The following is a 128,784-nucleotide window of genomic DNA, read 5'->3' as shown; positions in this document are numbered from 1 at the left end:
ATAAACGCAACGGTATAGGTATGCAGAGCTCATAGTAGGAATGGGAAAGCTGGGTGATGAATCAATCTTATATTTAGATCTCGATCCTAAGGCTGCTACAATCCGTTAAGCGTTAGAAATACATTTTTTGTCCACGAAAGCTGTGTGTTTAATTCCCGATCAGCAATGAGTTTCGTTTCTCATCTGTTTCATCTCATTATTCATTCTCTCCATCGTAACAACTAACCTATTGCGATAGATTAAAGGCGGATAATAATGATAGGCCTACAAATGGAAAATTGAACTCTATCCACCCGTCATCTTGACGAACAAAATTTGAGGTGGTATTTATTCCTTAAAAAATTCTACTGACGATTTCACCCGCTTAGTTTTCATTATCTTATCACCTTTTTTTCTATATCTACGTCGCAGTTAATCTAATGATTTAAATAACAATGTAAGTTAATTGGTTGGCGTTCATAGCCCCACAGAATGGTAAGCATAATCCTATTTCAAACTTGCAAGAGGTTGGACTGCAATATCACTTTCCTACACTTGCGCAGATTATACAAAATAACATGTACAGTAAAAGACGATTTCACTACCTGTTAGATGTAAATACTGTTTGAAGTGAACAAAGAGGCTGTACGTACGAAGGAAGAACGCATCAAACAGAAAAAAGAGGCCATTTCACATTGCTTAAAGTGCTGTTTACTACAAAGAGTGGTTGACAAATCTATTCTGTATTTTGTTCTACGGGAGAGAATAAGGAAGAACTTATATATGACGGAGTAAGTGGTAGAAAAGATCTTATTATGTAGTAATAAAACTGTATTTTTGATCCGACCTCATCACAATATTTACGATTCTGATTTCTTAAATAGCAACAAAACATGAATTTTGAAGATAAATATTAACTTATTCGTATTTTTCACAATACAGGGTGTTTCTGTGACCGTATTATAGATTTGCAGGGAAGATGGAAGGGAAAAACCCAACAAAATGAGACGAAACCATGGTCCTGAAATGGCTCAGTCAAAGGTTACAAGCCAAAATATTCGAAGCTCAGGCAACCATAAAAGATGTTTGGGGAAGTGGAAAATAAACACAGAAGAATCACTTTAGTGGCTTTAATGAATCGTAACTGCAGCCATCATTACAGCATTTGTTCAAAGTGACTCCCTTTTGCCTTGATACAGGCATGGCAGCGTCGCAATAAGCTCTTTCGCAGCCGCTCTAATATCTCAGGAGTCGTTCGGACCAGATCACAGGCTGCAAGGATTCTTGCCAAATAGTTCATATATATTACTCACAGGTGTCTCGTAGACAACACTTTTGACATGACCCCATTCAAAAAATCAAGTGGGGTCAGATCAGGTGAACGGACAGGCAAAGCAACAGGTCCGCCTCTCCCTATCTACCGATGAGGGAAGGTCTGCGTCAGAATATCACGTGCATCAGCTATGAAGTGGACTTGGTCGCCATCATGCTGAAACCACATGCCTTGACAAACGAGAAGTGGGACATGTTCCAATAACTCGAGGAGGAGGTCTCTCAGAAACATTTTGTACACTGGTTTAGTTAATCGTAGCTGTAAAAGATACGGACTCCTGGGCATGCGCGGTGGATCCGTTTCCCATTCTTTTATGTTTCCCCTCCGCGTCGTGCGCGGTTGCCTCCCCTTCGAAGGTTTTGGCTTTTAACTTTGGACAGGCATTTTTGGACCAGGGTTCTCCATCTCATTTTGTTGCGTCTGTTCCCCTCCAAACATCCCTGCAAGTCTGTAACACGATTAAATAAACACCCTGTGTATATCTTTCTTGATTCATTCATTCAGTTGGTGTTTTAAGTCCACTTTATGTACTCAGACACTCTTGATTACAAGGCCACGACGCTACCACTGCACCATCGGGGAAGCCCATGTATCTTTCTTTCTTCATTTGCCAGGAACATGTATCTTCAACGCTAATTCCTACTGTCAGGTGTTTGCCCCTTATTCATGCACAAGTCGGTCGCGAATATGGCTGTATTCGAGAGTATACTGCAACATACGCCTTACACATTTCTGGCTAACCTTAATCATTAGAATGTGTCTTCTCTTCCACTTGCGTTTCTTTCATATTTTTAATGTCATTTGATCGGTACCCCAGTCGGCTGTTTATACCTTCTGATTTCACTTGGGCTTTCCGATGGCGTAGTGGTAACGTCGTAGTCTTGTAATGAAGAGGTTGATACCCAATGGAGGCACATACTGTTTGACCAGCGATCTTACAGCTACAGTTGGCAAAGTGCCAAGAAAAGGGGGAAGGTCTTGAGGGGAAGGCAAGTGGAAGAACGCCGTTCGCGGTTGTACGTTGAACAGTGTTGCCAATCTGCGAGGATGCTTATCCACCAGAACATAATTAACGAAAACTGAAGGACATGCACAGAACTCCGCATAAACACACTGCACACATACACGAACAAACTTCACGTCTTTCCGCAATTTTTTGTAAACACGCAGCCCCTCTGCCAGAGCATTTCCAATATCTTATGTGTCAATACTCTGTGGTTGGCAACATTGCTCTCTTTTCCCACGTGACACTCGCGCTTCAGAGAAGCGGTTTACGAATGGACTTGTCTACTTCGGGCATGCGCAGAAAACTCGAGAGCTCTTTGATCGCTGGTCAAACAGAAACAGTAGATGTTCGGATCGTACTTTAATCTGTAAGCCCAGTACCGATTGGCTTATCTGCGCATAAGTTGGGCTTGAGACAAAAACTCAAAAACGCAAGTGCACAGCAAGAAAGAATTCAAGAAGATGACTAAATTGCTCAATGTGTACTGTCTATGTACTAAGCATTTAAATTTTAGTGTTGTTGACGATATTGTTTAACTTGTTAAAAGTATATTCACAAAGCAAGATCATGGACATGAAATACGATATCATGCTATACTGCATCCCTTACTTTCAAATGAAATCATTAAGATACTCGTTTCATAGTTTAAACATGCTTTCTCTATTGTAATATGCCCCATATATGCCAATTATGGGTACATCATAGTCATTGTAATGCCAACAATGTTTTTGTTTTGCAGAAGTTATTTTTTATGCACACATGTAATGAAAATATAATGCAAATTTTATGAAAACGTTATATACCCTTAACGTTTCACAAAATTTTTCCTTTGAAAATTTTGAGAATACAGAACTGATCGAGACATTAAAAATTTCAATATTCCAGTCTGGTGTTTCTTTGAGACCACGAAATGTTTTCTTTGCTCTGTAGGTATTTTTCAATCTTACGGCGGACGCCCCATAAGATGGCAAGGGAAGTGCGGAGCATAAAAGCGACCAATCCAGCGCGATAAGAAACGCAGCAGCCAGTAGAACGAGGTTCACGTAGTAATTTTTCCTGCCGCGTAGTTACTCTCGGCGTCACCGCTGTTGTCTGGTTGGTCTGCGAAGTAATCCCCCTGTCCCCAATTCCCTTACCAGAACTAGGACCGTACACCGTAAGAGTGTAAAATACCTTAAGTCGTGTTGTAGAATTAAGTTGATATATGTTTCGACACAAGTTTGTTTAATTCTGAGAAATCGAAAGATAGAAAAATATCGATTTCTGATTTTGTACCATAGACAGACAAACATTCCAATCGAAATTTTTATAAGGAGCAGTGCCGAATTTACAAACCGCGAAACCCCGGAGTCCGGGATGGGGGGGGAGGGGTTCGAATGAGCAAGCTTTTAGGGAAACCTTGCCATACGCTTTACATACACATGTGTACACTGTAAAAAACAATAAACGTAGTAATTTGTCCAGCAGCGAAGGGCAAAGAAGAAAAGACCAGTGAAATAATTTGTTGTTCGCTAACATCTAGAAGTTTTAAATTAATAACCTATGTATAATGCTCCATACCGCTATAGCTCTTTTCAGTTCTTACGGCGGGTGCTCTAGAAGCTGGCAGGGGAAGTGGGGAGCGGGGATTACGCAACAGACCAACCGGACAACAGCAGTGACGCCGAGAGACAGGACGCGGCCGGAAAAAGTACTACGTGAAACTCGTTCTACTGGCCGCTACGTTTCTTATCGTGCTGGATTGGTCGTCCACTTCCCCTGCCAGCTTGTAGAGTGCCCGCCGTAAGTACTGAAAAGAGCTATAACTGAACATTATCCGTTTTCAGACCGCAAGTGTTTCTTCCCTGGATCTGTTGTGTGGAACTAGAAGTACAGATGAATTAAGAGGCGAGTCTTATTACATAGAAATATAACACGGCGGAGTAAACGACGAAAATCCTGTATATGACGAAATTACAACTTCCTCTGGAACCCTCAAACATGATTAACGTATCTCAACACTATTGCATACCCAAGCCAACGCATGACGAACTGATAGCAAAGGCAGAGCAATTACAGAAATATTATGAAACAGGCATTGGTCCATCATTACAAGCTGAATTGTTGTCTCTTTGAACACCTCTCAAAACGTACGAAAAGTACAATACAATTCAACCTATCTCTCCAGAGAGTAGTTGGGTTTGTGGTACTACTGGGACGAGAAAGTATGAGCCCCCCTCAGGCAGATTTGGCTACACTTAAACCTAGCTCAAGATGTGCATATGAGCTTATTGCTCAAGTGTGGTACTCTGTCTAACCCAAGATTTTTGTAAAAATGCCCTCGGGAATTTCCCGTGAAAGTATGAGCCCCCTCAGATTGATTTGCCTACACTTACAAAAGCTACATCTATGAGATTGTTGTCCATAAGCTTGTTAAAAATATGCCCCTCTTGATATTTTTTTTGGCTACACCTAAAACTAAGCCAAAAAGCCACCCACACCCACCCACATACACACCCACACCCACCCACACCCACACACACACACACAATGTTTACTTCTTGTTTATTTCTCTTGCATCATGTTGTGCAACAAATTATTATCCAATATTATGCAACAAATTATGAAGCAAGAGCTTTTGCATTATGTTGTGCAACAAATTATTACCCAATATTATGTAACAAATTATGGTGCAAGAGCTTTTGCATTATGTTGTGCAACAAATTATTACCCAATATTATGCAACAAATTATGATGCAAGAGCTTTTGCATTACATATCAGTTAGTATTGTGCGAGTGGCTGAGGAGTACAGATGTGTTGTTGCATTGCTCCTCATATAGGTCTGATATTTGACACATCTTGCTTGTTTGTTGTAATCCACTCATATTTGGAGTAAGGCTTATATCTGCCCCAGTTTGTTATACATGACACATGGTATTAGGTCATTGTTTTTCTAGGACATGCCTGTGTAGACATGCATTTGTGCTAGGGCAGTGCTTCTGTACTTATTCTACCTTTGTGCATGTAGGCTATCAGCTTTATAAAACCTGTCATAGGTTTATTAAGTATAGAGTTTTGATTTGAACCCCAAGAAATTTTATATAAATACCAAAGCCAAAAATATTAACACACACACACACACTAGGTATACAAAGCACACTGCTGAACCCAACTGATATTTTTTATTAAGCATAGAGTTTTGATTTGAATCCCAACAAATTTTATATAATAAACAACAAAAATGCCAAATCAAAAATATTGTAATCAATGCAATAAGAATATATCCAGCCCTAATTGGGCTAAGCACCGAAGGAATTGCAATCCAGACTAATACAGAAACCCCACTAAAATATGCCCTAAATGCCATAGAAAATATAGCATGGAATACTTCACTTATAAACATAAGGGTACTTGTTCTGCACAGTCATCAACATTGCCCCCACAACCATCTACATCTGGTCTGAAAAGGAAGCATGAAACACCTGTTAATGCTAGAGCAGCAAAGCAGCCACGCTATGCACCACCTATCCATAGCAGTTTTGCTGGCCAACTTAGGGATTACCGGTTTGTATCAGAGCAAAAATGTGATATTAAGAATTTTTTGAACAGTATAAATCCTGATGTGCAGGCAATTCTAAATGCACAAAATGGCTCTTATAAGCTGTCCCTCAAATTGTTTACACAATATAAGAAACCAAATGGCACAAAATTTACACAGCCCCACATAAGAGAAACTGTAGCTACATATTCAAATACAAATTCAGACAAAATAATAAGCAGTTTGATAGATCAATTGAATATTAAACACTCTGAATTTGCAGCAAAAGAATCAGGATGGAGCCTATGCGGAACTCCACACAAGCTCTATGTTAATATTTCTGAATTCAGCCCATTACAAGGATCTACATATCTGCCATTACCTGCCAATATTAAAAACAAAAAAGCCGTGGTTAACATAAAAAATAATGATGAGAAATGCTTTCTGTGGTGTATTTTAGCTGCTTTGTTTCCAGTTTTAGATCATCCTGAGAGAATAACTTATTATAAACAATATGAACACAATTTTGATGGTGCTATGGAGGGCTTAGAATATCCAATGTCTGTTCAGAATATTGATAAATTTGAAAAAAAAGGCCAGGGATATCAATGGTAAACAATTATCTATTAATGTATTTATTTGTTCTACTGGCCGTGGCAATTGCTTGATAGATCCTCTCAGAATCAGTACACTTGATGATGATTCTGCTGTTCCGATTGATCTGCTCTTAATTGAAGGGGATGACACATACCATTACACTCAGATACACAGTCTTGAAGCTTTAGTCAGAAAACAACTAGACAAATCTAAGACAATATTCAAGTTGTGTAGAAGATGTTTAACTGTATTTGATTGCAGAAAAATGGTGAATGGTGTCTGTGAAGAGAATGCAGAAATTGCTAAAAACAAGTTAATTGAACATCTAAAATACTGTGGCAACCATAAACCTGTTCATATGGTGATGCCTAATCCAAGTGAAAATGCCAAATTCAAAAAATTTGAAGCCTTGTTGGAACACCCAGCATATATAGTCTGTGATTTTGAATCAAACCTCAAACCCCTTGCATTCTGCAGCCCAGATCCTGATGAATTTTCAATTACATCATACCAGTTACATGAACCTTCTAGTTTTTATTATGTTGTTGTACAGGATGGTGTTGTTAGTAAAGAATATTTATGCATGGAAGCAGATGCCATCAAAGAATTTGCACATAGAATAGAAAATGAGTGCCATAACATAGCATCTAATATCTTATTAAAATCAAAACCTATGTTGCCTTTAACAGAGGATCAGATTGAAGATTTCAAGAATGCAGAAAAATGCCCGGTATGTGATTCTAAATTTTCAGATACAAATATCAAGGTACATCACCATTCTCATACAGATGGTAAATTCAAAATGGCCCTGTGTAATAGCTGTAATATTAAGATCCAGAGACCAAAATTTGTCCCTATATTTTGCCATGGTGCATCTAATTATGATTTTCATCATTTGATCAGGTACGAGGGGTTTGACAAGCAGAATTTAAATATTTTAGTTGAAAATAATGAGAAATATATTGCCATTAGCAAAATAATTAAAGTTAATAGTTTTCCTATTCACTTAAGATTTCTTGATTCATACAGAATTCTGTCTGCTAGCCTGGCTACACTGGCCACTCAATTATCTGATGATCAATTCAAATTCACATGTGCTTTGTTTCCAAATCAGGACCTGAAATTAATTAGGCGGAAGGGTGTATACCCATATGATTATGTTTCAGATTTTTCTAAATTTGATGAGTGTTCTCTGCCACCACAACAAGCATTTTACAGCAAACTCAGAGCATCTGGAATCACTGATGATGATTATCACCATGCTCAGTTGATGTGGAACAATTTAAAATGCCAGACATTTGGTGATTATCACAAGGCATATTTAGAACTTGATGTCACTCTCTTAGCTGATATACTTCAGGCATTTAGAAAATTATCGATGGAAAATTATAAACTGGATCCAATGTATTTCTACAGTGCTCCAGGCCTAGCATGGTCTGCAATGTTTTTAAACACTAAAATGCAATTGGATCTGATCCAGGATCAGGACATGTATCTGTTTATGGAGAAATGTATAAGAGGAGGCATGGTGCAATGTTCTCAGAGATATGCCAGAGCAAATAACAAGTATATTCTCAATTATGATGCAGCACTGCCATCAAATTATATACTGTATGTAGGTGCCAACAGCCTCTATGGCTATGCTATGATGGATAAATTGCCATATGCAGGGCTTGAGTGGGTTGAAGATTTCAACATTGAAGATCTTCAGGATTTTGATGACAGTAACTATGGCCTGTTCTTAGAGGTTGATCTGACAATTCCTGATGATTTACACAACAAATGTTCTGATCTGCCCCCAATTCCTGAGGTTAAGTGTTCACCTGGCTCTAAACAGAAGAAGCTCATGATGACTCTAGCGCCAAAACAGGGTTATGTCATATATTACAAAAACCTCCAGTTCCTGATGCATCATGGTGTTCAAGTGACCAAAGTTGGCAAAGTTTTGAGGTTCAGTCACTCAAGATGGTTGAATCCATATATTGATACAAACACAGAGCTTCGAACATCTGCAATGAGCCAATTTGATAAGACCTTGTTTAAATTGATGGTAAATTCCGTGTGTGGCAAAACCATAGAAAATGTCAGAAAACATACAGATGTTAAATTAATTACTGACCCCAGCCTGAGCAAAAAATTGATAGCAAAGCCTAATTTCAACTACAGGAGAATTTATGATGAAAATATGGCACTTTTCAACAAGAAAAAAACAAAGATTAAGATTGATAAGCCTATTTATGTAGGGGCTGTGGTATTGGAATTGGCCAAATTACACATGTTAAAATTGTATTATGATGTGTTGAAGCCTTTTTATGGTGATTGTGTAAAATTGATGTACATGGACACAGATAGTTTTGTTCTTGATATTCAGACAGAAGATGTTTATCAAGATATAACAGCCTGAATTGCTTGAATATTTTGATACCAGTGAACATACAAAGATTCAACCCCACAACAAAAAGGTGCCTGGCAAGTTAAAAGATGAGACACTTGGTGATGTTATTGTGGCATTTGCTGGGTTAAGGGCCAAGTTGTACAGCTTTGAAACATGTAGTGGTGCTGTTGCCAAAAAGGCCAAGGGCATTGGCAGAGTAACTGTTGACAAAGAGCTTGAATTTGAAGATTACAAAAATTGTCTCAAATCATGTAACACAATCAGAACATCAGAATGCAGAATCCAGAGTGTGGATCACTTGTTGACTACAAATGTTGTACGAAAAGTGGCTCTGGACTCACATGATGATAAGAGATGCATTTTGTCATGTGGCATACATACTCTACCATGGGGTCATTGTGATTTGAAAAGTGGTAATCAATGCCCAATTACAGAGCATGATTTGAAATAAGTAAACACGCCTATGAACTTATTTGGGTTCAAAAAACAGGCTATTATGGACTTGGCAACACCAGCACCCTCTTCTGATATAATATCTAAACTAAGTGGTTTGTTAATTATTCATCTGAACAGCATACTTACAGATGTTGATGATGAAACAGGTAAAACATTGTACATATTTAACAATAATTTAAATCATTACCAATTACCTGTAGGTGGTCAATTACAATGTATTACAACTCCCGAGGGTAATGTCAAGATCTCAATGGGGTGAAATATTTATAGAATTAATCACTCAAACATGATTTCTGGCACTGTATATACTGTTTCTGCTGGTGATTGTTTATATATTGAGGTCCCAGGATCCTATGACAAGCTTATACCTTCTTATAGAATTAAGAATTAGATATTCAATAATAAATAACCACTAAATCAAAATGCCGAATGATATATTTGGCCATACAAGACATGAAGATCACAGTGATGAGATTCTGATGCTTGATTTCAGAGTCAAGAAATTAAGAAGTGATTTACAAGCTTTGCAAACCACACTGAATGCAAGTCTCCAACAAGAAATTACAAATTTACAAATCACAATGCATGGACCCTCTTCTTAAAATTGATTCTGAACTCAAATTGCTGCTTCAAAAATATACTGACTTGGCCACATTGGATAATTTTCAAAGTTTAGAGGAGGCTGTAGCAGCTCTTCAAGCCAAATTTAAGACCCAGGCCACCAACTCTGAGCAATTGAAACAACAATTGGAAGAGCAGATAAATAATGTCCAGACACAGCTCCAAACAATTGTCAAAAGCATAAAATCACAAGAAGATTTTGATCTAGTGACTTCCACTCTAAAAGAACAGATTCAATTACTACAGATACCTAATCTTGACCCTCTGAACAATGCCATAGCCGAGGTTAAAGAAAAAATTGAGACACTTGAAAATTTTATGAACAACTTGCCATCTTCTGGTGCTTTGAGTGCAATAACTCGGAGTGTTGCCTCCATTAAGCTGCAACTTGAAACATATGAAAATTTTGGAAAAATTCAGAGTACCATAACCCACCTTGAAGGTACCATTGCAGCAGTGCAAAGTGATCTGACAAATGTACAAGAATCTCTAGAATCCCGCTTGCCTGGTATTGTAGATAGCCTTGTCAGTGTCCAACAACAGATCACAAAACTTGACATCCTCAACACTGAATCTGAGGTATCTCATTTTCATCACTTGATCGATGATATCCAAACAAAGCTTGAAATTTTACAACAATCAACACCCACTCAGGGAGACATAGCTTTGCTTCAAGATGCTATGCGTGGTGTGGTTGATGCTTCTGAATTAAATGATGTGAAATTGGCACTTGAACCTTTGCAAAATACTGTATCAAATCTGCCTACATCACAGGAACTTAAAAATATAAAGAGAGCAGTGAATCGCATATTGAAATCAGAAGATATCAAGAATATCCAAACAGAGATCAAACAACTTACTTAGACAGTGGCCACTCTACCAACTAATCAACATATTAATGAACTGCATGCCCTGTTTGAGGATATCAGAAGACAGGTCCATGATTTTACTGCTCAAAATTCAAAATTGGCAGTTGTTGAAAATTTACAGCAAATTGTAGCTAATATCAAGCAACAGCTAGGGACCATGGAATCCAATCAAGCAAATGCTCTGTCTGTTTTTGCCACACAGCTTCAAGAGATTGTGCAACAATACAAGAAACTTGTTGTGGACATAAAGATCAAGCCAGGCCATGATGATGTTGTTAGGACTATCAATGAGCACCTTGAATCTGTACCAAGTAGATTGCTTACAGCAGAAGAAGAAATAACTGGCATAATCGAGAATCCTAAACATACAGTAATTCTTGAATTGTACAGTATCCCCAACAAAGAATATGATTCACCATTTACACCAAGTGGCAAAATATATATGCTGTCCCCTGCACAATTTTATTACCACTTTTTTGTTGGGGGCACACTGAGACCAGTCAAGATCAAATATTGGCTTCAACCACAGGCACACCACTACCCCACCTTATCAATAACATATGCTGACAACAAACCAAAAATCACCAGTGTAGAGTTAGAGGATTTTACAGATCCCAATGCATTAGAAACATCTTATGCTGAAGATGATGGCTCTCTGGAATTTCATATACAAATAGGAGACAAATTATATTTAGAAAATCCTGTAGTATCAGCTGCTGAACACCCCATAGTTGCAATATTCTTGTTTTCATATTATGTCTAGACAAATTATTGTTGATGAATTACACAGACAAGCCAGGCATAATTATAAGAGACTGCCAGTAGTCACAAAAGGCATAGATGATTTATGGCAGAGCGACTTGATTGAGATGGCAAGTGGACAGCTGAAGAACTTAGACAAAATCAACAAGGGCTACAAGTATCTACTCACTGTCATAGATACATTTTCAAAATTTGCCTGGGCTGTGCCACTCAAATCCAAGACTGGAAAATGTGTTACAGAAGCCTTCAAGACAATCATCAATCAGAGTGGAAGATCACCGCGCTATTTGCAAACAGATAATGGCCAAGAATTCTATAATTCTGTGTTCCAACAATTTATTAAAAGCCAGTCAATACAACATTACTCGAGTTACAGTGATATCAAGGCCTCTATTGTTGAAAGATTCAACAAAACCCTAAAAAATCATATGTATAAACAATTTACCCTCCAAGGTAATTATAAATGTCTTACAAACCTACCAGAACTTCTACATAAATATAACAACTCGGTCCATTCCACAATCAACATGAAACCCCCTGAGGTAACTTCATCTGATGAGCAAAAATTGATCAGGACTGTTTATTATCCTAGATACCAGCCAACAACAAGAAAAGCCAAATACAAGGTGGGTGATCAAGTAAGAATCAGTAAATATAAGCACTTATTCAAAAGAGGCTTTACAAGAAACTGGAGCACTGAATTATTTACAGTGGTTCAAGTTAAACCTGGGACCCGATACACATATATAATAAAAGATCACCGAGGAGAAATTCTCAAAGGCAGGTTTTATGAAGAAGAACTCAGCAAAACTAAACAGCCTGACACATATCTCATAGAAAAAATCATCCCCAGAAAAGGCAACAAGATACTGGTGAAATGGCTAGGACTCCCAGAACACAGCTGGATCGAGGCAGACAAAGTGATACTATGAACACCTGGGATGTTATAAAAAGGCTGCCAGAGCCTGAACAGCAGAATAAGAGAAATGGAATGCTGCTGCCTGATAATATTAGATGTCTTATTGTTTTGCCATCGGCTTGTGGTAAAACTACACTAATGATTGATAATTTTTTATTGGCACCCAACTGGTTAGACTGGAAAAACAGGCACATGTATGTTTTCTCTAAGAGCTTGGAACAATTAAAATATCAGCAGCTGATGAAGCTATATGATGGATTGGATATAGCCACTTTTGAATCAGATGAAGATTTTGGAAAAATTCAGAGTACCATAACCCACCTTGAAGGTACCATTGCAGCAGTGCAAAGTGATCTGACAAATATACAAGAATCTCTAGAATCCCGCTTGCCTGGTATTATAGATAGCCTTGTCAGTGTCCAACAACAGATCACAAAACTTGAAATCCTCAACACTGAATCTGAGGTATCTCATTTTCATCACTTGATCGATGATATCCAAACAAAGCTTGAAATTTTACAACAATCAACACCCACTCAGGGAGACATAGCTTTGCTTCAAGATGCTATGCGTGGTGTGGTTGATGCTTCTGAATTAAATGATGTGAAATTGGCACTTGAATCTTTGCAAAATATTGTATCAAATCTGCCTACATCACAGGAACTTAAAAATATAAAGAGAGCAGTGAATCGCATATTGAAATCAGAAGATATCAAGAATATCCAAACAGAGATCAAACAACTTACTTAGACAGTGGCTACTCTACCAACTAATCAACATATTAATGAACTGCATGCCCTGTTTGAGGATATCAGAAGACAGGTCCATGATTTTACTGCTCAAAATTCAAAATTGGCAGTTGTTGAAAATTTACAGCAAATTGTAGCTAATATCAAGCAACAGCTAGGGACCATGGAATCCAATCAAGCAAATGCTCTGTCTGTTTTTGCCACACAGCTTCAAGAGATTGTGCAACAATACAAGAAACTTGTTGTGGACATAAAGATCAAGCCAGGCAATGATGATGTTGTTAGGACTATCAATGAGCACCTTGAATCTGTACCAAGTAGATTGCTTACAGCAGAAGAAGAAATAACTGGCATAATCGAGAATCCTAAACATACAGTAATTCTTGAATTGTACAGTATCCCCAACAAAGAATATGATTCACCATTTACACCAGGTGGCAAAATATATATGCTGTCCCCTGCACAATTTTATTACCAGTTTTTTGTTGGGGGCACACTGAGACCAGTCAAGATCAAATATTGGCTTCAACCACAGGCACACCACTACCCCACCTTATCAATAACATATGCTGACAACAAACCAAAAATCACCAGTGTAGAGTTAGAGGATTTTACAGATCCCAATGCATTAGAAACATCTTATGCTGAAGATGATGGCTCTCTGGAATTTCATATACAAATAGGAGACAAATTATATTTAGAAAATCCTGTAGTATCAGCTGCTGAACACCCCATAGTTGCAATATTCTTGTTTTCATATTATGTCTAGACAAATTATTGTTGATGAATTACACAGACAAGCCAGGCATAATTATAAGAGACTGCCAGTAGTCACAAAAGGCATAGATGATTTATGGCAGAGCGACTTGATTGAGATGGCAAGTGGACAGCTGAAGAACTTAGACAAAATCAACAAGGGCTACAAGTATCTACTCACTGTCATAGATACATTTTCAAAATTTGCCTGGGCTGTGCCACTCAAATCCAAGACTGGAAAATGTGTTACAGAAGCCTTCAAGACAATCATCAATCAGAGTGGAAGATCACCGCGCTATTTGCAAACAGATAATGGCCAAGAATTCTATAATTCTGTGTTCCAACAATTTATTAAAAGCCAGTCAATACAACATTACTCGAGTTACAGTGATATCAAGGCCTCTATTGTTGAAAGATTCAACAAAACCCTAAAAAATCATATGTATAAACAATTTACCCTCCAAGGTAATTATAAATGTCTTACAATCCTACCAGAACTTCTACATAAATATAACAACTCGGTCCATTCCACAATCAACATGAAACCCTCTGAGGTAACTTCATCTGATGAGCAAAAATTGATCAGGACTGTTTATTATCCTAGATACCAGCCAACAACAAGAAAAGCCAAATACAAGGTGGGTGATCAAGTAAGAATCAGTAAATATAAGCACTTATTCAAAAGAGGCTTTACAAGAAACTGGAGCACTGAATTATTTACAGTGGTTCAAGTTAAACCTGGGACCCGATACACATATATAATAAAAGATCACCGAGGAGAAATTCTCAAAGGCAGGTTTTATGAAGAAGAACTCAGCAAAACTAAACAGCCTGACACATATCTCATAGAAAAAATCATCCCCAGAAAAGGCAACAAGATACTGGTGAAATGGCTAGGACTCCCAGAACACAGCTGGATCGAGGCAGACAAAGTGATACTATGAACACATGGGATGTTATAAAAAGGCTGCCAGAGCCTGAACAGCAGAATAAGAGAAATGGAATGCTGCTGCCTGATAATATTAGATGTCTTATTGTTTTGCCATCGGCTTGTGGTAAAACTACACTAATGATTGATAATTTTTTATTGGCACCCAACTGGTTAGACTGGAAAAACAGGCACATGTATGTTTTCTCTAAGAGCTTGGAACAATTAAAATATCAGCAGCTGATGAAGCTATATGATGGATTGGATATAGCCACTTTTGAATCAGATGAAGATTTTGGAAAAATTCAGAGTACCATAACCCACCTTGAAGGTACCATTGCAGCAGTGCAAAGTGATCTGACAAATATACAAGAATCTCTAGAATCCCGCTTGCCTGGTATTGTAGATAGCCTTGTCAGTGTCCAACAACAGATCACAAAACTTGAAATCCTCAACACTGAATCTGAGGTATCTCATTTTCATCACTTGATCGATGATATCCAAACAAAGCTTGAAATTTTACAACAATCAACACCCACTCAGGGAGACATAGCTTTGCTTCAAGATGCTATGCGTGGTGTGGTTGATGCTTCTGAATTAAATGATGTGAAATTGGCACTTGAATCTTTGCAAAATACTGTATCAAATCTGCCTACATCACAGGAACTTAAAAATATAAAGAGAGCAGTGAATCGCATATTGAAATCAGAAGATATCAAGAATATCGAAACAGAGATCAAACAACTTACTTAGACAGTGGCCACTCTACCAACTAATCAACATATTAATGAACTGCATGCCCTGTTTGAGGATATCATAAGACAAGACCATGATCTTACTGCTCAAAATTCAAAATTGGCAGTTGTTGAAAATTTACAGCAAATTGTAGCTAATATCAAGCAACAGCTAGGGACCATGGAATCCAATCAAGCAAATGCTCTGTCTGTTTTTGCCGCACAGCTTCAAGAGATTGTGCAACAATACAAGAAACTTGTTGTGGACATAAAGATCAAGCCAGGCCATGATGATGTTGTTAGGACTATCAATGAGCACCTTGAATCTGTACCAAGTAGATTGCTTACAGCAGAAGAAGAAATAACTGGCATAATCGAGAATCCTAAACATACAGTAATTCTTGAATTGTACAGTATCCCCAACAAAGAATATGATTCACCATATACACCAGGTGGCAAAATATATATGCTGTCCCCTGCACAATTTTATTACCAGTTTTTTGTTGGGGGCACACTGAGACCAATCAAGATCAAATATTGGCTTCAACCACATGCACACCACTACCCCACCTTATCAATAACAAATGCTGACAACAAACCAAAAATCACCAGTGTAGAGTTTCAGGATTTTACAGATCCCAATACATTAGAAACATCTTATGCTGAAGATGATGGCTCTCTGGAATTTCATAAACAAATAGGAGACAAATTATATTTAGAAAATCCTGTAGTATCAGCTGCTGAACACCCCATAGTTGCAATATTCTTGTTTTCATATTATGTCTAGACAAATTATTGTTGATGAATTACACAGACAAGCCAGGCATAATTATAAGAGACTGCCAGTAGTCACAAAAGGCATAGATGATTTATGGCAGAGCGACTTGATTGAGATGGCAAGTGGACAGCTGAAGAACTTAGACAAAATCAACAAGGGCTACAAGTATCTACTCACTGTCATAGATACATTTTCAAAATTTGCCTGGGCTGTGCCACTCAAATCCAAGACTGGAAAATGTGTTACAGAAGCCTTCAAGACAATCATCAATCAGAGTGGAAGATCACCGCGCTATTTGCAAACAGATAATGGCCAAGAATTCTATAATTCTGTGTTCCAACAATTTATTAAAAGCCAGTCAATACAACATTACTCGAGTTACAGTGATATCAAGGCCTCTATTGTTGAAAGATTCAACAAAACCCTAAAAAATCATATGTATAAACAATTTACCCTCCAAGGTAATTATAAATGTCTTACAATCCTACCAGAACTTCTACATAAATATAACAACTCGGTCCATTCCACAATCAACATGAAACCCTCTGAGGTAACTTCATCTGATGAGCAAAAATTGATCAGGACTGTTTATTATCCTAGATACCAGCCAACAACAAGAAAAGCCAAATACAAGGTGGGTGATCAAGTAAGAATCAGTAAATATAAGCACTTATTCAAAAGAGGCTTTACAAGAAACTGGAGCACTGAATTATTTACAGTGGTTCAAGTTAAACCTGGGACCCGATACACATATATAATAAAAGATCACCGAGGAGAAATTCTCAAAGGCAGGTTTTATGAAGAAGAACTCAGCAAAACTAAACAGCCTGACACATATCTCATAGAAAAAATCATCCCCAGAAAAGGCAACAAGATACTGGTGAAATGGCTAGGACTCCCAGAACACAGCTGGATCGAGGCAGACAAAGTGATACTATGAACACCTGGGATGTTATAAAAAGGCTGCCAGAGCCTGAACAGCAGAATAAGAGAAATGGAATGCTGCTGCCTGATAATATTAGATATCTTATTGTTTTGCCATCGGCTTGTGGTAAAACTACACTAATGATTGATAATTTTTTATTGGCACCCAACTGGTTAGACTGGAAAAACAGGCACATGTATGTTTTCTCTAAGAGCTTGGAACAATTAAAATATCAGCAGCTGATGAAGCTATATGATGGATTGGATATAGCCACTTTTGAATCAGATGAAGATTTTGGAAAAATTCAGAGTACCATAACCCACCTTGAAGGTACCATTGCAGCAGTGCAAAGTGATCTGACAAATATACAAGAATCTCTAGAATCCCGCTTGCCTGGTATTGTAGATAGCCTTGTCAGTGTCCAACAACAGATCACAAAACTTGAAATCCTCAACACTGAATCTGAGGTATCTCATTTTCATCACTTAATCGATGATATCCAAACAAAGCTTGAAATTTTACAACAATCAACACCCACTCAGGGAGACATAGCTTTGCTTCAAGATGCTATGCGTGGTGTGGTTGATGCTTCTGAATTAAATGATGTGAAATTGGCACTTGATTCTTTGCAAAATACTGTATCAAATCTGCCTACATCACAGGAACTTAAAAATATAAAGAGAGCAGTGAATCGCATATTGAAATCAGAAGATATCAAGAATATCCAAACAGAGATCAAACAACTTACTTAGACAGTGGCCCCTCTACCAACTAATCAACATATTAATGAACTGCATGCCCTGTTTGAGGATATCATAAGACAAGACCATGATCTTACTGCTCAAAATTCAAAATTGGCAGTTGTTGAAAATTTACAGCAAATTGTAGCTAATATCAAGCAACAGCTAGGGACCATGGAATCCAATCAAGCAAATGCTCTGTCTGTTTTTGCCGCACAGCTTCAAGAGATTGTGCAACAATACAAGAAACTTGTTGTGGACATAAAGATCAAGCCAGGCCATGATGATGTTGTTAGGACTATCAATGAGCACCTTGAATCTGTACCAAGTAGATTGCTTACAGCAGAAGAAGAAATAACTGGCATAATCGAGAATCCTAAACATACAGTAATTCTTGAATTGTACAGTATCCCCAACAAAGAATATGATTCACCATATACACCAGGTGGCAAAATATATATGCTGTCCCCTGCACAATTTTATTACCAGTTTTTTGTTGGGGGCACACTGAGACCAATCAAGATCAAATATTGGCTTCAACCACATGCACACCACTACCCCACCTTATCAATAACAAATGCTGACAACAAACCAAAAATCACCAGTGTAGAGTTTCAGGATTTTACAGATCCCAATACATTAGAAACATCTTATGCTGAAGATGATGGCTCTCTGGAATTTCATAAACAAATAGGAGACAAATTATATTTAGAAAATCCTGTAGTATCAGCTGCTGAACACCCCATAGTTGCAATATTCTTGTTTTCATATTATGTCTAGACAAATTATTGTTGATGAATTACACAGACAAGCCAGGCATAATTATAAGAGACTGCCAGTAGTCACAAAAGGCATAGATGATTTATGGCAGAGCGACTTGATTGAGATGGCAAGTGGACAGCTGAAGAACTTAGACAAAATCAACAAGGGCTACAAGTATCTACTCACTGTCATAGATACATTTTCAAAATTTGCCTGGGCTGTGCCACTCAAATCCAAGACTGGAAAATGTGTTACAGAAGCCTTCAAGACAATCATCAATCAGAGTGGAAGATCACCGCGCTATTTGCAAACAGATAATGGCCAAGAATTCTATAATTCTGTGTTCCAACAATTTATTAAAAGCCAGTCAATACAACATTACTCGAGTTACAGTGATATCAAGGCCTCTATTGTTGAAAGATTCAACAAAACCCTAAAAAATCATATGTATAAACAATTTACCCTCCAAGGTAATTATAAATGTCTTACAATCCTACCAGAACTTCTACATAAATATAACAACTCGGTCCATTCCACAATCAACATGAAACCCTCTGAGGTAACTTCATCTGATGAGCAAAAATTGATCAGGACTGTTTATTATCCTAGATACCAGCCAACAACAAGAAAAGCCAAATACAAGGTGGGTGATCAAGTAAGAATCAGTAAATATAAGCACTTATTCAAAAGAGGCTTTACAAGAAACTGGAGCACTGAATTATTTACAGTGGTTCAAGTTAAACCTGGGACCCGATACACATATATAATAAAAGATCACCGAGGAGAAATTCTCAAAGGCAGGTTTTATGAAGAAGAACTCAGCAAAACTAAACAGCCTGACACATATCTCATAGAAAAAATCATCCCCAGAAAAGGCAACAAGATACTGGTGAAATGGCTAGGACTCCCAGAACACAGCTGGATCGAGGCAGACAAAGTGATACTATGAACACATGGGATGTTATAAAAAGGCTGCCAGAGCCTGAACAGCAGAATAAGAGAAATGGAATGCTGCTGCCTGATAATATTAGATGTCTTATTGTTGGGCCATCGGCTTGTGGTAAAACTACACTAATGATTGATAATTTTTTATTGGCACCCAACTGTTTAGACTGGAAAAACAGGCACTTGTATGTTTTCTCTAAGAGCTTGGAACAATTAAAATATCAGCTGCTGATGGATTGGATATAGCCACTTTTGAATCAGATGTTAAGCCACTCCATGAATGTCTTGATAACTCTGTTGTTGTGTTTGATGACATTATACTGGATAATCAAAACAAGGTTAGAAATTTTTTTACACAGGGGCGACACAAAATATAGATTGCTTCTACCTGGCACAGACTTTTTCAAAAATGCCCAAACAGCTGATCCGAGACAACAGCAATTTTATATGTGTGTTTCATCAAGATCATACCAACCTCAAACACATACATGATGAATATGTAGGTGGGGACTTGAGCTACAATGATTTTTCCAAGTTTTGCAGTAGGTGCTGGAACCAGGACAGCTATGGGTTTGTTACAATTGATATGACAAGAAAACCCAATAGTGGCAAATACAGAAAAAAAATCAACAATTTTCTAGACATTGAAACATTTATAAATAACCATGAAAAGGCCAATCATTGATGATCTTAAATTAAGAGATTATCTTGTTAAGAGATTTAAAAGATGGAAATCAGAGAACCGAGGAATCTATGAAAAACACAAGCAAACAGAACAGCCTATTATTGATGCTATTAGTGAATTAGGTAAAAATATCAAAACTGTTACAGAGCAAAATCAAAATTTGATCACAGAGCTTGTACCTGTAGCTGCTAGGAACATATTAGATTATCCAATCACCCCACTTTCTAGTATTCATACACCTAGTCCTTTTGCTCCTCGAAGAATTGAAGCTACTCAGGATCCTATTGAATTGGGTCTTCTTGCTCAAAAATATTTAAGCACACCTAAAGACAACAAAGATGAGGTCTTTGGCTTATATGCTGACACAGAGCGTGATGGTAGCATCATACATAGAATTGGCAATTTCAGAGTAATATTTATGGGAGATGATCTAATTGTATATTCAGAATCTCATCTTGGAGAAAGAGGTGCTTTTGTTAAGTATCCTGGCACACCTGGATTGTGGGAACTGGTGACTAGGAAAAGGCCTGGCAGCTATACAGATCAAGATTATGAGCATTACAAAGAAATATTAATAAAATCAGATGCTCTATACCAGAACAATGATCCTACACAAAAAAGAGTCAAGTCTAGCAGTGGAGCAAAATACAACAACTTAATCAAGCCCATATGGTCACAGATCAAGACAGGTAGTGGAATCAAACAATACAACACCCTGCCTAAAGAATTTGTGTGGGTTGATGATGTCAGGAAACTTGTAGATAGGTTGCTGGTGATAGCTGGGGAGGAAAATGCTGGCAATCACAATTTTTACAATGAAAAGGTTGGAATTATGGACATGATAAGCACCAAATTGTCTAATTTTATAGTGAATGACACTAAGGGGATTGGATATCTTATAAAAATTATTAATACTCTACCACCTAAATTTTGGAATATCTCTGAGGGTCGGGGGCTGGTTAATGACATCATAAACAATCTGCCATTTGAACTACACATTCCAGGCTATCAGTATTGTGGTCCCGGTACAAAATTGGAGCATAGATTAAACAGAGGGGATCCTGGTGTTAATCCTCTAGATGCTGCTTGTAGAGACCATGACATAGCATACAACACACATTCTGATCTTGATAGGCGACATGTTGCAGACAAGAAATTAGAAGAGGCTGCATTTGGTAGATTTGTAGGCAAAGATGCTTCTTTAAGTGAGAGAATAGCAGCATTGGGGACCACCATAGCTATGAACACCAAACAAAAACTGGGGTGGGGGTTGTGAATATATATATAATAAACCTAGGATGAAGGCCAAGGGTGTTATGTATCAGATACCTTATGCAGGTCCTAAATCTCTTAAAACTATTGATAGTCTTTTAACCAAAAAGCAGCTCAAGAAAAAAAAATCTTGTCTTGCCAAGGGCCACGGTATGAAATTATTACTTAGTACCCCCCAATTAAAAAAATTACAGCAATATAGAAAAAAATTGCATACAGGGGGCTTCATATTTACTATCCCGGCCATCTTAGCAGCACTTGGTGCTGTTGGGAGCTTGGCTGGGGGATCAGCTGCTATAGCAAAAACAGTAATAGATGACAAAAAAATAAGGCAGAATTAGATGAATTGAAGCGCCATAATCTGGCCATAGAGAAACAAGGCAAAGGTGTTAAGAGAGCCATCAATAAGTTTTAAAAAAACAAGAGCCGCTTACAAACCAAGATATTGAAGCTTTAATCAAGCCACTGGGCATCAAAAATTTTAGAGGTGTGTACATGTCTGATTCTTTACCAGAACAACCACTCAACAAAGAGTGTGGCATTGTTAATTTGGATAAGTACAAAAATCAGGGCACTCACTGGATCTGTTATCTTAAATATTTAAAAGATGAGGTATTTGTGTTTGATTCATTTGGATGTATTCCACCTGAAAATTTAGTAAAATATCTAAAATCAACTAATCTTTATTACAATAATGCCCGTGTTCAAAATTTCAAAGATGTTAATTGTGGACATCTGTGTTTATCTGTTCTTAGATATCTGTCTCAAATAAATAAACCATCAATTGAAGATTTTCAAAAAGCCCTGTGGTATTTAAAACATCATGGGGGTATTCCATCTCACCAGCCAAAATTCAATATTGAAACTTAGATTACATGATGATATAGTGTATCCCAAAACAATAGCTCTCAGAGCAATTTATGGCATGTACTTGATCCCTAATATTACACAACACAACAACAAAATTGCAGTTGGTGATCAAAAAATTGTCATCACTCCAGGGCAGTATAATCTGTCTACTTTAAATGCTCAGTTACCCAGAGGTATAGTTTTAACTCAAAATTCTGTCACTCACAGAGTAGAGATTGTGTCTGCTACAGAAACAGTGGATCTGGGTACTATAGGAGAGCTGTTAGGCTTTGAGAACAACACAAAACTTGAACCAGCCATTAAACACACTGCTATTAATATACCTAAATTCTTAGCCATAGAAACTCTAAATATTCACTGTAATGTGGCCGAGGGTATGATCACCAAATCAGATGGCATGGGCACTCACAAACAAACTGGCATCATTGCAACATTCAAACCTAACTCTGAATTTATGGAGCCCGTCATCTACACTCCATCACCAACATTATATTTTCCTGTGTGCCATAATAGAATAGATAACATTGAGTTGATGGTCACTAATGAAAAAGAAGAATTAGTTAATTTTGCTGGAGCCACAACAACTGCTATCATAGAGATTAATATTTAAATAAGAATACATACAAAAAAATGGAAAATATTGAGAGTTATGAGCTTCAATCATTCCCCCCAAACAGGAGAACATTTGCAAATTTAAATCAACCCAACACAGAGATTGAGGTTGATCTTGATGTAGGGGATGGCTTTATACACCCCCACAAAGCAGATCTATACATCAAATTTGATGTTGTAAAGCTCGATGGTACAGAGTATCCGGCAAATTCAAATATAAGATTGGTAGACAATTTTGTGCCACATCTGTTCTCTGAAATTGAGATCAGAAAGCATGGTGTTGTTATAAACAGAGTAGATTATCCCGGCATTACCTCCACAGCTTTGGCCACACTAAAATTATCCAAAACCGAGGCTTCTTACTACAAAATAGGTGGATTTGAGGCTGGTGATAAAATTATATCCAAGAGCCACACAGTGCTGTTCCCTATGCGCCTGTTGCCAGGATTCTTCTCAGATTACAAAGATATTATGTGGAAGGGTGGTTTAAGAATCACATTTAGAAGAGCTGCCAATAATAATAATGCTTTGATGAGGTACAGCACAACAGCACATTAAACTCCACAGGGGAAGCTCTGCCCAATACCCTACCTGATGAGGGCAAGTGCATTATTCAGACTATGGAGCTAAGAATCCCAGTTGTTGAATATGAAGCCAGTTATGCTCTTAAATACAAAGCAGATATAATAAAAAATCCACAGGTGCCTTTACAATTTTATACATATCAATGTGTGCAGAAGCCTGCCACTGGTACCTATTATGAGTTTGATGCTACAAATTCATTCTCCAGTATACAATATGACATGCCAGATTTTGTGGTGGTACTGTTTCAGACTGGAAGACACAATAATCAGGAAAAAAATTCAAGTAAGTTTGATAGCTGCAACATCAAGAACATATATCTTAAAAATGGCAGAAATGAGGTGTTTCCTAGAGAAAATTATAATTTAGACATGTCCAAGGATGATTTTCTTAAATTATATGAAGCATTTACAGCATACAAAAGGGTCACTACTGGCAATACTCACATGTATTACATACCAGATGAATTCAAAGCACAGAGACCCATGTTTGTCATCAACACTTCAAAAAGGAAACAAGTTGTGGTTAATGACAGGACAAACATTAAAATTATCTGTGAATTCCACGATACACTCCCTGATGACACTATATGTAGTGTTATTCTCATAGGTGAAAAATCATATGATTATGATGTAAGAAATGAGAGAGTCGCAGAGCAATTCTAGAAGGCCTCTGCAAAATGCATTGTCTTAGTACTAGATATGCAAGTTGGGCCTGGTGTCCAATTAAAATATTGAGCATATTCCAGGTAACATATTAATTCTCTGAAGTTAAACCGGAAGTGGACCGGAAGTAAATATGTGTGAGTGTGGGTGGGTATGGGTGGGTGTGGGTGTGTATGTGGGTGGGTGTGGGTGGCTTTTTGGCTTAGTTTTAGGTGTAGCCAAAAAAAATATCAAGAGGGGCATATTTTTAACAAGCTTATGGACAACAATCTCACAGATGTAGCTTTTGTAAGTGTAGGCAAATCAATCAGAGGGAGCTCATACTTTCACGGGAAATTCCCGAGGGCATTTTTACAAAAGTCTTGGGTTAGACAGAGTACCACACTTGAGCAATAAGCTCATATGCACATCTTGAACTAGGTTCAAGTGTAGCCAAATCTGCCTGAGGGGGGCTCATATTTTCTCGTCCCAGTAGTACCACAAAACCCCACTACTCTAGATATATTTTGACCTTCGTGGCGGGGTGGTTAGTGCTACATCAGGAGTAACGGCTTTGAATCCGGGGCCGGGATGAGTGTTTTATGTGACTGTTCCTTGCTCAATTTCATCCTATCATCCTCATCGTTGCGACTAGGCCAAAAGTTGCAGAAGGGCTACGCTAACAAATATCAAGCCATTAGTTTTTCAAAGGTGTGTGTGTGTGTATGTGTGCGCGCGTGTGCATGTACGAACACACACGCGCGCGCACGCGCATGGATACATATATTGAAGAAACTGAGTAACAGCAAAACCTCTGACATGCCCTTTCACAAGTTAGTGTATTTTACACAGAAGGGGTCTTTAGTAATATTTTGCTGGAGGTCACAAAATTTGTAGTTCCGGGACTGCTTTAAGGAAGGATACCAAAATGTTGTCTCGCAATTCAGATTTCTATGTGTCGAAATATACATACCACGAGATTTTAGCTGCTACGGCCAATAAGCTAAAGGGTTCGATTGATTGATTTGCTTTATTTTACTTCCCTTTTTGTGCCACTTTTGGCTAATTTGCGAAGATGGTAATAGTTCACGGACACCTGGCGTCGTAGTGCGATGTTCTTACCAGTCTTCCACGTGGGCCGGCGAAAGGGCTCGAGATAGAAACTATCTGTGTAGTAAGAAGAAAGGAATCTTCCTCACAGAGAAAAATGTTTGTTTGGATTAACCAAAAAAATGGTACTGGTGAACAAATCGTTTGTTTAAATAGGCATCAACCAAACAATTGTTCACCAGTACCAAAAGATTTGGTCAAGTTCTATTTGTTTGTCGTAAACAATTTTTTGGTTACCAAAAGCAAATATTATTTTGGTAAATCTAACAAATTGTATCCCATTTGTTTAGGAAAACCAAATAATTTAGTCAAAATTACCAAACGATTTCTTAAATAATTTATTCATAATTACTCATATTGCAACGTGGCTAACTTTAGCTAGGGTTGATAGTTTGTAGAAACTAACTGATCTCAAAATACACATTCAGAATAGAAAGTTCACGTGAACTAACGGATTTTATAGCGTGCTTGTGTTTTTGTGTCAATTTTTTCTTTTTTTCCCGTTCATCCGTTTAGAGGGTTATGTCCCTCTCTTCGGTACGTGCTTGATACTTTTAATTATATAATAATAATAATAGATAGGCTAAGTGCACTTTTTCTATTTTTGGGATTATGAAATGAACACTAACCTAGTCTTGAAATGACCTTGGATTTTCATTGCTATATTATATAACACCCTACTTTCATTCTTATGTTAGTAAGTAAATACCCTTTCTTGTAGTTTGATTATTAGTTGCAATGTGAAGGGTATAAATGTGGTCGTAATTGTGGTGGATGATGAATGTTGTATAGTTCATAATCAGGATGTCTGGGCCCGATGGTCAGAGTATACAGAGTTAAAAGGTGTTGTAATGGAGTATACAATCTGTACGGGTAGCAGTCGTGTATTGCATCTTCACGGATTGTGTGAACCAACGGTGGGTGTTCTTTGTCCATCCTGTTATTTATATATTCTTTTCGCAATGCCTCTAGGTGAAGTGTTATATGTGGAAAACTTATTCGTGTATATAAGAGTCGAGTTGGACTTGGTAGTTTGATTCTGTATGCCAGTCGACATGCATGTCTCTCTATGATTTGTAGTCGTTCATAGAACGAGTCCCCTGCTGAGAGCCATGCTGTATGTCCATACGTAAGTACGGGCCGAAGAAAGGCCAGATAGGTATTTAGGAGGATGTTTTCTCGAAGTCCCCAATTCGTGCCGACAAGTCTCTTCATCAGCTGTAGTCTGTTTTTGGCTTTCTTTTTGATGTTCTGCAAGTGTGGTGTCCATGTTAGTTTTGTGTCAAATATGACACCAAGATATTTGGCGCTGTTGGTAGGAATTATGCGTGTGCCACGGATCTTAAGATCTAACATACTTGGATTTCTTTGTACTCGTGAACGGCATCCAGTAGGAAGAAATATTATGGCTTGAGTTTTTGCGCTATTGATGGTGAGTCTCCAAGTGTCGCACCATCGTTGAAATACATTAATAGCTGGTTGCATAATGCGATTTATTGATTGAATTGTAGAACCACAAGCCAGTAGAGCTGTATCATCAGCGTATTGGTATGTTGACACCTGAGAGAATGTTGGCATATCTGCAACATAAAGTAAGTAGAGCAATGGAGATAATACCGATCCTTGCGGTACTCCGGCGTTCAGGAAGATAGGGTGAGACAGATTGTTATTTATTGTTACATATGCCATTCGGTTGGTAAGAAAGTTGAAAATTAGTCGAATGTAACAGAAAGGAAGGCGAAACTTATGCAGTTTATATATGAGGCCGGTGTGCCACACTTTATCGAATGCTTTTTCAAGATCGAATAGTATTAAACAAGAGGGTTTAGATGTATTGTACTGGTTGTAGATTCGATTTGAGAGTCTTAGTAGGTTATCCAAGACGCTAAAGTGTGGTCTAAATCCGGCTTGGTGTATCGGGAGAAAATTATTTGACAATAAGTGAGAGTGTAATCGGCGGACTAAAATATTTTCAAGGATTTTGCTGAGTGTTGACGTTAGTTGTATAGGTCTATAGCATTTTGGGTCTGTACGATCTTTATCAGGTTTCGGAAACATGAGTACCTTCGACACTTTCCATTCGACAGGGTAATATCCAGTGCGAAGGATTAAGTTGTATATCAAGGCGAGAAATGACAACATTGCTAGTGGAGCTTTCTTTATCAAAACATATGTGATGGAATCAAACCCTGGGGCGGTGTTTCTTTTGTTGCGGACTGCGTTTGTTATATCATCTGTAGTAATTAAAGTAGTAAGAGAGTGATTTGCGTTGATAGCATGATGAGAACTGGGTTGCAGTTGTCTATTTTCAGGATGTACCTTCCTTGTTATTTGATATTCTAATCTGCTATTAGGAGCAAGCGGAAGCGGAGGAGTAAATGTGTCTTGGAGAATCTGTGCAAATTCATTTGCCTTTTCGTAATCATTTGTAAGAGCTTGTTGTTGTGAGAGAAGAGGATACGTAGTACTTGTATGTTTTCCTGTAAGCATATGAAATCGTTTCCAGAATTTGCTAGGATGGCTTTCAGCATCAAGGTGATTGCAAGTGTCGATCCACTGACGTTGTTTGTGTGCCTTTATGTAGTTATGGACAGTTCTTATCCATTGGCGGCGAACTCGAAGACATTCAGGATTCCTTGTTTGTACGTATTCCCGATAGGCACGACGTGATGCAGTCACTAGATGAAGGTATTTAGGTGGTAGTTTAGGTTTAAAACTGTTCACAGTTATCTGTGGTATATGTGTGCTTGCTGCTTGTTTGACTTCTGACGTGATGTTTTCTACAGCCTTATCTAATTCGTGAGAGTTCGTTGGAGGGGTGAGATTTTGAAAGATAGTGGAGAGATCTTCTCGATAACCTTCCCAATTTGCTCTGTTATAATCGTAGATCCGCTTTGGAGGAGCTTGTTTGTGTTGAGTACAGTGGTGCACTGGTAGAGTTATTTTAATTGGTGCATGATCACTTCCTATCGGTGCAAGGACTTCTATGTTAATTTTGTCAGCTAAGGAAGGTGACACAAAAACTACATCGGGAGTTGTGTTGCTCTCTGGACGAGTTGCAGATGGTAAATCTTGAAATATACCTGTAGTATTGTTATCGATGGTAGTGTGGAAAGCTGTTCGTTCTGCATTTGTTCGACTATGTATATTAATATCAGCTAGTATGAAGTAATGACGGTATGTAGAAGCGATATAAAGAAAGAAGTCTGTAGGTAGAGGGCTAGTGGGTCGTATATATACAGTAGCCAATGTCACATTTATACTTTTGAGATAAAGTGTGGCAATAGAATATTCTTGGTATGGAAATTGAGGTGGTAATATATTTGTTCTATAGGGAAATTTTGGCTTGATCCCTAGGGCTACTCCACCACATAATCGTTGCGCCGTTGTAGGACCAGGTGTATGTAGCAAGGAATAACTGGGTATGTAAAGGGGTGTGGCTTTGAGGATACGGGTTTCATTCAGTGCAAAGAAATGAATGTCTTCTTCCAGGATAAGTTCCTGGAATATAGCTTTATGTTTCGGTAGAGAACGGATGTTCATAAAGAGGAAATTATATTGTATATTGCCAGCCATAATTATATAAATAACAGTTAGGTTTCTAAACTTCGGTTTCCAGTGGTACAATTTGAAAATGTACATGTGGACCAGAATATGTAGCGAATAGGTGGACACGAAAAAGAGTCTTAGCTGTCTGTACTATCTGTTGTAGTATATGTTGGCGTAGAAATGGGTGGATATTTTGTAGGGTTAATGTTTGAAATCTAAGTAGATCTTCAACCGTCACTGGTTGTTTCAAAGAGTTTTGTGGTGGAGTTGTGGAGTCCCTTGTTCTTAATGGTACAGTCAGGTCGGGTCGTGATGCTTCAGGGTTTGGACGGGCAGCACAGCGATAACTATATGAGGGATGAGCCTCTTTGCAGGTGTTACACTTGGGTGGTGCATTTAGATTCGTGCAATCTTTAGTTGCGTGTTGGCCAGAGCAATAGCCACAGATAGGTGTTTCGGGGCAATTTGCCGTAGTGTGGGAGTTGTATTTCTGGCAGCGTTCGCATCGTAATGGAAGGGGTGCTTTTGAATGTGAAGGTTCAACCCTGTGTCTTTGGCGATATATATAAGCCCCTTCATGAAGTAAGCGATCGATCGTGTTGGAACAATCTGTTATGACTCGCATCAGGAAAGTTGGACCATTATTGTTCTGTATTCGAACGCATTTTATGACTTCATGGCCTTCCAAACGCAGTTCTTCTAATACTTCTTGATCAGCGAGTTCTGGATCTACGCCTCTGATAACCACTGACATGTGTGGTGGTTTGTTTGGAGGTGGTGTTTGTTAGGTGGTTTTGGGTGTCAGTTGGGAAAGAGCAGCCCGTGGTCCAAAAATTTCAAACGAAACTTTGTTTCTCAGAGTGGAGAGAAATTGTGGATCTTTTGATTTTATAATGATGCCATTTCTGGTGAATATAATTTGTTCTACTTGTGCTCGGGGGAGGTATTTTTGCAACTGTTGAAGAAGTAGCTTAGAAGTTCTATACTTGGGGTCGTAGTGTTGCAGTAGGAAGTTGTAGACAGTGGAATTTACTTCAGTGCGACCATCGGTTTGTGCAGTATCTCTGGAATTGTACTTTGATATGCGTGCTTGTTCTTGATATTTTTGTTTCTTTTGTAGTTGAAGAGGAGATCGAGAGCGTTCCCTGGATGTTTTTGAATCGGCTGAATTGCTTCTTGAGTTGCCTCGGTCTTGTTTTTGGTTTTGGATTATCCTGTCTCTCCCTTTATGCATGGTGAACAAAGGGAGGAGACCTACCAATACTTATCTTAAGATCAACAAGGCGGAAACAACAATGAGAAACAGAGTTACAAGTGTTGCAAACGAGAATTGCAAACACTGTTTGCTTCAAAATAACCTGATTATAATGTGCTGCAAACGAGGATTGTAGCACAGTTTGCTTCAAAATAAACTAAGTGCAAAATAAGTAAAGAACAAAGTGCTGCAAACGAGAATTGTAGAACAATTTGCTTCAAAATAAACAGAGTGCAAAAAAAAAAAAAAAAAAAAAAGTAAGGAACAAAGTGTTGCAAACGTGAATTGTAGCACAGTTTGCTTCAAAATAAGCAAAGTACAAAGTGCTGCAAACGTGAATTGAGCACAGTTTGCTTCAAAATAAGCAAAGTTCACACCAGTGATTGCAAACGTGATTTGTGAACACAGTTTGCTCCAAAGCTAGCAGTAACGGTTGTCTGTCCCTTCGCAGCAAGGCGTTCTGCCAAAGGCACCTCGAGCGCACCAAACCACAGTATAGGATTTGATTTCCTACAGCCGTCCGTTCCAAACGTGCTGAAACCAAACCAACAGTGAATGCGTCAAGGGGGACAAACCAATCCAAAGAGAGAGATGTTTGTGTCAATTTTTTTTTTTTTTTTTTTTTTTTTTTTTCGTTCATCCGTTTAGAGGGTTATGTCCCTCTCTTCGGTACGTGCTGATACTTTAAATATATAATAATAATAATAGATAGGCTAAGTGTACTTTTTCTATTTTTGGGATTATGAGATGAACACTAACCTGGTCTTGAAATGATCTTGGATTTTCATGGCTATATTATATAACACCCTACTTTCATTCTTATCTTAGTAAATAAATACCCTTTCTTGTAGTTTGATTATTAGTTGCAATATGAAGGGTATAAATGTGGTCGTAATTGTGGTGGATGATGAATGGTGTATAGTTCATAATCAGGATGTCTGGGCCCGATGGTCAGAGTATACAGAGTTAAAAGATGTTGTAATGGAGTATACAATCTGTACGGGTAGCAGTCGTGTATTGCATCTTCACGGATTGTGTGAACCAACGGTGGGTGTTCTTTGTTCATCCTGTTATTTATATATTCTTTTCGCAATGCCTCTAGGTGAAGTGTTATATGTGGAAAACTTATTTGTGTATATAAGAGTCGAGTTGGACTTGGTAGTTTGATTCTGTATGCCAGTCGACATGCATGTCTCTCTATGATTTGTAGTCGTTCATAGAACGAGTCCTCTGCTGAGAGCCATGCTGTGTGTCCATACGTAAGTACGGGCCGAAGAAAGGCCAGATAGGTATTTAGGAGGATGTTTGCTCGAAGTCCCCAATTCGTGCCGACAAGTCTCTTCATCAGCTGTAGTCTGTTTTTGGCTTTCTTTTTGATGTTCTGCAGGTGTGGTGTCCATGTTAGTTTTGTGTCAAATATGACACCAAGATATTTGGCGCTGTTGGTAGGAATTATGCGTGTGCCACGGATCTTAAGATCTAACATACTTGGATTTCTTTGTACTCGTGAACGGCATCCAGTAGGAAGAAATATTATGGCTTGAGTTTTTGCGCTATTGATGGTGAGTCTCCAAGTGTCGCACCATCGTTGAAATACATTAATAGCTGGTTGCATAATGCGATTTATTGATTGAATTGTAGAACCACAAGCCAGTAGAGCTGTATCATCAGCGTATTGGTATGTTGACACCTGAGAGAATGTTGGCATATCTGCAACATAAAGTAAGTAGAGCAATGGAGATAATACCGATCCTTGCGGTACTCCGGCGTTCAGGAAGATAGGGTGAGACAGATTGTTATTTATTGTTACATATGCCATTCGGTTGGTAAGAAAGTTGAAAATTAGTCGAATGTAACAGAAAGGAAGGCGAAACTTATGCAGTTTATATATGAGGCCGGTGTGCCACACTTTATCGAATGCTTTTTCAAGATCGAATAGTATTAAACAAGAGGGTTTAGATGTATTGTACTGGTTGTAGATTCGATTTGAGAGTCTTAGTAGGTTATCCAAGACGCTAAAGTGTGGTCTAAATCCGGCTTGGTGTATCGGGAGAAAATTATTTGACAATAAGTGAGAGTGTAATCGGCGGACTAAAATATTTTCAAGGATTTTGCTGAGTGTTGACGTTAGTTGTATAGGTCTATAGCATTTTGGGTCTGTACGATCTTTATCAGGTTTCGGAAACATGAGTACCTTCGACACTTTCCATTCGACAGGGTAATATCCAGTGCGAAGGATTAAGTTGTATATCAAGGCGAGAAATGACAACATTGCTAGTGGAGCTTTCTTTATCAAAACATATGTGATGGAATCAAACCCTGGGGCGGTGTTTCTTTTGTTGCGGACTGCGTTTGTTATATCATCTGTAGTAATTAAAGTAGTAAGAGAGTGATTTGCGTTGATAGCATGATGAGAACTGGGTTGCAGTTGTCTATTTTCAGGATGTACCTTCCTTGTTATTTGATATTCTAATCTGCTATTAGGAGCAAGCGGAAGCGGAGGAGTAAATGTGTCTTGGAGAATCTGTGCAAATTCATTTGCCTTTTCGTAATCATTTGTAAGAGCTTGTTGTTGTGAGAGAAGAGGATACGTAGTACTTGTATGTTTTCCTGTAAGCATATGAAATCGTTTCCAGAATTTGCTAGGATGGCTTTCAGCATCAAGGTGATTGCAAGTGTCGATCCACTGACGTTGTTTGTGTGCCTTTATGTAGTTATGGACAGTTCTTATCCATTGGCGGCGAACTCGAAGACATTCAGGATTCCTTGTTTGTACGTATTCCCGATAGGCACGACGTGATGCAGTCACTAGATGAAGGTATTTAGCTGGTAGTTTAGGTTTAAAACTGTTCACAGTTATCTGTGGTATATGTGTGCTTGCTGCTTGTTTGACTTCTGACGTGATGTTTTCTACAGCCTTATCTAATTCGTGAGAGTTCGTTGGAGGGGTGAGATTTTGAAAGATAGTGGAGAGATCTTCTCGATAACCTTCCCAATTTGCTCTGTTATAATCGTAGATCCGCTTTGGAGGAGCTTGTTTGTGTTGAGTACAGTGGTGCACTGGTAGAGTTATTTTAATTGGTGCATGATCACTTCCTATCGGTGCAAGGACTTCTATGTTAATTTTGTCAGCTAAGGAAGGTGACACAAAAACTACATCGGGAGTTGTGTTGCTCTCTGGACGAGTTGCAGATGGTAAATCTTGAAATATACCTGTAGTATTGTTATCGATGGTAGTGTGGAAAGCTGTTCGTTCTGCATTTGTTCGACTATGTATATTAATATCAGCTAGTATGAAGTAATGACGGTATGTAGAAGCGATATAAAGAAAGAAGTCTGTAGGTAGAGGGCTAGTGGGTCGTATATATACAGTAGCCAATGTCACATTTATACTTTTGAGATAAAGTGTGGCAATAGAATATTCTTGGTATGGAAATTGAGGTGGTAATATATTTGTTCTATAGGGAAATTTTGGCTTGATCCCTAGGGCTACTCCACCACATAATCGTTGCGCCGTTGTAGGACCAGGTGTATGTAGCAAGGAATAACTGGGTATGTAAAGGGGTGTGGCTTTGAGGATACGGGTTTCATTCAGTGCAAAGAAATGAATGTCTTCTTCCAGGATAAGTTCCTGGAATATAGCTTTATGTTTCGGTAGAGAACGGATGTTCATAAAGAGGAAATTATATTGTATATTGCCAGCCATAATTATATAAATAACAGTTAGGTTTCTAAACTTCGGTTTCCAGTGGTACAATTTGAAAATGTACATGTGGACCAGAATATGTAGCGAATAGGTGGACACGAAAAAGAGTCTTAGCTGTCTGTACTATCTGTTGTAGTATATGTTGGCGTAGAAATGGGTGGATATTTTGTAGGGTTAATGTTTGAAATCTAAGTAGATCTTCAACCGTCACTGGTTGTTTCAAAGAGTTTTGTGGTGGAGTTGTGGAGTCCCTTGTTCTTAATGGTACAGTCAGGTCGGGTCGTGATGCTTCAGGGTTTGGACGGGCAGCACAGCGATAACTATATGAGGGATGAGCCTCTTTGCAGGTGTTACACTTGGGTGGTGCATTTAGATTCGTGCAATCTTTAGTTGCGTGTTGGCCAGAGCAATAGCCACAGATAGGTGTTTCGGGGCAATTTGCCGTAGTGTGGGAGTTGTATTTCTGGCAGCGTTCGCATCGTAATGGAAGGGGTGCTTTTGAATGTGAAGGTTCAACCCTGTGTCTTTGGCGATATATATAAGCCCCTTCATGAAGTAAGCGATCGATCGTGTTGGAACAATCTGTTATGACTCGCATCAGGAAAGTTGGACCATTATTGTTCTGTATTCGAACGCATTTTATGACTTCATGGCCTTCCAAACGCAGTTCTTCTAATACTTCTTGATCAGCGAGTTCTGGATCTACGCCTCTGATAACCACTGACATGTGTGGTGGTTTGTTTGGAGGTGGTGTTTGTTAGGTGGTTTTGGGTGTCAGTTGGGAAAGAGCAGCCCGTGGTCCAAAAATTTCAAACGAAACTTTGTTTCTCAGAGTGGAGAGAAATTGTGGATCTTTTGATTTTATAATGATGCCATTTCTGGTGAATATAATTTGTTCTACTTGTGCTCGGGGGAGGTATTTTTGCAACTGTTGAAGAAGTAGCTTAGAAGTTCTATACTTGGGGTCGTAGTGTTGCAGTAGGAAGTTGTAGACAGTGGAATTTACTTCAGTGCGACCATCGGTTTGTGCAGTATCTCTGGAATTGTACTTTGATATGCGTGCTTGTTCTTGATATTTTTGTTTCTTTTGTAGTTGAAGAGGAGATCGAGAGCGTTCCCTGGATGTTTTTGAATCGGCTGAATTGCTTCTTGAGTTGCCTCGGTCTTGTTTTTGGTTTTGGATTATCCTGTCTCTCCCTTTATGCATGGTGAACAAAGGGAGGAGACCTACCAATACTTATCTTAAGATCAACAAGGCGGAAACAACAATGAGAAACAGAGTTACAAGTGTTGCAAACGAGAATTGCAAACACTGTTTGCTTCAAAATAACCTGATTATAATGTGCTGCAAACGAGGATTGTAGCACAGTTTGCTTCAAAATAAACTAAGTGCAAAATAAGTAAAGAACAAAGTGCTGCAAACGAGAATTGTAGAACAATTTGCTTCAAAATAAACAGAGTGCAAAAAAAAAAAAAAAAAAAAAAGTAAGGAACAAAGTGTTGCAAACGTGAATTGTAGCACAGTTTGCTTCAAAATAAGCAAAGTACAAAGTGCTGCAAACGTGAATTGAGCACAGTTTGCTTCAAAATAAGCAAAGTTCACACCAGTGATTGCAAACGTGATTTGTGAACACAGTTTGCTCCAAAGCTAGCAGTAACGGTTGTCTGTCCCTTCGCAGCAAGGCGTTCTGCCAAAGGCACCTCGAGCGCACCAAACCACAGTATAGGATTTGATTTCCTACAGCCGTCCGTTCCAAACGTGCTGAAACCAAACCAACAGTGAATGCGTCAAGGGGGACAAACCAATCCAAAGAGAGAGATGTTTGTGTCAATTTTTTTTTTTTTTTTTTTTTTTTTTCCGTTCATCCGTTTAGAGGGTTATGTCCCTCTCTTCGGTACGTGCTGATACTTTAAATATATAATAATAATAATAGATAGGCTAAGTGTACTTTTTCTATTTTTGGGATTATGAGATGAACACTAACCTGGTCTTGAAATGATCTTGGATTTTCATGGCTATATTATATAACACCCTACTTTCATTCTTATCTTAGTAAATAAATACCCTTTCTTGTAGTTTGATTATTAGTTGCAATATGAAGGGTATAAATGTGGTCGTAATTGTGGTGGATGATGAATGGTGTATAGTTCATAATCAGGATGTCTGGGCCCGATGGTCAGAGTATACAGAGTTAAAAGATGTTGTAATGGAGTATACAATCTGTACGGGTAGCAGTCGTGTATTGCATCTTCACGGATTGTGTGAACCAACGGTGGGTGTTCTTTGTTCATCCTGTTATTTATATATTCTTTTCGCAATGCCTCTAGGTGAAGTGTTATATGTGGAAAACTTATTTGTGTATATAAGAGTCGAGTTGGACTTGGTAGTTTGATTCTGTATGCCAGTCGACATGCATGTCTCTCTATGATTTGTAGTCGTTCATAGAACGAGTCCTCTGCTGAGAGCCATGCTGTGTGTCCATACGTAAGTACGGGCCGAAGAAAGGCCAGATAGGTATTTAGGAGGATGTTTGCTCGAAGTCCCCAATTCGTGCCGACAAGTCTCTTCATCAGCTGTAGTCTGTTTTTGGCTTTCTTTTTGATGTTCTGCAGGTGTGGTGTCCATGTTAGTTTTGTGTCAAATATGACACCAAGGTATTTGACGCTGTTGGTTGGTATTATGCGTGTGCCACGGATCTTAAGATCTAACAGACTTGGATTTCTTTGTATCCGTGAGCGACATCCTGTAGGAAGAAATATTATGGCTTGAGTTTTTGCGCTATTGATGGTGAGTCTCCAAGTGTCGCACCATCGTTGAAATACATTAATAGCTGGTTGCATAATGCGATTTATTGCTTGAATTGTAGAACCACAAGCCAGTAGAGCTGTATCATCAGCGTATTGGTATGTTGACACCTGAGAGAATGTTGGCATATCTGCGACATAAAGTAAGTAGAGCAGTGGAGATAAAACCGATCCTTGCGGTACTCCGGCGTTCAAGAAGATAGGGTGAGACATATTGTTATTTATTGTTACATATGCCATTCGGTTGGTAAGAAAGTTGAAAATTAAACGAATGTAACAGAGAGGGAGGCGAAACTTATGCAGTTTATATATGAGGCCGGTGTGCCACACTTTATCGAATGCCTTTTCAAGATCGAATAGTATTAAACAAGAGGGTTTAGATGTATTGTACTGGTTGTAGATTCGATTTGAGAGTCTTAGTAGGTTATCCAAGACGCTAAAGTGTGGCCTAAATCCGGCTTGGTGTATCGGGAGAAAATTATTTGACAATAAGTGAGAGTGTAATCGGCGGACTAAAATTTTTTCAAGGATTTTGCTGAGTGTTGATGTTAGTTGTATTGGTCTATAGCATTTTGGGTCTGTACGATCTTTATCAGGCTTCGGAAACATTAGTACCTTCGACACTTTCCATTCGACAGGGTAATATCCAGTGCGAAGGATTAAGTTGTATATCAAGGCGAGAAATGACAACATTGCTAGTGGAGCTTTCTTTATCAAAACATATGTTATGGAATCAAACCCTGGAGCAGTGTTTCTTTTGTTTCGGACTGCGTTTGTTATATCATCTGTGGTAATTAAAGTAGTAAGAGGGTGATTTGCGTTGATAGCATGATGAGGGCTGGGTTGCAGTTGTCTATTTTCAGGATGTACCTTCCTTGTTATTTGAGATTCTAATCTGCTATTAGGAGCAAGCGGAAGCGGAGGAGTAAATGTGTCTTGGAGAATTTGTGCAAATTCATTTGCCTTTTCGTAATCATTTGTAAGAGCTTGTTGTTGTGAGAGAAGAGGATACGTAGTACTTGTATGTTTTCCTGTAAGCATATGAAATCGTTTCCAGAATTTGCTAGGATGGCTTTCAGCATCAAGGTGATTGCAAGTGTCGATCCACTGACGTTGTTTGTGTGCCTTTATGTAGTTATGGACAGTTCTTATCCATTGACGGTGAACTCGCAGACATTCAGGATTCCTTGTTTGTACGTATTCCCGATAGGCACGACGTGATGCAGTCACTAGATGAAGGTATTTAGGTGGTAGTTTAGGTTTAGAACTGTTCACAGTTATCTGTGGTATATGTGTACTTGCTGCTTGTTTGACTTCTGACGTGATGTTTTCTACAGCCTTATCTAATTCGTTAGAGTTCGTTGGAGGGGTGAGATTTTGAAAGACAGTGGCGAGATCTTCTCGATAACCTTCCCAATTTGCTCTGTTATAATCATAGATCCGCTTTGGAGGGACCTGTTTGTGTTGAGTATAGTGGTGCACTGGTAGAGTTATTTTAATTGGTGCATGATCACTTCCTATCGGTGCAAGGACTTCTATGTTAATTTTGTCAGCTAAGGAAGGTGATACAAAAACTACATCGGGGGTTGTGTTACTCTCTGGACGAGTTGCAGATGGTAAATCTTGAAATATACCTGTAGTATTATTATCGATGGTAGTGTGGAAAGCTGTTCGTTCTGCATTTGTTCGACTATGTATATTAATATCAGCTAGTATGAAGTAGTGACGGTATGTAGTAGCGATATAAAGAAAGAAGTCCGTAGGTAGAGGGCTAGTGGGTCGTATATATACAGTAGCCAATGTCACATTTATACTTTTGAGATAAAGTGTGGCAATAGAATATTCTTGGTATGGAAATTGAGGTGGTAATATATTTGTTCTATAGGGAAATTTTGGTTTGATCCCTAGGGCTACTCCACCACATAATCGTTGCGCCGTTGTAGGACCAGGTGTATGTAGCAAGGAATACCTGGGTATGTAGAGGGGTGTGGCTTTGGGGATACGGGTTTCATTCAGTGCAAAGAAATGAATGTTTTCTTCCAGGAGAAGTTCCTGGAATATAGCTTTATATTTCGGTAGAGAACGGATGTTCATAAATAGAAAATTATATTGTATATAGCCCGCCATAATTATATAAATAACAGTTAGGTTTCTAAACTTCAGTTTCCAGTGGTACAATTTGAAAATGTACATGTGGACCAGAATATGTAGCGAACAGATGGACACGGAAAAGAGTCTTAGCTGTCTGTACTATCTGTTGTAATATATGTTGGCGTAGAAATGGGTGGATATTTTGTAGGGTTAATGTTTGAAATCTAAGTAGATCTTCAACAGTCACTGGTTGTTTCAGAGAGTTCTGTGGTGGAGTTGTAGAGTCCATAGTTCTTAATGGTACAGTTAGGTCGGGGCGTGAGGCTTCGGGGTTTGGGCGTGCAGCACAACGGTAACTATATGAGGGATGAGCCTGTTTGCACGTGTTACATTTGGGTGGTGCATTCAGATTTGTGCACTCTTTAGTTGTGTGTTGGCCAGAACAATAGCCACAGATAGGTGTTTCGGGGCAATTTGCCGTAGTGTGGACGTTGTATTTCTGGCAGCTTTCGCATCGTAACGGAAGAGGTGCCCTTGAATGCGATGGTTCAACCCTATGTCGTTGGCGATATATATAAGCCCCTTCGTGAAGTAAGCGATCGATTGTGCTGGAACAATCTGTTATTACTCGCATCAGGTAAGTTGGTCCGTTGTTGTTTTGGATTCGAGCGCATTTTATAACTTCATGCCCTTCCAACCGTAGTTCTTCTAATACTTCTTGGTCAGCGAGTTCTGGATCTACGCCTTTAATAACGACTGACATATGAGGTGGTTTGTTTGGGGGTGGTGATTGTTTGGCAGTTTTGGGTGTCAGTTGGGATAGAGCAGCCTGTGGTCCAAAAATTTCGAACGAAACTTTGTTTCTCAAAGTGGATAGAAATTGCGGATCTCTGGATTTGATAATGATGCCATTTCTGGTGAATATAATTTGTTCTACTTGTGCTCGGGGGAGGTATTTTTGTAACTGTTGAAGGAGCAACTTAGGAGTTCTGTACTTGGGGTCGTAATTTTGTAGTAGGAAGTTGTAGACAGTGGAATTTTCTTCAGTTCGATCATCAATTTGTGTGGTATCTCTGGGATTTAACTTTGGATTGCGTGTTTGTTCTTGATATTTTTGTTTCTTTGGTAGTTGAAGAGGAGATCGAGAGCGATCCCTGGGTGTTTTTGAATCGGCTGAAGTGCTTCTTGAGTTGCCTCGGTCTTGTTTTTGGATTATCCTGTCTCGAGAGTTTGCACCCCCAACTTGTTGGGGGAGCCCTTTATGCATGGTGAGCAAAGGGAGGCAACCTAGTAATCCTTTTCGAAGACGAGACAATTAGGAGACAGAGTTATTTCAGGTGTTGCAAAATAAGCAAAGTACAAGGTGCTGCAAACGTGGATTGTAGCACAGTTCGCTTCCAGTTAAGCAGAATACAAAGTGCTGTAAACGTGGATTACAGCACAGTTCGCGATGCACAATCAGGGCTTCAGTTGTCACCGTTAGGTTTCCACCTTGATTCTCGGGGATTGGGCCTCCCCGGATGCCATGATCGTTTGTGTCAAACTTACCTTCTACTTACATAGTCCAGAATCAATAGGTTGCTCATGGGAGATTCACTTTCATTCACTGCAGTACATTTTCTCCTTTAATTTGTAGCTTGGATGTTCACATATCTTTTGAAGAATGTTAAAGCACATTTTTTCACTATAATTACAATCAAACGTACCATTATTTGTTGTACAAAAACTAATATTTCTTGTATATATTTTGACAGAACCATCTAGCGGCCGGTGTAGGAAACTCAGTATAAAGTAAGTATATTTTGAGCTTTTTTCTGAATATTAGGTTACACAGTAACATAAAGACTCGCTTTGAGCAATTATCTATATACATGAGTTTAAATTTTCGACAAAAGATTTTCATACTACACTCGACGAAACTGGACAATCGTTATTTCAAATTCGGAAGCACGCTCACGCACATATAGTAAATTTAACCAAACGTTTTGTTTCTCTTTACTTACATATTCATCATTTTGTTTACGAGTACCATATTTTGTCTGACCAAATTTTTTGGTATTCTTAAACAAAATTATTTAGTAATTCCAAGCAACATTTGGTTATCGGAAACAAAAAGCATAACCAAACAGCTCAACCAAACTTTTTTGGTAATTCCAAACAAACCAGTTTTTTCTGTGTATTGTTCAGGAAATCAGATGAATCTATTATATAGACAAAAAAATGGCTCCATATTTTGCATACATCAGTCACAATATTCTTCAGGAAATTATCTTACTGTATGAGTAGTGATGGGTCATAAGAATACCTATCGATTTCTTGACTATCACCCAATGAAATACGTCTGAAAGTAATCATTTTCCTATTTGTAACGTTGAACCCAAGGACACCCGTAGGTTTTTCTCAGGGTGGACAGTTACATAAACTTTTATTATTATTATTATTATTATTATTATTATTATTATTATTTTAATACTTATTGGTATTATTTTTGTCCTTATTTTTGTTGCTATCATTATTATTACCAGAGCCCGAAGTTTGGCAAAATGCCTCTTTTTATCTACTGCATATATTGATATTTTTTTTTCGGATATACGTTTCTTATGTTGTTTCGAAGGTTTTAGAAGCCTTTTCATTTTGCCTATTTTGCCTATTTGGGACCCCACTGCCTATTTTTAATTATAATGCTTTTTTTTGCCCTTTTCAATGAAATTTGACCATTTTTTTTTTAAAAAAAAGTGTATATAAATTATTTTTCTCCGAAAAAACGTAGTTGGCATTTATTTTTCTTCCGTTTATTATGCGAGTAATTTTCGTCTTATTTATGTAATATTGAACTCATGCATGTTTCAACATTGCTGAAGGAGAAAAGTGTGAGAAAAATGTATTTCATGCTCAGTTAGGATATTGCCTTTCGGTTAACATTTCCTTGTGCATGATTGACTGCTGAAGTAGACAGGTTGATTTCGAACACAAAGAAGATATTTCTGAAATCTCTTCTAGAACCAGAAAATTTAAGAAAGTTGCATCTGAGCTTAGTTTACCTTCGCAACCAGTCTTGACCAGATGGGGAACCTGGATATCAGCAGCTATATATTGCTAACGACCTTGAAAAAATCAGTGAGGTGATAGATGCTCTTCCAGAAAATGAAGCGGCTTCAGTGGAAAATCTCCTGTCCTATTCAAGTTTAATTTTGCACATTATGGTGCATTGACAGAGACAATTACAATTATAGCATCCATGCAAATCTTCGAGGAATCTATGCAGCAGATGATGGAAGTTCCAGGAGAAAAGGGGTGATCTGTTGCGGAAAAGTGCTAACGGGTAGTGAGTGCAAATGAGGACTTGAAACAATTGAAAACAATTTGTGATATTCTAAAATGTGAAAATGCTGTTACCAAAATGAGTCCAGCTACATTAGCTTGTTTTATGTATGCTCCGATAACTTCTGTCGAAGTAGAAAGATCATTTTCTATTATTAAAAACGTTCTCTCTGACAGACGACTATCAATGAATGTTGAGAACTTAAAAAAAACACCTTGTAGTTATGTGCAATTAAGACGGAGAAAATTGAAATGCTCTTCCCAATGTAGATTTTAACATTTTGCCAGAAATTATAGATAAAAGTAAGTGACTTCCAAATGTGTCTTTTTTCGGTTTATTTTGCCTTTTTTCATTTTTAGTGCGTCTTTTTTCGGTTTATTTTGCCTTTTTTCATTTTTAGTGCCTATTTTCCACATTATAAATGCCTTTTTGCCTGCCTATTTTAACGAAAATATATGCCTGAACTTCCGGGCTCTAATTATTACATTACTATTGCTGTTACTGCTACTACTACTACTACAACTTATGTTTTTTTTTGTTTTTTTTTAACATTTGTAGTATAGCCTCTCTATTGAAGAGTGATACCGAGCGAAATCTGGAAAAGTTCTACTTATACACCTTTTCCACACTTATCAACGATCCGATCATTCAACGACAAAGTTGCATATCGTTGAGTATGTAATCCTGGCCTCACATCCTCTGGGAACTTTCCGTTGAGGATAAAGGCTTTAACCTCTCGATGAGGGGTCAGAGGTACGGGATCGTAAGAAAGGTACAGAACGTCTCGAACAGTAAAACACGCTCTCAGTCTTGAATCAGAATTATAGAGCTACGTTCTGGAATTCCTCTTCTTTCCTCTTCTTGACAGAGTAGGCCAATTAAGTTATAAAATGAAACTTTTCGATTTCAGTGATTTGCTACAATCCCTTGTGACTAAAACGATCATCAAACTGATAACTGAGTCACACTTCACTACATACAATTTGCATAACTGTATACTTAACATTAACTCATGTAGGATAAAAAGCTATTTTTTATGGTTAGATAGTGTAAAATAGACTGTACGCTTAATTATAACCATACTTCAAATAATAATAATAATAATAATAATAATAATAGTTCCTGTAACAGAGAACAATACTTTTTGTTATAAAATATCTCTACAATTTCACCATTCGAATTACACTATTGATTGATTGATTTGGTATTTTATGCCCACTTTATGCACAGTAAGGCTAATCGGGACTGGACCTACAGTTTAAAGTGGGATCCGACCCACTCCTCCACCGGGCATCAAACCCGGGACCCGATGATTACAAGACGACGACGCTACCACTGCACCATCGGGAAGGCATTTCGAATTACATTAATTCTTTCCAGGGACAAGTGCCCTCCCTGCAGTCGCCCATGGTTGGATCACCGCTGAAATCACTATTAATTTCCTCAAGGTTAGTGCTCTGTTACTTCTTCTATCGAAGTGTGTTAACCCATTAGTGCTCCTAATTAGGAAAACCTTTTTTAGAAAAAAAATTTCATTTTTTTTATTATTGTGGGTCTAATAGAAAGTTGAAAATGATTTTTTTTTTAAAAAAAAAGTTTAAAGTAGTAATGTTTGACTGGACACTTTAGTTGCCGAGGAGCACATACGGTGTCAAAATCAGTAATACGTATACGCTATTTTTTTTAACATCTAGGAAAATCTGAGTAATATTATTATTGTTGTTCTGGGAGGGTTTCGTAGTGGTTATAAATTAGCAAAGCATGGGTGCAGAAGGGGTTAGTATATTTCACTTATATCACATAATACATATAATATTCTACAGTTAGGCAAATTAGGTAATTGTCAATCAAATTTCACTGTTTTTGAAATACCTTGAAACATTCGTTTGGATGCAGAGTGTAAGGTGTTTTTGTCAATAAACATATAAAGTGTATAAACGAGAGATCAAGAGTTAATATACTACATAGGTTGTAGTCTGTGCAAAGCTGCACTATCGATGTTCTACTGTTTTGGTTCTCGAATATTTTTCTTGTAGCACTTGTGTTCGTCCGAGTGAGAAGCACAATAAAACTTCTCGGAATAAACTGTACGTGTTCTTTTATTAAACCAACATAGGTTATGGGCCCAGAACGCCCAGAATACGTCTAATGCAGTTGTAATAAGGAAAAACGAGGAAGTGCGGCTGTTCATGTTTGAATACGGACTGTGAAAATGGAGTCGGTGAAATCGACTATACAGAAGTTAAATAACAGGAACTATCAAACGTGGAAGTACAAATTGGAGTTACTACTTCTAAAGGAAGAATTGTTGGATGTAGTGACGGGTGTGCAGCCAAAAGAACCGGACGAGGAATGGAAGAAAAAAGACGGAAAAGCTAGGGCCACCATTGGACTTTTGCTGGAAGATGATCAACTCGTTCATGTAAGAAAGCAGGAAACAGCGAAAGGATATTGGGATTCTTTGAAACGGTATCATGAAAAATCAAGTCTCACAACTAAAGTGTATTTATTGAAGAAATTGTGCCGCTTACAGCTTAGTGAAAATGGCGACATGGAGCAGCACATTAATGCAATGTTGGATATTGTGGATCAACTTGCAGCTTTTGGTGAAAATTTAGCGGAACATTTGCAAGTAGCAATGTTGTTGTGTAGCCTGCCGGACAGTTACGAGACGCTAATTACTGCACTGGAGACGAGACCGGAAGAAGACCTAACTTTAGAAATGGTGAAAGGGAAGCTCATACATGAATATAAGAGAAGAAAGGAAGCCAAAACTGACAGTGGTGTTTATTCAGAAAGTGCTCTTAAAGTGAAATCCGATAATGTGAAAAGTGTCTGTTTTTTTTGTAAAAAGCCAGGTCACTTTAAACGTGATTGTTTTAAGTACAAGGCACATAAAAGGAAAATTGTGTATAAAGCAAACCAGGTGAGTAATGTTGAAGAAAGTGAAAAAAGAGATGATGAAAGTGGTTCTGATTGTGATAATGTTCATTTTCTGTGTTTTGAAGCAAGTGAAAAAGGTACAGGTAGAGACAAATGGTACATTGATTCAGCAGCCACATGTCATATGACCAGTGACAAGGAATTTTTTGCCACATTTAATCCAAGTATAACAAATGAAATATACCTAGCAGATGGAAGTTGTTTGAAATCACAAGGAATGGGTGAAGGTGTAATACAATGTATACATGATAAAGGTATACAGGATGTATTAGTAAAATCTGTGTTGTATGTACCAGAGTTGCATGGTAGTTTACTATCAGTGAAATGTCTTACTGAAAAAGGTTTAAATGTTGAATTTCACAATAACACATGTATCATTAGTAAAGATGGAAAAGCTGTTGCATCAGCAGATCTGACAAATAATTTATATAAGTTGAATACTATTTCAAATGTAGAATCTGTAAATCAATTGCACAAGGTAAGTCATGAAAATGACAGGAAATGTATTCATCTTTGGCATCGTAGGTTAGGACACAGAGATGCAACAATTGTTAAAAATCTTGGTAAAGGAAATTTAGTTAAAGGTGTTGATATTGATGCATGTAATGTAACTAAAGTTTGTGAGGAATGTATTCAAGGTAAAATTTCTCGTAAATCATTACCGAAATTGAAAACTGAAAAATCAAAGGAATTATTAGATATAGTGCATTCAGATGTATGTGGTCCGATGGATGTTGAAACTCCTAGTGGGAACAAATATATACTTACATTTATAGATGATTTTAGTAGGTTTACTATGGTATATCTAATGAAGAAAAAGAGTGAAGTTGAAGATAAGTTACAGGAATTTGTACAGTATGTAAAAAACAAATTTAAAAGAAAACCTAAAGTAATCAGGACTGATAATGGAGGAGAGTATATGTCATTACAATTGAAAGATTTCTTCAAAAGGGAAGGAATAGAACATCAAACTACAGTACCATATACCCCACAACAGAACGGCGTTGCGGAAAGGAAAAACAGAAGCTTAGTTGAAATGGCTCGTTGCATGATAATTGATGCTGGCATGCACAAGAAGTACTGGGGTGAAGCTATAAATACAGCAAATTACTTACAGAACAGGTTACCCACAAAAATATTAGAGACTACTCCATATGAAAAATGGTACGGAAAGCAACCATACATGGGTCATGTGAAAGTGTTTGGCAGTGTTGGATATGCTATGATTCTAAGTCATCGACACAAGATGGACGTTAAAGGAAAGAAACTTGTCTTAGTTGGATATGAAGGATATAAAGGATATAGGTTACTAGATATGACATCTGATAAGATTTACATAAGCAGAGACTGTAAATTTATTGAAAACTCAAGTCATGTAATTTCAACTTTGAAACCTATCCAAAAATCTGAATCTAATCATAATACTGATTGTGAATTATCCGTGGACATTCTTGGAGAGGAACCAGAAATGCATTCACATTTTGTTAAAAAGGAAGTGAAGAGTGATTCAGAACTAATTTATGATTCAAAAACTGATGAACATACAGATATGAAAGTAAATAAAAGGACACCAGATGTTATCAGAAAATCTGCTCGTACAACAAAAGGACAATTACCAGCTAGATATCTACAAAAGGTCATTGTGGAAAGAAAGTTACCAACATCTTTTGAAGAGGCAGTTACAGGACCTGATAATGATAAATGGGAGACGGCAATGAATGAAGAAATGAACTCATTAAAAGAAAATAAAACTTGGGAACTAGTTCAACCAGTAAATGGAAGAAATGTAATTGGTAGTAAATGGGTGTATACCATTAAAGAAGATGCACAAGGAAAAGTTACTCGTTACAAAGCCAGACTAGTTGCTCAAGGATATTCACAAATCTATGGTGATGATTACGATCTAGTGTTTGCACCAGTTGGAAAACAAGCAACATTCAGAGTTCTTTTAACAGTTGCAGGACAAATGAACATGGCAGTCAAGCATTTTGATGTAAAGACAGCATTTTTGTATGGTGATTTAGATGAAGAAATATACATGAAACAACCTGAGGGATATCATCAACCTGGAAAAGAAGAATATGTATGCAGATTGAAGAAAAGCATATATGGGTTAAAACAAGCCGCAAGATCATGGTATAATAAAATTGATGAATTTTTGGTTAACAATAATTTCAAAAGAGGTGAGGCAGATCCCTGTCTTTACACAAAATCAGTTGATGGGAATATGATCTATATTCTAATGTATGTAGATGATCTTGTTATTGCATGTACAAATGTTGATTTAATTAATGATGTAGCAATGTTAATGTCAAAGAAATTTCAGATTAATTGTCTTGGTGATATTAATTGTTATCTGGGAATTCAAGTTGAGAGAAGTAAGGATGGAATTTTTGCTCTTCATCAAAGTAATTACATAGGAAAGTTAATCAAACAATTTGGATTGGAAGATGCAAAGTCATCAAAAATTCCAATGGATCCTGGATACATTAAATATGCAGAAACTTCTGAACCATTACCAAGTAATGAGCAATACAGACAAGCTATTGGAGCATTATTGTACATAAGTATAAATACTAGACCAGACATATCAGCAAGTGTGTCAATTTTGAGTCAGAAGGTCAGTTGTCCTACTAAAGCTGATTGGATTGAAGTTAAAAGAATTTTTCGTTATTTAAAGGGAACTCAATCATATAAGTTAAAATTAGGAAACAAATTTGAATTTGAAAATGATTATTTGTTAGGTTACGCAGATGCTGATTGGGCTGGGGATGTGTCAACTAGAAAATCAAACAGTGGTTATGTATTTATGTATAAGGGAGGTATGATAAGCTGGGCTTGTAGAAAACAATCTTATGTTTCATTATCTTCCACTGAAGCTGAGTATGTGGCAATTGCAGATGCATGTAAGGAAGCAAAATGGATAAAATATGTGTTAAATGATATGGATAAAAAATGTGATTATCCAATTATCATAAATGAAGATAATCAAAGTTGTATCAAACTAATTAAAAATGAAAGGGTTAGTTTGAGAACTAAACATATTGATGTAAAATATCATTTTGTTCGTGATCTGTATTATAAAGGTGAAGTAACATTTAAGTACTGTGCTTCAGACGACATGATTGCAGATACATTAACAAAACCTCAAACAGGTATAAAGTTAAGAAGGAATTGTAACTTAATGAATATGATGAGTGAGTAATTATGATGATACACACTTTATTATTCATTGAAAAAAAGGGGGGTTATATGTAAGGTGTTTTTGTCAATAAACATATAAAGTGTATAAACGAGAGATCAAGAGTTAATATACTACATAGGTTGTAGTCTGTGCAAAGCTGCACTATCGATGTTCTACTGTTTTGGTTCTCGAATATTTTTCTTGTAGCACTTGTGTTCGTCCGAGTGAGAAGCACAATAAAACTTCTCGGAATAAACTGTACGTGTTCTTTTATTAAACCAACACAGAGGCGCATCACACTTGTTACACAGATAAATTCTGCGACTTCCACATACTCTGCAACGCCTGTACTTGGATACTCTCTTCTCAATTATGTGATCATCTGTCGTGCCTTATACGTATCATCCAACACTGGCGAGAACTCAAATGTAGATCGCATGCCTGGAGATTCCTGTGGCTTCCCAAAAGACTTCAGAAGACATGTGTCACATTGACGACGAAAGTCTAGCAATGATATGTCATGACCAAATTTGCGGTACAAGAGTCATCCTTGTACACATGAAACATCAACGGCCCAAGCAAAGAACGGCAACCACCATTTTTTCGTTCTTATATTACAACGATAAGCAGCTACGAATTGGTCACAGATATCCACAGCATCCATTTCCACGACCCTTCAATCAATTGTTCCTTTTACATGTTATCAATGGGCTCTAGTAAAAGGGGACTAAATTTGGACCAAATTCTGAAGGAGCTGGCCAAAGAAGAACATAAGGAATTTCCTGTTGTTATTGCTGTTTGTCCACCCAAAGAAATCCGGTAACTGACAGCGACAAGGATTCCGATAAGTCTGATACAGAAGCAACAGAAGACTTGGATCATCTTCCACCTTGCATTCTACAGTCTGATGAGTTACTGACTTACAAGAATGACAATGACAGTAAATATTCAGAAGAGGAGCCACAACCGACTGCGTCAGCTAGTATCAGTGTTACACGTAAACGGGGTAGACTACAATAACAACCTTTGTCACGGAAAAGGAGCAACACACCAATAACAATGAGCATTTCATCTGTCGTACATCCCCGTTTCGGTAATTGCGCTCTCGTCTTTCGTGCTAGAGGTCCCAGATTCGATCCATAGGAGCTCAAAAATGTCTGTGCTGCCCCATCATCGTGAGGACAATCGAGGAGCTACTTGTAATCGATATGGTATCGAACTCTGCTCTCGAAACCAGAAAGGACTCAACGTGGTGTACAGTCATGGAAAGTAGTTCTTGGGCCACGAGACCTACGATATCGTAACATCTTAAAGCCTGTTGTCTATGCAACCCAAATAACAAAATTGTCGCTTGGATTTGCCTGGCGGGCCTGGATTCTCGGGAATGATTGACTATTGACAGCAGCGTGAGTCATACCCCCAGGCCCAGCCATAACAAACGACAGCTGGGTTCCGTGAGACTACCAGAAAAAGTTTCAGGAATTGGTTTCTTAACAACAGCTATTCGTAAGAAAATGTTATCTTTATTGATATTAGAGTCATTGTCAAGAAAGTTCACTGAAATGGTGGTTTTCGTCGAATCATCATCGCGCAACACACATGCTGTCAACCCAGAAGTCCTTGAAAAAGATTGGAGTTAAAAGTAACTACTTGACAAATGATAAGACGAATCGATATTCATTAGTCCCAACTTAGAATTTTGTGTAAGACATGGATCATCATGTCCTATCATCCATTTCATAACTTCATTAATCATCCTCATCGCCTTTGTTGACGCCAAGTGCTAGAAAAGCAAATAAAATAAGCAAAATTAAGAAATTAATAAATGACATTTTCAGCGATTTCACGCAGCGACTCAGTTGCATGTAGACAAAGTTTCATTAATTGGGAACCAAGGGCCTCGTTGTGTTCATTGTCACTTTCCCACCACTTTGCCTGCGCGATTTACCTGATGTTGATTAATGCACAATCCACAAAGTGCACCAAAGGTATGAATAGGTAAACTATGTGATATTATGCTAATTTAGAATTTAGTAATAAAATGTGAATTTTGGGGGGTTCAGTTATGTGGCTGCACATCCATTACGTAATCGCGATATCATCAAATTGTACGAAGCGTGTCTACACCTACGTAAAGTGTCAGTCCCCGTCATAGGCGTGCGCAGACCCTCTGATTAGGGGGGATAGCCTTGATGATAGTTCAGGCCGGAAAAGAATAACGTAATTTCATCTCACTTGTTTAAATTTTATTTCATTGATGGGTGTGTTTATATATACACCCCTCCCCCCGCCCCACACACACATATAAATATATATATATATATATACAACACACACACACATATACTTATATACCAACAGTAAAAATCATATAAATTGTCTCTCAAATCTGCGCGTTCCTTTTCCTCCAAACAATTGTTCATGCACTTAAGAGAAAACCTTTTAGCAGTAGTACTTCTCTCCTCGGTAATTTAAAATGCATTACAGAAAACAAATTGCGAGCGAAGCAACCAATAAATTTTCAGATCCAAATTTTTTGCAAAATGAAAACAATGTCGATTTAATATGGGGGAAAAATTTATGGAGCGCCATATTATTCTATTTTACATTTTTTTCATTTAGATCGTTTGGCGTCCAGGGTTAACTCCCGTTGACCCCTAGCTACGGCTCTGAACTTGAATAGACTGCAAGAAAAGCAGATATTGCGAGCGAAGCGAGCAAGAACATTTTACAAAAGGTATTTATATTTGTATAAAATTTGAAATCAAGGGGGCAATTGCAGCTCTGTCCCCCCCCCCCCCCGCAGGTGCTCTTGGCAGTCTGGAAGAAATAGTGCACGAAAGACGTGAAAACAAAATCCATCCTGAGTATCCTTTTGTCCTGCTACTCTTAGATTCTGCTACTCTTGCTTTCCTTTACTTCCATGTTTGCCCCCTAAAATTGATTTCCGTTCAAGGTTGTGGGGGGCTGTGGTTTCGCCAGTGCACCTCCTTTCCCCGTAGTTGCTTTGAACTTTCATCGGCTTGAAAATACTTAACTTTCTTTAAGAGTATAATATAGTTTAATAACGGCGATAGGATTCATCTATCCTAAATATCTAGGTGAAAATATAATAATATAGGGGCATAGATGTCTGGAAGGGGGGCAAGGATTGCCACATCTTTCCCTTAGAAAACGAATGTCAACCAAAAAACGTTTTCACATGTATAATTTGATTTCAGTCATAATAATTTACATTAATTATTATAATGAGGATGCAGGAATGCGATAATGCAACACAATTATCGGGGTAATATGCCCCATGGAAAAATACCTTGCTTGTCTCTTCGTGGAAAAACTCTGCAGACGTCCATGATTAGGGAGCATTGCCCTCCCCTGACCCCATGGGCGCACGCAGGGCTTTAAGATCAAATTTGTTTTGTTATTGTTTTTATTAGTAATTACCTCAGTTTTCTTCCTCTGAAGTTAAATTATTCATGACGACGATTTATGATCACATTAAAGACAGGAATGAACATACACAATGAACCCATTTTGGTCGGAACTCGAACTCGGAACCTTGTTCGGCAAGAAATACAAATATCCATAAGGCATGAGTGTTTCATTGGAGATGTTCCTCTACTTCCGTCATTTTATCACTAATATATTTCTTTAATATACAATAATAAGTCACACCTACCTAAAAATAAATATTATTTTGCATTTTCACATGCATATGTTTTTTTACGGTTAGAGTGTGAACTTGCACCTGTTTATTTAGATTGTTCTTTATGTTTCGTGTGTAGTTAAAGATAGGAAAAATACTTGAGGAACGATTAGGGCTATAATAATTCCGCCCGTGACAGAGTGGTTAGCACAGTGCGCTACGATGTCTGATGTCCTGGGTTCGAATCCCGTCGTGCGTATGGGTGTTCTTTGTGAGTGCCCCTTCATCAATTTCATCATATCACTCATCCTCATCGTCGCGATTAGCAAGAAGTGAAAGAAAAACGACGCTAAATAAGAAAATAAAAAGACTTATAAGAATCATTCTTATTTCCGGACGTGTCCTACATTTTATAGTTGTGTCTGGCCTCCGGAAGGAATTTGAAAGAAATCTCAAATGCCTTATACGTATTTTGGGCATCACGTAACTTCAAATTAGATGGAGAAACAGAAAAACTGAGGGGAGTCTAAGATAACGTGGTTTCTTGGAGAAGTATGCTTAAATCAAAGAGTGTGCATGTTTGCTACTGGATGTTCGGAAAAGCTCAGAAATTACTTCACGATTTTCTAGATCCGGAAAAGTCCGGATATATGTATAAAAATGCTTACTTTGTGAAGTTTTATCGATATAAGTGTCGGTAATTTGTTCGAAGTAACAAGTAATTATTCTCCTTATTGGAGAAATAAGGCACAGAATTCTGTTTTTTCCCAGTGTATAGTAGTTTTTTACATATTAATAAACAAGAACTTCCAGACTTCGTTTACGAAATTTGAATTTTTTCCTTCCCGAATCCATGGATTGTTTTCTCTTCCTGGCCCCACATCGACGAAAAACGTTCTGTCTTACATACACAAGTTGAAATCACATACAGCCGTGCTATTAATTAGCAGTTGAGGAATTTTGAACTCAACCGTTCACTTCAACATTAATTTTTGAGCTGAAGATGTCATACTCTTGTTATATGCTAAGATGTCCTAGTAAATACGATCGTGTCCAACATTTTGATACAATTTGTCTTACTCTCCGCTGAAGAGCGATCTGATAGCCCTATGCGTGATGAGAACAGTTTTTACTTAATTTCTGATATTATTCATTCCAGCATTTCCTTCAACTTCTATTACCTTGTTATTGCCTCCAATGCTTACACAACTTTTCCTTCGTGCTCGACCTTTGGGTTCAGAAATGTTTACAACACCCCCATCTCCCGCGTGTAAATAGCAGGAGGCAACAACACACTGGAAGACCATAATGTATACAATTTATTTACTACATATTTTACGAAAATATTAGAATGTTAGCTTGATATAACTGTGGATTGGAACGAACGAAATAAAATACATGTTTTATACGCACACTGGAACTAGATAAGGCCAGCTGTGAGTCACTCTGGCAGTGAAGGTCAATGATCGAAGCAGTTAGTGCTTGCTTCCTACAAGAGGACGCCTTATCTTTCCTCAAGGAAACACGGAAATCTTCGTTACTTTTTTTCGCCAGACTAATGGTGAACATTTACAGGAACGTAAGGAGTAGTATCGTATTCTATTGGAATTCGATTTCGTGGTATTTAAAAGATATCATAACAATATGTAAATCTCTTTTGTGACCTACACTGAACTTATTTTAAAGTTTATTTGACATGTTAAAGCGGAAATTTAGAGATTCTTCTTCCTTACGATTTCTAAACAACCGAAGAGTGTGGTGAATTTGAAACTACTTATTGTTCGCAACAACGATATGTATTATACAAATGGTCTCTAATCAAAAACCCTATTACATCACAGGAAGTGATATTTAAAACAATTCTACCATGTATCCAAGGTAACCAATATTCAGATTGATTCCAAGCTTCTGTTTGGTTATTTTGTGTCGCATTTTTACCTCTTGCGATAATCGCGACGATGAAGATGATGGGTAATGATACGAATGCAATGCTACATCTATGCCTCAACAGGTTTCAAAAATGGATCCTCTGGCTTTGTAGAGAGTTACGGTGATTTTGATTTTTATTTTCATTTGGTATTTTAAGTCCACTTTATGCACCCAGAGGCTAAACGAGACTGCATCTACAGTTTAAAGTGGGATCCTAACCACTGTGTCTCCACCGGGTATCGAACCGGGGACTCCTTGATTACAAGGCGACTCCTCTACAACAGCGCCATCGGGAAGGATGAGAGAGAGAGAGAGAGAGAGAGAGAGAGAGAGAGAGAGAGAGAGAGAGAGAAGAGAGAGAGAGAGAGAGAGAGTTACGGTGACTACGATAATGAAGAATTGAAAGTAGCAGAACGACTAAGCTATTCTTTTGTCAATATTGGGATTGTTAATGAATGTTATGAATGTCAGTTTAAATTGAAAAAAAAATAAACTAAAAAATTTCCGGACTGCCGTTACAAATCGTTAATTTTTCTCTTCCCACACATTACTTTGCTACTATGTAGATATTTGCATGCTAAGATGTAGAAAGTGCTGCATATTCAGTGTGTGGAATTGAGATTTATTTCTGAGAATTGAGTGAGTAGTGGGAAAAGGATCACCTCACATGTTTCGATTATACCCCCCCCCCCTTACACACACGCACACAAAATATATCGGCTGTTGTTCTTATAAGGAAATATAACATGTATGAATTGTGTCAAGAAATATTGGAGCTTATTCACATCCCTACGGAACTTGGAAGAAAGCCCACGTAGAGATTGGGAAGTTTTGTTCCGACAAAATCGGGATGTATAGTAAATTAATAAGCAAAGTCCTACCTTGTGCTTTGCACCAAGCCATGAAGGCGTATAGGGGGTGTGGAGTTAGTGGAGTTGGGGCCCAAAGCTTTCTTCATCAGGCCGAAGGTGGGAATGATGTGATCAGCACCACGCTCCTGGCCGCCTTATCCCCCCCTTTCCCCAGGGTTTCCTCCAGGTACCCACTTTATACGACGCTGGGTGGGCACCGAAGCAGCTTGAACAGGTGGACAAAATCCCGATTATCCCCCGTCGGGGATCGAACCCAGATCTCTCGCATGGTAATAAAACGCCCTAACGACTGTGCTACTGCGGCACATACAGTAATTAAGGCAAGAATTGTTTTAGCGTCTCGTTCAACGTTTTTAGGGGAATCATTTTCGGAGATATACCTAACGTGTAGCTCTTGTCGGTTCTGCGACCTGCCTTGAGAAAAGGTGATTTTCTGACGAACAATATTCCACCTGACAAGTCACGTGACTTTCCTACATTTCCTGTGCCTGTTGGCTTTTGCATGAAAGACGAGTTGCTCTTGAGACAGACAGAATCACCCGATCACCTAATGGTGCAATGTGTGTTGCCTACCCTTCCGGCATTATTTACTGCCATTAAAGTCTTATGGGGAAGAACTTTTTTCCACCACTGTACATGCGTAAGACAATGAAAAACCACCTCAATGGGCTGTTGGACGATGGTATTTAATTTTGTTTACTGATTTTAGTTTTAGAGAACCTAGATATTTTTCTATCCAATGTTGTTTCCTTTAAGACCACTTTTACAGATGATTTTACAAAGGATTCCGCTCTCGTCAAATGAGCACAACGCGCTACAAAATCAGAGGTCTCAGGTTTGTACCTTAGGCATGGTTGCCTTATAGCTATTTATTCAGGTCATCATTCATACTCATCGTCGCAGTTGCATCAGAAGAAAGAGAAGCGACGTGAAATAACCAAATTAGAAAATGAATCTTGAAGTTGCAGGAGTTGAGTTCAACACGCAGGTTTACAGTTCCGCTCCCACGAGTAGACATATGACAGTAGAAAATCCTTGATAGGTAATCTTATGATTACATTATGTAACTATTATCGCTACATAAATTGTAAAAACGTAAAGTGAAGTAAAGTGCTCCCCTGTGCTTTGCACCACGCCATGAAGGCGTACAGGGGGTGAGGAGTTAGTGCCCCACACTTTCTTAATCACGGTCGAAAGTGAGGGTGATGTGATCAGCACCATGTCCCTGGCCGCCTTTACCCTCCAGAGTTTCTTCCAGGTACCCACTTTATACGACGTTGGGTGGGCGCCGGAGCCGTTTGAACAGGTGATCGAACCCGGGTGTCTCGCATGGTAGTCAGACGCACTAACGACGTTTTTCTTTATTTTACGCTACCGCTGCGTGACTGAGCTACCGTGGCTCTCGCTATATAAATTGGCGTTAATTATATTTGAATATTTGTGCAACTTTACATCTAAGCAGCTGTTGCATATGTTGGTGGAAATGGAGATAAATCAGTGACAGTCAGAACGATATGCGGAATTTTGAAACCTACCATTTCTAGGGCATGGAAACTATTGTAAAACTCTTACTACATACCTCGTTTTCGTCCATTAGTGAGGAGTGAATTATTCTTCATTACGGTGCCTGTGTTAGTGACACCACGACCCCTCGAAAGTCTATTTTGCATCATCTATCACACGCAGCCCAGTGGTTGATCCAGACACGTTTCGAGGCTCTGTACCATAACTTTATCTCTACTTTCTCTCTCTCTCTCTCTCTCTCTCTCTTTCTCTTTCTCTCTCTCTCTCGGTAAATTAGGCACCGACTTTTACCCTTAACGGTTTCTTCAATTTATGAGAGTTTTCCAGATCGACGTATGCAGGTAAATAGACAGAAAATTCCCACCTACGATTAACGACCCTGGCAATGGAGCCAGGCTCCTGTGTTGTCGTCACAGGGTCTTTTAGAACACACAATTTTGAGACAAATTTCACAAAAATATAAAACTACTACCTTGATACATAATATTTTCAGAACTTTCCTTACAAGTAGAGGAGATTCAATGACACCATTGACGATGTTTCTTTGTAAAATTGTTCAGGACTTTATCGGGAGTGAATTCAATGTGTTGATGAATGTGATCGATCCTGGTCCATTGTTTCCACAGCTTCACACTCGACGTTTCAATCGCGATGTACGAAAACGGGATTTTATCCTCTCGCGTTATAACCACGAATTACTCTCGGACCACCAAACCCCTGTTTCACAGCTGACAGTTAACAATTGTCCAGAATGGGGTAAAATGCGAGAGAGGTTTCTTAGAAATTAGCTTGGAAACTTACCGAGGCTTATTACTTTGCCTCCAAGCAATAAGACACTTACCTCCATGGCTTGTAAACGTAAGTGAACCCTTAAGGAACCGCCTGTCGGCATCTTTTTCATTCATCCCGTTGCAAGAAAAGGGACAAAGAGTTCTAAATATGGCTTCTCTCGTTGTTATCACGAGTGTCGTGTCTTGTCATTTCAAAAGCTTGAGGATATCTCGGCGTTCCCTTCATGCAACAGGTCCCGGCAAATTTACTTACAGGAAGTCCGTAACAGAAACCGCTTGTTATGTAATGTTTCCACTTTCACAATTTCAGTTACAATTGCAATTGAAATAAAGGCTTCCCCGATGGCGCAGTGGTAGCGTCGCCGTCTTGTTATCAAGGGGTCCCAGGTTCGATTCCCGGTGGAGGCACATAGTGGTTCGGATCCCACTTTAAATTGTAGGTCCAGTCCCGATTAGCCTTACTGTGCATAAAGTGGACTTAAAACAACAAATCAATCGAATCCAACAATTGAAATTAGCACGTACCTTATCGCAAGGTTGCTGGAAAAGATGTCCTCCCAAATACAAATATTTCTGGCATCTTATTTCTGACATTTAATCTTAGATTAGACATCGCTACTTTATCCTCAGTTGACAGAAAGGGAAGACAGCATCCCGGCGCATAATGCAAACCGAAAGCGTAAAATGATATTTAAAACTAATAATAATGATGATCACTAACCTCCTGTGTTATACGAGATGTTGAAAATAACCTCCTTCAACAGCAATACAACACGTTTCTTAGGTTCAAGAGATCATGTCTCTCGTAATTACCTGACCACTTTTCTGAAAGAATTCGTTTTCACGTAATTATCGTACATAAAAACTCTTTGTTCAAGACTATATTTGTTTAGCGGCATAACTAATGAATGAATAACAATCAAAACACAATAAAGCACTAGCACTGAATAGCACACAAACTAAATAACACAGTATAAACAACACTCCTACTGATAAACGCAAACAGAAGTGAACATGATTGTACACTCACTACGTCTGGTAGCCGACAGTCTTGCTAACCATTTTCGGCAATGTCCCTACAGACGTAGTCAAAATATCCCTACAACTGACCAAATGGCCCTACGCCAAGTAAAGCAACTAAAAAAAAACAACACCTCATGAGCATGCAAAACAGAAGACAAAATATACACATTTACTTACCAAATCTTTCTGCTAGGTGCTTCCACAATCAATCAAGGAGCGAATTTACAATACAGGACCCCTCCCCGATTTCTGTAATATTTCGCATACTCACTAATTGAGGCCTCCTAATCACGAATTTGAATTTAAAATTTGGGGGTTAAGTGTAGAAATTGCAAAATAAATGAAATTGTGTGGTCCGCGATCGGCACGATTGCTCATTATTTACCGGAAGATTTTGTCTTTCCAATAATTAAAAAACGAAATATACATTCCTGATATTACTACGACCCCAAATTTTAACTATATTTGCCTATCCTAACCTAACCTTACCTGAATGGTTCGTGGGGCTATCCGTCAAATGGTTTGTGGGGCTATCCGTGAATGGTTTTGCGCTAATTGTGATTACAAACCGATAAAATAATCTAATTTTCGTAGCACTTTAACGGCAAACGTTCATCATCGAAGACGCCATTTTCATATCCTGCAATTGTACGATCGATACACTGTTGTTATCAAATCAGTCCACACTCCACATGTTCTTCTACATCGTGATTGTCGCTGTCACATGTAAGCACCTTCTTTGGGCAATATACGGAAATCCATAAGTTTATTAATTAGCCCACGGCCATCCTCCTGCACACTCCACCTAACAATCTGTACAAGATTAACAACTTTTTTACTGTTCTCTTCCGCCATTCTTACACGATCCATGCTCTACAAGAATGAAATCAACAGTATGGCAACGCTGTAGACAGCGTAACTAATTACGAACGTCAATTGTTCATATCGACAAATATTGCTACCATATTTGTATACCGAGAATCATTGCGAGAATTGAAAAGCTTATTTTAAAAATTCTACACGTTAATGAAGAATTTTTTCACCTCACCCCAACATGTTAACTTGAGATAAATCATCACGACTAATTATTTCGTGAGTATAAGACGTAGCATAGAAATTACAGAAGGGACCAGTATTGTACATTCTTGCCTTAATGAATAATAGGGGTGTGCGAGACAGAATTGTTTTGGTCCTGACGGGATCGGGACGGACATTTTTTTAAATCCCGACATTCGGGACGGAAAAAGTTGCAATTTCCCGCTTGGTTTATAAAAGATCCGAATCGAGAACACATAGTTTTGAATTGTTACATATCATTTGTAACAAAATATAGGTGATTTACATTGTACATATGTAACATCTGTAAATAATGTTCAGAATATTACGTACTCTTGCCATAAATACTGTTACATACTTTTGGCTTGGACTGTACATCCGGTTGTCAGGCTCATAAACCATGCTTGTGCTGCAGTTCACTCCTGACCATTGTGTGTTCAGTTGTGAAAGAGCAAGCGTGTATCTTCTTGTGCTTAGCATGGAGTGGGGCGAATATGAAAACAGAGTAGCCGTAAATGCTCAGCATATGGTTGGAAGTCACTCACTGAGATTTTCCAGCCCCTTAAAATCGCGAAGATCAGCAAAAGGTTTGTGTATCAGACAATCCAGATATTCATTGATACTGGTAGCATGAAAGATCGCCCAAGAGTTGGTCGACTTCGTACAGTTTCATTTTTACTCAAAAACTGAGATACAGAAAAATAGCATTTATATTTTCTTAATGCTCATTGCACATAATATCACAATTTCATTTAACATAGATCACGTGTAGCAACAGCAACTCCCATTGACACTATTGGAAGTACATAAAACGATATATGATAAGAAACAAAATTATCAACTATTTCTATCCAGTAACATGCAACGTTCAACTGTTTTTGCTCTACACTCGAACACATATTTCGTTAAGATTATCAACCAGTAAGAGAATAACTTAGTTCTCCCTTGAATGTACGTCACAAATATAATAAAATCGTTCGCCTTTTGAAACTTCTTCTATGAAAAATTTACATTTCAAACACCGTGTAATTAGTAATGTAGTAAAGAATACCAATAATTTAAAATAAATATTTATATATTCAGTGGAACCCAGATTTTTCGTTCCAAGATTTTACATTTTCACACAATTTTTTTTTTTTTTTTTAAATTGGTCCTTTTAAAAACGTAAAATGGAGATGCCACTGTAAATACACATTCTCAGATCTGTTGATTAAAAATTAGGAAAGGTATATAAATGCTTGTTTCGCAGAAAGTAATCTTATTACGGTGAAATATCTTGCTTTGTAAACAACAAAAGTCAAAGAAATTTACAATGCATTGAGTATCAGTAACTGTTGCTATTTTTAGAAAACCAGAAATGCAGAATTGTCTCCTTATTTGCGATTGTACTTGTATGTAAGTTTTTATATTGATTGAGTCTGATTTTCTATGTAGACTGTAAGCCTGTGTAACCTTCTGTAATGTTCCAATTTACTCAGAGTAAAATTTAGAAAGCTGCAAATTATTTAAACTAGCTGAAATATCCACATATCAAAACTGTGATTTACATGAATTTCATAATATACATTTACACATCTATACACACAGAACGAAAATTTCATAATGTCAATTCAACATGTTACTAGAAAATTGTAATTGTCTATTTATTGCAGATATAATTAATATTGTATTAAAATGCTAGTACTTAGAGGAACTCGTATATTGTATTTATTCGTATCAGAAAGTGTAATCTATAAAAGTATTTGGACTCTTTTGTACATGTATATATGAAAAGGATCTTCTATATTTACACTGAAGAAATTCACAACAAATATAAGATACTTACATTGAAGCTAACCACAATACACACATGTCACTGCCATACATATAAATATCCTACCATTCTACACTACAAAAATATTAATACTAAATGGTACTTAGTATTGATTTTGAATTTGTTTCAAAATTTCCCCATTCAACAATTAAAAAATATTCTCATCCTTAATGATTAGGTAACAATTTCAGATAGGGTAATCTATTCTTAGCCTATTCTTGTGTGTATATAATACTTAATATATAAGTGAGAGATGCAGTATGTATACAATGGCGGATTTACATTCTTGTTACGAGAGATAACTGATATAGTTGGGTTGGGTTAACGTATAAGACCATTTTCGTAGTGTTAGCGAACACATTTAGGACCTGTTTGGTTATGTTAGAAATCTAATATAGGTCGTTCGATTACGAAGCCTTAGCTAGGATTTTCGAGCTTCTGTTGGAAGGAGATAATTCAAAAGTTATTTCAACTGATACTTCCGAAAGCAAGTATGAAAGGCACATACTAGAGTGTTGACACTTTGAGGACAAGACAACATGTTTGTATGTATAATGTATGAAAACGTAAATATGCCTGAACCTGCTCAGGCTGGTACCCCCACACTAAAATTAAAAGTAATGTAGGAACCAAGGAGCCATAAAAAACAAGTAAAATAAAGAAGGTTTATTATTATAAAGTTAGTGTTAATAATAATAATAAAATAATTAATAAAGATATAAATCCGCAAATATAAAAATAGATATAATCCCCTTTCAAATTAGAAAGATGCATACTTATCGTTTTCTGCAGGTCCAGACTTACTTGATGTCTTAATTACAAAAAAATATACCGAAATACTTAATGTTAATTATCTGATACCTGTAAAATGGGAATCCAAAGAAAATTGTTATATCGAGACGTCAACATAAAATACAACTACAGACTTTCCGTTACATAACTGTTTTGAATTAACTGAAAAAGTACAATATATATTAATAAATTAGTGACGCCAATACTAATTTTTACAACTAGAAGATAATAAATACATGTTTCTTTACAAACAGTGCCATCTGTAATCCGTCCTATTCTGTGATAAGATACTAATTAAAATATGTCCCACTTATACAATTTCTAAACTGCATAATAATGTATTGTTGCCTTATATTCCTAAATTATTTATAAGCTGATTTTTCCCACAGAAATATTCTTATCCACTAGAATTGATAGGGTTATAGAAAATGTTATATATTTGAAATACTGATTAACAAATACGGATTCCTATTCTCGTCACTCGTTATAGGCCTACATAGTTCTCGGCACATTAATATCTTTATAGCTCTCAACCGTACGAAGTATTTACCCAATCACTAGGTTTGCTTAGTTTTCCTTCGGTCGGGATACAAATAATATGCGTCATATTTGAGACTTGAATACATGATTCTGATTGGCTACTCTTACAATTCAGTAGACAAATCAGTAGCAAACTTAGGACACAATTTACTTCACCAAACCAGATTGAAAGGGAGTAGTTACTTTCCAGTTTGTTCAACGTTTCAAGAAGTTTTTACTTTTAAGAAATTGAGTTACGTGTGTAACAAATTTTACATATACATTCTGTTGATACACTGAAATAAGGCGTGCTATCATATATTTTGCCACAGAACATTGGTTCACCACGTCTCCTGTTTATACTTCTTAGGATTTCCATCGTGGTTTTTACTTCAGTTGTATCAAAACCATGAAATATGTCACAACAGCTCCTAGAACCTGTAATTGAAATGTTACAAGCGTTTTAGTCAAATTGTTACTTTTATTTCAATTTTAATTACGATTTATGATTACCATGCGAGAGACCCGGGTTCGATCCCCGACGGACGAGAATTGGGTTATTTTCCACCTGTTCAAGCGGCTCTGGCACCCACCCAGCTTCGTATAAAGTGGGTACCCGGAGGAAATTATTGGGGGTAAAGGCGGCCAGGGGCGTGATGCTGATCGCATCACCCTCACCTTCGACCGTGATCAAGAAAGTGTGCGGCCCTAACTCAACACGCATTGTACGACTTCATGACATGGATGCAAAACACAAGGGAGCACATTACTTTTATTTTGTACGATCATGAAGCATGGTGAAATTTATTTTAAAAAAATTTAAACGCAGGATTATGGATGGAGTGCAAATTAATCACGAACACAGTCAGTTGCATATTGGTCGTGCCATATGAGTGTTTTCTTTTTTGTTCCGTGTTTGAACCAGAATTTAAAATGAATACATTTCCTGAAATTGATTTAGATCGAGATAATAATTATACATATAACGTGAATAATTTAAAATCCCAGTGGATATCAATAGAAAGAGTTGGGACGGATAGTGCCAAACCACATTTGGAGGGAGACGCAGAATTGAACGTTCAAACAAGTCCACAAATTTACGTTTGCACCTAGAATTTGTACAACCACTCGTACTTTATGGTGTAACCCATGGACAAAAATCTACTTTGTTAAAGTGAATGATTGAATTAGTTATAATTTTAGTGTGAGTCTGAAAATAAATAGCCATTTTGCATCCTTCAGAAACTTTCCTCAGAAAACAAATTGTAAGATGACTGTGACTTTCATGTCCTTGCATCTGAAAGTGCGTGGTGAAAATTAATTTAGATTATTCCATTAAAAGGTGTCAAGGAAACCGACACAACATTTCAGTTGTCGCGTTATCTTACTATTCAGGGTCTTAACAGAAGAAATTTATTCGTATGTTTGAAGCTAATTTCAAAATGCTATTCGGAAATATATTGAATTTGGATCTTCAAATACAGATTATACAATTCGATTCCAAACATATGGCACGACGAATATGAAATTGAATGTGTTCGTTATTAATTTGCACTCCATCCTTAACCCGGCGCTTAAGAATTTTCAAAATAAATTTCAGTATGCTTCATGATGGTCCAAAGCAAAAGCAAAGTGCTCCCTTGTGTTTTGCACCAACCTTTTCAAAACCATTAAAACTTTAAATACTTCCATCAAGACCATACTGCTCAGCCAAATAACCTACAAGTAAAATTTCCAGAGAGAGAGAGAGAGAGGAGGCAGGCAGGAATATACTGAATATATTTGTCCACTATCGAGTACACACAAGCTATATTATCTGGCGATGCCGCTGTCTGTACGCCGATCCACAATTTGAATTTCTACACGAGACACGCGTAATAGATTTGTGGTATTTGTTATAATTAAACGATTTTTCCATCTTAAACAACAGAATCACACTAGGGTACGAGAAACACAAACTTAAGGGAAGAACATTAATGACATATTTCGGGTGTCTCCGAAGAATTCAAGCTTCCAAACGACATAAAAAAAACTCCACAAAATTGAGAAAGGGAGATAGTGGGAAGACGAGATGTGAAAACATAAGTGGATGCAGAATTGCTTTCTGGGAATGGCACAGAATATGCACAAGGCTCGCTTTCGACGAAAGCATCATTCTTAGCATTTTTCTTAACATTTGTGCATGACCAAGAAGCTACCGTGTAAAGCGAAAAATCTTATGGCATTTGAGATGTCATGGCATATTTCATAGCATTTCTCAAGGATAGGCTCGGTCCGTATCATTTTTCGTAGCGTAACCAATCAGAAGCGGCCTCTAGGTCACGAGTGTAGTTATAATGGCGGCCGCGAGAGATGTAAACAACGTATCACTTCACACTTTTAAACGACGATAACTATTCAACCGAGAGGAATATCGCTTCTTACTAAATTGTTTTATGGAGAAAAGAATGGCGCTGATTAAATACATACTTTACAACGTTTACTGTGCACGTATGGAAGAATATTTTAACTTTTTCAATTGTAAACACCGTGCACACAACTCGATGTGCCTTTCGTGCTGTATGTATTGTACATTGTAATTGAAACACCTAACCGAAATGTTCCATAAAATGCTTCCGTGTAAAGTACTATCTGTTATAAGATTTTTGGAAGCATTTACATAGCATTTATGCTAGTAAATATGTTAAAGGAATAACTTTCGTCTAAAGCCGGCCTTAGTTATCATAGGGTGTAACAATGAATACAATTTTAGACTTTCTACATGCTAATTGCACAGAACATCTTAGTGAAGTTTTTTGAACAAGCATTCACATAAGCTAACTGAGACTAGTCCAACAACACACTGTGCCACATACCGCCACTAGAAGTAGAACCTGGGACATCTTGATTATAAGGCGACAGCATTACCAGTATTTGTGAAGCAAAATTAGTTTTACATGACTGCAAAAGCAGTCCTATAGTACTCGATTAACGTAAATCTGCTTATAATTTATGTCTCTATGAATCTACCAATGGCGTTGCATTAAAGTGATCAATTTGTAATCACAATCTCCTAAACTCGATTTCCGGCGGCACACATTCAAGTTCCCAGAAAATCCAGTTTCAATTAGTTTTGTTCTTTGGCTGGCTGGCTGAATTATAATAGGTCTATTACTGAAGGAAGTCAGGAAAAGATTCTACCTTGTGTTGCGCGAACATTTGTTGCTTATTGGGCTATAATCAGTGACGACGCCAGAGGAGGGGAAGCGAGGCGGGCACCCCCCAGTCAGTCACATCCCACCACTCCGTCCCCCGCCACAACATACCTTAGTAAAATATCGAATAATGAGGGTCTTTATTTCTAAGAGTATGCTCACTTCCATTTTTTGTAAGTGGTGTATTATGCATGTTATCACTTTTCCTACTTATAATACAGTAAAACCTCGTTATTCCGGACTAATGGGAGGATACGATGACCGGTTTAACGAAAGTCCGGATTAAGTGAAATAACTTACAAGAACAGTAGAAAGTGCATTAAAACTCCGTTTATAGCTTCAAAGCACGTATATCATGGTGTATTTAAAGGGCACAGGCTAAAAAATACACTATGCAGTACAGTACAAAGTCTGCGCGAAACAGAATTTCATCAGTGGTTCACTGAACTGCCTTTTCTTTGGGAAGTTCTCTTGTCGACTTCTAGCGACATTTAAAAGCTTGCATTCTGCTTTTTTTGTTTGCTTTGTTTTTTGCCTTTTGCCTGTCCGGATTGAGCGAAGTCCGGCTTATCGGGGTCCGGATTAACGAGGTTTTACTGTACCAATTTGACTAAAAGAAATTAATATTGATTAGTATGTGTGTGTATATTTCGCTCAAGATTCCATCGCCGACCTGTAATTGTTGCGATTAACCTGAGTTTTAACCCTTTTTAAGAATATTACATAGGCGTTAAATCTAGATAACAATTCCGAGGACTAAAAAACATCATCTGAAGTAAGGGAAAGTTATTCTAATAGTATATCGTCAGTGGCAACGATAATTAGTGAAAGACAGTGAAAGGTGCCAAGCAGTAGCGGCGATTTGTTTCTCAAACAGCGAAGGCGAGGTGCCAAATTGAGGGGGCAAGGACAGTTGAGGTTAGGTATAGTGCAGGCGCAACATTAGAAAAAAGTAGGGCAATTGCCCCTCTCAATCTCATGTCAGTTGTCGCGTTATCTTACTATTCAGGGCCTTAACAGAAGAGATTTCTTAAACTTTTGAAGCTAATTTCAAAATGCGATGATATTATTCGGAAATATCATATTAATCTCCATTATGTCCACACTTATTCTCAGCAAAATAAGCCAGGAATTGAAAGGAATAGGTGTCAGTTGTTGTGTGATATTTATATGGCGAGCATGTAAAAAGAATGGTACATAGAATTCGCCACTCTTCAAATCATTTGATGCAGATTTGTTCTTTGCATTTATTGTAGAACTTCGTTTCAAGAACTCCACAGATGTTTGTAATTTTACAGCACAAACATACGTTTGAGATAGCTCTACTCTTTTCAAATTTACATTCATGTCATATCATTACCCTAAAAGCCAAATTCAGATTTTGTCCAAAACTCTTCAGCGTTACATAGATGGAAAAAAAATAGTTCACTTAATGCATTTCGTCGATTTCCTAGAAAAGTATAAATTGGCCTTTCACGAAGTTCACACTCTAGTTGTAGTCACTACCAAAATCCCAGTTTCCCGTGCAACATGTGTGAAACCTTTGAAAAGCCTTGCTCGAAGGAGAATGTCACATTTGGCTGTCCTTGCTATTGAGAAGGAGGTATGTCAAGTCTCGGGCGTATCGTAGGTCGTCGAAACGTTCTCCAAAGAACATATGAATTGAAGAATTGCACTTTACTAAGTGACTTTCGTTGCTTGTAATGCAAGGTGAGGTGTGTCAATTTCGCACCAGGCATGCATTTATTTAAATATCGTCGGAATGGGCATTGCTATAAAGAGATGTTGCAAGCGGAAGCAGTTTTTAAAGTTGATTATTAAGCTAGATACCGCGTTTGAAAAATATGATGAATAAGTATCGACAGAATCCCATGTATTCCTTATGGAGAGACAACTTCAAATTCAAGTTGCGGCTAAACAAATAGGAGTTTCGAATCTCTTTAGCGCAAATATCATCTTCATCCTATACCCGATCATATGTTTTCTTGCGCCATCGGAAGTTGATATCCCCACGAAAACGAATAAAATAATTCTCTCATAAGCGTAATGCATTTCTCCTTGCCTCCTACGGTCATTCTGGCAGTGTTGCCAAACCTGATGCGCGTAAAAGAGCTAAATTTCACATTAAATTGAGCTAAAGTTTGACTTTCAAGGAGATTTGCGAGGGCTGGATAAAGTGCCTCTCATGGTAATTTTAGTTGTCAAGGGGATGGGGAGCGCTGCTATTACTGGTAACTTTAAAGTGATGACAATCCATTCTTAGTTTTCACCGTCTAGATCTGACGGCATCACCTATCTCAATATTCCACCGATGGTTGTATGGATAGAAACTAAGTGATTACCTGATATCAATTTTGTCATCTTCACCTCAACCAAGGCGCTATATAATGTAGATAAGACGGGGTGGAAGGACGCAGCTAATATAACAATATCACATCACGCGCAAAATGTATACGCATGACAAAGATTGATCTCTGTGGGCCGGGCTAGTGATGGCATCATAGTGGGGCAGGGGGCGAGTGCCACAGTTCACAGCCAAACGAGTGCACGAAAGAGCCAGATCTGGACCCAAAAAAGCTAAGTTGGTAACAGTGCTGCCCAACTACAATATTTTCTTGCCGCCCCTCTAGTCACTTTCCACTATCGCCGTTGCTGGCTATTATCGATATCATCATTTTACATAACATTTAAATCTTCCATTTTTGAAGGGGCACAAGCCCCTCCCGCTAAATCCGCCAATATACGAGACATGGTGAGTAGAATAAAAGAATAAAACAAGAGAAATACTGGATATACAGACGATTGAATTGTTTGGAAAACACACAGCAGATGGCATAGTGATGTGAAAGTAAAGTAAATAATGTATTGTGCTCATATTGTTTATAATAAATAATATTTACAATATAATTTATATCGTAGTTTAATTAGCAGTTATTTTAATACTATTATATATTTGTCTTCTCGTTTTACAGATTAAATAAATAGCTATTATATTGTGAAACCACAAGACAAATTTTTAATTTTGTAAAGACAATTATGTAACTTATTGTGTGTGGAATGCGTATTGGAATGATATTTCTCAATGTCTTTATATGTAGTTTTCAATGTTTTTTGGGAAAATCCCGACTTTTGAGGAATTCCAACATTTGTATATTTCCAAAGCTGTAACTCACGAGAGAAACACTAACGCAACACAAAGTCATATGGAGTTGAAAGAGGTATGTTTGAGCAATGTCCACACAGCAGAGCTTTTATACAGTGCCTTTCACTGTCGACTCTTCCGTGAAGCAATGACTAACACATCGGGTGGTGAGAGGGCGTCTGCCGGCATTAAGACCCACAGCTGTACGCCGAACTTGGCACTGGACGCATTAGTGCTTCTGTATCCAGATAGCTGTCCAGTTTGCACGTGTTTGTGAAGTGTTAAGGTGTTAACAAGTGTTTTAGATTGTTTTGTTTTAGTTTACGTGTTAATGGAGCTGACAACTCTGCACTGTAAAAAAAATGTCAAGAAACAGCAATATAAGGCCATGGATGTTCCCAAGGTAAAATATTCCGGAGGTAAAATAGTCCCCCGTTCGGATCTCCAGGTGGGGACTACTTTGGGAGGTCCCTGGACTAAGGATAAGATCTACATTAGGAATAAGGATATTAAATAAGGCACCTGGAATGTTCTGAGCCTTTACAGGCCTGGGGCATTTCAGTGTACAGTTTATGAGATAGTTAAGTAATGTTATAAATTAGATGTAGTAGCTGTCCAGGAAGTTAGGTGGCCAGGAGAGGGGAATTGTAAAACTAAAAATTTTACTTTTTTCTATGGTGGTACTGAAAATCATAATTTTGGAACAGGCTTTTTCATAAATAATAGAATTATCTCGGCTCTTAAAACAGTAGAATTTATTAATGATAGGATATCATATGCAGTTTTACAGGGTAGGTGGTGTAAAATTATTCTATTAAACATACATGCACCAACGGAAGATAAAGATGATAAGACTAAAGATGATTTTTATACAGAGTTAGAACAGGTCTTTGATAAATTTATTCAGTATGATATGAAAATTCTGTTAGGTGACTGTAATGCACAGATTGGCAAAGAAGAGACATTTAAACCCACGATTGGTAAAGAAAGTCTTCATGAATTAAGTAATGACAATGGTATAAGATTGATTACTTTTGCAACCTCAAAGAATTTAATTGTGAAAAGTACCACTTTTAAACATAAAGATATCCATAAATATACCTGGTCTTCTCCAGATGGTAAAACTCATAATCAGATAGATCATATTCTGATTGATAAGAGAAGGCATACTAGTATAATTGACGTTCGTACACATAGAGGTGCTGACTGTGCCAGTGACCATTATTTAGTAATTGCTAAATTAAGAGAAAGACTCTCAGTGACAAATCATAAGCAACAAAATCTAAAAGTTATAAAACTTGATACAGGAAAGTTTACTGATGAAAGAATTAAGAAAGATTACCAAATTAAACTGTCAAATAGATTTGATGTTTTGCAGGGTTTAAATGATGATGAAAATATAAAAGAAACAGACGTAAATAAGAATTGGGAGCACATACGTAATGCAATAGAATCAGCAGCTAAAGAAAGTATAGGATACAATAAACCAAGAAAAAGTAAGCCATGGTTTGATAATGAATGTCATAATCTAATAGAAATAAGAAATCAGGCTAGACTTAGGTGGTTAAATAACTCGGATGATACAAATCTAAGCAATTATAATAGAATAAAGCAAGAAGTTAACCGCACGTTTAAAAGTAAAAAAAAGAGGTTACTTGAAAAGCAAAATTAACGAAATTGAAACAAACAGCAAAAATACAAATATCAGAGATTTATATAAAGGTGTAAATGAGTTTAGAAAGGGGTGGCAACCTAAAGTAAACTTGATAAAAGATAAAGATGGTGATTTTCTAGCTGACCCAAGCGATATTCTAAATAGATGTTTATGTAGGAGATAAATCAGAAGTAAATGAAGTCCACACAGCAGAACCTCTGGTTCCAGAACCTAACTTGACTGACGTTAAAGATGATATTAAAAGGCTAAAGAATAACAAAGCACCTGGCATTGATTTAATACCAGCTGAGTTAATTAAATATGGTGGAAATTCATTAATATGTCAAATTCATAAATTAATTGGTTTAATATGGAAAAAAGAAGAAATCCCTCAACAGTGGAAAGAATCCATAATTGTTCCTGTGTTTAAAAAAGGTGATAAAATGAACTGCACTAATTATCGTGGAATTTCTCTACTCTCAACAACATATAAAATATAATCTAACATTCTTTTAACAAGACTAACCCCATATGCTAATGAAATTATAGGTGATTATCAATGTGGATTTAAACGTAATAGATCAACTACAGATCAAATTTTTCACATCAGACAGACACTTGAAAAAAAGTGGGAATATAATCAAAATGTCCATCAGCTATTCATTGATTTCAAAAAAGCATATGATTCGGTCAAAAGAGATAAATTATATAATATATTAGTAGAGTTTGGAATACCTAAGAAGCTTGTTAGTATCATAAAAATATGCACCAGTGAAACAGAAAGTAAAATTCGTGTGGGTATTAATATGTCTGACAAATTTACAATTCATTATCTCCATTGCTCTTTAATTTTGCCTTAAAATATGCTGTAAGGAAGGTAAAAGAAACTAAAGAAGGACTAAACTTGAATGGTGTGACTCAGTTGTTAGCATATGCAGATGATGTAGACTTACTGGGGGATGATGTGAATACAATTAAGAATAATGCTAAAATATTTTTCAAAACTGCTAAAGAGATAGGTTTGGAAGTTAACAAAGAGAAAACTAAATATATGCTTACAGGCCGAAGCCAAGTGTTAGGTAATAATCAAAATCTAATTATTGATAACAACTCGTTTGAACGAGTTTCCAAATTCAAATACTTAGGAGTAATATTAACAAATGAAAATTATATTAAAGAAGAAATAAAAAGTAGGCTTAATTCAGGAAATGCATGTTACTTCTCTCTTCATAAACTTTTGTCTTCTCGTTTAATATCTAAGACACTAAAAGTTAAAATATACAAAACAGTAATTTTGCCTGTAGTATTATATGGATGTGAAACTTGGTCCCTTACATTGAAAGAGGAACATAAATTGAGAGTATTTGAAAATAAGATCCTTAGGAAAATCTTTGGACCTAAAAGGGATGAGGAGACTGGTGAGTGGAGAAGGTTGCATAATTTAGAACTACATAATTTGTATTCATGTCCAGATATGATTAGAATAATTAAATCAAGAAGACTTAGGTGGGCAGGCCATGTGGCACGAATGGGAGAGGAAAGAGGAGTTTACAGGATTCTTGTTGGGAAACCTGATGGTAAGATACCTGTAGGAAGGCCAAGACGAAGATGGAGGGACAACGTTGAGATGGACCTAAGGCAAATCGGTAGGGATGGAAAGGAGTATATAGATCTTGCTCAAGATAGGGAAAGCTGGAAGGCCTGTGTTTCTGCAGCCATGAACCTTCGGGTTTAAGAAGGCTAGGGAGTTAGTTAGTTTAGTTAGTTAATGGAGCTTTTCTGCTGTCTAATAATGCCACGCTATCCGCACAATTTAAAGCAAGGGATTTTATGTACAACTCTTACGTTATTACGAATTATTGTGGGGAAGTCAGAAGGCGTTTCACACAGAGTCAGTGTTCGGATACTTGTGAACACATTTAGATAATCAGGGTCTGTTCTTGATAAGAAGCGAAGGGTGAAATGACGTGTGGTTACTGGGGAGAAACTATACGACGTTGGTACACACTTTTCAAAACTCCCTCCGGCACATGGTAGACAATGCATTTAAAAAGCTTGTATTGCCAGGTTGCAATCCTTTAAGGGGCACAGCCACACAAGATTGAAAAATACGTACCGATGCAAACAGATCCAGCGACACAGTAAAGAACTTCGCCCCTGATATGGAGAGAGCTCTCTGACATTGTTGGCACACGATCTGGATGAAAGTCTTGGCTTCCTCTGATCCATTGTACCACGGGCATTCGTACGCGGCCTTCATTACGGAAATACTCTGAAAAGTAAATATACATTTACAGGTTGCAAATACAGGCGTTTTACAACAGTTAAATCTAGCATATATTTATAAGTTGTTTTTTTTAAAGCACATATTTATTGAACTTCGACAAATATCCCATTATAGAAGGTTAAATAATTATGCAGGGTGGTCCAAGAGTATGGAGACACCTGTATAAGAGTTGAATGACATACTGTTCCGCAAAACTAACATCGTTGTTTTGTAATAGGTGTTGGGAGAAATGTTTAAGGGGAATATGACGATGACAACCGCTATCTTGAAATCCACCCTCTTGATTTAAACTTCAAAATTGGCTAGAATTTCATGTGAAATGCAATGCTGAAGGTTTCTTGACGTATAATTAACCAGTAAAAGTTATGAATGAATTCTTGTACCAATTTGCTACTTTTCTAGGTATCAGAAGAAAACATTAAAATGGCTCTAACGCGTCAGTAACGCATCGAGATCAAACTGACATCTAGGGAGGGAAGTTCGCATGCCCCGTTTATGCAGACCATATTTTTGGCTACTTTACTATGTAGAAACTTGAGCAAGAAACACTAGTCTCTGCCGTACTGTGCCATTTCTACATCAACTGAGCAACCGAGGCGGCCTTGGTTTCGCCTGATTTTACGCTTACGTTGTTTTACACGTGTGTAATTCGGTCACGGTATGTCTATACTCGGGAATCTCTGCGGCGAACAAACGAAAAGAAGTCTCTGCGCAAGCAGTGACGCGAGACAGCTCGACCAATGAACACGCGAGAGGAAACGGCATTCCGTGGAGGGGGAAAGCGACTGCAGTTACCACCTTAGAGCAGAGTGTACTTCTTCAGTTCCGCCCACTCGTTTTCTCCCCTTCTCTGCCTTTATGTGAGGTCCTACTGCAGAGATTCCAGAGATAGAGAATAGGGCTCGCGTTCGGGTGTTGATAACAATTCTGCTCCCTTTGCTTCCAGTATTATATGGAAGAAGTCTAGTATTTTTATAGAACATCTTGCAATGAACTAATCTCTTCCTGAACCTTGTAGTGGCCATTCCATGATATAACTATTATTTTTAATTAGGCTCCTTCATAAAACAAATTGATTGAAAGAATCAAAGCACGACTTTCATTGCAATTATATGCTTCAACAACGTCAAACTTCTATACTTTTCTAATATTGTACTGTCATTTTTTCTAATTATCTATACTTTGTTCATGCATTATTAGCGGGAAAAACGCTGCTCTTTATATGAATAAAAAATATAAAACCAATAATAGAAGCATGAATACAAAGAAGAAATAATAGTAATAACGAAAATAAAGTGAGTCGTTGCGTGTAACTTAATTGAATGCATACATCGTGGTGATTTCCGATTAAGTCCCTAGCGCCACCTATATATGGTAATATTGATTGAGTTGGTGTTTTAATTCATTTTATATACATTAAGACTAATGGGAACTGGACATACAGTCTAAAGTGGGATCTTATATGTGGTAGTAGAAAGACATGAAAGCAATCTGTTTCAGCTGTAACTAAAATAGAAATCATTCACATTTGTCACGAGACAATTATACCGGAACGCCTGCTTCTTTTAAGTTTGAAAACAGTTGAGTCCTAAATCCGGATTTTTTTTTCAATTATGTCTAGTAATGGCATTTTGACTGGCGAGAAAATCAGCTGTCATCTGAAACTAGAAGATGAAGTATTAGCCCTTGTCGTAACTGTGATACAACCTGCTCCAAATCAAATACGAATTTAATTTTCTGTGGCTTAACCAAAAACTGTGATGGAGAATGTAGTTGCATGCAAGCAGGTTTAATCCAAGGTGTTTCTGTACGAATTCCATTCTCAATGTCAGTGTTTCCTGAGAAGACAATGTTGCAGACGTCGATGGCCAACATGACAACGATGAAAGCAACGAACTCTTTCGTTACCGGCCATACACTATAAAAGGAGTTAACAGCCTGCCTCAGGAGGAGAAGCCAACGAGCACGCCAAAGGATCGAGATCGGGTTGCGGGAGCGCGACAGTGCCGGACGCGGAGAATCATCTGCAGGGCTGCCCAGAAGCAGTGGGGCCTAAGCCGGGGCCTATCTAGAGGCGAGACGCCTTAGGCCAGCCAGCGAGACCAGCGTCCAGGCGACCCGGAGATAAGTATCTGCCGCTTTATGGTGCTAATCCTTCGACCCTAACTTCTCACTCTTAATAATCTATAGGAGTGCTTGCCAAATAAAACACAGTCTCTTATCTACCCAATTAGTGTTTCTTTAATTTAACTGCTCTACCTCTGACTCGTCGCCCATTGGTCAAGGGATCCTACCCTCGAAAACAGAGGGTGAAATCCGGTACGACTAATGTTTTAACGCCCCCAATTGTGTCTCCAGGGACCAGCCCTGGTACAGAATCTTAGCTCGTAACGCTTTGATTGAAATATGTATTTTTTGTGGTGTGTTACCTGCTAGTGTACGTTACGATAGTGACCAATCTTATTTAGTGTGTGAACATGTTTAGACATGTGAAAACAATAGCCCGCACGATGATACGGTGAATGTTATAGAACGTTGTCATACCTTACATACCAAACACATTTACCAAATTCCATAAGTCAATTCCATTCTCACGCGAAATATTCAAATTATCCGACTATGACGGCTATACCTACCGTGTCAATGATCTGCAGAAGACTCATTGTGTTGTAATTGATGTTACTTGTGTTATGGGAAAGATATATATATATATGTATATTCATTAAAATCAAAGCTATTGAAAATTAGTACTACCGTTATTACGTGAAAACATGAATTTGTCCGTCATTTTTCAAAATGGCGGACTTAGCGGAAAGGTGATCACCAGGGACTTTTGATATGTTGTTATTAATGTTATAAAGAAGTTATGTACCAAATTTCAGCTTGTTATGAATTCGATCTACATATTTATTTATTTATTGACTGCACTATTTGTTCAATTTCTGTTTTTGTCTTGTTCTAATAATAACATGCAAACTTATATCTCTATTCACGAATCTAGGATAGAAACTTCTTCAGTAGGTCTACCGTGTAATATTTCTAGTATACCTATCTTATACCTCCTGGTATAATTCATTTTTGTACAAAGCATTCCGGTACAAAAATTAAAGAATTTCAAGGTTTAAAGAAACTTAGAATTTTGTTCTGACCATTAGGTTTAGATACTACTTTGTGTAGGCCTATACATCATATTACCTTGAATAAAAATAGTAAATTTTCAAAATTACTGGTCAGGGTAATTTATGTCCTATAACATTTCCAAAATCTATCCATTCTCTCTTGGAATTCTTATAGATACATTTATGTTGAGGTGAATTTAACTATTGAAACGAATTGCAAATGTATGAGCTAGTTTTGCAATATTCACACAGGAAGAGTGTCAGAAACATAACACACGAATGGCATTACCTGATGTACGATGCTTTCTCTTTTATAAGCAATGAACTCATGTACCATTTATGGCTTGAAATAAAATGAATATGTAGCACGTATTATACACAAAGTGCAATAAAAACTATTGGCAGACGTTTAAAACGAGCAAAAAGATATGTTTGTTTTCTCGTTCAATATATTACAATGTAAATACAAAATGTAATACAAATAATACATCCTACACAAGGGCGTCCTCAGGGAGGAGCCAGTTGGGGCACTTGCCCCCCAGGAAATTTCTGGAAAAAGTTAATATAATTCGAATGGGGAAATTATAGCGATATTGTTTTGTATGAGTTACAGACCGTAATTTACAGCAAGTGTTATTATTAATATTAATATTGTTTTTAGTAGGGTTACATTTAAGCTTACAGTTTATTTTACATTGATTATCTGTGTGTGTGTGTGTATATATATATATATATATACCGAATATGGAAATGTATGTAATTGTTTAAAGAAACGTTAGTTCTAGTAGTAGTAACAAAGATAATAGAAATGTTATAATAGAAAAAATGAAAATAAAACGTGTATGACGCTGCCCCCCTTGAGAAAAATCCTGCGTGCGCCCTTGTCCTTACGTTGTATAATTTCATGAAGTATCGTAAATCACTCTATGAGTTTCTTGAGTTCGGTCTATGGCTTTGTAACTTCAAGGTACCATCCAACCCTTTGACAGTGCTAGTGGCTACCGCATCTACTTTTCCAAGGCTATGGTACCTAGAGATTGTTCTTGCTCTGGTGTTTAATATCTGCATATTACAACATTGTCGTTCCATCCTTCACGTAGCTTCAATTTCAAGCGATGCATGCACATTACCGCTGGGTCAGCTGTAGCAACGTACGTAATTGTGATAGGCCTTCCGTTCACGAAAAACAATAATAGTCAACTAAACGGTGATCGTATTATTCCTCAATTGTTAATAATATTAAACTGATATAGATATTGAAGAGGTTTTCTCGGGCAATAATCCAGGTGATTTCCGTATAGGCTTTCGAGCTTTCGAGAGCTAACGTCAATCTCGTCTCAGGGATAGTCACTTCAATCACTGAAGATGAGTGTGACGTTAGCTCCCGAAAGCTCGGACGCCTATCCGGAATGCACCTTGCTGATTGCCCGCCTCTTCAATATTCATCGCCAGGAAAGCTTCAAGAATTGGGTACTAAAAGTGGTAAACGTTGTAAGTGCCAAAAACGAAAGTGTTGGGAAATCGCATCGTTCCGCACATCAGCCCGTACGAACGTTCACACTAATGCCTTTTTACACGCCCTTTGAACTACTTAGAGGGCTACCAGCCACTTTTCACGTTTACCACATGATCAAGCATGGCACATTTCACGGTTTAACGTCTAAAGCGGTGTTTGAATTCTTGTGGCACTTAGAAAAGTTTACCAATTTTGGTCTTCAATTATTGATATAGATATTGCAATTGCATTTCTGTATCCACGTCTAGATGGCGCATGAAACATGATTTGCAATATATTGTTGTATAATATTGCCTGGTGTTACATTCAATTGACATACTCAAGATTCTGTTTACATTTGTATGCGTTTGAAAACCAAGAAAGAAAAATTTGATGTATCGTTAAGGATTAAAGTAAAGAATATGACATTTATTGTAACTAGCACGAAATGAAAGTAATTACAAAAAACTATGGTGACCTGCAAATTATTCTGTATTCCAAAGAAAGGAAGTAATATAACATGTCATCTCCAAACTCTGTCTCGACTATCGGTATGTCGCAATTTACCAAAACTACAAATACTATATTGAATAAATTTAGTAATTAATAGTTCAATACTATATAATTTACCCAATTTGCAACTCTGTATACGCCGTAGGAAAGGGCAACGAATAACTCTCGTCCTGCTGCCTACGATAGTGCATCAAAATTCAAAAGTCGATTAATTTTTAGACGTACGAAATTTCTTCAGTTACAGATCAAGATTGAATCTGTCCTTTGGTATATTTTAGTAAACAATTCAACGCAATTGATATCCATCGATAATTTAGTACATTTTGTAGTACAAATATATAATTTAGTGGACTCAAAGAGTATGTTATAATTCTACTGTGACATACATCATTTAAGTTAGTATGTATTGGAACCTGTAATTTATCATGTTCATACATTACTGCTACTGTGAAACACCCGTCAAATTGTGTTTTCGAAAAGCATATTGATGGAGTCGGCTTACATTGATTACTTAGTAATTGCTGCAGATATAACGATAAATCTTGTTATTAACTTGTCTTTAACTTAACGTGATTTTACATCATACTAATGAAATATCTGTTTGTCTATCAATCAACTACCATAACATTGTGTCAAATGTCAGAAAATAAAACGAATGTTTTTAACACAAATGCATCAACGAAAGTAGGAATAGTATCGCAAACATTAATAGAACGAATGTTCCATCCATCAATTTTATAGATGCATTCTTAAAAAATGTAGTTTTCACCTTACACGTTACAAATCAAATCTGAAATGTTAATACAGTTTTTCTGATTTTCGAACGTTTGAAATGTCTCCCCATTTAGAAATCAAACATAAATCTCACTGATTAATATGTGATTGTTGAAAATGCTTCTTAGTTGTTGTTTAAAAATAAATTACAATGGGTACGAATATACAAGCTTATTTTAAGATGAATTTCAAACAAGTGCCATCTGTGATTCTATCTACTCAACCACCTTACCTCTTCAATCAGATTGTTTCCAAATATGCAGAACATAAACACTTGGAGTAAATTGTACAGCAGATACCCAATAACATTCATAGCGTACACATCAAATGCAGAAATCTGAAAATAGACAAGAACAGAAAATGTTGGTACACGGTCTAAATGCGAATGCGTTCAACATAAATTATTAATTTAGAAAATATAATATTTTGTAGAAAGCATGGGAAATCTCATAATCCATATGGAGGGTTGAATAATCAAGAAAAAGGAAACCTAATCAACTTTGTTCCCATTATTCAGAATCAAAATGTATACTATACAGATGAATTAAACTTAACAAAATACTAAGTTAATAAATGTATTTTAAACATAAATATGTTTTCCTAAATGAATACAATATGCACATATTTCTTCAAAAATGTAGAATATTGGTGAATGTTACAACAATGTGTACTGTAGGACACTTCATGTTTTATTTATGTGCACAACAACGCAGATCGCCTCGTTGACTTTCTATCGAACAATTTTCCAACGTGTTTAATTATTATCCTATTATTAAATTATAATCTACCAGACGGAAATGCTTTCAAACGTGCTACGTTAACTACTACTGCAAAACATCTCTAAATATGCATATCTACTATAGTTGACGAGCTGTATCTTTGCAGGTGAACTCTGACTAAGACCAGCTGCGCAGTAGCAATAGTGTGTGGGAGGCACTGCGCACCATTCTGCTTTTACTTTGTAGAACTGTCAACCACTCAAACGGCGAGTACTGGCAACTACGGCAAAGTCTCTCTCTCTCTCTGTCTGCACATAGTATCCAAGATCATCAGCAAAGATACAACTCGTCAACGTTACCATGGAAAAATAGATATGTTACCAGAAAATGTAACCCTGAATTGAGTTTTAAAAGTTAGTAGTTGTGATCATGTCAAGAGTGGTATTCGTATTGGCTACTAATAGGCAACAACCTACCTTTGTGGCCTCGTAGGCCAAGAGGGTGAGGGTGATTGTACTAGTTAACATGTGTAGGAGAAGAGCAAAGCCATATGTGTTCTCAACTGACTCTATGAATCTGAAACAAAAGAACAACGAAATAAAATAAAATTCAAGTTACACAGAATTAAAAGATAACAGTAGGCATAAGTTAGACTTCAATTTGAAATAATTATTTTCAGAATATTTAACTACAGGAATTATTTTTACTTATCTATTATTTTTATGTATAATTAGTTTCAGCTGAAAGGCAGATTACTATCATGACTTTCTATTACCACATGGCGGTTGCGCCAGAATCTTAATCTAAAATCACCACGATGAATATATTTAATTGTCATACACAATGACTCAGTTTATTTTCATTGTTAATTATTTTTTCCTCGTTTTCATAATTGTATTTTTTATTTTATATTTTCTATTAGTATAAGGAGCAGCTTTTTTCCGGCGAATATTGCATATACAGAGTACAGGGTGGCGCCTGGGAGTGGGAGATTTTGATAATGCCGTAATGCAGAGTACACTATGTCACGTAACCAGTTCTGACGACACAATGAGAAATGCAAGAAAGAAATGTTTCCCGAGAGCGACGATAGATGGCAGCACGCCATATAAAGAAGAGCAGAGTTCATTGTAGAAACTAGGCGCGAAGAAGAGCGATTATATATATTATAGTAAATGAAAAATACATAAAGGAAGAATATAAAGATTACAGATGGAGTAAATAAAATGTTGTAAATAGCAAATTAAGACAAATAAGAATATGCTTGAATATGAAACAATTAGGAAAGTTAATAAGTAAGCAAATGAATTCAGAAATTGTATCTCTCTCCTTTTGATTTTCTGACGAGGAGAATATCGTCATCTTTTGTATTTGTCCGTCCCTCGGTGGCGCTGTGTTCAATTAGACGCCCCGAAGCACTTGGCCATAGGCAGCGCTTGCTGTTAGCGATCCTGGGCTATTCTACTTTTGGTCGTTACATAGGAGGTGGCACTATTGTCAGTTTAGTCGACCCTACTCTTTCTATAAGTATAGCTTGTATCGTTTGCCAAAGAAACGGGGAAAGCGAGCGCATATATGTAATAAATAAGATTACGATTTAAAAGGGAAGAAATAAATTAGAAGAAGGAAAAGAAGGAGAAACCTTTTCCCGAAAGAAAAGAAGAAGAAGCCTTTTCCCAAATCAAAGAGAAGAAAAAGAAGAAGAAGTATTTTCCAAAAATTGAAAGAAGAAAAGAAGAAGAAGTCTTTTCCAAAAATAGAAAGGAGAAAAGATGAAAAAGTCTTTTCCAAAAATAGAAAGAAGAAGAAGTCTTTTCCAAAAATAGAAGAAAAAAGTAAAAAAAAAGGTGAAGTGTTCCCCGTGCATAGCACCACGCCATGAAGGCGTATAGGGGGTGTGGGGGTAACCCCCCACACTTTCTTGATCCGGTCGTGAGTGGGGGTGATGTGATCAGCATCACGCCCCTGACCGCCTTTACCCCCCAGGGTTTCCCCCAGGTACCCATGTTATTCGACGCTGGGTGGGCGCCGGGGCCGCTTCCATCGTTAGAAAAGTTCCCGGATTTGAACCAATAGAAGAAAGAAAAGAAGAATAAGCCTTCTCCAAAATTAAAAAGAAGAAAAGAAGAAGAAGTCTTTTCCAAAAATAGAAAGAAGAAGAGAAGAAGAAGCCTTTTCCCAGATCAAAAATACGAAGAAAGAAGAAGCCTTTTCCCAGAAATTACGAGAAGAAAGAAGAAGAAGATTTCTTTTAAATTATTCAAGAAGAATATAACCGACGTAAATTTGGAATCAGCATATATATATATATATATATATATATATATACAAGCTTCGCTATATATTTTCTCTGTATTTTGTATAGTTTCCAGAATATAGATCCGCATTTAACTATATCCTCTTGGCTATAAAACGCTTTCTTATTTGGAATCCTCGAATAAAGAACCTATCCCCTGAGATTAAGATGTCTGTAGCCGTGGTATAAATAATATTTTAGAAGTGCACTAGAGGGACGTTGCAAGTAATAAAATATAATTATATATATATATATATATATATGTGTGTGTGTATATAAGTGTTACATAATTCAGGACATGAAAAGTTACATGTATGCCATTTGCAAAAAAAAAAAAAAACATAACTCACGGTTTGAAAATAACGTCCTCTATATATTATTACTGTGCATTACGGCAGTATAAAAATCTCCCACTCCCGCGCGCCACCCTGTATAGGTAATTAGAAAAAAAAAGACACTACTAGATGAGAAAAGCATATAAGTATTTTTGTTATTAAGTTGTGCAAACATGTAACTGCTTAAAACAGCAATATAAATTATGTGTTGATTCTTTCAATCAACTATTTTATGAAGGAGCCTAATTAAAAATGATAGATCATGGAATGGCCACTCGAAGTTCAGAAATAGATTAGTTGATTGCAAGATGTTCTATAGTAATACCTAAACTTCTTCCATGTAACAAAGGGTGCAAGGGGAGGAGTCTTCTCATTATTATTATTATCATTATGCAAGCAAGCAAACAAAATGTAGTAACTTCATCGAAAAATGTATTCTCGACCAAGGCTCGAATCCGTGCCCTAGGCATACCGTGATAGAATTCCACAAATGTAAAATAGCGAAAGCGAAAAATCATGCTGAACCAGGATCGATCTGTTGGTTATTTGATAGTCGACATTAGTGACGGAGCGCTACGACGCCAAGGGTCCCAGGTTCGAATCGCAGTTGAGGATGAAATGGAGACGTTTTTGTTTGTCCTAATATGTGAAAATTGAGAATTGAGTCAAACTAACATGTATGAAAAACATAGAGAAAAATGATGGTGGATACTACCGTGTAGTGCTTTTTTCTTCATGAAAAAAATTGATACCTATAGAAATAGCACGGTATGCTCGAGTCCTGGCCGAACCTGCAATTTGTGCTGAAATTTCTACACAGTATAACTCCTGTGTGTACTTAAGCTTCAGGTAACAAACAATAGAGTCTGTACGAACGTACACACATGGCTCCAGGCTACAAACAAATCCGCCAAGATTTCATCTCTACATAACAATGCCACGGCAAGTTCAATCTTTTTCCTGCTTACATCTTATCTTCCCATTCATCTTCGTTCTTTACTCTGGTTTCCTATTAAGAAAAGGATGCTTGCAGGGTTGTTAAATGTCCAGGAATTTTAAAGACATTCAAAACCCGTCCTGGAGAGAAAATCAGCAAGTCTAAATGGGTTCTGGACCGTAGAGAACCTTTATATTTTTGAAGATTTCAATTCGGTCCAGGAACCTTTTTTTTCGGGTCCATTTAAATTCGGTCCAGGAAACTTTTTTTCCGGATCTGTTTAAGTAACGTCCAAGTTCCGTATTGAATTGAAACAATACGCAACTTGGACCGAATTTAAAATGTGTGAGAATAAAGATTCATTTTCTATAGCGGAAACCAATAGAATCCATTGGAATTTATAGGTTTCTGAATCTTTAACACTATTGCTGCTTGTACCTACTAGTTTACATACCATCAGTAAAAAAAAGTACCCGGAATTTGGCTGGTGGAAGTCCCACATTGTACGTATCGAGAATTCATTGTGTCCGTAGGATGGCAGCACTGTACTGAATGACCAAGCAGAGGGGTAGAGTAATCTATCTATCAGTTTTTGCACAGCAGCTGTTTGCGTTAGTTGTGTTGACGAGTGTCCTGCGATTTGCAGAATGGAGACAAATATCGTGCGAAGAATTTGTTTGACATTTTGTGTTGCCAACGGACTGTCGTGTGCTGAATCGTTGAAAATGTTATGAAAGGACTTTGGTGATTCGTGTCTCGAAAACAACCGTAAGCATGCTACATGGCTTTCAAAGAAGGCAGAGAAGTTGTTGCTGATTTGCCCCGTTCTGGTCAACCTTCCACATCGACGATTGTCTAAAAAGTCGGAAAAATCAAGACAGTGATGCTTGAAAAGCGGCGTGTGAGTGTGAGAGAAGTGGCTCGTGAGCTTGTCATATCACACATGTCCGTTTACAACATTTTGACTGATGTGTTCGGCATGAAACGCGTCGCGGCACGACTTGTTCCGAAGGAGCTGAATTTCCTACAAAAAGCACATCTCAGGGATGTTGCTGAAGACATGATCTGGCGAGCATCTAGTGACTCAACCTTCATGAAACGCATCATAACTGGTGATGAGACGTAGGTGTATGAGTATGACATGCAAACAGGTCAACAATCGTCGGAATGGCGCTTCGAAAATGAACCAGAACACAGAAAACCCCGCCATAGTCGCTCAACAATTAAGGTCATGCCCATTGTTTTCTTTGATTATCGTGGTGTTGTGCACTCAGAATTCCTTCCAGCGGAACAAGCTGCGAATAAAAAGTTTTATGTGACCGTTATGAGACGTCTGCGTGAAAATGTTTGCCGGAAACTCAATTCTTGGATATTGCACCACGATAATGCGTCGTCGCACACGTCGACTCTTGATCGCGAGTTTTTGGCCGAAAACTCAACACATGTCGTAGCCCAAGCCCCATATTCTCCACATATGGCTCCGTGTGATTTTGTTCTCTTTCTGTGACTCAAGTTACCACTTCGGGGAAGGCATTTTAAATCAATTGAATCCATTAAAGGAAATTCACAGAAGAGACTCAGGGTGATACTGTCTTCTGCGTTTGAAAAGTGTTTTGAAGACTGGGTTAAGCATTGGCATATGATTAACCACTTATTTTGTGTTTTATTTACAAATTCCGGGTACTTTTTGTACCTGGTAGTATTTTGTTTCACCTCTTCATGTGTTCCTAAAATAACTGTAGCGTTTTGTTTGGTGTAATCAATATTTTTCTACCTGTTGAAGTTCTAATTCGAATGTGCTGTTGTTGTCTTAGGTGCGGACCTCAATGGCGGAATGGTTATAACACATCGCCAAGGCGCTAGGGGTCCCGGGTTCGAATCCCGGCCTGAACTTGGGTGTTCTTTGTGAGTGTCTCATCATCAATTTCATATCATCACTCATCTTCATCTTAGCGATTAGCCAAAAGTTCTAAATGAAACAGCGAACGATGAGAAGCCGGTGAACTGTTAGAAAACAACCAGTTACATGAGAATGGTCAACATAAGGATAAAACTTAACACACAATTGTGTTTCTCGTTAAATTCAAGAACATTTTGAGATTCTTGAGGACCATTTTTATATTTTAAATTTTCTGAAATGGGATTTACTCCAATTAGTGTAGACGGTTTTACACCTCATCCAAATCATGTGTCGAGACATTTGATTGGTGGGTGTCATCAGCCTCGGCCCGTAAGCAAGCTTACGCTTCACGTTTTTGTCTGCAATGACGTGTTAGCGGTAAAGTGAATGTATTGCATGAATGTGGTGATGACCGAACAACAGTGTTGCAATATGCAGATATTAAACACCGGAACAAGAACAACCTCTGGGTAAGGATGTTTACCGTAGCCTATGGCAAGTAGGTGCGGTGACCACTAGCACCGTCTAACGGTTGGACTGGCCCTTGAAGTTACAAAGCCATAGACCGCTGCTCAAGACACTCATAGAGTGATTTACTAAACATCATCAAATTACATTGTATGGTGTATTACTTGCATTACATTTTGTGTTTATTTTGTAACATATTGAAACATAAAGAAAATCTTATTGCTTGTTTTAAAAATCGGGCAATAATTTTTATTGCACGTTTCGTCCTAAGTAGCTACCCGTCAGCATATTAATTTTATCTCAAGCCATAAACTGTATGGGTTTATTGTTTATAAAGGAGAAATCATCGTACATCAGGAAATGCGCATTCGTGTGTTCAGTTTCTAACATTTTTCCCTATCTGCATATTGCAACACTAGAGCATAGATTTGCAATTTGTTTCAATGGTTGAATTCACATCTTACCGTCGTTTCGTCATCACGAGCTAAACAAGCAACTAACTTCCTCTGGGTGTCATCATGTTTGCCTTCTATGGGATTGTGGTAGACATCAAGTGACAAATTTCGTTATAATCAGTGGCGTAGCATAAGTATTTCGGGTGGGAAGTTTACGCCTTTTTTGCCTAATAGTTTGCTCATGGGATTAGTCGATATAGGTATTGTCTATTTGAAAGTACAATTTCATTGTGTTTTGTTGCCTAAAGTCTGCCGGCTTTCGATAAATCATAATCCATGTATATTTAAAACCTAGCAAATTAGATGTCTCACTATGCAACAAAGGTTTGGAAGACTTGTGTTTTCTTTAATTAGGTTGTTCAAGTCAGAACATCTTAAGCCATTCGGAGTCTTTGCCTTTCGGTATGACGCAAGTCATCAAAAAACCTACCAGAATCATAAGCGCTTCTAAAACAACAGTAGACGCATTTCTCTTTTCTGCCACTTTCGGCTAATCGTGAAGATCAATATTATAAGCAGTGCTCGGAAGTTGAGGAAAAATCCTTTTTCTCCCTAGTGTCCGAAGACGAGGCCCAACTTAATATATGTTCATTTTGGAACATAGTAGGCCAGGACATTGTTTTTTTGTATTTTTCGGCGTTTTTTGGCTTATTGGTCCTTGTTTTAGCCTTTTTTGGGTCTTAACGGCTTTTTTTGTAACTTCCCCTTCTTTCGACTACGTTGTTACTGCCCATTCTCAATTCGAATCATCATCAGTTCATCACCTCTTAAAAATCCTTTCTGTAGTAAATAAATAAAATAAATAAATGTATTTGAACCATCCCTGAAACAAGAGAAAAACATTTTTGGACAACTGAAGCAGGTACGGTACAAGGTCCTTTAACCGTAACTTGTCTGGAAGGTCGCGCTGTAAGTGGCAACTTTCTCTTGTTTTGAAGCTTTCAGCACGGTGTATACCACCAGACAGCACGCGCCTGAAAAGATCTCAAGTCAGATAAGGAAGTGCCGCGCATATTCATTAAATATGTAATTAAAACTGAAGTTATTAATTAATTTGGATAACATTTATACGTCCTTTTTTCCTTTTTAAGGTCCTTTTTTTCACATTTTTAGTTTTTTTTGGCAATTTATAGGTCTTCAACTTCCGAACCCTCATTATAGGTGATGATATTGATGAAGTTAAAGGTGCACTCACAAAGAATACCCATGCCAACCACTCCGCCACATAGGTCTGCGGTTGATCCACCTATCGTACACTCTACAGACATAACAGTGCCGATTAGACTACTCAGACTACTGTCCGGCATACATCACGTTGCGACATGAAAAACTTGATAAACATTTAAATATAATTCCGTCCAGAGAGGAGTTTTGCATCGAACACTAAACATTTCCATTGACAAAATATAAAGGATGTGCATATGTGAGTTTCAGTTTGGTTTATGTTGGTGTTTTAAGTCTACTTTGTGCACAGTAAGCCCAATAGGGACTAGACCTACAGTTTAAAGTGGAATGCGAACCACTATGTGCCTCCACCGGGTATCGAACCCCTGACCCTTTGATTACAAAGCGACGACGCTACAACTGGATTTACATATTAACGAACAATTTAACTTTCTTAATGTTACATTAGTTTTGCGGGTTAAGTGGTAGAGCAGCCACAGGCTGAACTTCGCCCATGCATAAATAATGTTTCTAATCTTTCATACCACGAGGAATGAAAACTCTGACGAAAACTGTGTTTTCTTTTCTTAGGTTTAATGGAAATCTCTGTTCGTGCGATAAATTAGACAAAAAAGTTATATATTTGAGTTTTGTAAAGTTATATGAGTCACATTGCGTATTGTAGTATCACACAGCACAAGCACGGAGCGCAAAGAATCGGGTAGATTTGTCGTCTGCATCAGAAAGCAGGAACGGTCACGTGAGCCCTAGAACCAATCAGTTTGCTCCGTACGCCAGCGTACAAGGGAGCATTTGCCGGTACTGTAGAGATCCAAGCTTTCCTTCCAGGCAGGCAGAGTCCTGTACACCACACCTCCCCGGCGTCGTCCAGCAAATGCATTAGAAAAATGCCATAACGAGAGCTGTTTAGTGGAGTGTTGTAGGCGTGCCGAGAAAAATAGTTATTGTAATGCCATATAGCTCAAACACATATATAATTTGTAATGTTTTCATTACCAGTGGCGTAGAGTTATTGAACGCATCGTAAATTTACGATAAAACTGAAAGCGTCACCGTGTTTCTCGTCACATTCTAACCTTTTTGATATGCCGGAAAACAAAGTTTTAATTTATGGAAATAAAGTTGAATTCAAGATGGCGGCCATCTTGGTAGAATAGCCTAGATGGTTTTCTCCTCGGCCACATCATGTTTCGGGGCATTGAATTGGTGTAAGTCAGCCTGCTTGATTTTTTGTAGACGTAGTTCCACACTTTTTGGATTTAAATTCTCAGTCAACAACACAACACTCAAAACTAGATGGTATACACAGAGTTCCAGTGGTGTATTGCACTAATAGAGCTTCCCCTTAAGTAGCCACCGAACAGGAATGTAGTAAGCAGAAAGAGGAATTCTCCTAGTGCTTTTTTGTGAATATGTGTGTGTGTGGAGGGGGTGTAAAGTGAGAGGTCACACATTAACGAACTCGGCTCTACCCCGACATCCACTAAAGGTGCTTTCATGGCACGGTGCTATGTTCACGGGGAACTTTACCTTAACCTTTCTTTATAGGCATTAAAATGTGCTTGAACCTGACTACCCTATATAGAGTGTGTATGTGTATATATGTAATATGTGTGTACGTGTATGTTGGGTTCTAATTTTCATATGCTAAAATTTTGATGTAAACATGGTTACGTGGTAGAAAAGGCTACAAATCTTTGGCTTCTCCATGATAAATAAGATGTAATAAAGAAATATAAAGATTATGAATAAATTACAACCATTTGAATGCAACTTCTGATTTTTATCTGGAAACATCTCTTGTTCTTTAAATTAAATGAACGGAACATAAATGTAGCTAAGCAAATCAAACTAAAGAACTGATTCCCCCGTTAAAAATGATACTTAATCCTTAAGACTAAAACATTGCATAGTCATAATATATGGATGCGAAACTTGGTCCCTTATATTGAGAGAGGAACAGAAATTGAGAGTTTTGGAAAATAAGATGCTTAGGAAAATATTTGGGCCTAAAAGGGATGAAGAGACAGGTGAGTGGAGAAGGTTACATAATTTAGAAGTACATAATTTGTATTCATGTCAAAATATTATTAGAATGATTAAATCAAGAAGACTTAGGTGGGCAGGCCATGTGGCACGAATGGAAGAGGAGGGAAGAGTTTACAGGATTCTTGTTGGTAAACCTGATGGTAAGCGACCAGTAGGAAGACCAAGACGAGGATGGAGGGATAATGTTGAGATGGACCTATAGGAAATCGGTAAGAATTTAAAATAGTATACAGGATGGGAAGCCTGTGTTGCTGCAGCCATGAACCTTAGGATTTAAGAAAGCTAGAGAGTTAGTTAGTTAGTCATAATATGTACACACGTTATTTGCTGCCCTGATCAATTACAGTATATTTTCCAGCACAGGGTAATCGATAACGAATTCCAGGAAACATAAAGTGGGTTAAGTGTCTTTACGGGATATGACGTAACAGAAGACATTTGTCACGTGACAGTGACATGACCCACTGTTAATCACCATGTCGGTATTGATAAGTAATGCTCGACCTCACGATGACAAAAAGTGGGATTAATATTTCAGAATGCACCTAGCGTTCAGACAGGCCAATCAAAAATGCTCAAAGGGTATTAATTACAGTCTGCAATGTCCTTCGACCACGTTAGTAATTATCACATTTAATTAATTTCGATGGAAGGATATAATCTCATCTGGAGGTCAGCGTCTTGTCTCTAGTATTCGTCTATAATTCATAGCTATTTTCGTGGAATTGTTAAAAGTGTGTGTTGTACGATTCGTGAATTATTTACTGATAGATTTACTGAAAATAGAACACTCCTGCGTAAACATTGACCAAACAACATCTGGTTAACAATAATTCTCTCTGCTGATCAATGACAAAGTTTCTGACAAATTCATAATACTCATAATAGGTGACAAAGCTTCGTATCTTATTTAGAAAGCAGGCTTGTTCTAAGATACAGAATTTGAATATTGTAACTACATATATTAGCATGATATGGTTGAATTTCTTTCCATTAAATCAATGAACGAATCCTTAATTTATTTCACTTATATTGATGCATGACATAGATAATGAAAATGTACGTATAGGTGCATCTGTACTTGAGAGTGAGCTCCAGACCAACATGGAATAGTCTTGGCCCACCTTTAATGACCCCCTCCAAATTGTCTACATGGATAAATTTTGTGATTATATTATTGTCACTCTTCATTAATTCTGTAAGTTTATATGCATTATAATTTTTCATATTTTCATTATTTTTATTTATCTATATTGTTTTATTTCTCTCTAATATTATTATTATTATCTTACTATAAAATATCACTATTAGTATTACTGTATCTTTCTTTGTGTTTACATTATTGTCACTTTTTATTAATTCCATGTATATCTTTTAATGTTTTATCATTTTTCATGCATTTTTTAAAAATATTATCTTTGCCATTTCCTATGGACAAGGGTTAGTTGTAAAATCAGACCAAGAGACCGAAACACGTGTTTTTAATAAAGACAATTATTATTATTATTATTATTAATATTACAGTAGAAGAAAAATCCCTTGCTCAGAGAGGAATAGAGAGATAGGATAAGCTACTGAAATGAAGAGAGAGAAATGGATGATAAATACTGTATAAGCATAAAGGAAGAAAGAGATGAAAAATGCAGAAGAATACAGATGAGAGAGAGAGAGAGAGAGAGAGAGAGAGAGAGAGAGAGAGATATTGGGAAAGAGAGGATGAAGGAATTAGTAAAAGAAGGAGCAAAATAAATATGGAAAGAAAGAATGGGCGAGAGAGAGAGAGAGAGAATAACAAGAAAACAGAGAAAAAGAAAGAAAGAGATAAGGACAAAAATGAATAAAGAAAGACAGGAAAAGTTAGGAACAGAGGAAGAAAGAACCACAACAAGAAAAGGAGAGTAAATATATTTCTTATACTTTTGTTACTTCATGCAGAATTTCTTCCACTTTTGGCTAATCGCGACGACAAGGTTGAGTAATTGAAGTTACCCAGGCCTGGACTCAAACCGAGAAATTCGGTGGTGAGATTGAAAATTGAGAGAGACGCCTAAAATATTTCGTATATCCTTGGGCCAAATAGATAGAAAATCTCATGCAAAGTCACTATACGGCGGTACATCTCATTGATTAATTCTCTTTGGGAAGATAGAAGTGGCTCTTCCAATTTAGCATGAGTCATTATTTTGGGTACAATATGATTGATTTCAGAACGTATTGTTTATCATACATTTGCGACAAAGGAACCTCCCTCCGAAAAGTTTTAGTAGAGGGGGATATTTTAAGATTAAACTCGCGTTCCCTTGGGATTTCACATCCTCTTCTGAACTTATTAGCAGCAATAACTACTGCATGGTAACCTTTACTAAATTTTCAAATGTTTTAGTCGGCAACTTTAAGAAGGTATCACACCGCAAAACATACCGTCTAAACTCTACAGCATATTAGTGATCGTTCTTCAAACTATGCAAGCCTGAAGTACTCGCTGGCATGTTATTGAGAGAGGTATGCTTAAACTATACTGGAGCTCACTCCTGATAAATAACTACAACGAACACGAAACTAGGGGTTACACAAGCTTCTATCGACTGGTCCGGTGGGGTAATGGTTATATAGAAAAGGGAAAGGACGTTACCTGCTGGTTCAGGAAGAGATGGCTTCCTCTCTCCCTCTCTCGCTTGTACCTTCGTAGATTAAACCGGTTATCTCCTCCTAACAATTATTCGCTGAAGCGGTCGCTCCAGCTCATATAGACGGACCCTGTGGTGGAGTGGTTATCATATCGCGCTACAAGGCTAGGGGTCCTGGGTTCGAATCCTGGCCTGGACGTTTGTGAGTGTCCATTCATCAATTGCATCACACCATTAATCATCCTCATCTTCGCAAATTAGCCAAAAGCGGCACTAAAGCGAAGTAAAATAAAGCATAGCAATCAATCGAGCTCGTACAATGCTTGACTTCCAATACTCGATGACACGCTTCGCACGCTTCGGGCCTGAGCTCTTTCTCCCGGGCTATTTAAACGGAATTCGAATCTTTGAACGTTGACCTGCTGAGTCGGCACTATTCTCATCCAAAGTTGTTCCTTGTATCGCTGACTTTACATTAATTCTCTTATTTTTCGTTAACTCCCGTGCCTGTTGAGTCAGGTTTCCTTGAAGATCAAGGTATTTTACGCCATACCTGCGGAGGGCAAAAGAAATTGATTATGGGAAGTATAATTGTTTGTTTATAATGCAAAGGATCGGGCTGGATGCATAAGTAAGGCAGCGGGACAGCGATACGTACAGGAGAGCATATGTCCTTTCAAAATCCAAAAGTACGCCACTGCCTAACTGAGGAACAAGCACATTGGCGGAATTATAGGAGGGCACAGGGGTACGTGCCGAACAAAAGCCACGACTTACTATCATGAAAAGCAATGACACCGTTATATCCCAATGAACAACAAAAATGTTCGCGCAGCATAGAGTACGCGTAGAATGCTTCAACAATAATATTTTCCAAAATGCTGAACGATACAAAGGGAAAAGTTTAGCACAAATAGGCTAATAAGTACTGGATCTACTATTTGAAACTGAATCGTGTTGCCAATGAGAAATTGAATCCCAGGTGACGACATCCGTCGCGGAGTGGTTAGCACAGTAGGAGAGGGTTTCCAAATCGGAATCCCTGCCTGAGCATGGATGTTGTTTATCAGAATTCCTTCATCCATTCACCATATCATCACTCATACTCATCTTGCAATTAGCCAAAAAGTGGAAGAAATGCTAAGTAAAATAAACCAAATCAACAGAATCCAATTAATTGATTCTTTAATTGATTTACTTTATTTTACTATGCTTTTCTGCCACTTTTGGCTAAAAGAGAATATGATGATAAACAGTGATGAGATGGAAGAAGGGACAATCCCAAACATAAAGGAACGAGAGGTCACGGGTTCGATCCCCGGTTGAGTCACATTGCACAGTAGTTCGGATACCACTTTAAATTGTACGTCCACTCCCGATTAGGCTATCAGTGTTATTTCAATGCTACCATTTCTGCCAGTTACAGAATGGTTTAGGATTAATGAATACACTTCAGACCAGAAGAGTTACTAGAACTTTGTTGTCAAAAATTTAGATTAGGCCTCAAGTACTTTTAACAGGTACAATCGCTTAAAAAACACATAGCGTAATATAAGCAAATGCAATTAAGTAGGAATTAATAAAGAAGGTTTTGAGATAAATGTACATTCTCTAAGCCAATTGGTAGGTTAAAGCTCTTGTCCAGCCTTACGGCGACCAATCCAGCGCGATAACAAACATAGCAGCCTGTAGAATGAGGTGCGAGGAGCACTTCCTCCCGCGTAGTCGTAACTCTCGCGCCACCGCTATGGTCTGTTTGGTCTTCTGTGTATTCCCTGCTCCCCACTTCCCCCGTCGCAAGAGCTATAGTAGCAGTTTTTTGAGTGGATGGGATGTGGTAATACTAAACTCTTTGTCTCTTTCAAAGGCATGTATAGATATCTGGGTCAGACCAGACTTAGTGGCAGGTAATAAAAAGGAATTCTCCATTCAATTAGCATCTTTCAGGGCATAAGTGCAATTGAAATTTGGTTATTCCTATTTGACATACTAGATTTGCTGATTGGATAACTTCTTGCGGGAGAGGTGCACTCAGGACGCTCTCCAATGACATTCCATCGTCCTATTGGTACTCTCAGTTCGATCTTGGCTCTTTATATTTTTACTTCAGCCAGTAGGCGCCAGCTAAATTGGCAGCCTACTCAAAGAAACCCGCTATTAGTGTTTTTCAGGGAGAAAAACTAACATCTGCCACCTTCCGAGTGACATGAATTTTGAATTCAATTAGAGATGTAACTGGAAGGTGGCGCTAAGTACAGTACTTTTCAGGTAAAATCAATGAAAAGTGATTTTTCAGAAATACCATAAAAGTGCTGTCAGTAGTGTTCATAATGCTCAAAAGATGGCGCTGGCTTCTTGCCTACAACGACAAACCAGTTTATGCAAGTTCCTCTCCTTCCACAAAACGGCCACTATATTACTAATTCTAGAAAATTATAGTTATTTAGAATCCCTTCCACATTCTAGTAAATGTTTTCTTTCACTCTTTTGTAGGCGTCAGTGACAGTCTAATAACTCTAAGTATGAAATAATTAATTAACTTTATCCATTTTGAATAATGAAGAGGTTTCTCGAGATATCAATGATTTATGTTGCACTCTTCGTAAACCCTTTTTCACGGCCTCATTGCTGGTAAATAATAGAATCCAAATAATGTTCATGTATCGTAATTGTGTTCTGACGAAGATTGACATCCACAGAAGACGTTGGGAAGAAAATGTTTGTACATGGATGCCACAGTAGAAAAAATCTTGGGGCCACGGCGTTTTATTACGCAAATATAATAACAACGTCGAAAGCAATCTGTTTCAAGATGATTAGATGATTTTTTTTTATTTTTAATTATTTTATGTGTGTGTGTTATATGCAAGTCACGCAGCGCTAGAATCAAGTATTACGTTGCAAGTCACCTGAGTTATATTTGGTTCAGAGAATACTTATTGTTGTATTTTTTCTAAACATTTATGACCGATTCTTTTTGGTCACGCAGGGATTTTGCGTAGGACGGAAGGGTGTTTGGTTTCAAGGAGCGTATCTGCGTATTAGTTTCGGGTGTTGAGCAATTATCCTAGGAATAGTGAAACCAAAACAACCACAACAGAACAATCGAAACAGGAGCTGTTGCTAGGCTGTTGCCATTGGTGGACATACCAGCCCTGGCCCATATCCATGGTAACGGTTGAAGTTTTTGCGTGCGATGACGTGTAACCGGCCAAGTGAATGCATCACTTCAATGTGAAGTCACGTGAAATGACAGAACGACAGTGCTGCAGTATGCAGATATTAAACAACAGAACAAGAACACTGTCTAGATGAGGATGTGTACTACAGGCTGTGGTAAAGGAGATACGATAGCCACTAACGCCGTCAAACGGTTGGGCGGGAACTTTACGTCACATACAATGAAGAAGTAATAGGATCTGAGCTGATTATGTCATTTACGATTAGTCCAATTCATCAAATGATTTACTAAATCTCATCAATTTACATTGTCGAGTTCATTATTTGTGTTCTTTTTGGTTTAGGTTCAACATCTTCTCCGACCGAAGAGAAAATTATGCTCATTTCTTTGTTTTCCTTGTCCCTGTACTTCCAGGGTCAAGGAAGTCAGTAATAAGGTGTGTTATATACAGTGTACATCTATAGATTGAATTGTATCTTCTTCAAGTATGATGTATAAAGAAACAATCTGCCGGAGAACTAAGTGAGGTGAGTGTACATTTTTATATTACTATTATAGTGGAACCAGAAGCAAAGATACCTGCGCATACTCGCGACTCCTGTGCACCGTACTCCAGTGTGAAGGGGAGGGGGAGGGTGGAGCATGCAATCTTATAGCCTGAGTTGAACGGAAGAGGAGGAAGGTGCGCGGGGACTTTTCGACGAAGGTTCTTTTTCTTGTAGTCGCTCTTATAAGTAAGGGGAACTGTGATTGGTCATTCATCTATTTTATCACTACTTCATCATCTCAATTGACTTAAATGGCCGGAAGAGCAAAGTAAATTTACCAAATATAAATGCAAACACGTACAGTTTAATAAATACCCAAAATAGAATGAAAAATTAGCAGTTTGTATTTTCATTGCTTTATGTGAATATGTAGGGAAAATCGAGAAAGAATTGTAAGCCAATGGCAAAAGAAATGGTAGGCGAATTGCCCATCACCATTTTCCTCCAGTCTGTTTTCCCCAATCTGGTGATCACAAATTGAAATAAGCAGAGGACAACATGTGATTTCCATTATTTAAAACAACACAGGATGTAGAACAAGGAAAAATGAAAATAGAAATGGACAATTTGCCTACTATTATCTATGTCTTCAAGAATAAAAATACATCTAAATTTAGAACCACACTAAGGAGCTTGCTAATATAAAATTTGTTTTATAGAAGATTATTTGTGTCACATTTGCCATTAATGGACATTAAGTATAAAACGTTTTCTTATTATTACAAAATACACTACATTACTTCTTAACTTTCTTAAAGTATTATTGTTTTTACTAATTTAATAGGTATAAGTAGACTACAGGTTAATTTCCTTGTATTCAAAATTAGACATTAATATTATTGACATATCCCATATCAAACTTCGTGTATATTTTGTGCTTATAAAATATCGACACGAAAGTTGTCGTATTAATCATTTTACACATCGGTAAGTTTCTACTGCAGAAATTAAAGACTACACATCGAAAGGTGGAAAAAATGTGCCCTTGCATTTTAACCTGAGACTGCAGTGGCGAGGCCAGGATTTTCGAAAGGGAGGGATTACGTACACTATTTGTGGTAGTCATCCCTCATCTTGTCATCTTTTCCTACATTTGACGTTCTTTTTTCTTTTAGGGATACTGGGCCAAAGGAGGGGTTATAATCTCCACCAACTCCCCCTTGGGCACCCCACTGCCTGTGAGAATGAAATATTACTTCATGCCAAGTTTGCGTGAAAGCAAAGTTGAACAGTATTACATTTCATGTTAGGCAGACTTTAATATTTTCGCGGAAACATGTTGTGAACTGAAGAAAAAAATACAAGTGCATAGCCTAGTGTAAATATAGCGTACATAAATGCTCATTTGAACTTTTCTTTTCTGGTATGCACAGTATATTATGTTCAACGTACTTGGAAGATGTATCTTGTGCTGAACCAAATTAAATAATAATAACAAGTGGTGTGCGGTATCTCGAAGGGTCGGGACCGGGATCGGAAAGAAAAATTCCGTCCCGATCCCGACTTCAGCAAATTACTTCCCTACTTTTCTGGTTCCCGAGCAGTCGGGAAATACCGAATGGTCATTTAAAACGATATTAATTCTTGACGTTTTTACATTGCAAGTGTCTGGAACTTATCGGAAATTGTTAGTTTTAATTCTAGAAATGAAAAAAGACAATCACTTAAGGTGAAAATGACGTGTAGAATTTGAGATTTCCAGAGCCTTGCGAATATTTCCCGTTCAGAATGTCGGGATTTAAAACAATTACCGTTCCGACCAATATTATTCTGTCCCGCATAACAATAAGTAGCCATCGATATGTATTTTCAATTTGTCTGAAACCACAAAATGTAAATGGGTGTAAATGCTCATTTGTGTACTCGGTTTCGTGTGTTCAGTTTCTGGCATGGTTTCCTATCTGCATAGTGCAACACTAGCGCATAGATTTGGAATTCATTTCATGGATAAATTCACCTCTTACCGTCGTTTCGGCATCACGAGTAAACAACGGATTGGCCCAACCTATACTTCTAATAACCTTGTGGCATACAGTGGTGTGATTTTCTAACTCCACTTGCAGTCTTCTTGGTTCAATGACGTCACTGATGGAAACATACGTGAACAGTCCAGCTTAAGAGTTAGAAGTGTTACCCTCGTGATGATTTCCGCGGTCAACAACAGTCCAGCTCCAGACTCTGATATGAAACACTCGTGACAATTGACTTCATTGGTTGGCTATAGTTCCATCCGCCGTCGCGACGCGAAACGACAGCCAAAGATGTGACTTGGGAAAAAAATACACAGTAAGACCATAGACAAAAACGCTAGTGGACATATAAGTACAAACCGAGACAGCTTTCGGACGTCGCGGAGAGTCCCTGGTACTTGACGATGTTTACGCGGACTTTGTAAGGGCACACGGGAGAATGGAGTTCATAGCAACAAACGAATGGCCCCGATGCCACCAACTAGTACGGCACTCATAGATAACGACAAGATACGCGTTGCACAGATCAACACCAGAAGAAGCAAGCTTGCAACACTTGAAGCAATCAATTACTGCAAAGAGCAACACATTGACATAATTCTCATTGCAAGAACCATACATATCCAAAAACAAAATTCCCTACATACCACTCAACGTTCACACAATTCAGGACCGCAATCAAACCATGGCAGCAATAATCAACCTAAACAGAAATCTAACAATCACCAAAATACACAATTTTGTGAAACACACATAAATTGCGCTCAAATATCTTCCGAGCATGGTTCTTGGATCCTAATAAATAGTTATTTTCAATTCAACCATGAAATAGACCCATATCTGGAAAACATCGATCTGATCTGCAATGCGTACAAAAACTACAAGATCATAATCACAGTTGACACGACCTCCTCCTCTCCGTGGTGGTACAGCCAAGAAACCGACACCAAGGGGGTAGCCATGGAGGAATTCATTTCAGAGCACAACTTAAAAGTCGAAAATCAGCCAGATAATCCGCCCACCTACAGGGGAAGGGCGGGCGCCTCAAGCAACATTGATCTAACACTCACGAATGCAAGGGTCTTGGGCGATGTCCAAAACTAGAAAGTTATAGATCTCGCCACAACAAGCGATCACAACTTAATACTATTCGACTAAATCTACATACAACATCAGCTTGAACAGACAGACCAGGAGAACATATTGAACTGGAGAAAAATCGATCATCAAAAATTCCTAGAAAAACTCATTATCCCTGAACAACTGGACCAACAAAAATCACTCAACACGCTCGCAGAGCAACTCTCTGCAAACATCAGACAAGCAATTGAAAATTCAACACCCAGAAATAACCAAAGGAAAATGAAGAGGAAGCCATGGCCAAAGAAACTAACCAACCTTAAGAAACAAATGCAAAAAGCCAGGAAACTATATAAAAAATCCATCATCTCACAATACAGAAATGCCAACCTCCAGATTTACCGTGCCAAAAAAAGCAATACGAAACCGAGCTACTAAATTATAAGACACAACAATGGAATATCTTCATCGAAAAACGTCTGGAAATAAATAAATGGGGCACCCCGTATAAAATCGCTACAGGCAAAATAAAAAAAACGCAAACCATTTCCACCTTAATTAATGACGAGAACAACACGAATATGACAAAGGACTTGGCAGAAACCATCAACTTCCTAATGAAGAATCTCATATCAGACGACAAACCTGAAAACGACAGCGATGAAAATAAGAATACAAGAAAAATCTATCACCAGCCATATCGAGAATCACCAATATTACCTTTCACTACCCAGGAAGTAGAAAACGAGATAAGCAGCATGAAGAGGAAGAAGTCCCCGGGGCCAGACGGAATTCCTGTGGAAATAATACAAGAAATCACCCCAGTACTTACGCCTTACATTACTCAAGTGCCTTATCCGCAAGTCTCCCTGTATCAAGCACCACTCGCTCTTTCATATCCCTTCCTGGTATTAATACTAACATCTCAAAGCCAATAATATTCTCACTATCTCAAACATAACATACTAGAACATAGACCCTGCTTAACATTCATAAAATAGTGTTAATGTCTATTCCTCATCTCATCCATCAACACTAATGCACACGACACACAATAAAACTTATCCTAAGAAAACATTAACCACCCAATTACACACTTATGTAATTTCGTATCTGTGATCATAAATAATATTAATGTTAAACACTAACACTTATTTACTTCCTACTATTTCTAACCTTCATCTTAATCTTCTTACCTTGTAGAATGATGTAAAACCAACTTTGTTCAGGAAAACCGAACAAATTTGGTTCTTCACACTGGAGCATTCTTGGCAATGTCACAGTGAATTATTGTAATAAAAAAATGGCAAATAAAGGATGAATCAAAGAAAAGCGCGGGAATCCGTAGAATATTCGCGGAACTGACGCCCTGGGTTAATTTTCAGGTACCAGGGTATAAGCTCATATCTCCGAAAGTAGTTTGACTACTTTTATACGTATACATAACGTAATAATCGTTCTATGTAACCATATCTTGTATACTGTTTAGGAAAATAAAATTATTTGTTCATAAGTACAAACAATTTTACATAACCCAGCTATTGGATGTGTTATCTACCACCATACCCCCACCCCCCTCTGAGATATAAAGAAGAACTGAAGAAGAAAACAGTGTAAGGAGAAAAGCCTATTTTTGGAAGTGCAGAGACGTGTGAAGACAACCCCTGACGTGTAAAGTGTGTAGTAATTGTTGGATACTAGGATATTTTCTTAATATAACGGTAGAAAATTATAATAGTTCTAAATTGTTGCTTATATCCTGCTTTGCCAAGTTGATTGATTAGTTACTGTCTATAAAGTAACTTAAGACTTAGGAGTGACTGGTCTGTCTTGTACTGTAAGCTCAGAGCTCGTAGAGTCAAAATAACAGTAAAACCGAATAGTCTAAATTTAAAGTTCAAGGTAAGTATAAACAAAGAAAATGATTGCACATTGGTATTCTTTTCTGAGCATTGAGTGTTTATTAATTGCAACATGACTCTGACGAATACTATTGTACCGATATAGTTCGAGGAGCTGGCCAGCAATAATTCAAGACCAAACACACAAACGGAAAAACTTGAAAACAGTTATTGAGGGAAAATGTTGTTTTGCTTACTTGTCAGTTTTAAGTGAAATTTAAAAGAAAAAGTAAATATAAAATAAGTTAGTGCACATATATTCACTTGATCCAGGCTTTTTAAATTATTCGTATTAATTGTTACAATAACAGTATTACTAAATAAGGTTTTTACAAACCATCTGCACAATTGTGTCCACGGGGCACTCTTGAAGTAACATGTATGTTATGTAGCGTGAGTTGTCTGTGCACCACGAGGCTCCGAGGGCAAATAGACGATCTAGTTGAATACGCTTCACAAGCTCCAGGTATAGAACTAGCGTAAGTTAAATACAACTCACGGGGCAGTTAACGTGTTAAGGAAGAGAAAACCAAAATTGAAGACCAACGACTCAGTGGAAAGCATCAGCACCGGCACAAATCTTTAACGAATGGACCAAATGATTCACAAGAACAGACGAGTAACTATCCGTGTTTGCTACACAACTTGACCGTTATCACAATACCATACAGAAAGTGTTGGAGGTCTTAGGAAATCGGAAAGTGTGTTTAAAGTGGGTTCCTGAACAAACATCACACTTGATATACAGGGTGTCTCATAAGTAATAGCGCACACTGACAAAAATGAAAGTACACGATAATACAAGCAAAAAAGGATCAGTAAATATGGGTCTGCAAAAGAGCCGTTTTCGAGATAATCGCGAATGTGTGGTTGCAAGCCGCCACTGACTTCATTGTTTATAAACGCCGTCCTAGTTGGTAAAATGCTAACAATGTGCCCGAATGTGTTGTTAGAAGCCGTCACTGATTGCATTTTGTAAACACCGAGTGCTTTACTCCTTGCGCGTTCCGAGGTTTGCTCTTTGTTTACAGAACAGAACATTTCCGAGAGGTGGCGTTGCAATCAAACAGGATGGATACAATCAGTACGCAGTCTAATCGTGGGAGTCACGTCAGTTGAGCTGTACTGTGTAGTGAAAATGGAACCATACAGCAACGAAGAGTACCAAATAGGACGACGTTTACAAACAATGAAGTCCGTGGCGGTTTGTAATCACACATTCGCGATTATCTCGAAAACGGCTCGTTTGCAGACCCACGTTTACTGAGACTTTTTTGCTTCTATTATCGTGTACTTTCAAATGTGTCAGTTTGCGCTATTACTCTTGAGACACCCTGTATAGGAGATAAAGGTGAAAGTCTGCTCTGATCTGCTGAAACCTTTTGAAACGAATGGAAACAAATTTTCCCGATCCGGTGACAGGGGATGAAACGGGAATCTTTATGATCCAAAAATATGCTTGAAAGTCGTCACACCTCTTCTCCGAGGCCTTAAAATGCAGTAAAGTTGTGGGTGCTACAGTGCACACCTACAATTTTTTTCAAAGAGAATACGAGAGTTGGATTCAACGATGACGTAAATGCATATCTTGTGATGCAGACCATGTTGAGTTGTACCATTGCGTAGAGAGGAAGAGTTACTTTTCCAACGTGTGTAATTTAAGTGACCTATGTTAGTAACTAAAAAAATATACTGTAACGTATGTATTACTTTCGGTGGAGTCTTCGTATATTTGAAACGCTAATACATATTCAAGAGCATTGACTTCAAAAATATTGTGTGAAGTCTGAAGGGTTTGTAAATACGATATTTTTTTTAAAAATAAAATTTTCATGATTTCTAAATCTAGTTTGGCATGAAGCTTTGACTGGTTGCTTTTAATATTGTGGGTCGATATACGAGGTACAAAACATGAATATATATATACACAAAACTCACTCCCCTTCAGACAAAAGATTATTAGAAAGTTAAGAGAGAGAGAAATGCAATATTTAAGCACACGAGAGAAACAGGACATGACATAGAGTGGGATGAGGCTAAGCAGATAGGAAGGGAGAAGACAGTACTAGTGAGAAAATGGAAGGAGGCCAAGGAAGTAGAGATGAAAGGGGAAGAAGACACAATAAACTGGAATGGGGGACTGAAGATAAACAAAGAATGGAAGAAAGTGTTAGAAAGAGTAGAAAGGACAAGAGCGAAGGAGGAGAGAAGAAGGAAGAGGAATGAAGAATGAAAGGATAAGGAAAAGGAGCGTGAGATAAGAAGTCCAACCAGTTTCTAGATGAAAGGAAATATTTATCTAAATCGCTTGTCAGGTGAAACAACAGTTGACAGGGGAAGGCCACCTGCTGGAACACCTGGAAAGGAATGTTCCAGATAACTTACTTATAATTATCTTGTGTCTGGAGGGGAGCGATTTTTGTAATATATATATATATATATATATATATATATATATATATATATATATATTCCTGTTTTGTACCTTATTTCATTTGTATTTGGTATAGAGTCTGAAGAAGACCTTGCTAGACGGTAGAAACGCATCGTTTAGTTTATGTTTTAAAATAAAATAAATTATACCCAGGTCAGCATATTGACTTTTTGGTGTTCATGGAAACAAGGCTTAATGGTTTTATCATAGGTTAAAAGTTGAGGCTCTAAGGAGACGCTTAGCACAAAGAATCATCCAGGCAGTGGGCCAAGGCGCCAGAACCTCGTTGACCTACAAGAAGCAGTCACTGGGGTGTACTATTCGGAAGTGAGGTTGGGTTGTGGGTGCCTTGCTAGCAGGTCACTCCTTACACACCCAGTTTGCCATGAAGGAAACACAAACGTTGAGTGACCTGCCTAATACGTAATTTCGTGAAGGTGCAGGCCTTTCTAGCAGTCGATCCTCAATTTGGCCACATCTTTTTGCATTTGAATGCTTCTGTTTCAGGGAAGCTGCACCAAAATTTAAGTTTTAGTGACATGCCACAAATTCATTTCATGCCAAATCAACGCAGACGTGTGCAATTTTCAAAATGAATTACATTTTTCCTAACCCTTTCTAATTGAAAATGTTTGAGTTGAATTCAATAACTCGGCCAACAATATAGCGGATCTCCGCTTGACAACTCAACTATGATTATCCCGGGACCTATCATGTTTATATCATGACCACTTGTACCCAACATAACTCCATTACACTTTATAGCGGGTGTTAACGGACATTTGACCGATTCTATTAGCCAACATTGTAATGACTAATGAGGCTTTTATCATTTACTTAGCAACACATATTATTTTGTATCTTTGGATCCCATTGCAGTCCCAGTTTGATATTTTCATGTCTTTTACAGTATAGCATGACGTGCCAAATATATGTTTTGAAGATTTTTGACGAGGATGGTTTCGAGAGTTTCAAGGTTAAAGTCAAGGACATATGACAAAATTTTCTTTTCATCCAAATATAGGCTTGTTACATTGGAAATCTTATTATATTCCCTGCTTGATCAACTTTATACCAGCTTCCTAGGCCAAATAGGAGGAGAGTTATAGCCCATTTAGTAAAGCTATCTAATCGAACTTAGACGGAGCAATTTCTGCGAAATTTGACCTCGAATAATTTTACAATTACAAGGCAAACGAGACTCAAAATTTTCACCTTTACTACGTTCCATGCGTAGTTTCAACTTTCTACATTTCGTGAAAATTGGAGATGGTCAGGCTGTGTGCTGTGTTTATTTCGTATGGAATGACTCAGCACACACACGCCCATTTTAGTGTTGTCATTTTACATTTATTTTCTGCTTCTGCGATCTGATGATTAAATGGAATTTGCTGTTCCAGAGGAACCACTTCGTACTTAGCTTCTTAAGAGACACACCCTCTTTTAATACACGCAGGCAAGCACACCTACCTTACAACATGTTTGTGACGTTCCACCCAGTACTTGATAGCAGACCTGACATACACCTGCTGTTTGATCGTCAGAACATTTTCTCCAATGTTAGCCTCATCGCTATTGTAAGCAATAATGGGTTCTTTCAGATGAGCAAAGTCGCTGATCACCATAGATCTTTCCATCTCGACATTCAACGTCTCCGGGTATATCCTGTTTCTGGCTGCTGCCTGGTACGATGGAGGAGTGTCTTGTCTGCTGACGGTGTTGTCGATGGTGTTTATCTCTGGCCAGAGTTCTGCTTTTCTCAGAGCATCGGGGTCTCTGCCAGCGCTCAGCTCTACAAGAGGAGTCATTATCTCTTTAAGATGCTTCAGCTGCTCGATGGAGTATATCATCCAGGCGCAGAACAACATGTCGAGGGAGTTGACTTGGAACATGCAGAATATGAGCCAATAGAGCTGGAAGAGAACAGAGAAAGGGTTAGCCACACGACCAATTATATAACAAACAATTTTGACGACAGCAACGGCAGAGACTTTAATTTGGAAAACGAATGGCTTCAGTTTTGGGAATTTAGTATTGAGACGTCTTATGAAGAAATGGAAGGGTTCTCTCTACCGGCGGTACTTCCTATTTGAGGAAAAACGTGCAAGAGAATGCAACAAGATTGATGGTTTAGCGGTTTCTGTGGCATTTGAATTTTGCTGTATACCACGTTTCTTCTTGTGATATGTTCAATTGATGAAGTCTTAACACAAAGGACACTACCACCGGGTCGGCAAAGGTAGATTCTAGCCCACCGTACGAAATTGGCCTAGCTCGAACTTCTGCTCACCCACAAAGTGTACGTCGGACCCGGTGGGGGAGTGGATATCACAAAGCTCTACGACGCCAGGGGTCCCGGGTTCTGATCCCGACCTAAGCATGGTAGTTTGTGAGTGTCCATTCATACATTCCATCACGTCATTACTCATCTCCATGTTCGCAAATTAGCCACAAGTGGCACAAAAAGCGAAGTAAAATAGAGCAAATAAATAAATCAAACAACCAACCAAATAATGTACGCGAGAATTATTCAAAACAAGTGTAGTAGATATAGTGTAATACACACGCATACAAAATATAAGGCGAAAGAAAGAGGTACACAAATGAGAAACAAACATTCATGAAAATAAATGCAGGAACAGAAAGAGATAAAGAAACACACAGGAAAAATATGAAAACCGAGGAATAGAATAGATAGGAAGGAACAAAACCATGACAGAGGACGAGAGAGTTACGAGAAGAAGAAACTAGCAAGAAATATACACTTATAACATAAGCAGAGAGAGATAAAAAGAGAGGGAAGGAGATAGAGAAAGAAAGAGGAAGGATGAAAACCGAGGGATATAATAGATGGGAAGAATAAAATGAGTAAAAGATGAGGAGAGTTTGGATGAAGGAAACTACAAACATGGAAAGAAAGAAAGATGCATTTACAAAAATATACACATGGAGAGAAACAAGGTGGAAGGAGAAGGTAATCAAACAGACTGTAAAAATGAAAACGAAGAGAGAGTGTGAAGGAAAAGATGGAAGCTGGAAAATAGAAGGAAAGCAACAAGGAAGGAATACAAATATAGAATGGGAACAGAGGGAAAAATAAATGTAGATAATAATAGAAGAATAAAGGAAAGTTAGAAAGAACGAAGAAAATGGAAAAATAGAACTAAACTGAAAAAGAAGAGACTGAAAGGAAGAGAAATAATCTTGCCAGATCACTAAAAGGAGATAATTGTAAAATATTTCTTGTCACTCTTGAGGCAAAGCGAGAATATTGTCTGTGAATGTCACTGCATAAGAACAGAACACAACAAGAAGAACACGAAAAATGTGAAGATGAGCTGAGATGAAGGTAAGTTAAGATGAAGAAGCATTAAACACGAACCTGAACGATTAGGAAATGAAATTGAAGCTACCTTTTATTTCGTCAATGACCCCATTTCTCTAGGAAACCTCGGAGGAGTGAGTGTCACAAATTATACACGGTGTCCCGTTACCATTACAATCAAATATTTCTCTGAAACCATATGACATATAATACAGCGTTGTTTGCAAAATGTTCTTCAGCTCAAAACATTTTTGTTGTTATTATTAGTTCATTGGTATCAATATAACTTTATGAAGGACAGCATTACAGGGAAAATTTACTGCAATGTGCTTGAACAGTACCTTCTCTCCCAGGTGAACGAGTTGTAGCAATCCATTCTTTTCCAACAAGGCGGTGCTCCTCCACATTAGTCTCATGACTCTTGGGATATTCTGGATAGACATTTTCTTGGGAGATTAATGATAGGCCGTGACTGGCCAATCACCTGACAACCACGCTCTCCTGATATCACCCCCTTGGATTATTTCCCTTTTGCGCACGTCGAGGATTGTGTATACCAAACTGCTATTCCAGATCCTGTTACACTTCATTGCAGCTGTGCAATCCGTTGATGCTGATACGCTGCAGCGTATATGGGTAGAAGTGAATATCGCCTTGACATCTTGAGGGAATCCAGAGGAGTTTCGTATGGTTTCAGTACTGTAGTTGATTGTAATGGTAACGGAACTTTAGGGACACCCTGTATATTGCATGAGGTATAACTGTGGAAGGAACATCGCTGTGGCTGTACAAATGAGAGAGTGTCTTTCTAGGTATGAGCCAATATAACTTGAAACCAATACCCATACTATTACTGATTCCATCCGATTTCGATGCTTGAATATTGTAACAAAGATTGTTCAAAGCTATTGATTAATTGTTTTGATTTATTTTACTTCGACTTTGTGCTACTTTTGGCTAATTTGCGAACATGGGGATTAGTGATGATGTTATTAAATTGATGAATGGGCGCTCACAAACTTCCACACCCAGGCCAGGATTCGAATCCGGGACCCCTGGCGTTCAAAGCTATTGAATAATGCTAATTGGCATCAACGTACCAGAGTTTTGCTTTAAAAATATTCAGAAAGTACATCAGAATATAAGAATACCTGTTATCTAATCACAAACGTAGGTTGGTTTGCATAATACTATTGGTAAAAAATTGTTGGGTTCTTCAAATTTTGCATAACGTCCAGGATAATTCGACTCCTCCAAATGCCGGAGAGGTATCGACCAGTATTGCTAAATTAAACCCAAATGATACGTATACCACAGGTATCGGTGTCCGCTCAATCTTACGTTTCTTAGTTGTATATGAAAATAAATTTGTTAACTATGCCAAATGTCAAGTATAACATGAATTAGTTCGTACATTCTCTTGTGACTAATAAGGATGTATATCTGTATGTGAATACATACATTAGTTTCATTCTTCTTGCTTGAATTAAATACAGTAACTATACAGCCCAGTGTTATTAATATTAAATTTCAGAAACAAAATTACGTAATATAAATTGAATTGATGAACAATTATGTTATTAATTTACAACTCTCACTGCAAGGAATTAAATACAAGCGTCATCTATTCTTCACATTTGCAAGGATTTTCATTCTCGTGTCATAAATAGTTTGAATTTTTGCTTAAGCCGAATTTATTCACACAAAGGTTAATCGGTACAGGACATACAGTTTATAGTGTGGATCCGAGCCACTATGTGCCTCCAACGGATATCGAACCCGGGATCCCTTGATTATAAGTCAACAACGGATTGTCGGAAGAGAAAATAGATTATGGGAGACTGGCGCGCTGTTGATTATCTTAGAAACACCAAGAAACGCCTAACCTCTCTGCAACCCAACTAGCAGTAAAGCTATTTTAGTTGCATAGCAGCCAGGCGTTTTATCCTAAGAATCACGAAAAACATCCCATTATTGAAAATTAAACTCGGCACCCACTAGCGTACGCAGATATTATTTCGGTGAGGAATTGTAAATTGTAAGAGTGTATAGGTGCGTGTTAAGGGGACAAAAGAAACTCCAGAATATTTGCTAATTATAAGTTTTAACATTCCTTTGAAAGTTGTTGAAGAGTTGGAAAGGAGAATATAGTAAATGAGAGAAAAAGAGAAGAACGAAAAGAAGAGGAGAAGAGTACAGTGGTATCGGAAATCTAAGACAGGAGAGGAGATAAGAGGAGGGAGTGGAGAGGAGTGGGATGGAGACATGAAGCGAGAAAAGGAGGGAAGGCGATTTGAGATAAAAGCAGAGGAGAACGAGGGGAGAAAAAGAAGGAGAACAGAAGAAACTGGAGACGAGAGGAGAGAAGAGGCAGCATCAGATCATATCGTCTCGGCTTCAAGAATTGATGCATTGATCAAATTATCGACATAAAATATTCAATAACATTATAAAATGTATTGGAGAATGTATTAGATGGATGCGAAATTCATTTTGGTTGAGTCAGAGCAAGATAATATCTTCCACGTAAAATATTTGATTTTACCTGCGATTATACTACTATATGCATGAATGTAATTTTAATATTTATAAGAATTATCCAATTCTTCTCGACTTCTCGGTTCGTTGAAATGGAGATTTTCTCATTTCCCCTCCCCTCATCGTTAATTCCAAAGTGAATCATTCCGTTTCACTAGGCGTGGACAACGAACAGAATGGGATATGTCTAAAACTTAAGAAAATGTTCTGCCACCGGAGGGTTTGAACCCAGGTTGACAATCCTTACCCGTAACCACAACCCTACAATCTCTTGCTCTTGAAAGCAGGTGGAAGCAGCTGACTAATGTGTAAATGTAGATGTAACTCTCCCTCTACATGTAATGTGCAAAGAATACTTGTTTGTAACAAAGGAAACGAAGGTAGTACGAATAGACAATAACGTTTAATGGAGAATTGCACATGATGAAAACTTTTCGTTCGATATTTGCAGAAGTATCCTTGCATTCAACTCGAGTGGGAAAACGGCTAAAATTAATATGTCCTGAATTGCAATAGAAAGTTGTCCTGAAATGCCATAAATATAAATAGTAATTTCAATAATACTTGTACACGTCTTTGAAGGAGTACACAATTATCATTACAGTATCATAATTCACGATCTTATACTTGAAAATATTCCTTTGAACGTGTGTCAATTCATTAATCTGTTTCTTTAGTAATATACTAATATTATTATAATACTTGGATACTTTCTTCCACGTATTTTATAAACATCTATTGTGCATGTGGCAACCCTGAAATTTAACCTAACTCTACACGCAACCCACAAAGCCTTGGATAAGTTTGGTTGCATAGTTTAAAGTGTCGTTGTCCTAAGACTTTTGAGAGACATTGTACATCATATTCTCATTGTCATAATTTCTGTCAAAACAAGGCTCATAAGTTGCACAGAAGAATATACAAATTACTTGTAAGCGCATCAATTACCCAACGATATTTCTATCAGTTTCAGTGACGTCGTGGTTGTGTTACTCGAGCTTCCAATTTACGGGTCATTGGTTTGAAACCTCAGGAAGAAATGTTTTTTACTTGGTTTTGCCATCTGTTTAATCATGTCGCAATTTATAGATGTTCTGATTAAATGTGAGATGTTAAAATCAAGGAAGAATATAAAAAAAATAATAAAACTACGTTGTTGCTATGGCTCATGTGTCATCATATTTGTAAGTGATAGCAGTATGGGATGAAGATTAATGTAATGAAGACAAAGGCAATGGTTATAGGACGGAAACCAAGGAATATTAATGTGAGAGCAAAATGTGAAAGAATCCAGCAAGTGGATAGCTTCAAGTACCTCGGATGCACTATAAGCAGTGACATGAGCTTCAACCAAGAAGTGAAAATGAGAATCTCAATAGCAAAAGAAGCTTTCAATAGAACAAAAAATGTTTTTTGTGGACCCATGGACATAGGTCTAAGGAAGAGATTAGTGAAATGTTTTGTATGGAGTGTAGCACTATATGGTGCAGAAACCTGGACGTTGAGAAGAAATGAAGAGAAACGACTCGAAGCTTTTGAAATGTGCACATGGCGAAAAATGGAGCGTGTAAAATGGACGGACAAGGTAAGAAACGAAGCCGTACTGAAAAGAGTTGGTGAAAAAAGATCTATACTGGAGACCATCAAGAAGAGGAAAAGAAACTGATTAGCACACTCTCTAAGAAGGAACTGCCTGTTAAGAGATGCCTTGGAGGGAATGGTTGAAGCAGGAAAAGGCCGTGGAAGGAAGAGATATCAGCTTATGGATGATATTAAATTAGCTGGGTCGTATGCTATTACGAAGCGTAAGGCGGAGAATAGGGAAAGCTGGAGATTGCAGTGAAAAACCTGCCAATTAGGCAGAAAACAATGAATGAAAAAATGAATGAATGAGTAAGAGAGAGAAAAATGGAAAGAGAGAGAGGGAGAAGGAGAGAGAGAGATAAAGAGAAAGATAGAGATAGAGAAAGAGAGAGAGAGAGAGAAGGAGAGAGAGGGTGAGAGAGACAAAGATAGAGAAAGAGACAAAGAGAAAGAGAGGAGAGAGAGGGTGAGAGAGACAGAGAGAGAGAGAGAGAGAGAAAGAGAGAGAGAAAGAGAACACAGTTTGTTCGTTATATATGTATCTTGTACTATGCAGTACTTCGTGTTACTGGTTCTTGTTCATTTTCTGCTATTCCAGAACCAATCAAAACGAATGATTTGATAAGAGATTACGTAGGTGAATACTGGCCTTCCTCATGGTGTAATGGTAACTTTGTCACCCTCTCACCTTTTAATCTAGAGGTCCCGGGTTTGTAGTTCAGTGGAGGCATATAGTGGCACGGATACCTGTTTTATCTATGTGTCCCGTTCCGGTTATCCCTAACTGTGAATATAACAAAAAAATTCAAAAAACAAATACGTAAAGTGGAACCTCGGGGTTATAGCGCGCAAAGCTGACCATCTATCCGTATCTTACAAGTATGCTTAATATGATTCAGTTTCCTGGTTGGGTTCTCTGGCACTCACCCAGCCTCTCGGTCGACCTGTGAGTTAGGTAGTCTAAGGAAAGTACTGATGACATCAACTTCATCAAAGAGCAAGATAAACAATGTGCTAACCACTTTCCCTTAGTATTAATTTTTGGAATTACAAGCAGGGCGGATAATGTCTCTCCTTGTCATTAATTTTAGTTATATTGTCTTCATCATGTGTGAGTAAGCATTATTTTGCTTACGTTCATCTCAATGAGATGCTCTTGTCTCTCTCCCACGTTTTCTCTTCCTCCTTTCTGTTTCTTTTCCCTATTTCTCTCTTCTGCTCTTTCTCCCTCTTCTTCCTTTCTCTACGTTTCTCCCTCTTCCTCCGTCTCTCTTTCTGCCTACTTTCCTTTCTCCTTGCCTCTCTTTCTCTACTCCTATATTCCTCTTTCTTTTGTGTTATCTTGCTATTTTCCTATACTTTTTTGTATTTTTTCCTTCCCTCTCCCTCTTCATCTATCTTCCATTCACTGTCTTCTTCACTTTCTCTCTTATAAGTTAAATTAGAATATGAAAAATTAATATCTGGAGAGGTATAAGTCGTCGAGAAGAGGGATTATGTATATTATAGTAAATTGAGAAATATATAAAAGAAGAGTTCAAATACTATAAAAGAAATAAATAGAATGTTGTATATAAACTAACTAACTCTCTAGCCTTCTTAAACCCGAAGGTTCATGGCTGCAGCAACACAGGCCTTCCATCTGTCCATATCTTGAGCAAGATCTATATACTCTTTTCCATCCCTACCGATTTCCCTTAGGTCCATCTCAACGTTGTCCCTCCATCTTCGTCTTGGCCTTCCTACAGGTCTCTTACCATCAGGCTTCCCAACAAGAAACCTGTAAACTCCTCTTTCCTCTCCCATTCGTGCCACATGGCCTGCCCACCTAAGTCTTCTTGATTTAATTATTCTAATAATATCTGGACTTGAATACAAATTATGTAGTTCTAAATTATGTAACCTTCTCCACTCACCTGTCTCCTCATCCCTTTTAGGTCCAAATATTTTCCTAAGGATCCTATTTTCAAATACTCTCAATTTGTTGTATATAGTAAATTAAAATAATTAAGAACATGGCCGCATATGAAACGTTTAGGAAAGTTGTTAAGTAAGCGAACTAATTCAGAAATATATCCATTTTTATTTCTCTGACGAGGAGAATATCGTCAGTGTTTTGGTTGTTTGTCCCCGGTGGCGCTGTGTCAAATTAGACGACCAGAAGCACTTTTCGGTTGCGCTCTTTATTAGTCGCACTGGACCATTGGTAGCGCTTGTTTTTAGCGATCCTGGTTATTCCAATTTGGTCGTTAAATAGGAGGTGGCGCTATTGTCAGTTTAGTTGACCCTACGGTTTGTACAAGTATAGATTGTATTGTTTGCCAAAGAAGCGGGGAAAGCGAGCGCATAAATAAGATTACGCTTAAAAAAGGGAAGATAATAAATTAAAAGAAGAAAAGGAGAAGAAGCCTTTTCCATATTAAAAGAAGAAGAATCCCTTTCGATTATCAAATAAGAAGAAGCCCTTTTCATATTAAAAGTAGAAGAAGCCTTTTCCATATTAAAAGAAGAAGCCTTACGATAATCAAAGAAGAAGAAGCCTTGTTGATAGTCAAAAGAAGAAGAAGCCATTTTCGATTATACATATATATATATATATATTTCTCTGTATTTTGTATAGTTCTCAGAATATACATCCACATTTAACTATATCCTCTTGGCTATAAAACGCTTTCTCATTTGGAATTCTCAAATAAAGAACCTATCCCCTGAGATTAAGATATCTGTAGCCGTGGAAAATAACATTTAAGTATGTACCCACTAGGGGCGTAGCATTCTCCTCCAGCTTCTTTCACTCTCCCTCTTTTCTACGTTTCTCCTTGCTCTGTCTCTCATCTCTCTACTTTCCTTTATTTTGCCTCTCTTTCTCTACTCCTATGTTCCTCTTTCTCTTCTATTCTCTTTCTATTTTTGTATACTTCTTTGTCTCTCTTCCTTCCCTAACCCTTTCCCTCTACCTCCTATTCACTGTCTTCTTCTCTTTCTCTCTTCCTCTTTCTCTTTCTCTTCCCCATTTCCTATGATCTACACTTTCTCCCTCTCTCTCTTTTCTCTATCTCCCTTCCATCTCTTCTGGTCTTTAATTTATCCCAATCTTTGTACTCTGTTTCTTTCTCCCTATGAACACGTAGTTTTTTAAATATTTTCCTATTAATACGAGAAACGTGATCATACTATCTTTTTATTTCCGCTATTTCTCATTGTTAATATCCTGATATATTAGAAAATACCATGTATTTCTTCAATAAGTAAAGAAGGGTAGGCCAAATATCTCACCTGATACAAATATGACGCAGCAAAGAATGTGAACTCGTGCAGACTCCATGGATACCAAGCGTCAACAATGAGCAGGGTCCCTTCAACAATCATCGTCTCGTTACCGTTTTCAATCTCCCTGAAGGGACTAGCGAAGAAAGGTTTCGATGACCAGAAGGCGGCGAACAGCAGAATGGCACTGGACACACAGAGGACAAGGCGCCTAACCTTCTTGATGGCAATCTCCTTGTAACGCAAATTCGATTCTGCAAACATAGGGTGGCTGTTGATCACATCCCAACAGTCGAGCGTCTGATAAAAGGCATTTCTCCTTATCGCGAAGTATATGAGCTTGGTGACAGCGTGCAGAGCGAAGAAGGTCGATATTGCATTAGCAACGAGCCCTTCTATGTCATTCAGCTTGAAGATGATGCTTACGGATCCGAAGATGAAGTGCAAGGTCACTAGAGAGATGTTGAGGATGGAGTATATGCCTCTGAAAGCCGTTTTCATCGACGAATCGTCCTCCGTGTACCGGAAAAAATAGTGTCCAAAAAACTTCATCGTCTTGATAACGGGCCAGATATCGGCCACTAACCCTTGCCGTATATGTTTCATGTTGACAGCCTTCAGAAGCCCAGCTACTCAATCCCCTAAACAACCGACAATTCTATACTTGCACTACAAAACCCAGCTTCTTCTGAAATTAACTCAAAAACCAGTCCGCCAATCACAACAGACCAACCGATCCTCTACCTGTATCCAAATCAGACCACCACACGTAGCATATACTTTTCTGCGCGTGCCTGAGAAACTCACAAAACATTCTACAACACCTGCCGCGTACCCACGCGTATCATTTATTCTCATCATCCAGCCTCTAATTACCAGTCTCTGCGCTAACCATTTGCAATCTTTCCGTCACGAGATGAGCAGCAATTATTACCACTTGGTAACAAACTTCAACGGTAATATATTGTTTGGAGCAAGTTTGAGACCAAAGCATACGTTTTTCAAGGTCTTTGCTGGACTTGTATTCCGTTTTTCGCGCTTTCCTATTAATCTAGGTGATTTTGCGTTTAAATTAATATTAGGCAAAAATTGGTCCTAATTGCAGTATTAGTTTTTATCTACCACGGTTACTATGAATAAAATAATTCACAAGTTCAACAAAATCAAAACAGATCTTGAAGTTTACAAATTTGTACAATACTTGTAGTACTTTTTTTCTTAAATTTATCGAGTATCACCGTACAAAACCGAACAACTGTAGTGCGCTACAACTCCACGGTTCGAATCCCGGCCTGTGAATGGGTGTTCTAAATTACTATACCTTCACAAATTTCATCATCATCACTCATTCTCATCTTTGACGTTAACCAAGAGTTGAAGAGAAGGGAATTAAAATAAACAAAATCAATCAATTAATCATTATTTTCTTATCAATTATTACAGACGAAATTTCACAGTAATTAAATTTCAGAAAGACGAATACATTTCCTTAGTAATCTTTGATCGTCCGGGTCTCATTTCAACGACACGAGCCTTTGAAAACATAATTTTCTATCTTAAACGTATGCAACCACGCGGGGTACATTCAAGGTTGCCACCGACCGTTATATTTTCTGTGAAAAAAATACAAAAAAATAGTGCACTAGGAACAACCCTTATGACCAATAAAAGCTGTGGTTATCTCTATAGACTGAATACTTCTGAACAGAACTTACGAACTCTTTCATTAATATGAGAAAAACATAAAACAGGATATGAAATATGTCGGATGTACGTAGATATATTGATGATTTGAACTTGTGTGTGTGTGGTGGTAGGGGGGGGGGTTGGTCTCCGAGGATTCACACCACTAGCGTGCCTTCTGGCATGACATTGTTTCCATACCGTACTACAAAATTTATTCTGTTTTCAGACAGAAAAAATAAATGACAGTGGCAAGCCTGAATCTGTAGTGCATATACCTATTTTGTTTGAACCTTTCCCCGTTTCCCGCGCCAGCGATCGCTCGACAGTTTCGGTGCCAATGAGAAACGAGAAAAAAGTCGTCTGCTGGGCAGCGAGAAGCGAATGGAAGCCAGAAGAGAGGAGCTTACGTAGACGCTGTTGCCACGTTGCGTATTTTAATTTGCTGCCTGGCTTTGGCTTTCCCCAGCACGGAGTTCACCCGGTCTGCAGCAGCAACGCAGCGTGGTTTATGCTAGAAAAGTCAGCGATCAGGTAGCGCGGGAAGCAGGACAGGTTGTCACAAATGCGGTATAGCTACATACACGACAGCAAATAAGGTTTTTCGAGTGCTCGTAGTGTCGGAACAAGATCTGAGCGACCTAAACAATACAATGGAAATTTCCTCGTCTTCATGTCCTCGAAATACTGTGAAAATTTGTTGGTGCCATAAGGCGTATACTTGAAGTCACTCTAGATTAATTTACTTAAATATTTGACTTAGGTGATGAAGCAAAAATCTGACTTCGGTAGTGTTTATACTGAACAGGAGTTCCAATTTTTTACAGGTACAATTTTAACATTTATCCCGTTTCATTTCTGTCACACATGCCCTCATTCTTTACTGAACAGAAATCCATACAGACACGAGACAAAACTTGTAAGATTTTTACTTACTTAGATATGCTAATCGTGGCTAACCTACCTATTAAAGTGGGATTCGATCAAATTTCTCCGAGATAAATTGGGCTCGAGAAATTTTCCACAAAAGTTCAATTTTTTGACGGACATGTTGGCTTTAAATATACTTTTACATCCCTCAGGCCATATGATAAATTTTGGATAACTTCCAGTTTAACCTCTTAACTGGGTATGACGTAATACTCCGTTCTGGCTCTACTGATTTATAATGGGCATGACGGGATACTACGTTCTCATGTTCTTACTGCTGATATCTGTTGTGTATGACGAGATACTTCGTCAAATTACTTTCTTCTTTGTTTCACCAGATGGCTCTGACTTCCAGACTGTTGTAACAATTAGAGTTAGCGGGAAGCAACGAACACAGCCCGACGTTCAGTTCTATCGCGTATGCAATAATGGCTCAGGCAAATCGGAAGCGACGGCGTGTTTTTCCTGCTGAGGAAATCCGAGATATATTGTAGTTGTAAATCTCGCATATTGTAAAAAGTACAACAAGGACCAATAAAAGAATAAAAAATACCTAAATGGTATGCCATGGAGCACAGAAATATTAACTAAAATATTGGTTTACGAAATTCATCAATTTATCAACAAAAATTCCCAGGGCAGATTGGGCTTTCGACGAGGAAATTACCCAGTTAAGAGGTTAATAGATTGTTCTGTATCGGTACACAGAAAAGTGTAGTTTATTTTACATCCCGAGAATTAAATAATGATTCCCTCCTCTTCCACTTGTTCTCAGTTTCACCTGTCAAGTAGTTCCAAAATTGTTAATAGATGGCGAACGTGTAACATACATTTTATTATTGTCTGCGTTTTAGTATGCCTTTACCACTATAAATATATTTATATATGAATTAATTTATCTTCATACTACGCATAAAATTTGAACTTTCATAATCAATTATAAATAAATTAGCAATTTCAGTTTGCTAAGTATTCAAGAATCTCTAGAGATGATTCCTAATTAAATGTTTTAAATAATGTACTTCGCTAAATTTATTACTTATTCCAAATAAAATCACTTTAGCTTTTGGACGCGCAAGCAAGGATAGTGAATTCTCAATTTGCTTGTGCTGATTTATTTTATGAAGTAGTGATGGGTTTTGGTAGTTCATTTGCCTGAGTTGACCAGCGGCGGCAACTGGATTAATCATCTACGTAGGTGGGTTTAGGGTGTGTGTTCGGATAAATGAGGGGTGCCCACAGGGATGTCTATGGCGCAAACTTCGCCATCGAGATTATATGGGGATTTTTTTGCTTTTCAAATAACATAACATTCAACAATTATATTTTTCTGAAATTTATCTAAAAAAAATACACCTTAAATGCACCATATTTAACCCATTACATGAAGAAAAGAAATTACGTAAGGGCAGGGTTGCCTCACAGGTGCGTTCGTGGACGCCCGTTAAGTCCAATTTGGGGGGGGGGGTGATGGAAATTTGAATAACAATATATCATTGGACACAAATTACCATTGCTGATATATAAATAGCAGTTTGAAGAATTCCAAGGGAATTGTAAAGGGCAATACGTATTATCGGGAGGAGGGATGGAAGAAAATATCGAACTCTTACATATTGACACGTATATTTTGGGGAATTAACGTGGGGGAGTGGCAATATCCATTTCTTAAATATCTAAATATCAGTGTTAAGTCTTAGATTATAGAGGCTATTTTAGTTATGGGGCGATTGAGCGTTAAATTGAGGGATATCCAATTCTTATATTAATATTGCCTAGACTATTGCGAAAATTCTGGTGACTGAGAATTGTTTGTTTTGGAGGACGAGACATAAACAGTAAGTCTAAAATTGGCACGGAAATATTGGTGGGAGGATTGTGTATTTAATTTAAGGGGGGAGATATGAAGCTCTTGATAAAGTGTTAAATCTTCGATTGTTAATGGATTTCTGTAGTGCGGGAGAGTTCGAATATTATATTTAGCGACATGGTATCCACACATTTTTGGTGTCGAACGTGAGAGAAGAGAAGCTGGAAAATAGTAAATATCGCGGGATCAGAAGAAAGTATTGACATCCCATTAAATTAATATTAGTTTTTTTAAATTTACCTAAAGTTTCAGATACAGTACTAAATGACCATTTTACACGGAAACAGTAACAACAGGAAAATAACAACAACAACAACAAAATAGAGAACAAAATGGCACTGAAAACAAATCAAAATTATACATACATCCTTAACAATTGTCTAAAACTTTGTTCTGGCAAGAATATGTCCACATTCGAAGGCAGGTTATTGTATGAGCAAGAAAGCCTGTAGAAAAGAGACCGCTGTAGAAGGGAGAGCCTTGTGGTGGGATTCTGAAAGAGCTTAACGTTGCGGGTTGGCCGTGTGGGAACACGTAGATGAAATTTGTTGAGCAGAAATTCGCATTTAATTTTGCCATTCATGATTTTGTACAAAATTTCATGTCTGCTAATTCGCGACGAGTGTGTGGTTGTTGGATATTGAAGACAGGCATAATATCTGTTTTGTGAAGGTGCCTAAGAGAAGATATTCTGTGGCGAGCAATGTCGAGGAAAAGTTGAGGACAAAATCATTCCGGGAAAGATTTGTTTTTAAGCCATGGTTTAGATACGTGAGCAGTATTCAAGAATGGGGGAGATAAGGGATTTGTAAAATATGCTCATTAAAATTGGTTTTGGATTTCAGTGAATCTGTACACAAGACCGAGCAAACGAATTGTTCTTTTAGTAGTGTTCGTAATGTGCTCATTAAAGTTTAGTTTTTCGTCGATGATAACTCCGAGATATTTTTAGAGGAAACGTTTTTGATGGGATTGTTTTCAAGAAAATAAGCAGAATCGAGCTTGTTCCTTTTTAGGTAAATGGTGAGGCAAGAGCATTTCTTAGGATTAAATTGAAGTTTCCACTGGCGACACTACACAACTAGTTCTGTAAGAACTTTCTCTAAGATTAAAACATCGTGTTCTGATGAGATTTCTGTGAAGAGGTTACAGTCTTGGGCAAACAGAAGTATATTTATAGGGAGAGAGGACAGTCTGTCGGTGAGATTATCCATGTAAAGAAGAAACAAACGTGGGCCTAAGACGCTTCCTTTTAGAACTCCAGACAAAACAGGAAGACAGCTGGAAGAGGTGCCAGGAAGGATAACACGCTGCTCACATGCACTCAGATAGTATTGTAGTAAGAATAGAAATTTCCCATGGATGTTAAATCTGGATTGTAATTTATTAAGAGTGAGATTATGATTTATTTTCTCGAAGGCTTTTGAAATATCCAAATATATAATGTCAAGCTGGGAATTAATTGATTGATTTGGTGTTTTAAGTCCACTTTATGCACAGTAAGGCTAATCGGGACTGGACCTACAGTTTAAAGTGGGATCCGAACCACTATGTGCCTTCACCGGGAATCGAACCCAGGACCCAAAAGGGAATTATTTGAGTTAGACTGAGTATCATGTGAAAGTAATACCGATAGATTGGTCAAGCAAGAGCTGCCTGGGAGGAAACCATGCTGAGCAGTATTTATAAGGGGAGATGTAAACTTTGGCAACCTGTCTTTAATTATTTTCTCACAGACAATGGAGAGAGGTGACAGAAGAGAGATCGGTCTGTACGAATTAGTGGAATTTTTGTCTCCAGATTTGTAGATAGGTACAATATTGGCACGTTTGAACAAGCCGGGAAACACACCTGTAGAAAAACATTTATTAAGTAAGAGGCACAGAGGGTGAGCCAAGGAGTCAGCAGTTTTACGAAGAAAAATTGTCGGAATTCCATCTGGGGCTAAGGACCGGCGCTACGGCAAAGAGGAGAGGAGAGATTTTACTTCTTCAGGGGAGGCTTTAATCGAATAGAGAGTGTATGAACTGACAGACTTGACTATAGGAAGAGGTTCAGAAATTTTCTCTGATGAGAAATTTTCATGAAAGACTACATTACAAAGATGCGCTCCCTCATATCTCCTACAGCGGTGATAGAATTATACACAATTTCCATCGGCACACGCAGGTTCCGCTTTCTTGAATTAACTAACGAAAATAACTTCTTTGGATCAGTCATACACTCTGATGTTGAGTTATTTACATAATCAATATACTTATTTTTCAATAGGTTTTTTGAGTGCTTCCAAATATCACAGAATGTTTTATAAGTGTGTTCATTGGGATACTGTTTCCACAGCTCCAAACCTGTATTTTTTTGTATTTCAAAAGAAGAATTAGTTCACTATCAAACCAAACCGGGTATTTCGCAGAGCGCGATTTCTTGCTGGGAACGAAGTCATTTATTGCAGCATGCAGAACTTCCACAAACATCTCCACGGCGTCGTTGATCTCTTCCTGTTCCAGCAGAAACCAGGGGAAGCATCTAGTGCTCTGAGAAATTCATTCCAGTGGGCTTTTCTCCACAGGCGGTGCTGTACGTTCTGGGGTTGGATGTTGTTGACCTTCATAGCGGACGGGAGGTGCACAGGGACATCGAGAGAGGCATGGTCTGAGGGTATAGTGCGCGTCAAATCTCCTGCATATGGCGATAGCCAATAGCAGCGCACTGCGGCGGTGCCATGTCGAAATCTCACACGGAAAAGAGACAGCGTGGTTGAGCGAAACGCTTTTTCACGGAGAGCACGGAACATTAGATAATATAACATATAATAAACTTAATGGGAGAAAAAAACATACCTGATTATGCCAGAGGGACTGCCAGGAGCTCCTCGTCACTCCAACAACTGCCGTCGTTGTCCTCGTCGTCACTGACCGCACTACTTTCGCCCTCTGTGTCACTGTCCTTCAAATTTATTATAATTGGGTCCAAAATTTCATCCCGACATATCTCCTTTACGAAATCGTTTTCCTGTAATTGTTGTGCGTGTTTAACACAAGCGGCCCATTGTTCTTGTGTTACATTGTCAAGTTCTTCGTTAACAAGTCTTTCAACGTCCACAATTTTGAATGTACTGTTTCTATTGGCAACCTGACGCTTTACTTGAGCCCACACAAGCTCAATTGCATTATACTGACAATGGTATGGCGGCAGTCGTATAATCTGATGCCCCATTTCATTAGCAAGTTGATCGAGCTCATATATTTTGTCCTGATTTTTAAACGGCAGAACACGTTGTAATAATTCTGCTTTAGTTTCTGTTTGTGAAAAATTTATTCCGCGTTGCTGTAACCATTGTTGAATGTCAGTTTTGCGAGTAGAGGTGTTCGGAATTTTGTTAACTATTACGGAATGATAACTTGCATTATCCATAATAATTATGCTTCCTTCTTCCAAGTAATTAATGAACCTGTTCAGAAACCAGTCTTTAAATGTATAAGCTGTCATTTCATTGTGATAATCTGATGTCAATTTTGATCGAAATACCCACTTACTCTCTGGTAAGAATCCCGTTTTCGCTGAACCTACATGACACACGATAAGACGGCTACCTTTCCCTACGGGTACCTTTAACCCACCATTTCTTGAGGTATCTTGCCAATTACTTTTTAATGTGTGGTTTTGATTTACCCAAGTCTCATCAAGGTAAAAGATTGGTCTCGAATCACCAGACACTCGAATTTCGTGCATTGTACGAAGGAATTTTACCCTTGACGTAACAATGTCACTTCTCTCCATCAGAAATTTACGACCGTCGTTGGTTTTCCTGTACTTAAAGCCTAATTGTTTCAATATTCTCAAGGTGGAAGTTGTAGAGCCTTTGTAAGATATTTTGTCCCGTAAAGAGTACGTTATCTTTTTGGCAGTAGGAAATTCGCCACAATCGTAAAATTCAAAGACGGTTCTACGAACTACGTCTTTTTCAAAGTCATCTAAGTTTGTCGTTCTTTTCGGTAGGTTAATGTGCTTTCTAGGTGATTGAAACATTGGAGCAGGCCCCGATCCACATTGTTTTGCCCCCGAACATATCCGAGAAACGGAAGCTTGATTGACACCACACGCTTGAGCTGTTAGAGCCTGGCACTTCTTAAAGTCAATTTTACTTCTCTCTTCTTCACTCGAACATTTTTTAAAAAAATTGTACACCTGAAAAATCACCTGTCGTGCCTGGCTTCGTACAACACTGTACTTTTTCTCTCTTCTCTCGCTACCACTACCATTTGGTTTACTCAATGACATGCTGCAAACACCCACTAAACACACGGAAAAAACTATCAGTGGCGGTATCCTCTTCGTCAACTTCCTCTACCATCACCGGGAACGAATGTACCCTGTTCCCCTCGCTAATCGGAAAGTTTCGGAATGCAGCAGGAACGAAGGGAGAGCAAAAACGATACAATGCAAATACGTTTATAATAACATTGCTTCTACAGAAGGAACGGTATAAGCTACAATCACGCTTGTTTTTCGTACATACTCACAAATTCATTATCTTTCAATATGTTGAACTATTGACACTTGAAATAATCTATTTATATCCGAGCGCCAGGTACACGATTCAGTAGCGAGGTGAAACAGGTTCTGAACTAGGCAACGCCGCACGTCTGTGATTCGCTGGTGCTGTTCAGCCTTTCAAGGCCATATGCAGGAGATTTGACGCGCACTCTAGCAAGTTAGTTTGTGGAGCTATCTCCATTTCACACAGTGTTGCCAGCACATAGTCCAAATTACATTCACCTCGTGTTTTCTGCATGTCATGTTGCTTCAACCCAATGCTGTTTACGAAAGTGTCGATAAACCATTTGTCATTTGTGAAATTGGTACTTCCGGTTGTTGGATTTTCCCAGTCAATTGAAAGATTGAAGTCACCACACAACAGGACATTTCCACACTTCATGGTTGCCAACACCGAATCCCTGCAAGCTTCAAGGATATGCAGGGGAGAGTTTTTGTGCGGGCGGTAGTAAGCACCAAGATTTTTTTACCTTTCTGAATATATACAGGGTTAGTCAAAAGTATCGGGACAGGCCAATAATAACGAGACCCGTGGACGGAGGAAAATCAAATGTTGCAAGTGGCTATTGGTGCGGAAACTACATTTAATTGGGGTGTGGCCATCATGGCAGACATCTTGGATTCATTCCGCCATATTGGATATCACACAATATTTTCAAATGGAAAGGGGTATGTATGACACATCAATTTAGGCTAGAATCGTCCCACAAACGACAATCCAAACTCATTTTGGACCTATCGCTATTCGTGGATGAGATAGGGTGTACTACGTTACACTGCAAAAAATGAGATTTGTCTGAAAGAATTGTTTACTGTATTCTTGTGGGTAACTATACACTGCAAGTAAACAGAGAGCATGAACAGTAAAACATGACATTGACTTACAGAATGCCTCAAAGCAAGTGCTCAAACTGCTTCCCGTCGACTGTCTGACAATATTATGTCAACCGATCGTAAAAACTGCCAAGTGCGCGTTGTAGCAAATCCCGAGGAAGTCCTCTTGTTTCATCCACAATGCGATTCCGTAGATCATTGAGGTAGTGCGGTTTGGTGCGATACACTTTGTCCTTCATGTGTCCCCATAGAAAGTAATCCAGGGGTGATAGATCGGGAGATCTTGCAGGCCATTCGATCATACGTCGTCTTCCAATCCATCGTTTTGGAAAGGTTTCATGTAAGTATTGTCGAACATCCCGTCGATATTGTGGCGGCTCTCCGTCCTGTTGGAACGAAACATGATTAAAGTCCTGTGTCGACACTTGGATGGCAGGGACAACCTGCTCACAAAGCATTGTGAAATACTTCCCACCTGTCAGATTGTCGTCAATGAATATAGGGCCAAGAATGATGCCTCCCATCATTCCTACACAAACATTCAGTTTCTGTGGATACTGGGTATGATGTTCAATCATCCAATGCAGGCTTTCATCGCTCCAATAGTGGCAGTTATGTCGGTTCACATGTCCGTTTAACATAAATGTCGCTTCATCAGGAGAATAGAATGTCATTGAGTTAATACTATCGTTATCGATATTTTGCATCATTACTTCGCAAAATTCAATGCCGCGATCAAAGTCATGTTTCCTCAGTTCGTACCTAAACTCACTTTGTAGGGTTTAAATTTACTGTGCGCTTAAACTCGTTGCACTGAACTCTGGGAAATGTCCAGCGTGTTGGCAACTCTGTTGTCGATGTATGGGGATTGTCCACAAAAGATTGTAACAGATCCGTAGAAACTAACTCGTTGCTACACAATTTCGGCCTTCCTGATCGCACACGGTCTTTGACACTTCCACTTGCTGCAAAACGTCGAATGGTTCTTTCGACGGTTGACTTCGAAATTGTGTGACGTTCAGGGAATGTAGCATTAAATAACTGTCGCACCTCGGTATACGATCGCTTGCGATCTCCATAGCCAAGCAACATTAACAACGTAATATGTTCTCGTTCACTGAGGTCCATTTTGACGAATGACACGGACACAAATCTCCTTCCTTTGGCAAAACACTCACCAACATGAGCTACATGCAGAATGTTCGCAAGGACGATAACAAATGCAACTGAAGTTGACTACAATCTACAAGGGATGTGTACAGGTAAAGTGCATATCCAGACGAATACTGTTATTGCTGTCCGTGGAAGGGAAAGTAAAACAAATACGTACCTGATGCTCTTAATTCGTCAAATAGGATTGTTAGCTACAAAAGAGTATGTTAGTCTGTTGTAAGGAAGGATTGTTTAGACTGACATTCTTTAATTCGGTAATTTGGGATATTATGTTGTTTTCAACAAACTATCAAAGCAACCCGGGGAAAGGAATAGATGCAGGAAAGGAAGAAACGAAGAGAAGTAGAAGTCACAGCCTCGAACACAGGTACCATCCCGGCATTCGCCTGGGGGAACTGAGGAAAACCTATCTCCCGTTCTATCATCCCTGGATTACTTTCTATGGGGGCACATGAAGGACAAAGTGTATCGCACCAAACCACACTCCCTGAATGATCTACGGAATCGCACTGTGGACGACACAAGAGGATTTTCTCGGGATATGCTACAACGTACACCTTGCAGTTTTTACGATCGGTAGACATAATATTGTCAGACAGTCGACGGGAAGCAGTTTGAGCACTTGCTTTGAGACATTCTGTAAGTCAGTGGCATGTTTTCCTGTTCATGCTCTCTGTTTACTTGCGAATACAGTTACCCATAAGAATACAGTAAACAATTCTTTCAGACAAATCTCATTTTTTGCAGTCTAACGTAGTACACCCTATCTCTTCCACGAATAGCGATAGGTCCAAAATGAGTTTGGATTGTCGTTTGTGGGACGATTCTAGCCTAAATTGATGTGTCATACATACCCCTTTCCATTTGAAAATATTGTGTGATATCCAATATGGCGGAATCCAAGATGTCTGCCATGATGGCCACACCCCCATTAAATGCAGTTTCCGCACCAATAGCCACTTGCAACATTTGATTTTCCTCCGTCCACGGGTCTCGTTATTACTGGCCTGTCCCGATACTTTTGACTAACCCTCTATATATATATATATATATATATATATATATATACCCAAATTATTTCACAGGCTCGACTCAGGTCACCACGTAGTTTACAGTTCCATTTCGTGTTTAAACAAATCATGACACCACCCCCACGTTGATTTAGACGGTCATTTCTAAAAATACGAAAGTGCTTGGCGAACAAAAGTTCAGCGTCACTCACAGTATCATTCAGCCAGGTCTCGGTATAAATGAAACAGTCATATTGTATTAATTCGCTGAGTTTTGTTTATAGCACAATCAGAGAGCTTGTTTCTTATGCTCTGTATATTCTGAAAATATACAGAAAAATCAGTTTCATTTTGATTTGAGGGACCGGGGCTCAAGTGGATGTCGCCTCACATGAGTGCAAGGCGGAGCAGGTGAAAGTGCCGGGCGACGGTTTGCTTACCTCGTGGTTGCTCCCCTTGGGTCGGTGACCGCGACATGGCTGCAGAGAGTCCAGGTACACATCCAGCTGCAGGAAATAGAAAGCTCCTATTTCCCATACTCCATCCATCAAACTTAGAGTCAATATTCAACACTAACACGCTAGGAAGCTGTTCTCCACAAATACGACGTTGAAGCACACAAATGTAAGAAAACACCAGGAGAAAAATAACGCAGTTTGCGGAGAGGAAAAACATGCTCCGAGTACGATCCGCCATCTTGCTTCGGTATGACTGCAAATAAATGGTTGTAAAAATGTTCTTTCTCGCATCGCTCACAATATTGTGTTACGAAAACTTGTGGTTCGCATTTTACTAAAGTTTCATACTATAGCTGCATTAAATAACATCACTTCTTAAAAAATAATGCTTAATTGTGTTGGTATTCTGTTTAATTTGAAGCAGGTACATCATTTGGATGACATACTTTTATTAGCAGTATTATTGTAGTATTGATTTCCGGTATGCTGTAATAATTGTACTAAGTGTACTTAAACAGTATCACCTTGCACGTTACACGAAAAATAAAGAAATATAAAAATAAATAATATCAAATTCCTTCGCATTTCTAACATCTTGTCGCAGGACAATTTTATTTTAACAAGTGACATTTGTACTGAAGATAGAATCCGCGATATTATTGCTATGGATTACTAAAATAAATTATATTTACCCCAAGCAGAGGGGGCGAGTTCCTTGAAGGAGGAACCGTATTAAATTCTGGCCATTAGCTTACGAATTTCTAGCAAGGGTTCTGTAATGTCTCTTGAAAATTGAATAGGTCACACGGCTGCAGCATGTTGTTTTGCTTGCCCAGGTTGAATTTCCTATCTTAAGTTGTGTAACAATTTATGTTAAATACTCACATTGTGGGTTATATAAATCTCATACATCTTATTCTCCATTCACAAACATTGTTTAAAGGCATATTTATATAATTCAACTTATTACACTTAACGATCAATGTGCTAGCTTTCCGTTATTTCGAAAACTGAACTATTAAACATATATGGAAAGTTTAACATGGTATTGTATTCAAATAAACATCAATTATTACGTATTCATTAAACTACTTGGGGGAATTATGATGAACGATTTTGGGGAGGTCTTGGGGTGATGTTCGATTGATTGATTTGTTTTATTTAACATCGCTTCTATGCCACTTTTGGCTAATTTGCGAAGATGGAGATGAGTGACGATATGACGAAATTGAGGAATGAACACTCACAAACATCCATGCCCAGAGCGGGATTCGAACCTGGGACTCCTGGCGTTGAGGCGCGATGTGCTAACCACTTCACCACGGTGGCCGGCGGGTGATGTTCGATTAAAGGTTATTTCAAGTAGGTTGCATACGAGTTTGGGGGATTTATTATTGTCAAGTTGCTTGTTTTGTGTAGTGAGTGTGACATTCTTGCACACATTCTAAATTATGAAATAATAGATAGATTCGCAAGGTCAAGAATTCAGAGAAAAACGCTAATTTTAAGATCTTCGCACTAAAGTTTGTTTTACTAACAATGCTGTCTTGTAAATAAACATTAATTTGAAAGCTGTTCTACTTCTGATATTCTTTTTCAATGAGTAATCAAAAAACATAGCAAAGAGAGTTATAAGGCTTACCATTCACGTGGTACTCTTAGAACTTAAGATTTCTTATGTGATCATAAAAATATGCTGTGTAGCCTTTGGTTCAATATATAAATTATTAGGAAAATTTTCACAAAATTTGAAGTTTTGGGACTTTGCCACCTACCTAAAGATACCTTTGCAGTGTTTTCAACCCCTTAAATTTGGAATTACTTTTAGAAGAGGTATCAAATATGATACCTCAGGATTCAACGAGGACAATGTAACTTCACAATTCGTATCATATGTGATACCTTGGGACTCAATGAAGAAATTTAATACATGACGAAAATGACTGTAGTGACGTTTTTATTTCAAATACTCTGTTTTATTACCCTTTGGATAATTGCAATTATCATGAAAATGATTATACATTACTTTGTACAAACAGTGTCGGCGATTATGGGGGACGTGAGGGGCAGTTACCCCCTCCATTTGAAATTTTGCCCACTCAATATGCTAAACCTTACGTACCAAGTGAAAGTAAATATACTTTGCCCCCTCCCCATTTTTGACACATTGCCCCCCCCCCCCATTTTGGTACCCAATCGCCGCCACTGTGGGCAAAATATGCACGCATAAAATTTAACAAAACTTTTTTCAATATTTGTACAATTCTTCTAAACTTGTACATTTTCTTAAAATTTGGAGTTCAACTTGATGAATGATGAGAATATTTTTCTTATGGAAATTAATAGATATAATAACTACCTTCTGAGGAGATAAACACTGCATGTAGCACACTGTACAAAAGTGAAACCATCACATTCAGAATTGCGACATTTTGGCCTATTATTTTGTTGTTTTACCATACCGTGATAACTGAGTGACTGCTGGCTAACAGATATGGCATTTGCGTTGATGTTCGAGGCCTCTTTTCCTGTGAAGAGAATCATCATCTTCACTTACTTTGTCATTCTGCATATTATTATGCAAAGTGGATGAAGTGATTAAAAATCTGACTGTCCAATTTTTTGTGCTCCCATTGAGTATTTGCTGAAAACCCCACCTAGTACAGCGTGTCCCAAATAAAAGTATACCCAATGTTGAAATTTACTTTGATCTGGATAATCTTTTATTTTGACACTCTGTATCAGCACCTCCCATATTGATGATGTTGTTCTTCACAACACGTCGCAGTGTCAGCGCTTTGGTGTCAAATCTTGGGCTGCAAGTACAGTTCACTTTCTCTCAGTCATTAAGAGGTCATAGTGTGGAACAGAAAGTTAGGGGCAGTTACAATTAGGAAAAGAATTATCCTCATACATAAATAGAGT

General features: G+C 37.9%; 1 protein-coding gene across 1 annotated transcript; it reads right to left on the bottom strand.

Moving 5' to 3' along the window:
• Positions 1 to 59,972: 59,972 nt before the first annotated feature.
• On the bottom strand, positions 59,973 to 114,072 carry LOC146002495 (odorant receptor coreceptor-like). The gene is made up of 6 exons (XM_083140377.1): positions 113,354 to 114,072; positions 104,101 to 104,543; positions 79,741 to 79,840; positions 78,778 to 78,882; positions 72,474 to 72,629; positions 59,973 to 62,805 (listed from the first exon to the last, which is right to left on the bottom strand). Exons 1-6 carry the CDS (start codon positions 113,948 to 113,950, stop codon positions 62,755 to 62,757), a joined length of 1,452 nt encoding a protein of 483 aa, XP_082996503.1. The 5' UTR covers positions 113,951 to 114,072; the 3' UTR covers positions 59,973 to 62,754.
• Between the last annotated feature and the right edge of the window lie 14,712 nt (positions 114,073 to 128,784).

Source organism: Lepisma saccharinum, chromosome 18 (genome assembly GCF_977018435.1).
Source record: "Lepisma saccharinum chromosome 18, izLepSacc3.1, whole genome shotgun sequence".
NCBI lineage: Eukaryota > Metazoa > Arthropoda > Insecta > Zygentoma > Lepismatidae > Lepisma > Lepisma saccharinum.
Note: the sequence above shows the minus strand (reverse complement) of the source record. Positions and strands in the feature narration are given on the sequence as shown.

Bases quoted from the DNA above. Each gene is read 5' to 3' on its own strand.
- LOC146002495 (XM_083140377.1), bottom strand. From the start codon at position 113,950: ATGAAACATATACGGCAAGGGTTAGTGGCCGATATCTGGCCCGTTATC. The intron at 104,544-113,353 runs GTGAGATATTTG...GTTCTCTTCCAG, and splicing joins CTGCGTCATATTTGTATCAG to CTCTATTGGCTCATATTCTG. The intron at 79,841-104,100 runs GTAGGTGTGCTT...CTTTTGTTTCAG, and splicing joins CGTCACAAACATGTTGTAAG to ATTCATAGAGTCAGTTGAGA.